The sequence below is a fragment of the Strix aluco genome, chromosome 1, assembly GCF_031877795.1.
Source record: "Strix aluco isolate bStrAlu1 chromosome 1, bStrAlu1.hap1, whole genome shotgun sequence".
NCBI lineage: Eukaryota > Metazoa > Chordata > Aves > Strigiformes > Strigidae > Strix > Strix aluco.
In genome coordinates, this window is record NC_133931.1 from 14,527,614 (window position 1) to 14,671,792 (window position 144,179).

The window sequence follows — 144,179 nt, forward strand, 5'->3', positions numbered from 1 at the left end:
GTTAGGGTACTCTGGTTTTGTAGTTAAATTCCTAAAAGATAAAAGTACTCCAGTTAGCAGATTCTGGTGAAGGACTTTTCAAAGTGAAGAAAATAGTCCTATCCATTACTGAATAGCTCTATTAAATGATCAGAAAGAACTCAGCACCACCTTGTTATCTGCACATGACCTCTCCTGAGGCATCTGTGGTAAAAAAATGAAAAAGAAAAGAAAAAAAAGGACAGATTAAGCAAGCGACTCAGATTGATGCATTTGAAAGCAGAGCTTCAGGACAGGGACGCTTTCCATAGAGTCATTTCAGGCAAAGGTCACATGTGTGCATATAAAATCATTCCTGAAAGCAGCCTCTTTGTCCCCCAGCTATCTCCCAATGGAGCCATTGTCCCTCTGGGGCAGCTGGCACCCTGACTTCAGCCACACTGCAGTGGGATCCCAGGCCCAGGGCAGCCAGACAGCCCCCCGGGATCCAGCCCAGGGCCAACCTCCCTGGGCAAGCACATCTGCTGGGAGCCGCTGCCGTGGCCAGGGCAAAGCGAAGTTTCCACGACAAACTTCAGTCATGGAGAAAAAAGACCTGCTGGTACGGTAGGCGCATCTTCCCTCCCCTTCCGCCCTGTGTGTTTTTCTGGCTTGTTAACATAGTCTTAAATAAATATAATTACAAGTAAAGTCAGGCTATGAAATAGCATTAATGTGTTTTTGCCAAGTGCAACTTGGATTGGGATTTCGCAAGTTGGAAGTCCTTTCAATGTGCATTCAGGGGTGATGTTAGAAGTGTTCTGACTCATAAGTGAAATAGAAAGTATTATTTAATGCACAGAGGTGAAAATGTACTTTAAAAACCATAGTAGATCTCTTAAAACTTGTTTGGCTTCTGAAGATGTCTACTCTCTTAACCTTTTTAATATAAACTACCTTTCATATATATTGTTACCTTATAGCAATATTAAAATTGGCATCCAGCACAGACACAAGCAAAGTATCTTGTGTTTTGTATTTACCTCCTACAATATTAATATTATGCAAGTCCATAATCATGAGTTTAAAGTCCCACATCACTTGGCTTTTGATTTATGTTAAAATTTCCAGTGTCTGGAGATTCACTGGTAAAGTCCTAGGCTTAAAGGCAATCTGTCTAAATAAGGTTCCTATTACAGGCACCTCTACCTAAGCCTTTTTCTCTAGAGAAAATATATGGATTTCTTTGATCAGGGCAGTAACACCTCAAGGATCTGTAATTTTTTTCATAACTCCCTATGTCACAAATGTAAAGTGCTGGTTAGAGAGGCAAGTTGATAAGGAGTTAATAAAACAGTGCATGCCTTGTAGTTCCCCTCCATACGGTTGGCCTCATAATGGTTTTGACTACTCTGATTTTGGAGTATTAATCATTGGGTCCCTCTTTTGAGTCTCTCTTACTTTTGATTTGCTTAGATTTTAATTGTGATTTGCTTCTAATTACTACTGATCTATGCAAGCTTCCTGTCAGCACCTGTCAGTGCTGTGCAGGCTGCTCCTTATTGCCACCATATCTGATGGAAACGCTGAGCTCTGCAAGTTGAAGTGAGGCGCTGACTTGTTGGATTCAAAAACAGAGAGTTTCTGTTGTGAAGCAGGTATTGCTCCCTTTGTTCGAAAGACTGCATTACCAGAGTGGTGTCAAAGCTCTGTCTGCTGCTTACACGAGTGCCCCAGCCCTCTTCTGGACGTGCTGTGGGAGGGTGGGCTGGGGGCCAGCAGAGTAGGACCTGGTGAGTAGGGAGACGTAGTGGGGGGCTGCCTGTACCTAAAAGAAAGAAGAGGCCGACTCTGCCCTTAACACTGGCTGCCCACAGGCAATCTGCTGAACTGTTCAAGGATGGCTACAGACATTTTTAGATTAAGAGAGAGCTTCTCATGAAGTCCAAGACTGTAGAATTGCTTCCTCCTAACCGGCTGGCCTGTATAGGATGTTAAGAAAACAAAACAGTGGTACATTTGTGTAGCAATATTTATGCTACAAAATCTTGCCTTATTTCAGAGGATGTAATATGATGGTTAAACTATGAGTTTAAAGTCACTGCAATGGGAGGTTTTCAATTATTCATCAAGGACGCCAGCTGAGTTTGAATGCCAGATAGCTAAAGATATGTTAGCATCGTTCTTCAAAGCTGTAGCTGTTAATAGCACTCACACAGCCTTTACCCAAGGGTAAATGCCAAATGTAATCCTTTGACATTAGTTGAACTGGAAGTGGAGGTAATGAATATTTCTGAGAGATGAATGAAAGGTGGTGGCGTGAGGCTGCTTGTGGCAGCACTAGGGCTTAGCACCACCTCAGCCGAATTCCCATGCGCTATTGTAAGTGTTCATTCATGGTGCGTCACCGAATTAATGGGTCACTTACAGAAACGTAGCAAAACCTGTTATTGCTGACACACCAGTAACATAAACTGGTTTTGGTGTGGTGTGTTTGCAAAGCTGGCAGCATCCTTGACTTCTGCTGCATCTTGCTGGATGGGGGCTTTTGAACCTCCCAGTGCTGCTCTCCCCATGTTGCCTGAGCCAGCCCAGCTGGGATGCATCCTCCCTTAAGCTCATCACCAGGTGAAATGACGACTATGTTTGAGGGGTGATACACCAAATGATCTCACAGACTTTCTTTGTCCCAAAACACATGAAACTGTGTGTGCTCCACACATTTAGACTAAAGGAGAAGAGGCTCACTGTCACTTCAATACACAAAGAAATATTTATATATAAATAAATAAATACATATGGGCTCTATAGGCATTGGGGAACTATTTTGTTGTTGTGTACTGTTTAAATTCCATTGCTTAGAAGTTCCAGTTGCTAGTGTTATACCTGAAAAATTGGATTAAAAGAGATTAAAAATACAAAATAATAGCAGTTTATGCTCAACTTCTTTCTTCTTGCCCTGAGCCAGACAGCTTTTCTCCTGCTGCAGATAGACCTTCCTTACATCTGTGACTGGGAGATAAATTGTTTCCGCAGATGTCTCGCTTTCTAATACAATTCCTGTCCAGCCACTCTCTTTTCATTTCTGTGGGAGACTTCATGCCCTCCTTCCCTCTTTTTATTGTGAAATACCTCAAAAGTTTCATCTATAAGCTTTCTCCTTTGTTTATCTAATTTCATAATATCTTGTAGAGATTTTTAACAGGAAGCTGTGGTGGGTTGACCTTGGCTGGCTGCCAGATGCCCATCCAGCTACTCTCTCACTCCCCTTCCTCAAGAGGAAAGGGGAAGAAAATAAGATGGAAAAGCTCATGGGCTGAGATAAAGACAGGGGGATCGCTTAGCAATTACCATCATGGGCAAAACAGACTCGACTTGGGGAAAATTAATTTATTGCCAATTAAAATAGATTTATATAGTGAGAAGCAAAGACAAAAATTAAAACAGCACCTTTCCCCGCTCCCCACCTTTTCCCAGGCTCAACTTCACTTGTTCATTCCTGATTCCTCCACCTCCTCCCCACCACCCTGGGTGGCATGGGGGATGTGATCAGTCCATAACAGCCCTTGTCTGCTGCACCTTCTTCCTCACACCTCTCCCTGCCCCAGCATCGGCCTTTCCCATGGGCTACAGTCCTTCAGGATAAACCCACTCCACTGAGGTCTCTTCCATGGGCTCCTGGGGAATCTCTCCTCTGGCACCTGGATCACCTCCTTCCCTCCTTCTTCATGACCATGGTGTTTGCAGTGCTGTTTCTCACAATTTTTCCTTCACTCCTCACTATCTGCAGAGCGTTTTTTGCCCTTTCTTCAGTATGCTTTACCAGAGGTGTCACCATCGTGGGTGAGGGGCTCAGCTGTGCCCTTGTGGTGTGTCCATTGGAGCCGGCTGTGTTCAGCACGGGTCAGCCCTGGCCTCTCCTCAGAGAGGCTGTCCCTGCTGCCAGCACCTGGGCAGCGACACCCAATACAGGCGTCTTAAATCTTGACCTCATATTTATAAAAATAATACACAATTTTACATGTTTCTGGACATCTCACCCTCTGATCTTCTGTTTCCATGTATTTTTTGGTTATTTAAAGATGTTAACCTGAAAGCCTTCTTGTTTTGGAAGTCGTCTCTGGCTTTGTTATCTTGCCTCTTCAATGATTTTTGGTTTCTTTTTTGCAGAGTTCTTGGGAACTCATCCTTGAACATAACCTTACTTTTAATTCCCATGTCATCTGGTGTAGAAACCTGCACATCATTTGTGGAACATGGCCAGAGTTGTTCCTGCCATTCTTCTCCTGAAACCCTCCCTCCCATGGCAGTTACCTCCCATCCCCAATACTTCAATTTCCCATTTTACTCTCTTCACACCTCTTTATTTCTTTCTGCTTGTTGTTAAATAGCATGCTTAGCTGAGGTCCTTCCTCTCACCACTGTGGTGCTGAAAGAACTTGGGATATATGGACTGTACTGGATAATACTACTTTGTTCATACAGCCTTTTTGATCTAATGCCAAGTTTCAAGCTTCTGGCTTTGTATTGGCATGTGTTGAAATGCAGTTAAGTGTAGGGACAAGGCAGGGTGTGCTTCCTAGGCTGCTGGGCCACACGTGCACTTAGCCAGGACTCACCCAAAACAAGACATTCCCAGACAGATCCATATGCTTGTGTTTACACACAAACAAAACCACCAGGTCAGTCTTTTTCCAGACATGGATAATTTGCAAGGGGGAAACATGTGGACCTGAAGAAAGGATGATTTTAGTGCTCTGTCCATGCTGTAGCAAAAGTTGTCAGTCAGTGTGGGCAGGACTTCTCTGAATGGGCTCCACAGGGAATCACTCCAGGTTTTAGGAGAGCCCTGTGCAAACCTGGGACTGGATTTGAACACTTCCCTCAGCACTTTGCAAACAGCATAACAAAGAAGAGGGGAGGAATGCAGCCTGGGGACACCCCATCCCATGCCCTGTGTTTTCAGTGATGCCTCCAGCAGCTCAGCTCTGCAGAATTGCTCCAAACTGCCCTATTTAAGTGTGAGTCCTTGAGTCAGGAGGAGATTTTGGTGCAGCTGGATGTACCAGCACTCTTGACAAATAGCAGTAAAAAGGGCAAAGACAATAAAGTAAATTTCAAGATAGAAGTTACTCTCTAGAGAGTATTTGTTCATCTATTGCTGTACATTTCTTCTTGCAGAAAAAACTTTTTGGTTATATTAACTGTATGTCCCTGGTGCTATTGGTGAATGTGACAGCTTGAAAACCTTTTCTGGGCGTAGGAGAATGGACCAAGGGCTGGTGGGGTTTACTGGAGCTGGAACAGGATGGTGATGAGGAACTCGTGTTGTGGCAGCAGCAGAGGGACTGGGGGATCAGCCCTGCACCAAATTTAGTGTCGGGGCTACCAAAGCTGGGAAAGAGAAACTGATTTCAACTGCAGGGTAACAAATTGCCACCCCTACAGCTGCACCAGTCTGTGGTTTAGTATGTCAGCATCAGCCTCAGATTGGCCCTCATCTGTATAAGGATCAGTGAAGGATGTTGGGTGCAATACTTAAAAACTTCATAGGCTGTATAAAGAGAAAATATGGCTTGGTTCAGCCATCTTTGGAGAAAGAAGAGTATGAGTTTGTGTCTGTGGTCTGGTACCTGCAGCAGGTGACATTGGAAGTGCGTGACTCAGCCCAGGAGAGTTACAGCTTCCTCGTTCATTTTGGGCATTCTTCAAAGGCTCTCTGCACCCCCAAAAGAAATTTTGGCTGAGACAATCAAAAACATCCTGTGGATTAAAATATGGCCACTATGAGGATGTGAGGAGAAAATGTCTTGATGAAACAACACTTTGTAAATAGTTAAGTTGCCATCACCTGTAAATGCTTGCTTTCCTTTCTTTCCATGCTGGGGCTGCACAGCTAAGGTGGAAGTGAAGACAACAGGTAAACCCCAGACAAGGTCACCCCTTGGGATGAGACAGAGGGAAGAGATCACTGCTATAAAATCAGGTGAAATTCCCTTGGAGTTGATGGCCCTTCATTCAGGATAAATGTAAGAAGCCCTTAAGTACCTCTTGGATATCCAAAACAATAGGATTCCTTTCCCTGCTCAGGGAAACTATTTTTTTGTACATTCTTTGTAAATGACAGAATTGTACCACAGACTCACTTAATGCCACAATTTAAATCCTCCTTGAAGGGAACAACCCAAAGGGTCCCATTCTCAGCTGGCTGCCAAATCCAAAAGGATTCATTATTCGGTTCATTTGTGCTTGACCACATAAATTCAATGCACCTAAATAAGCTCTAATTTTTTGATGTCCCTTAACATCTATTGGACTTGTGCAGCAGAGTACAACTGGAACAGAGCTTTAACAATAGAGCAGAGATCACAAGGATGGTTTCCTCCCCCCAAGCACTACAACAGAGGGAACAAGGAAAGATTCCCTTTTGGAATCTCCAAAGCTCTGTTTTCCTAATATATTTTGTCTCTTTTCATCCCCAACACTAAGATGTGTTTTTCTGACCTTCCACTCCTCTGCTCAGCCAGCCTAGCATTCCCCACAGATCCTAAGAAATGGCTGTGACAGTCATGGGATATCGGGTACCCTTCATCTACTGTGCTATCCTGGCAGCTGCTGCTGGCAGCGGTCAGGCCTGGTTTATTTGCTGAAGCTGCCACCTCTCCAAAAGCCTCCCACACCTCTGCCCTGTAGTCTGACTGCACTTCCACCTGTCCTTATAGAGTGAGGCTTTGGGCCTGGCTTATTTGTTTTACTTATAATGTGACAGAGTAGGAAGCAACGAAAGCAGAAGCTTTCCTAGTGTCATTATTGTAATTCAATACCTTCCAAAACCATGCTGAATTATCTGTAGAATCAAGCAGATGCTTCAGCAGCTTAGGCTGGCTACGAGCGTGAGTATGAACATGAGGTTATAGTCCAATACCCAGTTTTCAAAACAGCTGTCATGGCTTAAGCTACCACAGAGGAAGCTTGTATGTGTTTCTGCTCTGTCTCAGCACAAAGCGAACCCGGTTCACGCCAGGGGTAGGGGTGCTCGTCCTCTGCTGACTTCAGCTGTCACCTCAAGATATTGCTGATCCTTGCCTGTTTCCATCATCCATCCTGGCTTCTTTACCCAAAGTGGTTTGTTTTGTTTGTTGGGGTTTTTTAAAATGTGATTTAACTAGAGTCTTCCTCAGCACCAGGCTGGAGGAAGACCACCCAAGCAGTGAAACTCCCATGGTCAGTGTTGTGCAGAGGAGGGACAGAAGCAGCTGGGCTGGGCAACTCCTCACCCAAAAGGATGAAATATTGAGTTCGCACACCTGAGCAGGTGCAGCAGGCACTGGAGGCCTTTCCTTCAGCCAGCAAAGCTATTGCTGGAAAAGGAGGTGTCTCCACTCTCTTTACCAGAGTGGTAGTTTACTCAGGTCCTTTTTACATGAGCTGGCCCAGACGTTGCCTTCAAAAGTATTTGGTTGCAACTTCTTGGAGAAGGGGTAGCAATGTACAGTGAAAGGATGCTAAATTAAATAGTCCCAGCTGTTTTGCAGGCTCTCTGTGGATACCCAGGAACATCTGTCTCTGCCCTGAGAAACTTCAACAAATATAATTTCAAGATGACTTTAGTCTTGTCTGTTGTGAAAAGAGATTTACTGGGGTGGGGAGCTTTCTGTGAAGGCTGAGTGAAGCAGAGCTGCTTTTGTTTTACAGCGGTCAGCAATCACTAAACCAAGGAACTGATTCTTTCTGAAAATCTTGTATTGCTAGATGAAAAAAAAGATTAATTAAAACTTAACTCAGTAAGATTATTTGTCTTAAAATATTGAAGAAAACTATTCATATTTAAGGTCTAGAGTTTCCCTACAGTCTACTTGTTTAATCCATTAAAAAAATATTCTTTAATCCTAGCTACAGTTTTGTGCTGTAAAGGTGAAAAAAGTATTTACAGCAAAAAAAACCCCAATTATACTTATGCAAACCTATGCTAGCACAGAGTTCCTTCATTTTTTTTAATATTCCTGCAGAGCTTGACATTTATTCAGTTACACATTATGATATGAGTTTTTAAAAAAATCCAGCAACGGATCACATTGTTTTGTTGTTGAAATGTTGCTTATACTTTTCTCACCCATAGAAAACAGGGAGTGTTGTTCCAACAGGATGTTTTTCCCTTTGTACTTATATTTGTCATCTTTGCACTCAGCTGTAATCAGAAAAAAAAGCTGGCATTCAACTAAAGTGGCGGTGTCATGGTTCAACTTAGGAAAATTTGTGATGCTTGGAAAGCGGCCCATCTGTCTGAAATGTCCCCAAAAGTAATACACAATTGTTTTACACTTTTGTGCTTTGCCATTAAAACAGGTGGCAGCAGATACATGCTAAGAAATGTGGAGAACTGAGCATATGCTGCGGTGACACTGCTCTCCTGGGAGCAGCAGCGAGTGGGGGCGAAGAGAAGAGCTTGTCTGTGCTCTGCCCTCCGCTCCCCTGGGCCATGGGATGCTGCTTGTTTACGGCCTGGGGTTCAGAAACAGTGGCAGTTTGCAGCTCACTGTATCTCACAGACATGCTGCTTCCAGGGCTGAGGACCAGAGCGGGGAACTCATCCAACTGCAAAACCTGCCAAAGAAAGGGTATTTTTTAACCTTTTTTGAGTTTTAAGCAGCCCTAGGAATTGTTGCTTGGGGTGAGAGGGATGGAAATGATGGCAAGGACTAGCCAGTCTGCCAGGGTTCCTGGTTGATGCTTGGTATCTGGACTCTACTTGCTGGTTTTATTTCTGTTCTGAAGGAAAAGGGCAGAAAATCCAGTTATTTCAAAGTTAATCAAATACCTCACTCCTCTTGACAGCTGAGGATAGATTAAGCTTGTGTAAGTTATAAAGATGTGTCTTTCAACTAAGAGATAAATAAATATCCCAAAAAAGGGGTTGCAGATGTGAGTGTTGGCTGCGTTCTCATTTTACGCATTTTTCTTTGAGCAAAAGCCTGTACAGTTCTTACTGTATCCTCCTCCACACAGGGTTCAGTGGGGCACTCAGTGAATCCGATCAGGCAGTTTAGGCAGCTTTTAATAATTGTTATTTTTCTTTTTCAGAGGACATCTCTTCGTCATCATCTGTCTGAATTTTTTCAGGAATTTTTTTTAATAGAGGATTTCCTTCTCCTTATGCTGGACTGATTGCATTTAGTGGTGCAGCCTTGCAGTCCTTACGAAAATAAAACAGCTCCGCACTAGAATTGGACATGTGTTCATGTGAAGTAGGTTCAAGCCCCAGAAGGCCCTCAGCTTTTTTTTTTCCTCTAAACTGCAACACTGCCACAGCCTGTTCTATGTTCATGCATTCATTTACCATGCCAAAAAAAGTTTTCATAGGTGCAGCCACTTACAGGTCACCGTAACAGCAGCCAGTTCTTCAGGCTTGAGATGCCTCCTTATGCATAGAAGCAGGAAGAAAATGTGCCCACGTGAAGGCATGTCCCCATTTGTTGTGGTGTTCCAGCCTGACCCCACTTTGCTTTTTCTCCAGAAGTGTTGGTGCTGTAAAGCATGGATGTCCAAAACCTCAACTGCAGGCAAGTTGAGAACAGTATTCCTAGTGACATATGTCTTTAAACTGAAATTAAATAGGATTTAGCTATTTAGAAAATATCATTGGGGTTTTTTAGATTAACAAGAAGAAAAATACTAATTAAAATACTTCTTTCTTGGCCCAAGTACCAAAAACGTTTTTTAAAAAGATATTTCAAACAAACAAACAGAAACCCTTGTTTGGCAAAGAAAACAAACTCAACGTAAACAAAACTATTAATTATATCCACATTTTACTTGTAGGGAAGAGATTAGCACTTGGAAATTTTTTAATCATATCCAAGCCTTGAGTTTGAAAAGTGTGCCAAAATAGAGTTCGGGCTGAGGGTAAATGTGATTAAATAGGAGAGATATGTTATAGGATTATTGTAGGAGTCCCCACAAGAAGATTTATATACCCAGGGCATTCAAAGCTAATATTCTATTGAGAAACGTTTGAACATGGCAAAGGACATACATACAAGTTACACAAAGAAACTAGGAATATGATTTGAAGTCTAGAAAACCTGCTTCATTGCATCTTTAAGTAGCTTTACCATCTTCAGTTTTGTGGTTTTTTTCTCTTTTAGCTTTAACTCATTGTTTCTAGAGGGCTATGGTTTTTGTGGGACAGAATAGATTGTATGGCTTGTAAAATTCAAATAAATTAGCAGTGACTGTGTGTGTGTGTCACATGCAAGGTACCATGCAAGGCCCTTGAGACCTCCAGACAACTCTCAGGAGGTAGATGGGTGATTTTCACACCGCTGAAGCCTATAGCTCTTTTAAAAAGATGAATGTAAAGCTGTTGATGGGCACCTGTGACACCCATCACCATCTGAAGCAGTGGAAAACAAAGATGAGGACCTGAAGACATACTCAGCTTTGCATGGGCTGCATTAAAAACAAATATGGACTCTTTGGCTTCATGTTTCACTCATTCATATCCTCCATGATGTGATTTTTCATCACGGAACAGTTTTTATTCTCCAACATGTTAGAATTTTTATATATTATTATCTGAAGAAACATAGTTCTGAACACAGTGCATTTTAGTGAAGCACTTGTGCTGCTTTGTAATATTAATATTGTCCAGAAACTGAATTGGGAAAATGTTAAGTTTCTTTGAAGATGATGAAGGCATACATGTTGGACTAGTGTTAATGCTGTTGCTGTCTGAGTGTGGTCCTTAGAAGAGGTGTAATACCCTGTGTTGGAACGGTTGCTCTATTATCTGTAGTACTGCTGGGAAGAGAGACAGTCATTCAGGCACACAAAGTTTTCCTCTGGGCACTGAAAACTTCTCTCCTTTTTCCAGCTAATCTTGCTTTTCTGACAAAAGACATGGCCTCACTTATAAACCTCACCCTGCTTGTGTGCAATCACAAATGGTGATTGCATGTGTAGGGTGCACTTGAGCTAAGGCCGCTCCACCGGCATCAGAGGTAGCTTCAAGAGCTGCAGTGTTACCACTAAATCCACAGCCCTCATTTAGTCACTGAAGCTGTGGTATCTGATGTGGGGTGTGGGAGAATTTATCTCTCTACTGCATTATGCCCTCCTTTTTTTCACCAAGCTACTTGCCTGTGTTTCAGTCCTCGTCTCAGTAAGTATACAAGTGTTTTACATGAGTAAAGCAGAGACTGGGACTCAGGTCCTCCCTTGGCCGGTGGTTCCTCTTCTCTCTCTGGGTAGGCAGAGCAGGTAGGCTCAGTTTCAGACAGACATACACCCCATACACCTGTGTTTTCTGCAGGACATGGTTTGGTAGCCATCCTGGGAGGGCACTTACGGGAGGGAGGATGAGGTGACAAGGGATGCGATGTGCTTTGCTGCTCGTTCTCAGTGAGGTTTGGGCTGGATCTGGGTGCTCACCTCCCAGCCCTGTGAACCCTGCAGGCATTATGTAGGGTGCTCAGAAACGTTGATGGGCCTATAGGTGCCTCAGGGGTTGGGCTGCAGCAAACTGTAATTTTGAAGACTTTAATTTGTCTGTGATTGTCCCTGAGGGTCTGGCACCCCTTTATGGATCTTTCTGGACAAGAATGTCATCATCAGCACACTCCTCTGGTGCACCAGGCACCATAGTTTGCATACCTTTCCCCTCAGGGTGGTGATGAGTAGACAGATAATTGGTGACTGTTCCTCAAGCCTCAGGGTGCTGTTGGGTGGAGTTTTGAGGCACTGCTGTGAGGAGGGTGTACTTTCATGAGCACAGCCTGGTTTGTGGGTCTTCCTAGTCTCATGGAGCAGCAGTGGGCATGGTGGTGCAACTCCTCGGCAGTCAGTCCTGTGCCCTCTGCCAGGGAGATTGCCTCCTTGACAAAATGCAGCTTTTACATCTGTAAGAACAAAAGATACTTGCAGGAGCTGCTGCAACTCCCATAACATGTCCTACAGCCCAAGGAAGGGACAGTCTGACCCTTGTCTATGCTAATAGCTTATTTTCCTTGATACCCTGCCTACCCCCTCAAAGCATCCATGTGAACACCTGTGTCCTCTCCTACACTTTATGATCAGATTGCCAGCCATTTGAAATCTATGACTTGCTGGAGTGTTTTGCCTCCATCAGGTAAAGAGGACTTCTCAGTGACCCTTTCTGGGATCTTCAGTGGTGCTATTACAAGCTGAGCAGATACAGCTCCCTTGTCCTTCAGCAACTCTCGTGTATTTTTTCCTGCATATCCAGGCTGTGCAATCATTTTTCTGGGCTCCTGTATGTGGCTGTGTCCTGATCCTTGGCTGATCCCTACTGAGGGACTGTTCATCGCAGGCCATCTCCCTTCTGCACTGACTCTTACTCTTCTCACCTCTCTTTGTCATCAGACTGCTGACCCTGACTGGCTTTGCTGTCCTTTTGCTGTCCTTGCCCTCACACACTTGCTTTCCTTTCCTTCTTTGTCTTGTTTATCAGTCAGTGCACTGGCTGAATGCCAAAGATACTTGGTTTTGATCTACAAAGTCATATAAAAATATGGTTTAAAGTCCTTTATACACAGGAATCAGCTGCTCTTGTTATGTTGTGCCTCTGCTTTTGCTAAAAAGCCTCAGGGTGTTTTCAACAAGGTATTTGCATCTTCCCATGTTCACTTCTGCTGCTGGAAGATTATTTGGTGTCACAGTGCTTGTATCTGAGGAGGCTTGATGTGGACACTGCTTGAATTTCTATAGTTTATCAAAAGGTTTTGTTCTTTGAAATTGCTATTTCATGTACCCAACTGTTTTTCTTGACTGCAACTATATGTGGAAGCTGTGTTTGCAGGGGTGAGAGCTCTGGGACCCTTTGGAGAAGTCCTTCACCTTTCTCCCTTTCATGCTGCTGTCAAGCATACTGGAGGCTTTCACCCTGCCCCCCTGGTCGGTCACCCGTTGTGGCTGCATCCAGCATCCAGAGCAAAGCAGAGATGAGTAGCTAAAATGCTGATTTCTCTGCAGTCCATTCCATCCCCAACCTCTGACTCAGCCAACATACTTGATTTCTCTGCATTTTCTTTTCTCATGAAAAAAAAGACACTCAAGAAAAATCAGTTTTAGATAAGGCTGTAAATATTGCTTTTCTTATATTAACTCTGTGGAATAGCAGAACAGGAATGCTTGTAACTGTGTTACAGTATGAACTTCTCATGTGAAGTGGCACCTAGTGGCTGGTTGGAAGTTTTGCATCCCGAGTTAAATAATAATCACTATGATTATATAAGGCATAAAAGCCAAAGTACAATTCTTATGCACAATAAGTGATGAAGAGGCATTTCATATTCTATTGGTCTTGTTAAAATTCCTTTTTTAAGGAATGTGTTTCATTTAAGCCCTAAAACTTACACTGAATCACTGCATTCTTGGGGCAGGAATACATTATTTCAGCTTTAGTCTTTCCTATTTTGATTAGTAAAATGGCGATTAGTTGCTAAAAAAGTTAATTGCCAGTGATCCCTGCAGTGAAATTTTGCCTGAACAAAATCATTAGACCTTGCTTATGCTAATAAGTTCCTTGTGCATCTGTGGGGTGGCTTCAGGCAGAATCCTTGTGACAAAAAGATGATTGTGCATCTGAGTATGTGGTCAGTTCAGAGCTACTGGAAAATGTGTCTTACATAACACATATGAAAAAGATTAGCAGTTTCAGAGTCGTCATCATCTATAATTCTAAAGGATATTACAAAGGAGATTAATTAATATAATGTAGCAAGGACCAGGAAACATAAAAAAACCTCCTCCATTTATGTGAAATTGTGCAGTTTACAAGCTCCAGAGAGGTTACATGAATGGAAAAATGAAATATGTATTTTCAAATCAGTAGAAGTCATCCATGATGCTGTATTTTTGGTTTTGTTTCTTGCTTTATTTTTCTGGGTGGCCATTTTTAACTTATGTAGGAATTTTTTTTCAAAAGAACTGAGCACCTGTGTGTTAGGAAGATATGCAGGAACAGCAAAGGCTCAGCATCTCTGAAAATGAGGCTGTTTGTATTGGCTTGGCCACTCAAAATTGGCCACCAGATTTGAAAATTCAGTTGTGTTTTGCCTGGATCACAGAGTGAGCTGAGGGTCCCAGGCTGGAGGAGAGCTTGGGGCTGCTGATTCCCATGTTTTGCCCATGAAATCATGAACTTCATTATCTGAGATATGTAGGCAACACCGTTGAGTGATTTTATTTGTGACATCTTTGGTTTCCCTTCTCTGCTGTCACACACTGCTGTACTTACCTAGTGCTTGGAGGTGAAGTTGTTTAACCACATGATATACCAGAGGCTAAGGGTGAGGGATTTTATAGGAACAGCTAGTAAAAATTTTGGCGATCACTTTTCTCTAGACCTCTGTGCAGTTTTTTTTTTTACTAGAAAAATATTGCCTATTGCAACCTATTTAATTTTCAACCCAGATAGTGGTGAAGTGAACATTAGAAGATGGGTCTTGACTTCACAGTCCTGGTCTGTTGCAAGGGAGAGGAATCTGATGTTCTAGTGTAGTTAAGATGTAGGTCTCAGGCTAATTACATTTCCCTGAGGCTTGCAGTGCAAAGATGCAGCTGCACAATGGAGCCACTTTTTTTTTAAGAAACTGCATAAAAAAGGATCAGCTCCTTGCAAAGGCTGGCAGGCTGATAAGATGTGGGTAGCAAAGAAGAGGGCTTTTTAGCCACTGCCCTGTAAAGCTACATGGTGGGGAAGGACAGATATTACAGCAGGTAAAAGGTACCTCTAAACAAAGCTCAAAATTGTACATGCTTAATATTGCAAGATAGTTTAAAGAAAACTGTACTGTGTTTCTTAACGCCAGTACAGAATATGGGACAGGTCCCAAGGGAAGCTCAGTCCATCCAAGGGCTTATGAATCTTGACTCTGTCCCTTTAAATGTAATTGTTAGTAAACACTTTAATGAAAGAAGCTTTCATCAGAGAAAAAAGTGGCAAACTACACTGGTAAATAATTTGTCTTGGCAAATAATATTTAAGCCACCGATTTGAACCGTAATTCTGCTCAGTATTATCATTTGCTTTGTAAATAGAAGTGCTTATCTAAACAGCCGAGCTTTCTGTTGTTGATGAAAATGAGAAAATGTGGGGCAGAGGGAACGTGTCACTTCCCTTCCTTTCTGGAAGTCCGCGGTTTCCAGCTATTCAGATAAAACTGCTTGCATTTCCATCGATCCGAGCCTTGCACCGCCACAGCGACATGGAATAACAGCGTTGAAAAATTACCCCCTGCTCTGAAGGTGTCCCCAGTTTTGGGGATATTCTGCTCTGCAACCCAGTTAGAAACTTCAGGAGCACCCTTGGAGAATGAGAGTGGCGCCCGAGCTCCCCAAAAGCCACCCGGCCGTCGCGAGGTCAGGAGCTGTGGCTGCGTGCTGGCCCCGCGGGCCGAGCCCACCGCGCTGCGACGCCCGCAACGTTGGGTGACACTGGAGGGTGGCATCAGGATATTTTCATTTTACAGCCCCGAATGAGCTTCCCCCCCTTCTTCTCTGAGCCAGATGGAGACGCATTTGGTTTCTCTTTTAACCATGTTACTTTTGCAAGGAGAATAAAATGAGCAGGAACAGCTATTGGCCGCCGCAACATAAGAAAGCCCTGCTTTGCCAGAGGAAACCACATAAAAGCGTGCGTGTGTGTGTTTGGGGGGAGGGCGCAGCGAGGGATGATGCCTGGAGCTTCTTGCACTCGGAGCTGCGATTTGTGAGTGAAACATGATGAAATCACCCCCTGGACAAATCACACGAGCCTGTCAACCTCACCAGGTGGGATTACTTGTAGCTAATAGCCCGAACTCCCAGAGCAAACAGAGCTCTGCGCTCACTATAAAGAAAAGGCGAGGGTGCCGCGCAGGCTTTTCAAGAATCCTCTAGTATGGCTAAGAAGGGCTGTGTCCACTCTCACCAGGTAGGGGAGGAGAGGAGCGGAGCGTGTTTGCTTTTAGAGGAGGAGTAGCCCGTCTCTCCTGAATAAGTTCCTACAAAAAGGAGCATTTCAGCTTCAGAAAGAAATGTTTTATTCATAACCCCCTTCTGGTTTGTGTTACTCTCCAACGGTGACGCTGTCAGCTGCTGCTCCAGTGATGGGAACTGCAGTGCTGGGGAGCTCGAATGTACAGAGGACCATCTCTGCCCCTTTAATGCTCTTAGCTTGAAAGTCCTGCTTTTTGCACAGTTTGCTTACTTTGCTGTTTTACTTTTGCAGGTTATATCTTTATTTGCTTTTGCCTTTGGAGTAAATGTCTGCATGGGATTTACAACACATCGATTTAGGAGATCTGAAGAATGGGATGAGGGCCCAGTCTCAGGTACAGTAACGGACATAAATTGTACCTCGCAATACCCTTATGTTATATACTGTGGTTAGAAACCACTCCTACTCCGAAACAGTAGTTTGCTTGTTCCTTTTTCCTCTAGGATATAGAGAAGAATAAATAACTTGCCGAGCCCGAGTCAGTTGACCTTTGGGACTCACCTATAGGTCTCCTATTTACTTAAACTTTTGCTCTGTGTGCATGTGACTATGGAAAATCTAGCTTATTTTAGGACTGAGCACTGTCAGTCTCACAGAGATCCGTCTCATCAGCTCCTACATAGTATTTGCCATGTTTTGTGCTCTGCACAGTTTCCTTCTAGAGCTAAGAGAAACTCCCCGGTGGGTTTAAGGGTACTGGTTTTATTTTGGTAGCTGTTGAAGCGGTTTCTAGAAACTTGATTAATGTTTTCAAGAGGCTCTGGTGAGAAAAGCTTTTGGGATTTCTGTGGCTCCTGAGGTCATGCTGGTTTGTGAACAGTAGACGGCAGACATCTGACGGTGGAGAGGGCCGGGGAGAGGAGAGCAGGTGTTCACGCAGATGTGCTGTCACCGAGTCCGCTGTTTTTCTCTGACCTCCTACTTTTTTCTTTGGAGGAAAGCAAGAACATGCCACAGAAGGGACTGTTGTTTGTATTCTGAGGCAGTATAGGGTTTTGTGAGCTCAGGCATAGTCCAAGTGGAAAAATATATAAAATGGAAAACTAGTCTTTTTTTTCTTTAAAAATAAAAAGGTAGGCTTGACTTGTGTCTCTGTTCCTTCCTTTGGCAGGAGAAAGAAAACCTGTGGTCACTGACTTAGAGCTGGTTAATATAACTGAAGTGAAAGGGTTTCATTTGCAATACCCATCTGTAACGATAGCTTGTGAATTTTAATTATAAAATTGTTTACTGTGGCCAGAGTTTGTTGTGTTCCTGGTAATATATGTGTCCTTCTCTTCCCCCGCCCTGTCTTTCACAGGCATTGGTGTCTAATCAGGGCTGCTGATCACTCAGCAGGGGCATTTTAGGTAATCAAAAAGATAACAAGTGTTGCTTTTGATCTTTATAGAACAGTAAACATTTTGTTTGAAAACCAAATTTATTTCTATTTTTATCCCCTAGTGCACAAAATGGAGAGCCGTTGCGTAGTGTGTGTAATAGTGATGTGAAGGATTTGCATTTCATGTCTTCAGCACCTGACTGCCAGTTGCTTTGCTTTCGCTGGTGACAGTCTAGGCTTTAGGGCAGGGCTGCTCGGCTGAGTTTTACTGAAGTCCCGAAGGTCTGATATTGGGGACCCACTGCAGCTCATCAGTTCCAGCTCTGTTGAGCCAACCAGCACTGTTCAACACCACTAGGGCTGGGGTCAGCAGCTGCGTGCTCTTTCCACTAGCAGGGGGTTTAGCTCAATGTCCCAGAAAAATAGGAAGAAATACAGGATCTCTTGCAAGAGGGCAGGAGCGGGGGGACTTTTGGCAAGTCTATTGAGAATTTGCTTACAGCTGGGATTGGACCAGCCCCTGGTATTGAAGTAGTCCAGTCCAGGGTGCAACAATGAGAGATGGGAAAGTATTGGATGGTTTTGTCACTTCAGTGTTTCTGCAGCTTGGTTACTTTTATTGCAGTAAAAAGTATTATAGTCCTATCTGTCTAAAGGAGAAGGTAAAAAGTTACATTGGAGAAGTGCTTATCTTAATAAACTAAAAGCACTGTGATCAAAGAACCTATTTAGGCTCTCCTAATTGCATGACTTCCAGTTATACTTAATCAGAAGTCCAGTGCAATGAAATATCCAGAATAAAAAATTAGCATAAATTCTTCTTCAACTTCACTCTGCCTTGTCTTATTTATTTCCAAGTTTCTTGATGTTTAGAGTTAATTATTTTGGATTGACAAAACACTCTCTTTATCAACCATTACTGTATAGACCAATTTCTTATTCTCCAGAGGTATGCCATGATTGTAAGCAAACTTTGGTTTTCATCTAACATAGAACTCCTCTATGAGTCAAAAACAACGTGGTTTTTTTTTCCTAGTCCCTTATAAATGCAGGTCAAAGAAGTACCATAATGTCTAAAAATCCCCTCTTGTTCTCTTTTTACAGTGTACAGATATATAAGCCTTTGTACATTTAAGATATTAAATATTTGTACCCAAAAAATTATTCAATTGAAATAATGTTTCAATTTAAAATTTCTAAAAGCGATTAGAGAACCAAGGCTCCCATTTTTTCATAACTTTGCCTTTGTAAGTTTTTTGCTTTATGAGCTTTCTAGAGATCTTCATAAGCACTTTCATGGAAAATGGCCTTGGTAGTCTCTTGAAGCATGTTGCTTGGTCATGATAGGATGATAGCTTAAGTTTTGGAAGGAGAAACACTGAAGTTTTTCTATCCTTTCTCACTGAATTTTTAAGTGTGTCCTTAAACATGGAGGCATATCTTTCTTGTATTGGAACTGATAGCATGCATTTTTTACTTTATGTGACTTTTCATTGAAATTTTACTCATTGTAATGGCATTCTGCAAAAATGAAATGCAAGTTCATGATATCAATATTATCTAGTAAAACTGGTGTTTCAGATATTTTGTACAGGTATTTGGTTGATCCATATAGGTTCCGTATAGAATCCAAAATGGCAAATTCTTACCAGGTAGTCTCCTTCCTGTAACAACTGTGTAAGCATGTCTATATTGTGTAGTCCTATGACTGAAATACTACTGGAAGTAAATGGGTTTGATTTTTTTTAAAAAATATTGTAATTAGATAGAATCAGAGCAAGTAGTTTGATATGACACTTTCCAAGGCAGATATAACACATTGACAATGGAAATGTAATAACCTCCATGGACTGAATCAGGAAGGCCCTATGTAACTTCTCTCTCTAACCTATGATGTAAGAGACTATCCTTAGATGGTTGTTTTGAGCTTAGTTGGCCAAAAAAGAATGCATGGAAAAGGATGTGATAAGCTTTATGTATTAAATAAGGAGGGGAGGATCTTCAGGTTGAGGTCCTTCTGCCTGCTGCATGATCTGACTGCAGGAGCTGTGGAGGGATGCAGGAATTTTGAAAAGGATTTTGAAATTGTGTAAGTTTGTTCTGTACAAGGTTTCTGTTAATCTGAAAATGCTCACCAGGAATGGAGGTCCTGATGATATATTTTCAAACTATTCTGCATGCACCAGTACCCGTGCCATGGCATTGTGCACGACCTGAAAATCATGGTCTGGCTTCAAAGGCAAGGTCAAGCATGATAAACAAAGGAACAATCTTGATGTATTCAGAGATCAGAGGAATTAAACCAAGTCCTCTTTTGTATTGCTATATGGAAAGTGTCCTACATTGACTCAGGAGGTGTGTCTTGAATTTGGTAAGTAATACGGGATAATTTGCTACATCAGTAATAAAGTGGTTGTCAAGAGATGTGAAAAAATAACAGGCAAGGTAGCTGGGCTAAACCTTTCTTATGTGAAATGGAAACCCTACATGCAGTTATAGAAGATGGAGCTAGAGGGGACCTTGAACAGCTGTGTAGACCTTCTCTGTATCCCAAGACATGGTCAGTTATTACTGAAGTGCTCCTGACAGATCATGGTCTAACCTGTTCTTCAAAATCTCCAAGATCAGAGATTGCACAGCCTCTGCGAGCAATTTGTTCCAGTGGTTTCCTGATAAATGAGCTGCTCTTTACAACAGCTAGACATTCCTTGAGCTACAGTTGTACAGATACAGCTCCCTTATGTAATCTGCAGTCAGATTTACACCTTCTCTTTCCTAAACGCATGTTGACATGTGTTTTTTGACCTTCTGAAATGATCTCACTCTCATCCCTTTGAAATGAAGAGGGCAATGCAAGTGTAAGGGATATATAGTGTATGCTGCTATGTAATACCTCTGAATCCATAATACCTTTGATTTGCAGTTTACTGGATCTGTGACCTAGCTTCCAAAAAGAAAAGTAGAATAAGAGGTTAAATAACATGAAAATATTATTTAGTAACAGATTTTCAGAAGCATTTGGCAGGAAGCAGCTGTCATTAAGAATAAGGAACAAGACTTCATATCTCTGAAAATCTGAGTTAGCACGCTTTGAAACAATTCTCATGCGATTAATTTCTGACATGGCTTTGTGGCCTATTTATGTGAGCAAAGAAAATACTGATCTGTGTGTTGCCAGCATAGCTACATGACCTTTAGCTCCTTGGAACTCCAGATGGCCAAAATATTGAAGGTTCATTAAGAGCGTGCTTGCAGGGCATATATAGGGAATATATATATGTGTATGCCTCTAGAGTGTAACTTCACTGTATGTATGATGTTACTTGATCCGAGCATTACTGACCTGACTGAAAAAAACACAAAAGCAGAGAGACACACAGTTGTCTACTACTACCTTTTCCAGCAGTCATATGAATGTGACTTGTCACTGCCATGATCCATGACTGCAACCATGGTAGGTTTGATTTTCTTACCCATTATCTTGCTGTAGTATTGATTTGCTGCCACGTTTGCTCCCTGAAGTGGTTTATGCTGGTGTCCAACCAGTGCCAGTGGCACGCCAGGGGAAGTGGTGGAGTAGCAGTGCTGGGGATGGGAGCTGGTGGATCATCAACTATGACAGTGTCACCTCCAAACTCCCCCTTATCATCTTCTTTTCCATCCATTCTCACAGTGTTGGGATGATGCCATCTTGTTTGGGAAGAGATCTTCCCTCAGTTTACGTGGAGGCTAAACTTTCAGCTGTGTAAAAGACTAGGGGAAAAATATATAAGAAGAGATCAGAGCAGCTGTTTCCCAAAAGTGCCATTGCATCAGCCCTCTTAGAATCATACTGCTAGTCATGGTGAGGTTTGCCAAAACCAAACCGTGGTCTAAAAGAAAACAAACCCCAAGACAATTTCAAACACTTCATTTTAATAGGTCTCTCAAGGAACAAAAGGCATTGTGAAATTTTCCTTGGGACACCTCTCTTTTTAAAGAATATCATACATTTGTTATTTTATTTCATAAAATACGATTAACCCTAGAGAGTAGCATACAATTATCCTGCTTCATATAAGCTGCTATGTAGGATTCTCTTATAAGAAAAATCTATAAAATAGTGAGTTTTGAGAAAAGAGCAGAGAAATACATGTCAGCTTTGACAGTAAGGGCCCTTACTAATAAATAGATTATTGAAATGAATACATTATTCGTGTTTTTCAAACTGGCAGTCCTCCATTTAATTATACACATCAAATATATTGATCTTTTACATACTCCTGTATTTTGTTAAGTTTTTATAATATAATGCTCTGCAGAGGCCTACCGAAAAGCCTAGCTTTACTTCTCCATTAATTTATAGAACATCTTAACAGTTTTCTTTCACGCTTGACATTGATTTGGCCCCTTCCAGTATAGCAAACCAAGTCCTGCTGACTGCACGTAGATTAATTGCAGTCCTTTAATTGCAGTCCTTTCCTATGCAAACTGCCCAGCCAGCCATGAAAATGTCACTTGGTTTCTGAAAACAAAGACCTGTTTCTGAGGAATAGCTGCAGCTCCTGGAATGGGGCCTTGGAGACTTCAATACATTTCTGCTAATGATCTCTTGATTGTTACAGAAGTAAAGCCAGGGCTGTTTCTTTGCGGGATGTTATCACAGCATGCTGCTTCCTTCTTTTTTTCCTTCTTTCTTTTCCTTCCCAAAAAGAGCAACCTTTTTGGAATTTGCCTTTTTTCCTTTTTTTTTTCCTTTTTTTTTTTTTTTAATTTTTTTTATTCCAGTAACCCTTCTCCTCTCTCTGCTTCCTTCCCCAGAGCAGGCAGCCGAGGTTTTGCTCATCTGAGTGGCTCAGAGCTGAGCTGCCTGTCCCACTGCTGCCAGCCTGACAGATGTTGCCCTGTTTCTTGTTCCACACAGTTCTGTCAGATTCCCCCTGGATCAGTACCTCTGGTTCCTGCAAGAACAGATGCTTTGAACTTCAAGAGGCAGAGCCTCCTGGCTGCCGCTGTGACAACCTGTGCAAGAGCTACAACAGCTGCTGCTTCGACTTTGATGAGCTGTGCTTAAAGACAGGTACGATGGGTCTCCTGTCCCGCACTGCCAGGTGCTGCTGACACCTGGTTTCTGCCAGCAGTCGGGACCTGAATGATAAACCAGCACTCCCTGCCATAACCTGCACCTCCTCCTCACCTTGCCTTGCCTTGCCAGGCAGGGTCGGCTCAGCCCAAAATACAGCCCGTGTTTCCTTGCAAGGAGCAGTAGGGATGTGCACCTATTGCTCCTCACTGCTGGGTTTCGGCCATGGTTTCCAGGGCAGAAAAAGCAGGGTACTATCCATACTACATGAAAAATAGATCTTCTGATACTCAATTAAAAGCAATAATCAGTGTTCAGGCACCAGTTTGACTACAGGTTACAATGAAGAGAGTCATGGTAAAGGCTGAAGGTTGGTCATTATGTGTCAACCATCCTTTTTTGTCCCAAATGCTAACTTAATATTGGAGTAATTCATGCTTGCTTGTGGGCTGTGCATTGCGGTTACTCATGAAGGCACCTTGGGAGCTGGGAGTGTTGAAGTGGCATGGGTCCCCTCGGAGCGAGCTGCAGGTGACAGCCTGGGTTTGTTACCCTTGCCTCAGACTCTGGTTCCCAGATGTCATATAATACATTGGTAAAAACGTTTGACTTCAATTCATTGGACCCTGGGGGGGTGGAAATACAGCACAAGCTTCAATTTCTTTTTGTGTTTTTCATGAGTCATAGGCAAGGAAAACTTCAAAGAGGGCCATGAGTTATGTTTTACTTCTTAGCATAGTGCATTTAAATTAGTAGTTGTGCCCATCTCATTGAGTGTTTGCACAGTGGTCAGAGTTGACACAGGTGCCTTCTACTTTTGCCATTAAATATTTTCTTGCTTTATCAAAGAATACACTTCCTAAGCAGCCAGAAGAGAAGTTAAAAATATCATTGCCCACGGATGTGCCATGCTTGAGAGTCCTGACTTCCTCAGTTCTGTTTATAATGATATCCTTTCAATAGCTTGGTACCAAAAAATGGTGAGCTAACCCGTTACGAAGAACTACTTTGGTTCCAGGCCAGAAACTTCTGAATTTTAGGCTGATGCTGTTTTGCCCCTGGTGTAAATGACTGCAGAATGAGAGGCTCTTTTTAAAGGCTTTCAGCACAATACGAGATGTTTGCTACGAAAGGGCAGATTTTCAGTTCCTTAGCCTCCTGTCTGCTATACACCATGTCCACTATGTGTATGGATACCTGCATAGCCCTTGGGGTTGTTGTGTGAATTGTCACATACTCCCATAGGCATTTATGAAGGCAATTATCACATGTACAATCTGTAAATATTGCATATTTATAGAAGAAAGCTCCAAATGTAGGAGAAAAGGAAGTAAAAGACATTGCTTCAAAGTGGTGTGTTTTTTACTGGGTGCATGTTGTCTAAAGTGATTTTTAAAGTTTCTTGTTGGTTGGGCCAGGATGTGGAAAACCATATGCTTACATCCTTAGGTCCTATTCCAAAGTGTAGCAATGTACTGCCCTTGAGAGAGCACTGCAATTTAGACAGGCCCTTAGTTCCTAACTACTTTCACAAGATGAGAAGAGCTGGAGTGCTGTACAGCAGTCCTGCCATGCTTTTCTCTGAAGAACAGCTCTTCTCATAACTTGGCAGTTGGTGCTGAATCTCACCCTCTGTGTGAGGAACTGATGGAAGTAAAGCATCAGTTTGCATCCACATAGTCTCTTTTCAATTTTCTCTTATTTCCTATGGATTGAACTGGGGACTTGACTAGTTGGGAAAAAAATAATGGATTACTCAAGAAACACCAGAATTCTTAGTTTGGCTTCAGACCCCACCATTTATCTGTCAAGATCCTTTCTTGTCATTGCCTTTCCACACTTTTTCTGGCATTCAGATTGTACAAAACCTGGAGTACAACACCTGAGGGTAGCAGAAGCACTTGTGTGTGGGTGGAGGAGCCCTCCTGCACTTGCAGGACACAAGGGTCCTTTTTGTTTCTGGTTGACATGCCTACTTCAGAGGTCTTGAAATCACTAAAATGGGGCCATAAACTTTACATCCAACTTTAATGACTAGAGTGTTGTCACTATGGCTTGAGTGAGTACTTCTTGATTCGATTATAATCTCTCATTCTTGCTTACCTTGTGAATATTTTAGCTCGGGGCTGGGAATGTACCAAAGATCGCTGTGGAGAAACCAGGAATGATGACAATGCTTGTCACTGCTCTGAAGACTGCTTAAGTAGAGGAGATTGTTGTACTAATTACCAAGTCGTTTGCAAAGGTACGTCTTTGGTCTTTCTACCTCTTATCTTTCCAAATCAGATAGAAGGCAGCCCTGTGGGTAAAGAATTTTCTTCTAAAGGGGGAACCTTTTCCTTGTTTTGTTCTGATTTTTTTTTTGGGAGGGTGGAGAATGGGGAGTTACATTTGTAATTTTTTGGGCACTACCAGAGGTGAATACTTCTAATTTGTTGATTGTAGAAGGAGGATGTCTTTGTAGAGATACTGATAAAAAAGAAAAGGTGTAGGTGGATGAAGAAGAATTTAAAGCAAAACATAGAAGTGTTCAAATGCATTTGTCTGCATCACAGGGAAAGCAGGGATACCTGACAGTCTCTGAAGGAATGGAGCATTCCTAGATATGTTATCTCTGTCTCGAAGACCTCTTCCCACTCACCACAAAAGCTCCTGCTCAAACTACTTGGCCTAACACCTGCAGGCTTTGTCTCTTGTGGGAGAGGACTTGTGAGAAGATGAGGGCTATAATTTGCTGTAATTTGCAAATTCTAGACAGGCCATGGCTGCAGTACAGCCTGCACGGGTTGGTGGGTGGATGGGCTGTGAAGGCTTAATTTTCATCCTCTACCCCGATCTTTTGGAGCATGTACTGCCTTGTGTAATGTATCTCCCATTTTGAACAAGTCGTCTTATTCTTGGTTATCAGCTCTACAGGTTGTCACTTTTATATCTCAGCTAGTTCTTAGTTTTTTCATTCATTAACTTTACTGGTGGAAGGGTTACAGTTTGAAATTTCTTCTTTTGCACCATTTTGGCCAACTGCATAAGTTCATGAAATCATAAGAGTCCAGATCCATACACTGAAAATGGGCTTTTCTTGAGTTTTGCTGTTGGGAATCCAAATTCAATGTGTCTTCCAGCAAGTCCCCATAGACTACGTTCTTCCCTTTCCCAAAGAAACACAAGGCTGAGAACACTTAAATGCTGGTATAGTTTTCAGTTCCTGCCTTTTTTGTGAGCTCGCTCTTACAAGGGTCAAGACAGAGGAATTTACATGTCTCCAGGTTTAATGTACATAATCTTTGTTCAATTGGCTAATAACAAATGATCTCAATGACCCTGGCTTTCTGACAGGAGTAAGCCTTATGTGAGAACAGTGTTTCCTCTTTATTCCTGCTTTTGCCTATCTGAGGATAGTGTGTTGATTCTGTTTGTTTTTTTTTTTTTTTTTTTTCTTGGAAATTGTCCCTCCACCTCCTGTCATGGTCAGTTGGAATTGCTGCAGGACACATTTCCTGCAGATCTTTTCTATGGTGCTTTTTGTTTTGTTCTTTTAGTTGAACTTCAGTTCCTTTAATAGTGCCAGGTTCCCTGATTAGCTAATAATTTGTTTTTCAATTGACCTGTGAAAGTGCAAGTCATGAGCCACTCTATAGTCAGCATTCAGCAGTGAAAACCTTAAGAAAATAGTTGATTACATAAAGTAATTTTAACTAATCTAGCTCTGAAAGAGTATTAATGCTTTTTTTAGCTGTGTCTGAGTCTCACCTGATCCATGAGCTGATCATCTCTCTAAACCAGCTGGAAACTATTTAGAGTTGTTTTTCTTCCCCAGAATGAATTTTATTTTATGTCTTTAGCCAGCTGAATCAGCTCATGGAGACATCAGAGCTGGTGGGGAGGAGGGTGGGAATTTACAGCCAGAAGCAGCACTACCTGTTTTTGACAGATCAAAAATAAAAAAATTAAAATAGATGACCACTGTGCCTAAAGCGTTACCACTGTCTCCTGCGGCCAAAAGGACACTTTTAACTCCAGTTTTAATAGCTACTTCTAGGAGTGCTAGTTTGGATATTCCTGTTGAATAGAATATAACCAGATCATTTGTTCAGCTTTGTGAAAAGACCTGCTCATTATTCATGGGAAGTATGACAAGACAGTCCATTAACTGGAGCTAGACTTTCTTTTTTTTTGACATTTTCTGTGAAACCTGTAGCTGTGTCCACAGATTTTTTTTTTTTTGAAACTGCAATGTGACTTTTCTGGTAGGAGAAACCCACTGGGTGGATGATGACTGTGAAGAGATAAAGGCTCCTGAATGTCCAGCAGGGTAAGTGTTTTGCACACAATTGCAAAGCCAAATGCAGCAAGGCCAATGGTCCCCTGATCCGCCCTGGACCTCTGAACACCGCATTTCTGCACTGGCCCTGTCACACAGGCTGAATGGCTGTGGGTTGGATGCTTTCCTGTGCTTCAGCATTTGTACAATTAGACTGATAATATTGTAATGCATTTGCCTTTGAGCTGCTGGGTGAGTAATAGCGTCTTTGATTACCTGCTGATGGGTTTGCCTGCTTCACTTACGGGGAAGGTAACCAAACTTCCTTGAAGTTAGTGGAAAGGTTTAGGTTTCTCTGATTTCAATGAAATTTAGGGGAAGACATATGTGAACACAGGCCTTTTTTTTTTTTTTTCTTTTTAATTGAATTTTGTGCTTTTAGTGTTATGTTCCTAAATGAAAGGATTCCTAAATTGCAGTGGGATACAGGCTTGACTTAGTGAAGTATTTGAGCACCTGAATAACACTGAGAAAGTAAGCACTATCGAAACCAGTTCGTTCACTATTATCCTTAAAAGTGTCTGCTCAGGTGCTGTGCTGGGTTGCAGCTCGGTCTGTGCTATTAGGAGCATAGTTTGGAGGAGGTAGGAGCCCCTGCTTCTCCTGGTGACAGTGATGGCTGCTTACCCCCACAGCAGGTGACTAAAAGTCCAGGTGTGTCTGTCCAGGACACATCTCTGCCAAATTTGGATTAGAAAATAAAAATGTGATAAAATAACATGAAATACTGTCATCTTTAGTATGTGAGAATGAGCTCTGCCTCACAAAACTCACTCAAAATGCCGCATAGACTTTTGTTTGTAAAAAGAGAAGACCAGCTGTCATGAGAGATGTGGTTTTTAACTACAGATTGTGTGCTAGGGTGGGTACTCAGGCATACTATTTTTTTTCCTTCTCCATCTCCTTCTATAAGTACTTGCCTTTTTGGGCTATATGCTTTTAGCTGCTCAGGGAAGATGTCTTTTATGTTGGAGCTCAGCCCTTCCACTGACTGAGTGAACACTGGATGTTACTGAGTGTGAAGATTATCAGTTTGTCCTGATCTGTTAAGTAAGCAAAAAAAGTTATAGACATGTAGCATATGCAGTAACTGTACTTTGTATTTTCTGGAGTCTCAGTGAGCAAGTGGAAATAAAATTATTTTGAGATGCTGCCCTACACTCCCGCTGCTTTTGCTTTTAGCTTTGTTCGTCCCCCTTTGATCATCTTCTCTGTTGATGGCTTCCGTGCATCATATATGAAGAAAGGGAACAAGGTCATGCCCAATATTGAAAAACTGAGTGAGTACATCTGTTTTCTTACAATAAACAAAAGACAATCTCTTGCAACCCAGTTGTTTTCATTGTTCATTGAGCAATTTCATTGTCAGTGTGGAGCTGGTGGGTAGAAGGGCTGTGCCAAACACAGGGCTCCTCTGACTGAAAGGTCTAGCAAAGATTAAGTCTTTTTTTCCGTGAAAGCAAAATGGCAGAAGTCCCCTTTGGTTTAGATGGCATCAACTGGTGGCTTGAAAGCACCCTGGCTGAAGCAGCAGACAGCAGTCAGAGAGTGGGGAGAGAGGTGCTGCTTTGAGGAATGCTGGTCAGAATCAGTGACCTTCATATGGTTTTGTCAGCAAAGAAATGCATCTTCAGTACATGATATGTATCATGCACTATGTGTCATGTATAAGCTAGTTGAGAGGGGCCCTCAAAATTTTCCACTTGATTCAGGAATGTTGAAGATACAGGTGAGTGTAGAAGCTGCAGTGAGTGTGTGACAACTGGCTGGGGACATGCCCCAGCGATGAGCAGTCCTGCACTCACTGCTGGGGGAGTGAGCATCCTTTGTGGAATACTGGACACAATATGAGCTGCTCAGTCTAGAGTGGTAGTTGGTGTGTGCCCATACCCTTGAAAGGTGGTGGGTTTTTTTCCTTGTGTGCATGCTGACCCTTGTATTTGTTTAGCCATCTATGCTTGGACTTAATGATCTTAAATGTCTTTTCCAACCTAAATGATTCTATGATCTGGGGGGCTGTGGCCAAAGCCCATTGTTAAACTGCAGCTTTAGTACATTTGCCACGTCAAATTAGCCTGCATTTTCTGATGTTGTTTTACTTAGCAAGATACTTCCAGTGACTCTGGACTCTGGAAGCAGGCTAGCTCAGAAAGGAAAACAGCCTATGAAAATGTATCTGGTTCTGTACTCCTCTGGCTGCATTATTTCAGTTGTTTAGTGTGAAGTACAAAGAGTGCGTGAGTGAATTTACTACTGTCCCGTGGGAAGACCTGCTAATGTTAAGCAGCAGGATGTTCATTTAAATTGGTTAAAATTTAACCAGTTTCTGTGTCATTTTGAGACACAGCAAATGACTTCCTCTGTTTTTGTTTTCCATGTCTGAGAGTTTCACTTCCTAATGTTTGCATTCACTATTGATTTTTCAGGATCTTGTGGAACACATTCTCCTTACATGAGACCTGTCTACCCTACAAAAACCTTCCCCAACTTGTACACCCTTGCTACTGTAAGTCCCTTTGAAAGAGTTTTTGATGATAAAATGTTGCACTGCAGTAGAAATGTGGGTTGTAGGAAGCAAGGGGTTTTTTTTACTAAAACTGCTTCACTGTCCATCCTTTTCAGTCTTCAGTTATGTTCTTTCTTCAGTATTTTGAACTTCTGCGATAGTGTATCTCACCATTACACACTGTGTTACAGCTTTCCAGTATTTTCTTATGCCTGCTTTTGCAGTTATTTGTGCTGCTGTGTAATTACAGGACACAGTTTTCTAGGGGGGGAAAAAAACCCCACCCCTGAAATCCTACCCAGAATACAACCAGCAGTTGTTCCTTCATTGGAGTAGCTGAAGTCAGTGGGGCTGACTTAGCAGCCGACTTAAATTTACAGCTGCTGAGTGTGTCTGGATGCTGCATTGGCCCTGCAGTAAAATGAACCATCATTTCTGCACTCCAGTGGCATGGCTGGTGGCCAGGCTGTCCCTACCTTGGCATGCAGATGCTCCCATGTGACAGTGACAGTGCTCCCAAAGCTGGGCTAAGGGACTCCCTACCTGCAGCTGCATTTTTTTCCCCTTCTTTTCCTGCAGCCTCTGCACAAATGTTAAATAAGAAAAGAGGGAATGGAGAAATGAATAACAGAAACTTCTTAAAGTGCCTTTCCTGCTGGCCAAATTGTGATATAAAGCCATGGCTTTGGGTGACTTGCCTCATTTTTTACTTGGAAATAACTCTTATCTCACAGAGGCTCTGGTGAAGATAAGACTTTATAAAATGGAAATGCTAAGTGTTACTCTTGCAACCAGAGAATGAATTACTGTTTCCAGAAAGGGAATTAATGATGAGGAACTAACAGTTCCAATCAATCTTCTTTTTGTAAATTTTTGCTTGCTTTAGATGGCCTCAAACTAACTTTTAACCAGTGTGAAAATACTTTAAAGTATCAAGTAACAGGAGTTTTTATGCTTTTTAGCACAATTCAATCATCTCCTACTGCTTTCATCACCACAGCCAGTTTTAAATGTGCTTATCTTAGAGGCTTTTCTGGTGTGCAGTTACAAAGATACCCATTTTAAAATAATTTAGTGCTATTTGCAGATAGCTATGAAGAACTGAATTTGTGTGCATTAGGATTTTACTAATTAATCTACTTCTGCACAAAGGGACTTTATCCTGAATCACATGGAATCGTTGGCAATTCGATGTATGACCCAGTGTTTGATGCCAGCTTCAGTCTTCGAGGGCGAGAGAAATTCAATCACAGATGGTGGGGAGGTCAACCAGTAAGTTTCAGATTCCGTCCTCCTCTTTCCCTCCTCCCTTTCCTCCCCTCCCCCTGTGCTGTGGAACATTGCCAATAATAATAATTAAAAAAATACATCTGTGAACAATTTGTACCTAAGCTCCCCCCCGGCTGGCCCTGTGTCTATCAGTTTAGTGTAACATTTTGAGTTGGCTTTTGCTTTTCAGAATAATAAAGCCATTGATTATGGAAAGGTGCTTGTGTTGATAAGTATAAATTAGACGTGGCTAGGAAATAACCTCACTTTAGGCAGCAGTTTAACACTACATTTTCGTCACCGTGGCATAATGTTTCCTTTTCATTATGGATTTCTCAGGTTTTCGTCCTAGTAATGTTCTTGTGGCAGTTTTAGTATTAATGTTCTGTCAGCATAGCGTGGCAAAACTTCATAATTATTATTTAAGTCCACAAGTGATTGCTGTTACCTGACTTGTTGCAGAGACTGTAGAAGTTTGTGAATTAATTTCTGCCTTGAGCACAGCAGCTGTGGTTGAACTAGGTCCTCTCTCTTAGATTAGTGTTGGACTTGGTGGTTTCTCTAGTTCTGTATCCTCATTCTGGGGCAAGGAAATGTCCTCCTTCAAAGTTTTCTGCATTACTACAGCTAAGAAGGTCCCCTTGCTTCTGCTGCACTTTCCCCTACTAGTGCATGCTGTGGTGGCTTGCTTTGCCAACAGAAGTGGGTTTAAACTAAACTAATAAATTTTGCGTGCAAGCAGCCAAGGTGCATGCACATTTCATTGCACTAATCGGTTAGGGAAGTATAGTTTAAAAGCTCCCTGACCCACAAGAGTGAGGCGATAGAGGTGGGGAAATTGGAATGGGTTTGGGAACATCATAATCTGTCATTGCTGTTTGCTAAAGTGATCAGTGTCATCCCCCCAAATCTCTTAATACAGAAGTATCCCAAGAGACTAAAGAAAGTTACTCAGATGGTTTTAGGCTTAGTAACTGTGTGTGCTGTTTGTCTGCATGTGGTTTTAGTCTGCAACAAATGTGAGACAAGACAATTTAGAGCTGCAGGCAGATGTGTGACAGGCAGATGTGTCTGGCTGTAACTGAGCCAGAATGAGGTATTTGTGCTCTTGTAAAATTTGTCAGCATAACAGTGAGTGTGATCACTCCCTTGCCCAGTTAAGACCTGGGTTAGCTTTCAGCATGGGCTGTGTAGAGAGGAGAGAGTGAGGAAACTGCCTAGCTATTATCCTCCTAGATGTGAGCAAGGAAGCAGGATCAAAACTAGGAGCAGTGAAAGGGCAGCAGCGGGTAACCTCTTCCTCCATCTAAGCTACAGCCAGAGCCACACAGCTAACAAACTGTGCCTGCTGCAGTCAGGCATCAAGCTCATAGACACTATTGTGGCTCAGCTGCTCTGTGACAACTTGTTAAGCGGCTGTAATTTAATTATGCATTCCAAATTTAATAGTGCATCTCATCTTAATCCCAATTAGGTAGGAGTTAGTGGGGAACTAGCTGTTGGGGACTGTACAAATGTCTCTATTTTTAAACTGTGATATTTTAAAAGTATGATATAAGCCTATAAATACTTCATCACCTGCTGTGTTGAGTGGGGAATATTGGTAATTCCTGCACCCATCTACTAGAAACACCTGTGCTGCTCCAGAGAATAAAAGTTTTCTGGATTGTAAACAAGGGTCATGAAAAATGTCAGCTGAGAAGAGTTCAAGAAAGTTACACAACAGTGGATTGACCATACGCTGGATGAAATCCTTAGAGGACAGGGGGGAAGTGTTGCATACACAAGTAAGGATGATAAAATAAACCAGCTGACCTGAAGAAGTGCTAAAAAAGAAAAACATACAAATAATGTAATAAACTGGAAGTTTCTTTGGAAAATTGGAAACGTGTATAGAGGAAGGGCTATAATTCAGTCCCTACACACTTAATATGAGGGAAACCTGTAAGTTTGACAAACCTGATAGAGTGTCCATAATGCTTTGGGTACGGAGGTGGTAGATCTCTTGCAGAACTACGATATAAATGATACTCTCTCTGCATGTGGGAGAATTGCACATTTGATAAAAGAATTGCAGATTTTTATAAGAAAAAGGTGGATTAAATACAATCTGTTTCTAACTCCTTTTTATAATTTTCTCTAAATATCACATTGACATAGACTGCCAAAAATAGCTCAGTATTGAAAGACAAGACAATAAAATTAAGGGGGGAGGAAGGGAAATCTGGTCTGCATATCACAGAAATATTGTCTGCCATATCACATATTCATCTGGTTCTTTTTACCTCTTGGGTCTCAAACTGGAGTACTCAAATAATGGCAGAGTGGTACTTGGTTTGTATGGAATTGGGAATTTTTATTTTCCTGCCTAGAAAGGCAGGAAAAGTGTCTGGGAGCCCCAGCCTCATATTATAGCTAAAACTGCCTAGAACAGAATGTCATTTAATGTTGATAATTTCTGAAATACTTTCTTGCTCCTGGAAACTGGCCTATTGTATATGGCTTTGTTAAAATGTGTGGCTTTTGGTGTGTTTGGGGTTTTTTTTTTTGGTAATTACTTGTTCTAATACTCAGCATCTTGCTGGGAAACATCCAGGTTACCATGGACATTAGTGGGAACTGGCACATGAGTAGCTGAATGTTTCTATACCAGGAATTATGAGAAATTAATTTTAAGAGCATTAGGAAAAGGGGGGAGAAGGTAGTTTGGAATTGCTTTGAGGTGCTGTAGCTGGTTGTGGAACTTCCTGAAATCCAGTCTTCTGATTTAGTATACAAACTTGATTTATTATATAAGCTTTAAAACCACCTTGTTTTCAAAACAAAAGTGTTTGACAGGAAACAGCCACAGAACCACTCCTCATTTTGCTGCAGCATCTCACAGAAATGGTGAGCATCAGGGCCCATGCTCCCAAGGGGGAAACTAAGTTTACTGTTCATTTTTCATGACACTGAGACTCTGTTTCTGTCCTAAGTACCTTTAAACACTAAATTAGGCCTCAGCTGCCTTTGGCTTCTGATAAGCAGTAGTTTTCCATGCCTTTGATTTGATGTAGTGAGCTTAAGTCTATGCTACAGACAATATATTGCTTTTTTTAATGAGATTCCATGTTCCTTAGAAATAATCTGTCGGTCTCCCCAAGATCAGAAGATGACAGGTATAAAACTGCCAGCCTGTGGTTAATGGGGACAGAGAGGCTTCTTCAGCAGGTTACCCAGCCTGGATCTGAGTTTGGCTCCAAAAATGCCTCTCTCTTCAGAAATATCTTAAGTATGAAAGTATTGAAGGTTGTGTAGGGAACCTTTTATGAAGTTTTATTTTTCACTATTAACCTTTTAAAGAGAATACAACCCTCAAAAAGGGCCTAGCTTTAGATGCTGAGATAATCCTTAAAAAGGGCCATGACATTCCTAGGTAAGTGACAACATGTTATGAAGTTGTCTTTACAGTCTGCAAGGTATGCCTGTAGATACTAGACATCATCGCTACACATCTTAACAGAATATTGCTGATTTTATCTAAATTTCACATTTTATATTAATCTTTGGGATAAAACCATTTCGCTTTTCTGTTTATTGGAATTTTGTTGATTTTGACTAACAATTACAGAAAGAACTTCTTATTTTCATTTTCTTGCCTCATCAGCCTGAGCATTGACAGGATAGTTACATCAGAGGAGCCCAGGCTCTGAGGAAAGCTATCATCTACCTTTTCGCCCTGAACACATTTTGCAATCACTTTGGTTGGTGGGGGAAGCAGAAGGAGGCATGTTTTTAATTGCCTTTTTATAAGGCAATTTGTTTTGGTTTAGCTTGAGCCTTGAAAAAGCAACAGGGCTCTCTGAGTCTGTCTATTTAATAGGCTTCTTGAACCAAAATCTTCTGTCTTGACAAGAAGACAATGCTTAGTTGTCAAGGCTGTGAGATCATTTGTGTCCTGTAAAAGAGTAAGGAGTGTGGAAGGGGCTACTCCACGTTTTGCCTTGTTGGCAGGACAAATTGCAAATGGTGCAGGAGTGTAACATTTGGTGTCACCCTGGTATTAATTCTGCATGCTTGCATCAGTCTTGTACATGTTTACCTGGGAAATGTTGTGATTTCCCCTTTCCCACCTTTGCCTGGATGTGGAAGGGATTTCCCATTCATGCATTACCAAGTCTCTGCTGCATGTGTATGTGTTTCTTCTGCTCCTGACATGAATCTCCTTCCTTCCTTGGGAACATGTTTGCGCAACTTGGCCCAAGGGCTGGACTTCAGAGCCATCCCTCTCATCAGCCCTGACCTGAGATGTGTTGCTGCCAGTGTTTTCATAATACAAGAAATACGGTGCAGCCTTTGCAAAGTTATGGGCTCTTATTTATTTATGGAAGATTAAAAGTAGGGAACTGCCCCACTTTCTGTGCAGTTTTCAAAGACAATTCAACAGCTATATTGAATAACTCTGTATGTAGTATCTGTGTGTAAACCTGTCTAGCAGTCAAAAAAAGGGAGAACTTCAGACTTCCACGTTCCATATGGCATTGCCACTTAAACTGTGGCTTAGCTTGTCTATTTTTATCCATAAATCAAGGAAAAGAATTGCAGTCATTCAACACAGAGTCTATAAAATTGATAGTAATTCAACTTACAGGATATGTTTCATATACATCTAGAAAAGCATGTATCATCTCTTGGGACATTTGCAAGGGTACTAGGTTTGAAGCCATGCGTCCATAATTTAACAGGTCTTTCTGCATTGAAAAAGTTAGATATTCTCTAATTCCTGTGGCATGGTATGAAGACAGAGTGGTTAATATTTGATATTTTTTTAAAAATATTTATTCCCCTCCTTTCTGCTTAAGCAAATTAATTCAGAAATATGGTCTTTACAGAACTTACAATACAATAAGGCTTGTCCCATATGCAAACCAGGGGTGCACATTTGGCATAGTTAAACAGCTGACTATAAAATTCTAATGTATTAACAGTTAAAGCCAACGTATTTACATATGGCAAATAAATTACATAAGCTCACAAATGGTACTGACCTTGCAACGCCTAACACAGTAAACTTTATAGTAAGTGACCTGAACAGATGTGACCAGCCATAGAGTGCATATAACATATTGCATTTACATGCTGAGTACTGGAACATCTAGGATTAATTAAGACTGTGACTAACCAACAGAAAGGAAATGGAACAGTAACCCTTATTCCCTTCTTAATTTCAATTGTACTGGATGGACAAGGTTGTGAGAGGGCATCAGCTAACTTTTTTTTCTATCCTACATTGACTGACAGTGTAGACTCATGTTAGCCTGAGAGAGGCATGACTTACAGTCTGCCTTGAAAGACAATGAATTTAATGCAAAGGCAGTGAGAGATTTCACTGATGATTAGGTTGCAGTAACAGTTTGACATGCTTTTCTGCTGGAGTTACTTTCCTATAGCTCAGGGTAGTATGGAAACATGTGCTCCTATCAGCTGCTCCAGTCTGTTGTCTAATTTTACCTAGCCAGTGAAGGGTCTGGCTGACCAAGGGCACTTCTGGTAGAGATTGCTACCACTAGATTCATCAGCAATAACTGTGACAACTCTAAAACACTATGAAAAATTTATTTAAAGCTTGTTCAATGCAGCTAGAAATTCTTTTACCCGACTGCTGCTTCTCTGCATGCTGAAAGATGTCTCTGCAAATGGGTTATGAGTAGCAGCTTTAGATACAATGTTGAATAGTGTTGGTTTACTTAAAACTAAAATAAGAAAATTCAAAGAGGCTTTTTTTTTTTTTTTTCCCCCCTTCAAAAAAAAAGAGGGGCAAGGTCAGGATGGAGTCATTCAGACTCACTTCTCGGATGTTGCGGTCAGATATGGGCCTTTTGATTTGCTAGTCTTTGACTTCAACAGAACATTGTCTTAGCTGTTGAGCTTATTTTAAGTGTAGCAGATGCACATCCTCATCCAAACAGTTAATGCCAATGTAAATGGCTGCATTCCCAAGGTGAAATACTTGGGAGCAGGGGTGGTGCAGGTTTTCCCTGTCTGAAGCCAGTCCAGGTGTCTTTGGAGGGCCCTTTCAGCTCACTTAGGAGTATGCAACTAGTAGTGATCTCCACCTCCATTACTCCTGACAGGTGTTCATGCTGTTTTCATGTGACATTCATGAAGCACGTTCTATGCTCAACAGGAATAAAAAATAGCTACCGCCTTCTTGCAGGCATGCTGCGTACCTTGGCAATGTATGTAGGGCTTAATTATTAATCTGTCAAGATAACTACCATTTTACTTGCTTGGCCAGAAGGAGGGTGTCTTCTGGCACATGTTTAAAATTGTTGCTTAAAATAGACAGGGTCACGAGTGATTTCAGCAGTGCTAACAGGAGCAGCACAGGACAGCTTCAGCTGCCGAGGGTGGAACTTGGCTGGTCTGATTTGGCGAACCAGGCAGGCTGGACCACTTGGACCTGCGCAGGCCAAAGCACTAGAAAGTCAAACTAGAGTTAACAGATGGTAAAATCCAAATATTGAATTCCCTGGACTTAAGTTTGTTGGTACCTTCCCAAAGATATCTGCAAAATGATTTAAACTTTGCAGGAACACAAACACTTTCAAAGAAAAATAAATCTGCTGCAACTCTGTAGGGACAATGGTTTTCCAAGTATAGCAAGACCAAAGAGCATAACAGCAGTGCAGCTGACACTCCTCGTGCTGAATTTGTATTTGACCTCTTTTCTCTGCTATTACGGGGTTCTACTCTAGGAATAAATCTGCAATGCAAAGAAAAATGCAATTAGTTTGTGTGGGCCCTTTTTCGCCTGGGAAGCCCATGCACCACTAATGAATATGGAGTAGCTCCAGCCTTAGTTAGACAGAGGGTCCAGTCTGAACATACTCTGTGCTGACAATGACACAAGCTTGTGGATGCATCCTTGTATTGCAGTCACACCTCTGACTGCAGCATATGGGCTCAGTGACATCATCAGTGGCTTGTAGGCACACTTCCTCATCTCTCCTGTTCACCTGCATCCTTCTGTCCCATCCTGTCAGGGCTAGTATCCTGTGAGCATTTGAAAAAAATATCCCTGTTATTCAACAATTCAAAACCAAATTCCAATATAAAGTCAAAGCCATTTTTTTATTTTTGGGGGGGAGCTACTTTGCAGCCACATCTTGTGATCACTGTCACTATGCAAACGCCAGTGCTGGTAGAAGGTTGGGACTACAGAGGCTAGGGGAGATGCCTGGGGACTCCCATTTGGTGGCAGCTAGATTAATATGAAGCAACTCTGAAATCAGACTCTTGAGGAGAAGCACCTGGAAACAGAAGGGTAGGCTGCAAATCCATGGCCATTCTGCTCCTGCTTTTGCTGAATTTATTTAGCAAACCACCATTTCTATAGAGTTACCATGGAAAAGAGGATACATTACAAGAAGTTTAGAATACTATGAAAACAAATTATCTTTTATAACAGTGATTTTAATTTAACTGGATTGAGTCCAGTAAGATTTGCAACAGTAGATGAGAGATAAGTTAAGGGGTGTGTCCAGGCACTGGAAAGGCAAAGATGTCCAGTTTTCCCATAAATAACATAACCATATCCAAATTTAATTCCTGTTAACTTATAGCCTCAGTGTGCATATGATCTTTCATCAGTCTGTACCAAATTTATTTCAATTAGACCGATACATTAATAATTCAGGCATGACATTTGAAAAATGTATGCCTGAATAACAATGACAGTTTATAAGTGCCTGTGCGAGCAAGGTAGAGGAGCCTTGAATATATTTTCAAAAAGTTGATTTAAAGTAAACCAAAGATTTTGCAATTATTAAGTAAAGGAGCTATGTTTTGACTTAACTGCTTGTGAAATGGGCAAATAGCAGTATGCATAAATAATAGGAAGAAATACTCTAGTTGTATACATAATGCTGGTCTTTAAGCCTTTACCACTTTTGAAATGAGTTTTGAGATAATTTGGATAGTTCCTTGCAATAGAAATTTTGTTCTGTAGGGCTAAAAACTCAGATTGTTTGCTTTCCTTGAATGTGGACCTTTCTGACATTTGGTCATTCTCATTCCCCTGCCTTGTATAGATATTCATAGAATAGAAAAGAGAAAAAGGGTGAAGGGGGTGGGGGGAAGGGTAATGAGGATAACTAGGGGTATGGTATGGCTTTCACTGGAAAAAGACCAAACAGACCAAAGTTACTCTTGCTTCAAAAGGAATAAATAGAGGGGAATATCATGAATGTTGTATAGAAGTGGGAAGAGAAAAGATTAATAACCTGTTTTCAAAGTACGAGAACAGTACCCTAACACCAGTGACACTGGTAGGCTTAAAGCAAACAAAAATAAAAATATACTCATGCAGTGTGTGACTGCATTGTGGAACTTTCCGCTACAAACTGATTTATAGTCAGAAAAATATATGGGATTTGAAGGATTGAAAAATTCATGAAGATTGTTTCCATCATTTCCATCAATCACTACTTCAGGTGAGCTCAAAGTTCTTAAACATCTATGGAGGAAGGTATCCCTCCCTGCTTGCTTTATACCCCTGCTCACTTACCTGTGCCCTTTTTTGTGTACTCTTTTCTTAACACATTTTCTGTCGATGACTACTGATGGTAGAATAAGGGGAAAGAGGGACATTCGTGCAGACACTGATTAGTGTTAAGCCATGTTCTTTCCTGAGTATCTTCCAAAACTTGAACACTAAAAGGTTCAGGTGAGTAATGGCTGGTTTTTGAAAATTAAATGGAATACTGGAGAAATTCGTGGCCTCAAATCTTAATGCTTTGCATTAAAAGCAACACAAATTGAGGGGTAAAAGTCTACAGCACAGTGGCTGATGCACTGCTACAGAATTTGCATAGGTTTGTCACTCCATGTGTTCGAATTAGGGATGCAGACTGAAAACTGCAATTTTCACTTCTAGGCTCAGGGTAGAAGAATGTGTCTTGAAAACATTTTCTTTTGATTTCAGAGGGTCATTAAAGATCTGAACACATTCTAATCCTCTTATATTTTCCTCATTAGATTTGGATTACTGCAGCCAAGCAAGGGGTGAAAGCTGGCACGTTCTTCTGGTCTGTGTAAGTGCCTTCTGTTTTCTGGAGATTTGTAACTAATTCAGAATTAATTGGATGCAAGTGTTTATTAAGTTGTTTTCCTTACTCTAAGCATTCAGTAACTTGGAGACCGTACCTGTAACCCTCCTTTGTTTCATTTGTGCAATGTTTCTGATAACTAAAGCTGATGCTACAGTCTGCTGCTTTAAGTTCATACACTGATTTTTAGCAGTTGTCTGAAGATCCGCAACTATGTAAAAATTTACTTTCTTTCATTTCACGGTGTGTTGGTTTGCCTCCTTAGTATTGCTAGCAATGTTTCCTAGTCCTCTGAGTGTTTGTGGAAGACTCTTTTATTGTCCTTTTATGTCATCTGACATCAACAGCCTAATTGACTCAAAAGCCTGACTCATTCATTTCAAAATCCAGTCTGACCTTTGAGTAAAATATCCAATTTCCCTTTCCTAAAAGACAGCCTTGAGGATCTTTGCTGTTTATTCCTTTTTTTTTTTTAATGGTTCCAGATTATTTTCCCTTGTCCCAGCTAAGACGTATTATCCTAACTGAAAATGAATGAGTTTTGATCATGTCTGAGTTCTGAGGAATTCGTGTGGATCAGTCTCTCCTTTTTAGTGGCAGGATTGCAGGAGTAAAGAAAATGGGCAAACTGACAAGACTGAAGTACTAAAGGGGTTTGCTTATTTTTTCGTAATTCCATTAGGAATAATATTCTTTGCTACTCTAAATATCATATAGCATATGGAGGGAATAATAAAATGTACCACGTACAAAGCTGATGATAGGTTTAGGCTCGCAAGATGGTTATCTGACAGAGCTCCAGTCTGGTGCTCTACAAAACAAAGAAATTAATGTGATTCTTAAGCTCTACAGCTACACAGTCTCCATGAACACTGTGGCCAATGCATGCTCGAGGATATAAAATGTTATGGAGGGTAACCAAGGATATGTTGTATGAATGGCAATAGTAAGGGAGTGAGACTGCCACTTCATGTATGAATGAAATATATATGCCTTAAAACTGTATTATTTAATTTGAGACACAATGATTTTGGGGAGAATTTTCAGGCAAACTCTTTTAGGAAAACAGAAGTGTTAAAAACATCTTAGTCACAAATTACTTAATGTGAAAAAAATCCATTATTTCAATTACAGAATAAAAATTTCAAAACTGGGTGATACTCGAGATTATTATTGTGCTTTATGATATTGCCTTGTTTGCAAATGTGAGCATAAATTCTCATTTTCATAGTTTTACAACCAGAAGTTCTCTGTGTAGTTGGAGACTGAGGACCGCTGTTGTTCTTGAAGGCATTAAAGACTAACTTATTTCAAAATGGCTGTTGGCATCTCTCTATCAGACATTTCCAAAGAGTGCTGAATTTAATTCAGCATGGTGAATCCAAGACAGTTGTATTTGATTCCTGCCTTGGGATTCTGCTATTGATCTAATGGAATTTGGACTGACTGTGCTATTGTATTAAAATAACTTTGTGGTCACTGACCTGCAGAGCTTTTCTAAGATGAGATATTTGGAACTTTTAACAGCTGTTTATAAGGTTAGTCATTCTCATAGCATGAACTTGGCCTCAGCAGCCAAGTGAGAAGTCTCAGGATACAAACAGTGAAATAGGATGAGTCTGTTCTGCAGAGTGAGAAGCTGTCAAAGTTGTGCAAATCACTGTGCTGATGGCCTGGTGTTTCATATGGCTCTGTTTTGATTTACACCAGCCTAGCTCTCAGTTTGGTTGCTGTTAAGTCAATGGGAATTTTTCCAGTGTCTTCAAGACTACCAGAGCAGGATGTTGTTTAAACCTGTCCTGATGGGAGCATTTTAATGGTTTTTACTTGTGCCAGCTATCCAATGGCAGCACCACTGTGCATAATAAAGGTTCATCTGGGTTAAGCTACCAGAATGGATCTTTATTCACTCCTGTTTAGAACAGTTAGATTTACTGCCTTGAGTTCTGACTTCAGTTACGAACTTTTAATCATCTTTCTTTTGGGGTGTGTGAACGTACAGGAGATGTGAAGTGATTGTCTTTGCAAAATAAGTATCAGTATCAAGCAAGAAAGAAGATACAGCATACTAAAATCAATTTAAGTTATTATGATTAATTTTAGTTGTGTTAGGATCAGTTCATTGCAAGGCTTTGTTGATACTTTTTGTATTCTATGATAATAAGGTATATTTTTGTATTTTGTGGTCCAGTGTCATCCCCCATGAGCGCAGAATATTAACAATACTGCAGTGGCTAACCCTTCCAGACAATGAAAGGTAATTCACTTATTGTCATCTGCTGTTGGATAACTGCTAGCTTGTCTTCTCCTTAAAAGTAGCTGGAAGAGCAAGGGGAAATTTAATTCTAAAAATAGTTTTTGTCTGTTACTCACTATCACTGACTTAAGGATTTATTTGGGGTTTGTGTTTAGGTAGGTTTTTTTAATCTCTGCTTTTAACCATCAGCATTTTGAATCTTCTCAATAAATGTATGGTATGAATTTATTTCTTATCAAGAAGCGTTTAGTTACATGGATTAACTTGGATTGTTCTTATCCTACTGAGTTTAATATGGTTTAACAACCTTTCAGGCAATGGCAGTTGCAGAACTGAACCCTGAGGACTGGGAAAATGTTAAGTTTTTAATTATTGATATTTTTTTTTAGTACACAAGTCCCCACATGCTGCTGGCTGCAAAGCTCAGGCGAGCTGCTGTTGTGATGTCTCCTACAAGACTTAGAAAGAGCGCGTGTCCTCAGATGGTACCCCATGTGCCTCCCCGCATGTGTTCTTGGATTTAATAAAACTGTAGAACAACTAATTGCTTAATCATACCATGGAAACATATGACTGAGAAACAGTTCTTTTTCCATAAAGCCAACTCTCATTGGAAGGTTGACTTGATTTGACCTGACCTAACAGATCCGGGTTTTTTTGTTGTTGTCGAAGGAAAGCTATCCAGAACAAGACCTTTCTTTCTTTCAGGCCTTATGTTTATGCTTTCTACTCTGAGCAACCAGATGCTGCTGGCCACAGATATGGTCCTTTCAACTCAGAGGTTAGTACAGATTTTCTTCTGCAGAAAAAGCATGTGTCTCAAGTACATTTTTGGAATAATTGCCACTGTGCAGGAGTAACATTTTAGCAACTTTTTTTTCACCTGTTTTTGCTGTGCTTCCCCTCTGCCAGAGAAAGCAAAGTTATTGTCTAAAGGATTTATCTTGCGAGATACACTTCTGAGAGAAGGAGCTGCCCGTGCCTTTCAGAAGGCTATTTCTCTGTGTGATATGATAACACAAATGGAAAGATTTATTTGGCAAAGACGGGAGTATATTTGGGTGCAACAGTATAATTTAACTTCCCTCTAACAATTTATCCTTCTTAAAAGTAATAAAAATATAATGCAGAAAATATTGAGGAAAAATGTGGAGAAGAAAAAGCTTTCTTTAAAGCTGACAGCCTGCAGTAGCCAAAGTAATAATTTCAGTCTGTCGTGAACTGTAAAAAGCTGCTATTTCCAGTTTCATATAGGTCTTACAGGGGTCCAGAAAGCTTTGCCAGCACTGTTCCCTCAGGGCTGTACTGCTGAGTTTGGAAAAAGTTTTGAAGCACCGTAAGGTATTTTAATGAAAAATTATGTGCAAAACACTACAGTAGTTTAACCCCTTGTTTGAGCTTTGGGTAGCTGGCTGGGACTGATGAGTACTGCTTCCCTGCCAACACTGTCCAGGTGACAAGAACTCAAAGACTATGCACTTTTCTGCAATTTGTGGGGAGGGTAAGTAAATTCTGCACCTGAATATCCTACTACTTTGAGTCACTGGGATCTGGTATCTCCAATGATCTCTGACATCTGGCAAAAGTCCCCTAGTTTCAGTGCAAATGTATGCCTGCAGATTGCCATCACAAGACTTTAAAAGTTTTTAAACATGCTTCTTAAAGGGTAAACAAATGTTTGCAAATCTTCAAAAACTAAGAGTGTATCACATACCCTTTGGAAGGTAATACAAATCTCCCCAAGCAGCCAGGTACCAAGCAGTAGTTTCTTACTTGTCTGGTATACATCTGATAGCTGTCCTCTACTGAAGAAGAGAGCAAAGAGAACCAGCATTAATCTTTTTTAATATGCTTGAGTTTTTTGGGCTGTTTAAATATGTTTGCAGTGGTTATGAACTTGCTGTGGGTAGCATCCCTGTTGGAGCAGTTTGAGCCATGGTCCCAAAGTGGCAGGTGTGAGGAATTATTTCAAACCAGCACTGACACATGATACTGAATAGGAAGAAGTAGTCCTTTTTCTGGATAAGTGGTGGTTTAAATCTGCCAACATGCTTGCTAAATTAACAGGCATTGATATGTCTCCATTTTGTCATTTGGCTCAGAACAGGAGAGGTGTCTGACTTGGTCAAGAGTGTAATGAGAGCTCTCTGATTGGAGGATGTACTGAATGATGCTTTATAGTTCCTCTTACTGAAGTGTTACAAATATTATGTGTAACTTATGACTGACAAATCTAATTTTATTTATCTGTAGACAACCACTTCTCAACAGAGTTGTGGGACTCTTTCCATGGACTTAAAGGAGAATATGAAGATGATGACATTGAACTTGTTCTTTAAATTGTAGTCTTGAACAAACCAGTTTAGCATCCAATGTGGTAATCTAGTTTCAGGTTAATTTTAAGTGTCAAAAAAGTGAAGTGTAACTGTGTCATCATAGGAAAAGTCATTACAAAAGCAAAAAGCCCCCAAAGGCTCTTATTGTTTGGGGGTTCTTCTGGATGGTTATCTGAAGTTGACCTCTAATTGCAAGGCAAATCTCAGGCTCTTAATAAGTGTGAATTAATAGCTTATGAAAGTTTTACAAATAAATTGATTTATGCCATTTGTGTTAAACACAAGAACAGCATGAAGTTGATTTTTAGCAAATTGAGAACAGACGAGATAGCAAATGAGCATGTATGGGTTTGTAGTTCAAACAGTGGACATAACTTTGTGAATGGAAATGAATGGGAATGAATACAGATGCTGAGATGTGCTAGGGGCCTGGTTTCAGGACAGAAAAACTAGGGAATATATTGTTTCTCTTGATACTGTTTTCAATACAATTTTTAGGAGCTATGAAATTGACATAAATCAGCTGGGAAGAAAGTCCTCAAAGGGATCCCTTCCAGCTGCTTCCTTGATACAGCGAGCACAACCTCCCTGTGAAATCATTCTTTACATCTATACAGCTGGCACCAGTTAGACATTTGGAGTAGTACTGACCGCTTCATTTTTCTTCATGCAAAGGCAGATCAGCCAAACAATAATGTTTGAAAACAAACTCTTAACAATTCTGTGTTATATTTAAGATGGGCTTCTTATTTCTTCTTTTGACGAGTGAAGATTTTATGCTGCATTAGTAGCTTGAGGAATAGTTTTATACCTTGAAAACCTCCAAATCTTACAAATGTCCATTGGAGTAAAGTGAATGTTTACTACAGGCTATTCTGTCAAATAATGTTCTCAATGTATTTTAAATGTATAATCTTAAAGGTCTAATGGCATCCATTACTGATAGTATTCAGCTTCCAAACTTCAGCAGATGGCACTTAGGGCTTCACAGGACATGCACAATAGCCTATGTGCAGAGTGACACTAGAAATAAAGGGACATTGTAGCACTTAAAATTTATTGATGATTTTCTAGTGTTGTTGATATAAATGGAATACAGATTATGGCCAGTGTCCACTAGTGTAACTTTGCATGTCCTCTAACATTATGAATTTCAGTTTAAATATGTTGGTTGTCTAGGTTTTGGGGGCTTTTTTTGGCTTTGGGTTTGGGTTTTTTTTGTGGGACGTGAATAAACTTCTTAAGTATTTCAGTGGGTTCTATTACATCTCCAGGAATAGTTATGGGAGTTATCAAATATGCTTGCTCTTGATTTACTTCTGCTTTTTTTTTTTCTTTCCCTCTGTGCTTTTGCAGTTGAACTCTGGTAGGTTGGTCCGTCCGGGTCAAGAAGCAGAGCTTTGGCTGGCTAGTTACCCTTATGATGTTACAGTTCCCTTCTGTAAGTGGGGAGGGATTCATTTCCCTCCTCCATAACTCTGTTCTGACTCTTCTCAAGCAAGACTAAGATTTGGCTGGTTAATAAGAACTTGGCTTTTTTTTTTTTTCCTCCCTAGCTAACTTTTTTAAAAAATAAAATATTCTAGAAATATACTACATAAGAGCTCTAAAACACATTGAAATCTGGCACTGCTAAGCCATTCCTGTTGCTCCTCTAACATGCTGTCTTGAGACGGCCATTTTCAGTGTTCAGACCTGGGTCTCCTGTGCGCGCGTGTTTCTGGCATTGTGGAGCTCTGTCTGAGCCGATTCAGAGACGGTAAAACGAGAATCCTTCCTTTCCCTGCCGCTCCTCTCATCAGGACTGCACAAAGCTTGAAGCGTTTTAAAAACAGAAAACTCTGGTGCTGCTTTATTAAAATGCCTTTCTGGAGAGAGACGAATGAGACTGGACTAGAATCTCCTTTCCAGCTGCTTGCCTTGGAAGCAATGAAACAGCATGGCAGATGGTAACATCCCCTTCCTTCCCTTCCCTGTTTACATAGCTCTGTAACTGAACAACTGTGAGAAGCTGCCTAAGTACACAGAAGTTAAGTATCATCATAAATCTCCAACTCTTCTCAAGCCCACTCAGCGTTCTCTGTTATATGCAGCATATTGTAGTTACTATCTCCCGGTAGGCATCATCTATCAGCAGTTCACACGCAATCCCAAGCAGTGCCAAGAGCCTGCAACTTGTGTTAAAGTCAATGAGAGCTGTACAGTTTAAAATTATGAACAAGCTGATTAATGGGATAGTAGTTTTTTCCACTTATGTCTTAACATTTTTTTCCCTTTTATAAGTCTATCTCAGGTATTTGTGCATTTATGACTAATAACATTACCCAATAAGATGCCACACTGAAAGTGCTAGGAAATTAAATTCTCAAATTGCCCATAAAGCTGGTAATAAGGCAGGTAGCAGTGCAGCTTTCTGATGCTCTGCCACCAATATGCCGTGCCTAGCTGATTTGAAGGATACAGTCTCTGTGCTAACTGAGTCTCACCGTTGTAGTTTTGTCCTGCAGACCTGCAGCCCCCAGATAGTGGCTAGTGGAGTTCTGGTGATTTCAGTGGGGTGTATGTCCTGGCACACAATGGTGGCACCTGCTAATGCTTCTGATGAGAGTACCTGGTATCACCGATTCAGCCAAAAAGTCGGTGTGGGAAACCTTGCAGAAAGCCATTTGGACTGGACAGGCTCTAGTACTCATACCTGAACCGTCATCCAAGTGAAATATTACGTTTCCACCAGCACTCTACCCCAGACACTCATTAAATTGTATGCAATGAATTTTATTTAAACTGAAATTGTTTACTTAAATTTTTATATTAATGGCTTAATATCTGATCAATAAAGCCCTCCATATAACTATATATTTTCGAAACCAGAAGCCCCACCTATCTTCTGAAACACCAATTTAATTTGCTTTTATGCTGTCTGCTCTCGTAACTGCTGTTTTGCTTTCAGTACAATTTGGTGGATTCCTCCTTAAAAAGAGACAGATCCTAAATTGTCCAAAAGCCTAAATTTTTGAAATGACCATAGCATTTATGCTTCAGGGTTATCTGGTACAGGTAGCTTTACTATCTGATGTGAGTTGAGACAGGCTTTTTTTCTGAGTCCAGACATCTCTCCCTGCCAGTACAGGAGAGTAGTTATGGCTCCCCTCTTACTCCGCCTAAGAGACCTAAGAGAAAGCTTCCTCCTAAGAGGAGACAGGAAAGACCAGTTGCAGCTCCAAAGAAAAGAAGAAGAAAAGTACGTAGAGTGGATCAATATGCTGCGGAAGCTCGTCGGAAGAAAGTAAGTTTACATATGTTCCAAAATTTTATGACGGAAGTGCCACTTTTTAGGCACTACTCTAGCTTTATTTTTTTTTCAATTTGGGAGTTCACTCCATGCTTCAGGTTGGGATTTTGCAGACAAAACTTCTCTAAATGTACCGAAGGACCCAAAGGAAAGCAGCCAAACCAGACCAAATCTTCTGGGACCTATGTTTTTCTTGTTTCAAACTCTGTTTGCATTAGGGAAAGCCATCTTTATAATCTCTATATTTTTAAATCCAGGCATCAGCTGGAGGCAATGTCAGATAAATCCCTGGGAAGACGCTACCAGTGTTGCTAACCCTTCTGAGCTATTACAAAATCTGCAATATGTTGTAGCCTCCTTAACTCCCTAGCTCATGGGAGCCTGGTGATTATTTGACTGTGTCTAGTCATTGTGGTTGTGGAAAAGTCCTGAAAATGTGACTCATAAAATCTAAAAGGGAAAGAATGTTAAAAAGTTGTTTTTAAAATATATATTTTAAAGCCAGTTTGAGACTTTGGAGGTTAGGGGATTCTTGATTACATGATTTCTGAATCCTGTATTTGCAGTAGAAGTGGTGCATAAGTCTGTTTTCACAAGAAAAAGGTCAAATAGAAATTGCTTTATTAGGAAAAGGTGCAAGTTGAGGAAAAGAGTATTCCTTAGTGTACTGTCTTTTTCCACCTGGCACTAACACACACACTGGGAGGGGTTATAGACCACTTCAGTATAATTTGAGTTTCAGAAATTTAGCTGGATAATTCAAAAACTCTTCAAATAAACAACTTAAATATTTCTCCTTTAGGCTTTAAACAAAAGCATTGACACTCCACTGTATACTCCATGAGGCTATAAACACTTCTCAGTAGCTTTTTTGTGGGGGTGTTTTCTGACTTGTTGCATGATTCAACTTAATTTGAGACTGTTTCTTTAAGTGTAAAGGCATGGCAGACAGGGACATGCAAAAAATTATCAGGTATAAGAAAACAGGAATTTTCCAGAGAACTTTTAACATAGATTTACCTGAGAGGAGAACTGACTACTGCTATGGAGGATGTTGCTATTACTCATTAATTTGCCATTCCAAGTTATACCCTTCTGGCATAAAATATAGTAGATAGCTTCTAACATTCCTACTGATGTGTGCATATGGGACTTTTTCCTTTCTTTTTCTGGATGAAAAGGTCAGCCAAATTTATCCCTAAAGAACTCTTCCTGATAAGTCAACCACAAAAATTTATCACTATTATTCAGAAAATAACCATTATAATATTACACAATAGTTCACATCATGTCTGCAAGTTAATATTTTGGTGCTGTTTGAGAGCAATGGAATATAGTACAGGCTGGATCCTACCAATTTAAAAGTTAAATTATAAAAAAGGATAAAATGAAATTCTTCCTTCTAATCAAGCTTATTCTAAGAGAAAACTCAGGAGAGAATCCAACTGTGACCTGTATATCTCCGATCCCATACCCAATGCTTTCACAGTAGTACCAACTTTTCATTGTAGCACCATCTTAGAGATTCATGTATCTTGAAAATAAAATGTTTCTGTACAGCCTTTCAGTCTTGATATCAACATATTAGGTGAAGAAAGGTATATGCAAGAGTTTTATTTGTTTACCAATAACACTTTGAAGGTTGCATCTGGGAAAGAACATGAGCTGTAAGAGCAGCATGTCCACACAAAATCCTTGCCTGAATATGTCGCCTACAGCCAGCATTAGTCTGCAAAGAGCATTTGCGGAAGAGCTTGAGCGTTATATAGAATAAAAAAAGATAGCTGAATTTAAAAATTAGAGACAGAATGCAATGAGATGAAGAAATATTGGTGAGGGCCTTTTTAAGAGCTACTTTGAACACAGTCAAGTAGTGAAAACTGCAAAGTTGAAGGTGTTTTTTCTGTGGTTTACTGTGTGAGTTTTTTGTGTCTTTTAAAAAGATGATTTTTCATTTACATTGACTTTCTTACAGTTTCAGAAATGTCTCTGCAGGTCTACAGAGTACATTGGTGATGAAGGTAGCTAAACAAAATTACCATCACCTGAAATCCTTGAAATCTCTGGAAGTACTGTTGCTCTAATTTTTTTTTTTTATTAGTATTTTTAAAAGAAGCCTCAAGCCTGCTGACAAAAGTAAACATTAAAGGGAGATCCATCTAGATTTCCAGCTTCCTTGAATAAGCTTTGGATTCTGAGTAAAAGTTGTATTTCCTTATATGATTGATGTTATACAAATAGAGTTACATAAAAATGGAATTCCCATTCATTGAAGAAATTCTTTGTATTTGAGAGTGGAAGAATACTGAAAGAGACAATTTTCTTTTTTCTAAACTTAGAAATATTTCTGAGTTCTAACTAAACTGACTACTTAGCTTTTCCTGAATTAAAATATTTCAAAATTTCACCCTTTGCCTGAACTGCTTCCATATGTTGAAGAAACTGTTCCTCCTGTTCCCCTCTGTGATTCCATCTCTCATGAGCCACTTCTCCTTGTATTTACAGTGCCACATGAGAGATGACATTTCCTGTCTCATTACCTATCAGACTTGTTTAACATCCATCCCTTAATGACTCAGGCAGAGGGAGAATTTCTGAACCGTATCTTTCTGGGTCACGCTAATGTGGTGTTTATTTTTTTTCCTCAGAAAATTCTGCCAAAATCTAGTTTTTTCTCATCCAGAATTTGTTAGCATTCTGTTTGTCACTGGGAGGATGTTTTGTTGTGGATACTTGGACCAGCCAAATCAAACAGACAGGCGAGGAGAAAGTTGGCATGTAGTGACAAGAAATGTTTTCTTCTCAAAACCAAAACAAAATCTGAGTCCTCTACCTAAAATCTTACTTTAAAACATATCCCTTCTCTGTGCCATCTAGTAAAAAATGTTTCATTTTCTTGTAGTTGAAAACACAATCCTGTGAACATGTCTTGGTGTTTTCTGTTTTGTTTCTTAATGAAAAGGATACTTAAATGAAGAAATCACAGTACTGTATCCATGTCTTCTGGGGCCTGCTGACAATTTTGCCAAAACTGTCGCTTGAGATGTTGGAAACTTTTGGCTTTGAAGCTGAAGAACGCTTCCTCCGAGCCTCATGTGCTGCTCAAGTGACTTGCATATTGTCATCCTAGTATCAGATGTCCTTTGAAGTGAATTTCATTAAGCAATTTGGCATATGAATCCCAAGTCCAAAGTTTCATTTCATGTTCATGTTTGGCCTAAACTGTTCACATAAAATAGCCTTTTAGAAATACTGCTATTTATCTATAAGAAATAACTGAACCCCAAAGTCACATGCATTTTTCTAATATCTATACTTTGTTTTATCAAATGTACATGTGTCCATGGGAGGCCTAGGATCAGCCATAAAGATCTTTTTCTGTCTTGTGTCAGCATCTCAGCAGGGCTTTCTCATGACGAAATCACAGTGTGGATATAGGAAAGGAAATGGTATGATAATTGTAGGTGTAACAGCTCAGCCAAGGCTTTGCCTCTTGACCTGGATGGTTATCCTATCAGAGTGTTGCCAAAGGACCTCCATTTGTAGAAGAACAGGGAACATTGCAATGAGAGAATTAATTTTTTTCCTTTCTGCATATTTATACAGATGATGGTGAATCCCCTGAGAGAGATTGACAAGACAGTAGGACAACTAATGGATGGACTGAAACAGTTGAAACTACATCGATGTGTCAATGTCATATTTGTTGGTGATCATGGTAAAATAAACAGTATTTTTTTATCAGCATATAAATGCTTGAGCAATGTAGCTGGCTTAAATGAAAGTTCCATTTCAGATATTTTTGTGCTGATTTTTTCCTAGTAGTTCAAATCTCAAAACCAGTCAGTGTGGGCTGACCACTAAGCTTATCTATTAATTATCATTGGAGAACACTTCTTCATAACAGTGATCTGGGTGTTTACATCTCCACTTAGAGTTTTTCAACCACATCTAAGTGCAGCTCTCCTTGCATGTATTGGAAGGCTATTGTGTGCCTAGTGTAATCTTTTTGACAGGTTTTATGGAAGGATTTATTTGGGTTGACATAGCGCTTAGGGATATGGTGTAGTTGAGAATGGTCAGTGTTAAGTTAATGGTTGGACTAGATGATCTTCAAGGTCTTTTCCAACCTGGATGATTCTGTGATTCTGTGAAATACTTTAGTAACACTGTTCTATTTTTCATGAGGAGAGGAGTAGGACTTTAGAGGGAGACATTTCCATGACAATTACTGGGTCAAATTATCCTACCAGGAGAAAGACTGGAATATCTGTAAGGGACTGTGTCCAGCTTGGATGGAAAATGTCATCAAAATAGTGGAGGAAGGAGGAAAATGATAAATAGATATTTCAGGGTCAGATGGAGAGTCATGCAAAAGCAGAGATATTATTTGATAAATCTCATTCTTTCAGACATCAGAAGAAACTTACAATAGAAGAAATAGTAAATACTAACAAAGAAAAAAAGAAAAAGAAAGTCTTATTAAAGACAAATGTGACCATGTTTGAGATAAATCTGGTTTTGCATAACTTTTCAGCAATGCTACCAAAGGTCCTGTTTTGTTTAGATCTTTGTTTATGAAAGTCTCACAAGAACTGCTACATTAGCAACAAAATGGAATATGCCTCCTTTCTGGCTGTGGGGAGAGAAGGGTAAGGACAGAAAGGATTTCCAGGAGAGGCATGTTTTGTGCTGAGAACCGCCTGTGACTGGCAATACATTCCTTCCAGCCACAAATGGCTGTAGGAGAGAATTGTTTATCTGCACTGCCTTAGAACAGACCACCAACAGACAATACCTTTTGTGTGTGATTTCTCTTAAAATCCTTTGTTTAAGAAAAAATAATCCCTAAAGTAGTACACTAAACTAGAAACAGACTTTGATTTTTCCGTGAGCTTTATTTGGAGATGTGTCAGTGCACACATCATATATGTGGTGACTGTTTCTACGACATTGAAACTGGTATTTCTCTTTGTAGGCAAGTGCTAAAATCACCCCTAGTTTGACATCCTACCAGTGTCTGATGTTGGAATTACATGACTGGAAAGAACAAGAATAAGAGTCATCCAAAAGAAAAGAATACATAGGCTGTTTGGGGTCTCTTTTTGTGCTGTTTTGGAAAACATGTTTATTATCAAGCTGGATTAATTTTGCATTTTCCTTCTGCAGGGATGGAAGACACTACTTGTGAAAGAACTGAATTTTTAAGCAACTATCTGACTAATGTGGAAGATATCATTTTGCTGCCTGGATCTTTAGGGCGAATTCGCCCTAGGTCTAGCAATAACCTAAAATGTAAGTTAAGTTGTACCCCTTATGTCCTGAGAACTAGACTCCATCCCCTTCCTTAGGCTGATGTTGTCCAGAGGGTATGAGTTTGCAGTGTGTCAGCAGGACGTGCAGAGGGAAGCCCACTGAAGACCAGCTGCTTTCTTTCTTCCCAGTCTGTAGTTCATAGGCCCCACAGCAGTAGAGCTGTGTCAAGTGGATGGCTGAAATGTTTTGGGTTAAAACCCACCCTTTTATAGAAGGGAGGAGTGGGAACCCAAAGCAAGCTTCGCATGCCAGCTTACACATCGTGGCAAGTTTTATATATGCACTTCTCCCCTCTGTCAACAAAAATCTCAGCACTGTACAGACTGGATATTAAAAAAGTGTCTGGTACATTTTCTGTGCTACACAGAAAAAAAGTGAATTGTTAATTTTGAATTCAGTATCTTCTTCATACTTTTGGCACAGGTGAGAAGCAGCGTGGGTTGCTAAACAGCAACAGGTTGGGGATGTTGAAGGATATAAGGAGATCTAGAGCATGCATTCAGGGTCAGTGTTGACAGTAGAACTTGCTGGGTTTTGGTACCATGCTGTTAGAAATTCACCCTGACTTGGTGTTTGAGATTAGCTGATCTTTGATGAGAGCACTCAGGGCTCAGCCAGGAGTCCTCTGGTGAAGTCAGTCCTGTGGTTTAAAGCATTACAGACCCAGCTGCCCCACTACTGCTCTGTTGGTTCACTGTACCAGGGCAAACCTGGCTTTGCCAGCAGTTTAAGCTACCATGCAAACTGTGAAACTCATAAACTAACTATAACCACCTGTGTTTTTTGCAAGGTGACAACTTTTGGTAGAGGGGAAGATCAGGTAGCTGGGACAGCCAACTGACCCCTCATAACACTTCATATATACTTTGGTTGAGGACAGATTTCACAAAAAAATTGATCTTTGAAGATTAAATATTTTCAGAATAGTAGCAGAAATCATAAGAATGTGATAAAACTTTTTTAGATAAAGATTCATGTATGCATTTATTTTACTGTAAACTAATTTACCTGGGTATTTAGGCTCTAGGAATATGGAATGAGTATGTAAAGATTTGCTGAAAATAGTGCATTTGATGACACAACTTACTAGTCTAGCATACTGAATTCCTACACTTCACAGTGTACTGAAAACTTGCATTTCAGTTCTGAGAAGAGGGTGTTTTTTAAAAAAGATATTTCAACTCTTGAATTCCAAAATTGCTGAGAAAAATTAGTTTTCTTTGGAGGATGAATGGCAATAGCTTCCAAAAAGATCAGCTTGTCTGACTGACCTCTGAGTCATACTACTGGTTTTCCCACAATACCATTTTCCTCTTTTGGCCTCTGTCTGCAGCTTCCTTGTTTGACTGTTTACAATTGCTTATAAATCAGCAGTTTGAACATAGAACAAAGTAGCATATTGCTTAGTTTTAGAACTGGGATTTGCCTCCTCAAATGGCAAATTACCAACTTTATTCATCCTCCATTTTCCTATTCCATAATACTGCCTCAGTACTGCAGACACACCTTTGCAATGAATAAGCCTGTAGCTTGTGTTTTGACTTTCAGCAGAACTCATTTCAAGCTCAGCAAGCTCATGCCTTAAGCAACAAAAACAGTAATAGTTAAGCAAGAGATTTTTAACTTCCTAGGATTTTCTCTTAGCCTGTTTTTTCTCTCAGGGCTGAAAAATGCTTCCCCCCAGTCCCCTCACCCCACTCTGGAAGAAAATGGAGTTAGTGTGGACTGTTGGTGGTTTTGGGCTTTCTACATCCTTGCATGTCCCTTTAATAGTCCAAAGATGTAACTAGAATATTTTACTGCGTTTTTACATCTACTCTGTAGTAGGCTATGAAATATATGAAATGTTAACAGAGAGAAAAAATGCTATGTATTTATCTTACCGCTTCTGCGTTGTTGCATTCAAATGTGCTTTCAAAAATTTTCAAGAAAGGTCTTTGTGTTTGGGGATGATTTTTTATTTTAAAGGAGAGCAGTCAAAAGACTTGAAAGTATACGTTTTCAGAAAATAGAATAAATATTAAACTAAGGACCAAATCATAAAACAGTGAGAAACGCTACCTAAGCAACTGTAATATCACTAAGTAAAGAGTATACAGTTAAACTTTAGTTCACATTCAGGATATCTTATCTGATATATACAGTGTACTTTTAGTAAAGATCAGCCAACTTTTAGGAAGAACGCTTCTGTAAAACTACATTATTACCTTGTGTTTTCTTCTGCAAATTGTTCATCTTTTATATTTTTGTCTTTTATTTTTTTCCCCTTTGCTTTAACAGATGACCCTAAAGTGATTGTTGCCAACCTGACAGTAAGTATCTAGGACTGGGAGGTATCTCTGACTATACTGCATTGCTCACTTCACATCTTAATTTGGAGCATTATCCAGCATTCTCTCCTCACTCTTTAGGCAGGAAAACCAACCATTAACATGAATAAAGAGTGTTAAATGGTGCCTTTCATGAGTACAGATTAATGTTTGTCATAAGTTCCACTGTTTGCTGCTGTAGTAGTTTTTAGAACCTTTTTGGGCAATGCAGAGCCAGAATCTCCCTGATCATCTTGACTCCCTGAATTGGTCTGTTTATTCATTCCTTCAGAAATGGAAAGTAATCTTTTAGGGTAAATATTTTACTAGCACTTTGAAGACACTGAAAAAGTTCATTTGATAGCCTTCAACTATAACCTTGCTTTTAAAAAGCTGATTAAAAAAAAAAATCAAATTTTGTAACCAGATGGCTTTAAATATATCTGCAGATGAAATGTATTTTGAGCATTCAGCTTTCCTCCAAAACTTGAGCTTTGGTCCAGTTAGAATAAAATTCTTCATCTGTGAGCTAAGTAAGTGATGTTTTGCATGATGCTTTCAAGAAGACCATCATGAGAATGAAGCTTTCCAAATACATCTTTAAATGACTCCCTGAGTCCTGGTCTTATGTAAATACTGCACAGAAAGGGCTGGACTACATACTCTAGATGTATACTTTGTTTTCAAGACATCATCAATAATGACCTTAACAGCTTGATTTCTGTAGTTCAAGGTTTTATGTGTGTCTAACCTAACTGACAGCAGTGCTGTTTGTAACCATTTGTTTTTCAGTGTAGAAAGCCAGACCAGCATTTCAAGCCTTACTTGAAACAGCACCTGCCTAAACGTTTGCACTACGCTTACAACCGAAGAATTGAGGATGTCCATTTACTGGTGGACCGCAAATGGCATGTGGCAAGGTAAACTCTTGCTTTTGCTTCCCTCCTGATTTTCAGCCTTTTTTTTTTTTTTTTTTTAGAAAATAAGACATCTGGGGTTGCCCTGTCTGTCAGCATCCCACTCCTGTACCCTGTGAGCAAGAACTCCTGGTGAGGCTCAATCACCAATCACATTTGCTGCAGGGGGATGTGGCTCAGAACACAAAATTGTTTTTAAAGTTTGGGAAAATTAGTAATTGGATAGATGGTAGAAACCTAGATTGGTTTCCTCAAGCAGCTGTGTGGTTTTTAACTGATTAGCTCAAATATAGGAGCTTATAAGCTTTTTTAATGAGATGCAAGCTTATTCCAACCAGGAATCAGGGAATATGGGAGGAAGAGAAAGGCATATGTGACTAGGGGAACAAGAGGCTAAGTGAATGCAATGGGTGGATGGAAAGAGGATGGAGATATTGGCAGAGTGGCTGAATACCTGAGAACATGTGGAAGGGTGGCCATCAAAGTGCTGGCAGTGTATTCTGTTGCAGAACAAATCCACAAAAAATCAGGATGCTTTAGCTCAGAGAACACCCTGGTTTGCGTGGTGGTTCTTCATATGCCTCTGAATTTTCAGTTATAAAATATGGGCAACTTTTAATATTCTTAGCTAAAAGTAGAGCAAGGAAAAACAAGTTGACACATATATGTATAGAGTGAACAGGAGAGGAGTAGCCTTTGTTTATGAATTGTGCACCCCTTTCTGGTTTAATATACATTCTTGTTTTGATCGTTTTGACACATGTTGTGTGTTACAGTATGAGAATGGCTAGGTCTTTATGCATAAAGCTGACTCAGGGGTTCTTAGAAGATGACACAGCTTTTGGCTCCTGGTAGTCTGTTACAAGCTTTAAATTATGGTATGGTCTTTTGCCCATATAGCTGCCAGGCAAACACACGGTGTGTTGCAAGTGCCTCTGACATCTGTGCTTATCTTTCCATGAATTATTCAAGGATCACTCTGCTAAAGCAGTGAATGAGAAACCCCAATTACTTTCTTGCACAATTCCACTAGCTGGCTGGCCTGCCTCCCCATGCAGTTTCTGTGGCTAGGGTTCATGTACATTTCGAAGAATCACACTCTGAGTTTTAGGCCTATAAAAGTTTTAGTTTTAAGAATTTTACTGGAACTGATGGGATGGCCCGAGTTTTTACATTTAGTAATTTCTTATTAATTACATCAGACTTTCTCTGGCTTATTTATTTGTTAGATTTTCTGAAATCTTATTCAACAATAATTCATTTGTTAATGTAACTGTAATTCATTGTATATTCACAGCCAGGAAAATGGTAGTTACAGATCTGATTGGTGTAACTCTAGTAATTTACAAGGCCAAAATCAAACTTTGGCTGAGCATCATTTCATTGCAGATGAAGAAATTAACTTGTAGGATAATCTGGTCCACTGCATGTACATGGCCCTCATAAAACTGTAAGAAAGTACTCTGGAACAAGTCGGTAATTATAATTCTTATTTCACAATACTTTATTTTTCCACATATTTTGTAAAAAAAGTACTCAGTAACAAGCTGATAGTTAGTGTTCCTATGATACAGCACTTATTTTCTCAGCCATTTATCTTCATTACAATCTTTCTCTTTTCCCTCCAGCTTTGTTTCTGCTCCCCATTTTTGTTCATTGGGTGGAAAGCAAACAGGTGAAAGCACTTTACAGCACTGTATGACATTTGCAGCATTGTAACATCATGAAAGTGTTTTCTTAGAAGCCTCCGTTGGCCTTTCAAGAATTGGAAGAATACGGTCCAAAATATCTCCAGTCTGTAGGAGATGATGTGATATGAGAAAGTCTGAGAAAATAAGTAAATAGGTGTTAAGGTTGTCATCAGTGAGTAAGAGCTGACTCTTATAGCGGGAGCAGAGGGAGAAACCCTGGTGTTGTTGAATGAGCTTGCAGTCCCCACTACTGCTATTCAAGAAAGATAAGCAATACATTACCTTGTAACCTTATCCCTCCTACACTCAAGCTAAATTGCCAGGTCAGCCACCATACCTACACCTTTGAGGAAATTTTGTAATACTTTTTCAATTTAGGAAAGCTATGGACGTTTACAAGAAACCAACAGGAAAATGTTTCTTCCATGGAGACCATGGCTATGACAACAAGATAAACAGCATGCAGGTATGAGCAATGCAGAAACTTTTGTGGGAGGGCCACTGAAGGCAGAAGAAATTGGAGGTCTCTAAAATGTAAATATTCATTGAAAAAAACCCTACCTTTTAATGCTCTTCTTTTATATTCTTCTCTCTTTTTTTTTTTTTTTTTTTTAAGACTGTCTTTATAGGTTATGGCCCTACCTTCAAATACAAGACCAAAGTACCTCCTTTTGAAAATATTGAACTTTACAACGTCATGTGTGGTAAGCTACCTGTTTGAGAAATTGCAAGAGAAACACACTGTTATAGCTATCAGGGCTTCATTTAGGCACCCGTGAACTCATGCCCTGACTCCCTCCCAGTGTCCACTCCCCAGTCCCCACTTCTCAAGCACTTGCCTTTTGGCCAGCAGGCACTTCTCCAGGGCCTCAGCTTGCTCTACTCTAGCAGCTGGCCAATAAAAGGGATTACCATAATTTTGCTGCATGCAGCTTAGCAGATATCAAACACAAACCACTACAGTGTGTGTTGTCCACACCTTAGCAGTCTAGGAAGGAGGTTTCTGCTCAGAGACTGCTTCTGCACCTGCATGGCTCATGGAGCAGCTCAGGGGCATCACTTAATTTTCTATGGCATCTCCTGCTATGATTATGTTTTCTGAACTCATACTTTGATGAATTTGACTATGTATGCACATACTCATTAGGATCTTTTCTTCAATACTGATTTTCCAGGGCGATAAAAGTTTCAAGCCAAAGGTGTAATTCACTTATTTAATTTTTTTTTTCAAAACATGAAATACCAAAAAGGTAATTATTCCTTATCTATAAAGCAAGTGACTAATAACACTGTGTTCCAGATGGCTGATGTAAGGCCAGCACACTGACCATAGGTTTGCACTGGAAGGTGCAGAAGTAGTTATAATAAAACTCTTTTCCAGTGTCTTGATGCAAATCGACCTTCTTGTCATAAATGCTACCATACTATTCAGGCAGAATCTGCAATTTTATGATTTGGACAAGAGGTTAGTACTTCTATTACATTAAAAGCATTAACATGTTGTGGGTGTAAACAGTATTGCAAATACATGTCTTGGCTTGGTAGAGATGCTGCTGAATACATGTTTGCAATCTAACCATCATTCATCTTTGGTGGTTTCATAGATCTGCTTGGATTAAAGCCTGCTCCAAATAATGGCACCCACGGAAGTTTAAATCACCTGCTGAGAGCCAATGTTTATAAACCAACTGTACCAGATGAAGTTGCTAAACCACTCTATCCTGTCGCTCTACCTTCTGCATCAGATTTTGATATAGGATGTACATGTGATGATAAGGTAGGTGTTTAGGATCTGCTGATGCTTTCACTATTAGCAGTAGTTGCCTAGTAAAGTTGTAACCATTTTATCTATTTTGAGAGGGTTTGATCTGTAAGAATTTCCCAGATCCTTCCTGTGAAGTGTTTGTGCTCTTTTGGAACTAATATGGCTTTTTGTAAAACAGGAAACAAAAAAATTGTCAGTTTTATGGCGCTAGTTTTGTTTTGCTAGATGCCTAGTAAAACGAGATGTCAGAATGCTCCAGTGATCCTAATCTTGTTCCTTTTTTCTATTCTTGAGAAGAACAAGTTGGATGAACTCAACAAGCGCTTTCATGTCAAGGGAACAGAAGGTAAGATCCTGGTGCCTCGGTTAATAAAAGTTATTTTTGTTTTCTTTTGCAAGTTACTTTGTGTCATTGATATGAGAGAAACTCCTGCTTTGGTTTACTTAATGTGTAGTAAACAGTCTTATCAAATAACTATCAAAATAACACATAGACATACATGAGATAAGTGGGCAAGATAAGTGCTACTCACATGAGGGAGTGCACACTATCTTTTGTTGTAACCAGGACTAAAGTATCACTCAAAGTGATACAAGTTTTAGTGCTCTTCCTTTCCATCACCTTTAGGAGGTTTGATCTCTGCTGTGGAAGCGGAGAGATGAGGAAAGGAGAGGGTGCATGAGGCAGTACTGCATTCAACCACAAGCTATAAATGGGGTAAAAAACATGGACCACGTCTGCACACTTGTGTTTTACCAGTATTGTTCAGGCTTAGGTTTCACCAGGTCAGTGGTAGAAAGGATGGTACAGCTGCTTTGACAATTCCTGACTGGGTCTTTAATGCTTGTTTTTTAGGGTGCAGGTTATCCACTGAAACAAGTGCAGAAATGCTCTGCTGGTTCAGGGATGCTCAGTGCACTTCTGTCCCTCGTCAGCATTCAAGTTAATGTTACTCCCAGGAGAAAGCATCCCCTGCTCTCCTGCACACTAGTCCCTGCTGTATGCCAGCACTGACTTTTGTGTGGCTCTGCTCCCAGATGCACCAGGGCTATGGTCCAGGTTAAAATATAGCAACAGGACCAGAGGGGATGGGAACGTTTTTTCTGAGCAATAATACTGACTGGAAGGCACACCAAAGCAGAGCTTTCCTTCTCACAATTGTGATCTGTTCAGCATAACAATTCACAGCCTTCCCCTCATGAAAGCGATTGTTCAAATTAGCAAATTCTGGAGCTTTGAGTTTAGACATGGATTTTTGAGATACTTCAAATCATATTGCTCAGATGACTAAAGAGATTTTTTTTTTTAAAGTCCCTTATGAAGCTACTTCTTCAGTTTTTCTGTTTTGAACAGGCAATGCAGCCTATCCTTTAGTTTCTAGAGGTGAAATGATTCCTTTTCTTTGTAAGTTAAATTGTCTTTTTGCAGCTTTCATCTTGTTAAACTGATTTTCCCAATTAGTGACAAGCTGCTTCCTGTTGTGGCAATTTCTGGCATCTGGAAAAAACACCCTCACCATTGTTCTCCTAGATATCTCAACATCTTTATTTGGTTTAAGGTTTTGATGCTCTTTACTTCAGTAATATAAAAACAGTATTTCTGATGTATTTTAAGATATAAGAATTTAAACCAATCTCACTTGCTCATTTGTAAGTTGTCTGTTAAGTGGAATGAAGTGCCCCCCTTATTTAAACAACAAGCAGTTCTGCTATGTGCAAGATATTTTGTTGTATTTTATGACAGGCTGTAGCACCTGTTCATGGATCTTCCTGTGTTTAGTTGGCAATTCCCTTCTCCTGCATGGTGCACCATGCATATTTAGCTGATGTTATTCACATGCAGAAGAAAAAGATGACTTCAGCTTCTCTTGAATAAAGCAAGTTTATCATCTTTGTCCTTAGACAAGGCTTTTCCTACTTTTTTTTTTTTTCCCCTGTGTCCTATAAAATTATTCTCTATTTGGACTCAAACACTAATAAAACATGCCTTTTTCTTTCAAGTTAAATGCCTATCTATGAACAGTGTTAGGCTGCTTTCCTTGTTTCTATGTTTTGATGTCTAAAAGTGAGGCAAGCGTGTTTGCCAAATGGTTATCAAAATCAATTGCAATCATTGCAGCACAAGGCAAGATGAGCCAGTAAATTTATTTTTCTTCTATCTCTTTCAATGATGTTTTTGTCTTTTTATAAGCAAGATTGTCAGAGGTATTAGTGACATTTAACCATAACATATCACCAAGACAAAAAAAAAGCTAGTTTTGCAGAGTTGGAGGTGTCTTTTTGTAGCCAAAGTTAGGAAAAGGGTTGGTTGCTTTGTTTGTTTTTCTTTGATATTACTGACAGAAAAAGCACATCAGTCTTCAGAACATCATCTGTATCAGCCAAATGGAAAAAAGTGTTCTTTTAGTGAGTGACCACTTTTGCCTTGCTTTTGAGAGGGGCTTTACAAAAAAACATAGGAAGGAGAGAAAGTCTGGAGAAGAGTGATAGGATCCTTGTGGAGTCTCCTGTGTTTGGAGAAACAGTCTCTCTCCATGCTATGACCCCGACAAGCTTTCAAATGCAGAAAGGACTTTTAAGTGGGTTGTAAGCCTAGACTGGGGATTCCAACCAAAACTACTGAAGAACTGCTTCTCTCTCTGTTATGAGATTTCCTTAGTGGTTATTCAGGGTCAGTATCCCATTAAGGAGCACTGTAAAATCAGCCTGTGTTGGAAAGCCAACCCTTTTTTTTCCATCTTTAAGGCTTTCAGTAATAAATGTAAATGTAATTTCTTCTGATTTGTAGAAAAGCATCTTCTATATGGGCGCCCCGCAGTACTGTACCGCACAAAATATAATATCTTGCATCACCATGACTTTGAAAGTGGCTACAGTGAAACATTCCTGATGCCTCTCTGGACATCCTACACTATTTCTAAACAGGTTAGTGCTGTCTTTTCTCTTGAAAAAGTGCTTAAAAAACCCTGGGGAAATCTGTTCAGTACCCGTATTTTTGAAGTCCTAGAATTTCCCTTATCCAAGTAGATTTTTCCCACCAGAAATAATGTCAAATATCATAGTAAACAATGCCAAAATGCTTTTTTTTTTTTTTTCCTTCAGAAGGAAAGAGTTCTAAGGCAGAAGGGCTGTATTTACTATTGTTATTTTCTTTATAAGTTTTGCTTGATGGGGATTAGTTTCATTATGATGGAATAATCAGCGACTTAATTTGAATTATTTCCCACGGTGACTTCTGCTACGTGTGAAAGAGGGGCTCTGCAGCAGATACAGGAGAAGGGAAGGATTTGGTTGTACAGCTAGGTGGTTTATTTTACTCTGCACAAGGCCTTTCATGTAATCTATTGACTGTATGAAATCGTTCTCTTTTAGCTATAAATGCTGGAATTACTTTTCTTGTCATTTCGTTCTATGTTCCTCAATGCAGGCAGAGGTATCAGGTGTCCCAGAGCACCTGGCCAGCTGTGTGAGGCCCGACCTCCGCATTTCTCCAGGAAACAGCCAGAGCTGTGCAGCCTACAGAGGCGACAAACAGCTCTCCTATGGCTTTCTTTTCCCTCCTCGTAAGTTCATATAGCCTTTAATACCTAGAGGTTTTGTAATTATCTTTTTTTTTGTTAGGTATGAACTGCCCTCCTGCTCCCCTCCCCCCCATTATAAACAGACCAAGGGGTTTTTTGAGGTCATTGGGAAAGAATATAGGTAGGAATGGTTCCATTTCCCCTGGCTCTAGGGTGTTTTCTTCCTCTGTGATGTCTTCTCCTCAGAGGAGCTGCTCCTGCACTGGTGTCATGTATGGGGCCCTATGGGTTGGATACATTACTCTTGCTGCACTTGCTGAGGACCAACGGCCCAGTGCCACAAGTTGCTGTCATGGCTGTGGTCCCTCAGCTCCATGAGAGATGCTCCAAACTGGTGCCCAGCTTCATGCACCAAAACAGTGAAGTGTCCCAGTTTAATTAATAAAAATAAAGGTGAATGAATAATTGCACTGAGTAGGAATACAAGCTAGAGTACAGTTTTCAAAAGCTGGCCCTTTAAAGTCAGTGGATAGATACCAGCTTGTATGAACTGGGAATCTAGGCAGAGTTGTTAATTTTGAATTCAAAGAGTGGTAAGAAAAATATATATTTAATTTATAAATCCAAATTAGGCTCTTGCATACTCTAAAAATTTCTACCATCCTATAGAAATGGTGTTAGTAGAAAACCTGTGTAAATGAGTGTCCTAGATTCTCCTAGTGCAGTTACATTGGTTCAGTTTTGGCACAGTGATCTTCTGGGATTAGTGAATAGTCAAGGGACACAACTGTCTCACGCTTGTGAACTTCATTGCTCTGTCTTCCTCACTCAGTGGCTGAAATATTTTTATGGTGGATTTCTGGTATGGAATTCCTGGTGCAGAGGCTTGCTCAGAAGTAGAAGATAATCCTGCACTCCTCTCCCTGGAAATTGTTTGCCTCTTTTGTAAAAGCCTGCAGAGCAGCTCTCTGACTTTTAAGACTGCAAAACTAGATGAGATATTTTGAACTGTCTTGACTGTTGAAGCAAAGATGAGCTATTAAATATTTTGAACTCTGACAGTTGAAGCAAAGATAAAATCCTTACGTTCTATGTTCAGCTGTCCCATTAAAGACAAATTTTATGCACATAATGTGCACTTCTGAATATAGCCTTCAGATTGCTGTTTAGATGACAGTATTTCCTTTGATTAATCTCTGAAGCCATTTTTCAAATAACTTTTATATTCTTTGAATTTCTGATATTTAATCACACTAATATTTTCCTATTTTATTGTTTTCAGAATTAAGTTCCTCTGCAGAAGCAAAATATGATGCTTTTCTAATAACAAATATCATTCCAATGTATCCTGCCTTCAAAAGTAAGTGCTCTTTCCATGGCTTTACTTCTCTTTCCCAACATGCTTTTTTTTTTTTTTTTTAATATGTGTGTTGGACTATTGAATGAACTGATGGGAGAAGTTTAGAACATAAAGTTCAGTTACCCATCGTCAGCAGATAATACATGTGGGCACCTGTATAGTTCTAGGTATGCGCAGGCAAAATACCACAAGAAAGGCTTAAGTTTTAAGAAAGGTTTATTTCCCTTGGTGCTGGGCTAAGATAAGAGCACAGAGGTGCTGTAGTTCAGCAATTATGCTTCATGCCACAGTAATTCAGTTTGTGCAAGACCATTCAGATTTTCTTGTCTGTAGCCCAAGCTAGCGCAGAACGTATTTAGGCAATGTGTTTTTACTTCTCAACTGCAGCTGCCTGGGAGTGTGCACTTGTCCCTGAACTACAACAACATGCTAAGTGATTATTTTTGTTTTTTCTATCCATGCCCTTAAAGGGAGACCAAACATATTTATTACGTATAAAGAATAAGGAAGAGGAAACCAATTTATGGAAAATGAGGAATGACTTAAACCTGTCTGAAACTTCCAGCACTGCAGGGATATAGTATTAACATTTCTTTTGTCTACACATCCCTTTTCTCTCTAGTTTTGCCAAGAGGTAGGAAAACCATCAGACTATTCTGGTGGCATTTTTGGCTTGGGAGGAATTGAGAAGCTTTGGAAGAATCTCAAGAGCCTGTTCTTGTGAGATTTCCAATTCAGACTTTAGGCCAGAGAGGTTTGGATAAACATCAAAGCCTATGGGAGGCTTTTTCTTTTTAACCAGAAAAGAGTGCTTTTAACTGAAAAACCTCTGAGTAGGAACAAGTGGTGATGTTTGCTGGAAATCTGAGCAAAGGCACTTAACTGATTACAGAGTGCAAAATTATTGGGGATTTCCTACTCTCAAATCACTTCATAAAAGTGCTCTTTATGCTAATGTTAGTCTAAGCAAATTAGCTGAGATGCTAATCACAGCAGAAAAACCCACCACTAGCAGCTCATTTTGTCTAGTGGCCTTCCTCTTCATCACAAGTGGGTAAAGGATTCCCTGAGAACAAATGCTGGAGCTAATGTCATTCCTGGGGAATTACAAACCACTGCATGTGTGCAGATTGCAATGCTGAGAGCTGATTATAAACTCATTATACGGAGCTTTTTTCACTACAAGGGAAATACGAGGTGGCAGTTTTATGCTATGCTGGCCTTGGTGGCAGTGCTGGCTGCAGAGGCCCCCTCCTGTGCTTTGTTGGTGTTTTTTTTAATTCGCTCGCACATCACATCCCCCGGGCAATAATTCTGTATCCATCTTTTCAGTAGTGAGTGTGGATTAAGCAGCTCCTGCCTTGTTGGAGCTGCAAGATGATGCCCCTGGCCTGGCTTCCTGTTACACTGGTGTTGCTGTCTATGTGGCTGCAGTGGGAACCTAAGTGGGGAACTGATTCAGCTGGAAAACTCGGGGGGGGGAAAAAAGCTTTCCTTTTTGGGCTGTTTTTATTGTTAAGGCTGATGCCTTGAAGGAGCAAGCAGCTGGAGGAGTGGTACTGCCAAGTGGTTACTGCAGCTGAGGTTCTTCTTAGACCACTGCTTGTGGGGCCCCTGCATCAGCCCAAGCAGGGAATTTGCGTGGCACTGGGCGGTCTTAGGACAGGCATACTGGAGAGCTTGCTGAGGCTGGCATTGCCTTCGGCACTGGGGAACCACGGAATTAAGTCTGAGCTGACAAGACAAAAGTTAAACTTTTACAAATCTGAGATATTTTATTTACACACACTTCTGTTAATACTAAAATAGAAAGGAAAAAAAAGAAGGAAAAGAATGATGTAAATGGAGATTCCAGTATGTTTCCTGTCTCCGTAAGCATCTTAACTTGTTTAAGGTTGAGGAGGGTGTGGTGGGACAAAGTGTCATGCTCTTCCCAGAAGTTGCTGTAATGAGATGCTATGCCATAATTTGGTCATCCCTGATGGCACCTAATTTGAAAGTGAGACATTTTGTATCCAAGGAGAATTTAACTGGAAGAATATGACCTTTGTATTTCCCTTTTAAAATGTTTGGGTTTTGCTTTTAATCACGGTGCTGTTTCCTTTCTAGAATTAAAAATACACATCATCATTCCCTGTAACTAGATAAGAAAGACAAAGGAAGTGTTTACAGGGACATCAAAAAGCATGTGAATAGCTGTTTCTACTGCTTGGTGAAGGAACAGCAGACTCTCTGTGCAATGTCTATGGCAATGCCAGCCTGGGAGTGGTACTGGGCATTTCCTTTATCACTGGTTGGAGAAAAAAAAAAAATCAGCAGAGAACAAAGAAGTCTGAATAAGCTTTATTGACCAAACTGAATGAAGCTGCAGTAAATCTGTAATACTTAGTCTTTGATTTCCCCTACCATTGTGTGAATTATGTCCACTGGATTTTTATTTTCGGGAAAAAAAATGTTTATAATCTTGACATGTTTTGACTTACCCAAATTTTGATGCGTTTTATATTTTTTTTCTTTTTTTTTTTTTTCCCCCACAGAGGTATGGAATTATTTCCAAAGGGTTTTGGTGAAAAGATATGCCACTGAACGAAATGGAGTCAATGTTATAAGTGGACCAATCTTTGACTATGACTATGATGGTTTACATGACACAACTGACAAAATAAAACAGTAAGAGTTTGTCTTTAAATTGTTTTGCTGTTGCTTTTCTTAATGATGGCTTTATCTTAAATAATTCATTATCTGCACATTACTCAAATTTTGGGAGGAGATAAATTTTCTAGCTCTTTCTAAAATTACTGTTCATCAAAACTGAATGCTCCTGTAGGTAGGACAGTGGTAAAAATAAGGAAATGGTAATTCAGCAGGTAACTGTTCACCTTGACTTTGAAATTAAATGTTCATTCGTTCTTGAGACAAATCTGAATTATGTTCCAAATAATTGATTTTCTCTAACATTCCCCAGAATTTAAGAGTTGACAACTGGATACCAGAGGAAACCATAGCAGTGCTATTGAGTTAAATAGTCGAGTCTTTCATTAATTCAGTAATGCTTTCTCTCTATGTCCCTGAACTGAAGAAGCTTTTCAGCACTGGTGTGTGGTATTTCTATAGCACAGTATCAAAACATGAGCTAATTGAATGCTTATTTTGAGACAGTGTTTAGGAATCAAAGGCATCTCAACAACATACATGTGTCCTCACACGTAGGGGAGGAAAGACCATGCTGTTTGTGTAACCTTCTTCCAAACAAGTTTATCCTTTGTGGATAAATATTTGCTTTATTCCTCCAGGTTTGTGGAAGGCAGCGCCATCCCCGTTCCTACTCATTACTATACCATCATAACCAGCTGCTTAGATTTCACTCAACCAGCCGACAAATGTGATGGACCACTCTCTGTTCTCTCATACATCCTTCCCCACCGGCCTGACAATGATGAGAGCTGCAATGTAAGTTCTGCTGCACTACTGTAGCCCCATCATAAACGTATCCCTCGGACATGTGAAACCCCATTACTATTAGATGCTAATGCTCACTGATGTCTTGAATGAAAGCACAGGGTAGTGACTCTATTAAGTGTCAACTCTATTAATGTTCAGCTCATTAGACAAAAGCACTCCTCTGTGATATCAGAGAAAATATGGAACTATTACCACACCTAAAATCTGGAAGAACTGACATATAGAGTAGGTTGGCAGTAAATAACCTGTAGGCTTCTATGTTTTGGCAGACACTGTCAGTGTAACTTCAGAGCAGATTGCGGGGAGGTTATGTGCATAGATGTATTGTGCTGGCAGCCAGCCTGATGTTTTTATTGAGGTCTGTTTCCATATGCAGGTACAATATAGTCTTGTCTGCTATGGCAGTTGGGGTGCATCAGACAGCATGATTACATCCAACCCACACAGTATTAAAACTATATGCTAAAACCTGCCTAGGGTAGATGGCAGCTCTTGCTGTTTCCAGAACATGTCTTGATTCAAGGGGAACGTTTGGATTCTTATTAACAGAGATAACCAGATACCTTTCTGGTTCCTTTCCTATCTTCCTTTAGGATGCAAGATCCCATAGTGTAAGAATCTTGGTAAAGTACAAAGTACTGGTCAGCACTGCAGAAAGTAACATGCACACTCGGCAGCTGATCGTGGCAGGAGAGCAGTCGAGTCCGACGGGCTCCAGCGCTCTGCAAGGACAGCAGTCCTCCCAGGCAGCTGTATTTAGACTTGTCCTTCCGCCTGAACTTGTTCTCCCATTACACAGCTGTGCGGATTCCTGCACACAGACACTTCACTATAGGCTGCCAGGAGACCGTTTCCTGAATGAACGCATTAATGTTATGAATTTTGTATTGGCACAAAAAGTTAAGACTCCTATTCCAACTACAGGCAGAAATAGTAATTCCAACTCTGTACACAATTCACCTGGAACACTGTCTCTTTCTCATTCATCAAACATCGCCTGCTTTCAGATCCCTCTTTTTAAAACCATGCTTCTGGAGCAGTATCCGTCTCTCTTGAGCAGGTCTGGCTTCCCCCTGTTTAGACTCTTAACTGCTTTGGGCAGAGATGTCTTCTACCAGGAGTCTCAGAAAGTCCTACATATATTTCACCGTGGTTTTTCTCTGGACTGCTTTCCTCCGAATCAAGATACAGCTGGTGATCTGGAAGTTAGTAACCTGGCAGTTATTAGTGCCTCTGTCCTTGTATCTCTGCCCATATGCAATCTGATGACAAAGTCAGTCTTTTTCCTCCCTATATTGCATGTCATGGTACTCTTAAACTGTTGAAATCTTTTTTATGAACTATTTAGAATAACGGCCTCTTTTACTCTTTGATTTCTTATATTCCAACCGAAGATTCTTTTCTCTGTAGGTCATGCTACTTCTGGTGTGTGTATTTACAGTTCTGGGGGGAACTTCAGCGCTACTACAAGGTTATTAGCAGATATTGGTCTATGCTTTTTACATAGCAAAGAACCACTTCAAAAATATTTAAATGTAGCTCTTGAATGAAAATACAGTTAAGCAAAATTTTGTGATTCAAATACAGTGTCAGTCTTACTTTTGCACATGGTGTTCTATCTTATTTGATCAAAGAAGTGATTGTGTAAAACCTCACATACTTTATGGATGAAATGCATGGGATAATATAAGAATTTTTCCTTAACCTCTACACAGCTTTCTTAAGATTTGAAGAAATATTAGCTTTCCGCACCAACTCTGCTCTTGTTGCACACGCTTACTCTCTCTTCACACAGCTGTTGGAGAACACCACTACTCTTCTCGTTTGAGTTTGTTACATTTCCAAACTGTGTTTATTCATGGTGAGGTTATACCCATTTATTCTTGTGTCAACATTTTTGTATGGCTTAAATAGCCCTTCACTGGGCTTCTTTGGGATTTACCCTAGTGATGATTTATGATGATTCTCAAGGCATATATTTCTCTCTATTCATGGGAGACCTGGGATCTTTGTTCCTCTTCTTGTAAGAGAGGATGAGCATTTTAATAACCTTGCTATGCATCTGTTCCAGTCTAATTTTTTTTAGATCTTTTTTTCTGGAACATGAATGAGATAAAGTACTCCAGCTGAGATCTCAAAATTAAAATGATTTTCTTTTCACCGGACACAACTCCTCTGATACTATCTGATTTACTTTTTCACAGCTGTGTTATAATGGTAGCTCGCAGTCACACACAACCAGTACACCCAGGTACATCTATCTGCTGTTTCACCTGAGAAGCTCCCAGCTTAGCAGAAATTTTTGCTGTCAATGTGGATAACCCCATTTCATACTATACCAGGGGCTCTCACATCTGCATCCTCCAGTATGTTTTTCCAGTCTTCCTCTGCATTGACAGGAGCTCCCAATTGTTGTTAGTTTGTTTTTTGTTTGTTTGTTGGTTTTTTTTTTTTTACTAGCACACTAATGACCTTGGCACAAAAAGCATGTATGAAAACATTACACAAAATCTTTTCCAAGACTAAAGCTGAAGACACCCTACTAGAAACTTCCTCCAGTCCACTATTTTACCTTTCAGCAAAACCTTTAAACTTCTCTTTTAATAAGTGAGTTCTTCACCCACCTGTCTACACTTTCAGCTAATAATTCCAGCTAATAATTTAATATCCAGATATCCTTTTGTCCAGAATATCTGGTATCTTTTCCACTGGATTTTAGTTTAGACTCCTAAATTGATTGCCTATTTCTATTTACCTCCATATTTTCAACTGTTGTTCTTTCCTTCTAAGTCTCATTGTCCTATTGAGGTTGAGACTAACCAGCACAGATGGAGAAAACTAGCATTTTAAATGTATACACTTTATTTGTTGTTCTGCAGTAACATAATACCATTAGCTGATCACTGTGTTTCAAATCATTGCTGCTGGACCTGAGGTTTCATGGGCTAGTTGTGGAACGGAAAAACTAAAACCTAGATCAGGTGATTGATTTTCTGGCATCATGCAAATTCTATCTTGCTGGACTTGCCAACCTCACAGTCCTGTGATTTATTCATACTGCAGATCTTTTGCAAACCCTTAGGAGTCCTCCAAGTGAGCTTTGTAGCAATTGGACTTCCCTCTGAGCTCTGTAAAATGCAGATTTCCTGCTCAGAAGGAAGGCTTGAAGACAGCAAAAATATCACAGTGATTCCATTTGCAGTAATAACGCTGTTGAGGCCTGGTTTGCAGACCAGGCTGGAGGCTGAGCAGGAGACTTCCTGCGATTGCGTGCTGCCAGGTGATGCTCCAGGGCATGCTCCCTTCTCTTACCTCTTAATTTGCATCTTTCTTTTCATGTTCCAGACCTGGTTTTGGGCCCCAGGTTGCTAGTGACACGGAAAGGAAAGTTGGTTTGGAGTTGAAAAGCTTCAAAACAGACAAGTGCTGACTGGGTCATGGATATTTGCTTTAGAGCAGCCAGCTATGACATAGCTGGTACTTCGTGTCCTCTCTGTGCAAACGATCACGCTCACCCTCTTGGCCTTTGCAGGGTGACCCATTGCCTGCTCTGTGGCACATCTATGGTGTTCTGTAGGCTTTGGCATTGCTGAAGCTTAGTCTTCATAGGTGAGAAGATCACTTTGTAGGAGGACTGTGCTGACACAGTCAAAAAAGGGCTCATTTTCAGGAGTAAGCTCAGCAATAGATTTTTATCAGCAAGATTTCCAAGTCACACACATGGTGTCCAAATGCCTGGAGGCACAACCCTCCATTCCTAACTTGCTTCCCCAGCAGTGGTGTAGATGTACCAGCCAGAGAGGTCAAAAGGGAACAAGTCCTGTTTGCTCTGTCCTTTTCCCACGTCTGCTCCCTGCCGTGCAGTCCCCGGGGCTGGCTGCATTGCTCATGGGACATGTTGCTGGGCTGGTTAATGCACTCAAACAGCCAGTAACTGCAGTGTTTTGCAGGCTGATTTTCCGATGTGTTAGTGAGTTACGTTAGTGTGTGGATGGCTCTAACATGTGCCAGAGCTGGCACAAGGAATGCAGTAGGAGCAGTCCCCTAAGAGAGATTACACCCACGCAACCTGACCCCGATCACTCTGGCAACATCACCTTCCTGATTATTTTTTTTTTTTTGTATTGAGAAATGCTTGGTGAAAGTCTTTTTTCTATCAATGAATAATACATATGTTCCAATAACATGATTTTATAGGTACCAACATAAACCATAGTCCCAACAGTGGAATGAATCATAATGGTCTCCTAACAGTAAAGTGGAAAGATTAAAATAATATTGTGTTAGATGAGGTGTTGGTCAGATGAGAATAATGTGTAGGGGTAGGGTTCAAAGCTAAACAGCCTAGAGTTTGGGCTTTGGTAATACACAGGTGATTAATATGGAGCTCTTTCTGTGAGATAAAAAAATATGTAGTGACCAATGGATCTTCTAAAAGCATATGGCTGTTCTGAAACCTGAAACATGGGGACTACTTTTCCTAGTTGACTATGGTCATTGTCTCAACCCCATCCTAAAATGGGTCCTGAAATAAAACTCTAGGAATCATCTTGCATGTTAAATTTCACATCTGTTTTCTTGGAACTTGTTTACCTTAGTCATTCTTGAATAGGGCATAGAGATTCTTCAAATGGACCCAATGTTTAAAAAGGTTGCGTTTGCTTTCGAAGCTGATTTTTGACATGGCACGTTATAAAGCATTCTTTTTACATTTCAGAGCTTGGAGGATGAATCAAAGTGGGTTGAAGATCTTCTTAAAATGCACACTGCACGTGTGCGTGACATTGAACAGCTCACAAGCTTGGACTTCTTCCGAAAGACCAGTCGCAGCTACACAGAAATCCTCTCCCTAAAGACTTACCTGCATACGTTTGAAAGTGAAATTTAGCTTTCTAACCTTACTCAGTGCATCCTTTTATCAACTGGTGTATATTTTTATATTGTTTTTATATTTATTAATTTGAAGCCAGGACATTAAAAATATTAGTATTTTAATCCTGTATCAAATCTTAAATATTAAACCCTTGTGTCATTTGTTTTGTTTCTGTAATGTTTAATATAGGTATGTCTCTTGGTTTATTTAGTAGCGCTTGTAATACTGCAGCTGGAGTCCTTACTCCGAGCTTTTAAGTGGTGCTGCAGGATTTGATACGTGCATCAAGGAAATATTAATTTCCCATGCTCCTTTACCACACTTGTAGTCCTGTACTGTGTATCAAAATACTGAACATGTAAAATTACATTCATTTACTGTTAACTATGTGACAGACATATTTAAACCCTATAGACAAATAGCATCTTAAATATAATAAACCACACATTCAGTTTTTTTAATGTGTTTTGATTTCCTTTCACAGGGACATTCAAAGGGACTTGCAGGTAGCCGAGTGCTGTCAGATCCCTCTTACTCACTGGGCAGAGCCCTTCTCAAGAGCTTAGGTTTGCTGGTAAGAGGACTGACAGGAGCTCAGGTGCCCTGCCCTGGTGCTCAGCAGTGAGACCATAAAACAAACACTCACAGTAGTCATTACTGGTTAGGTTTTGCCATAGGGGCAGAACTGGGAGAGGAGGTGGGCTGGTCTCCTAAGCTACCGGGGGTACCCCATGCTTGAGGCCACTTAGCCTTGGCACTGCTCTGGAGCCGTGGGGAGGATGCAAGGTAACATCTGCTGCCATCGGTTGGGCTGTGTTGAGTCCCTTCTCTGCTGCCACTGCTCTGGGCTGGTTCCTGGGAATACCTGTTCCATCGTCTTTTGCTTTGACTTTGAGGGAAACTGAGGTAAGGCAGATGTTGACAGAGGTGACATTGCAAAACACCCAGCAGTAGGCTTTTACCTGGGAGGAGAAAGTCTGATTTTCATCATCTTGTTCTAATGGCCAGAATTTTCAGAGATTTCCTCTAATCTGAGTCTGAGACTTGATGCCAGCCCTCATTCTCAAAGGAAGCCCCTTGGCATGACTGCACATATATAACTTCTGGTACTGTGAACCCCATATAGTGCACCTGATTTACAACCATCACCTACCTGGTCAAGTGGGTCAAGTGTCTGTTGGCTACTTCTGTGCAGTCATGGCCTCATAATCCTGGCAAGCCCCTATGAGTGACATTGATGGCACAGTCTGAAGCCAGTGGAGGGGAGACTGTTGTATACTCGTATCTAGATAACAGCCTGATGTGGCTTGGACAGCTTTTATAGAAGGCATATGGTATGGAGCATTAGCGTTAGTGTAGTTAGATGGTGCAAAAGATAAATTAACACTTAGAATGCCTCTTGAGGCTGAACCCACTAGTGGCACTATTACAAAGCCATCATTTGGGGTTGCAGATTTTCCTCTCTCTACCAAAGTGGTTTGTGTCTATTTTCTCTTTGAGGTTTGCAAATGCTGGAGGGAATCTGGAAGGGCTGGAAAGCATCTCAGCCGTGTACACAGACAAATAGCCAGGTCTCCGAAGTAAAATTAATCTGGCACAATTTTAGCAACTTGCATCCCTGTAGCATCCATCGAAGAGAAAGAAGTAAACTGGAATTATTCTTGTTAACACTTGTTGATAAAGTTCTTGTGACTGGTAGCCAAAATTTTATTATTCTAGGTGCCAAATTTTGTTTCAATTAGAAGAGCACAAAACTTGAATGCTTTAAAATGCCCCCAAAATGTTAGGTTGGAAATTCTAATAACTGCACAAGGCTCTGGGAAACATCCTATTCTTGCAACTTAAAAATTGTCTCTTGTGGTTGTCTGGTAGCACAGAAATATTTTTCTGTAAGCCTTTGGCAGGGCTTCTTGCCATGATAAACTTTACGTTCTTACATGTACTACAAAGGGTATTTCCTCTGGATTTAAAACAGTTTTCAGTTAAGACTGAATTTCTCCAACTCCGACTTTAGCAATGACATACTGTGATTGTTCATAAACTAAACCAAAGACCACCACTACTGTGTTGCTTTGATGTTCATCTGTTGCTTTGCTTTTTTTTTTATTGCAGTTTAACAAATGGTTTAATTATTTTATTTTCTCCCAAGATAAGATGATATTTATACCAAAGGAACATTTAAGTTCTGAAAGATACTCTTCTTGTGTTTAGAGAAGTTTGCTTTTGACATATCGTAAGTGATGATTGTTGCGAGAGATGGTTTAACTCTAGCTCAATTTCACTAAAGAATGACAATTAGTGTGTAGGGAAATGTGATTTATTGTGAGAATAAATATTAGTAATTTACTTCTGTTCTACTCATTTCTCTTCAGTCCTTGGCCCTGTGCTCTTGTATGGTATTGCTGTTTTATTTTACTGTGCTGGCAGAAGTAGTTGTGCAGGGGAATGTTTGTGGTGACTTCTGTGAATTACATGGGGTTTTTTCCTGTTGAAAGATGCCGTATCAACACAAAAGCTCCAGTGCAAAGCTAAAGCCTTGTAAATCCCTCTAAGCAACATGAGCTCTGCAGGAACAGCAAACATTTTTAAGGAAACTTGTAATTTCCCTTTGGTATTCATCAGGGTGAATGTTAGCTTAGGGCAGCGTGTAGGAAGGAACCCCTCTGCTTTCCATTCCTGTTAGACCATTTTGAAAATATGAAATACCACTTGCTTCTGTTACATGTTTCCTTTTCTTGATATTATTCTGTTTTCTACAAGAGGTCCATTGAAGAGAACAAGTGCTGAATTTTTCTGTCAAGCAAACACCAGTTTTGAGTCTTTAGGTAATTACTGTTTGCAATTGGTGATGTAAATTTGAAGCCTATTTAATGAGTTAGAGGTAGTTCAGTTGATCAGTTGTCACAGCAACAAAAGCCATAGGTGTCCTGCACACCTAACAAAGTCCTTTTGCTCTGGGAAAAATCCTCCAGAGGTAGTTATGCAACTGGAAGATCCCTGCTACAGGAAACTGTTACTTTTTTATCCCCTTTTTCACAGTCACATACCAGAACAAAATTCTTAATAGATAAGCACTGAAAGCAGGTCAAGTAACCTGACCAACAGCATGGTTATGATGGCAAAATTACAACAAGAGTCACCATCTTATACTGGCAGCAGTGACATACTTAATTACCGCTGATTATATTCTGTCCTGATTAGATTCATACTTTCTGCTAATTCCCTATTCTTTAATTCCACCTTTTAGTCCCTTTAAGGTGTTAGGTGCAATGTTCAACATCTGCACTCACTTGGACACTATCACTGTTTTGATAATAGCAGATCAGTTTTTATAGTGGTGTAAAGCACTTTCAGCTCCAGATGAACTAAAAAATTAAAAAATGAAATTGTCAGGTCTGTGTCCTTTGTGAGGTTTTCCAGTATTCACAGGGATCATGTGAGTAAATTTAAATACCCATGTTTAATTAGGCCAATCTTGCTGTGCCCCTGGAGGCTGCTCCAAAAAATCCTGCCACAGTCCCCAGCTTCTCAGTCAGTGCTTTATATGAAAACAGTCAACTGATTGTGTGAAGATTTTAACAAATGAAAACACTGCACTTTTTGTAGGAAAGGCCAGAAAACAAAAGCAGTGATAAAGAGATAAGAGAGGAAGTTTCCCACTTCAGGAGACAGAAAAGGCTGAACAGGTTGAAGGTCCAGGAGATGCTGCCAGAAGGGAACCGGGGCTGGAGAAGATTTATTTGGCAGGTTTATAAAGTCCCTGCTCCCCCTGCATCCGGCTTCTTCCAGTAGATCAGTCCTTCATGTACAGCAGATGAAATAGCTCCCAAATTTCTGCACAGAGCCAGGAAGCAGAAAACTTCTCAGGAAAGTTGAAGGAGTTCCCCTGTGAAGGTGTTGCTAGTTGCAAGAGTAGAACAAAACTCCAGAAGTATCAGGGCCTGTGCAGTGAGGTCAGAGTGCAGGATCTGACCTGAAAGAAACAAACTTGTAGCAGCTGGAACTGATGTTCCAGCAGTCCTTCCCTTCAGGCTCATGTCCACCCCAAACATCTTTTTAATTAACTTTAAATTTACATTACAGAGCTGAGCAGCTTACTTCAGCTGCTCTCTGCAGGAGACAGAGGAGAGATTGCTTATGGTGCAATTGAGAAAATTCCCTTTTTTTTAAAAAAAAAAAGCCCAAACAACTGCAAGCCCCCTACCCACAGAGGGGCAAGTGCACTTGTTCTGCCCTGTAAGAGAGATGGGAGAAAAACAGGCTTTCCCAGAGCAGGGGAGTGTGTGGGTGCTGCAGACATGCCACCTCCCCTCTGCTGCAGTATGGTGCTCTTCAAACAAGTTTTGCACTTATGGCAGTGGGGTTTATTCTGCTGTTTTGGCACAGAGAGACAAATGATACTTCACAGCCTTCCTGAGAGGTGACTGGTATCACTGGCATGGATGAAACTGTGGCATGGAGAGGCTGAATAATACATTTAAGGACATGCATACAGTGAGCCCAGTAAAGCTGGTCACAGCGGTCCTGCATTGGGTTTAATATGTGACATTTAAAAATAATTTCTGGTAGTGCTACTATTGATGGAAGGTTAAGTTTTGTAAAGCAGAAACCTCAGAATCATGTGGTGAAATAAAATTGGAATACAGGGCTATAGAAGCAAAACTCCCTTTGGGGGCAGTAAATCATGCTGAACTGGTTTTCTATCAATCCCATCCATCAAAATGCTTGTGATAGGCCTGGTTCCTTACCAGAGTCCTCCCCTGGCTCCAGAGAGATGCCACCATACATGTCTGTCCGTCCTGTCTGTAGTGCTACTCCAGCTTGATTTCGTGCCTCTAGTTTCCATTTGCCTTGCTGCAGTCCCAGACAAAGGTTGCACTTGACCTGAGATACATGGTACAGTCATGGTAATACAAGTATACTTTGATCAGGACAGACGTGCCAGCAAATTATTAGGACCGTGTTAACTGTACATCTTCCAAGTGGGGCCATATGTGTTTGAAATGTTTAAAGTTCAATCCTTGTTCAAGACAGGAGAAAAAAAGACATTTTAAACATTGTGGAAAAATACCTAATCTCGTTTCTTTGCACTTGTTGTGTAAATATAAGATAAGAGCAGTATTCCCAAGGTTACTGCAAACAGCCCATCACTACAGAGTACAAGCTAACATTTACTAAAATGTATGTTGACATAAAAGCAGCATTGCCGGAGTCAACTGCAATAAACAAAACCACAGATTTCTTCGTCTTTACAGGTCAAAAGTTTGGGATGTAACCTATTCAGACCTGCCCTCACAGAGAAAGATCCCTGCCCTGCTATAGCATCCACAGTATGTGCACAGTTGTTCTTACCTGCTGTTTTCTAAATATGGTACGGAAAGGCAGATGGAGGTCACCCTGGTTTCATCTGCAGGTTTCACCATGGAGAGATCAGCAGGCAAAGAAGCTAGTAATTGTGGATTAGCACAGCTGTAACTGATTGAACCTAAAACTGGAATTTACTAGAAAAGAGGTGGGATTATTTATGATGATAAACCCTCAACGGAAAAGGATTAAATCGTTTTCAGGGGATATTTTCCTGGGAAGTTTTCTGTTTCCTGTCTGTGTGCAGAATGTAAGGAGTTATTTCATCTGTTGTATGTGAAGACCTGATCTGCTGGAAGAGGCTGGGTGCAGGGGAAACAAGGATTTCATAAACCTGTCAAATGAATCTTCTCCAGCCCCAATTCCCTTCTGGCAGCATCTCCTGGACCTTCAACCTGTTCAGCCTCTTCTGTCTCCTGAAGTGGGAAACTTCCTCTCTTATCTACTTATCACAGCTATTTTTATGTTGCTGGCCTCCCTGTTTTATTTCTGCTTTGATCTGTTCATCATCTACAAATAGCTTTTATGTTAGCCTAGACAGTATAATTTCTGTGCACATACATATCTCTGTGGCATGTACTGCCATCAGGTCTCCCAGCTCTTGGCTCTGTCAGGTCTTACACACTCCTCCTGCAGAAGAGAAGACATGGAAGATCCTGATGTATCCCCAGTTTCTTCTCTAATGCAGTTAAAACCCCAGGGCCAACTTTTGCTAGTAAAACCCCGCTTCAGAGTATTTAAGGTTGTGACCTTTACCTATGTGTGTGGCTTTGTGTGGAGGTATTTAATGTCGCTGAGGTTAGGATGTCAAAGATCTGATGAATCAACTAGAAATTCTCCACATAGGCCATGACTGACTAGACCGTTACTAACAACTGACAAAACTAGCTGTTAATAATGTCAGCATTTTCCCATCTGGGACTCAAAAGTTCAGACCCAATCCAGAGACATCAGAGGTCAGGATCTGTCTTAGCATTAACTTCAATGTTAATTGTGGCAGAACATCTCCTCTGCTTATCTGCCCTTTTTCACCTAACAAAGTCCCTAGGACATTGATGACGGCTGTAGTTTCACCTGCTCTCTTCCTGATGTACATTGTCATTTGTACTTTTAGTCTTTTCCGTGTTTCTAGCTGGATGTTGGGTATGTTTTGGGGTGCATGGCCATGGTGTTCTGGGTCAACAGCAACTGCACCCTTCTCTTCCTCCTCCATTGTACAACCACACGAACAGTTGTCCCTACCCACCTCACTTAATCAGATGCTCATCTGCCTTGACCACCATTGCATCCCCATGCCCAAGGGCCCCTGGCTGAACTCAGGGTCTGTAGTCCAATTACTGGACGCATCTGCAGAGCCTAGTGAAAAAGAAAGTAGGAAACAGGTCACAGATGATGTCGTATCTTCTGGCAGGTTGTATCTAATCTGTGTGGTCTGCAGCCTGATCAGATGTTGACAGTCTTTTCCCTTGTGAGAAAAATTGAATCCCCAAACATTATTCACTAGTAAAAACTTCTTTAATTTCAAAGGTTCTCCTTACTGACAACACCAGAAGCAACACTGCTGCTTCAGAGATCTAACACCTGACATTTTAATGATGATTCTTTTATGCCAGTAGAGAAAAAGTTTGCAGAAAAATACTTCCTTTTGTTTCTCTAGCTTGTTGAAGATGAAAGCCATTATATATAGTGTGCTCAGCTGGCCTAGCAGGCATCCAGTCTGAACTAAGGGTACAACTCCATGGCTTTCATCTTCCATGCCTCAAGATCTATTTCTAGCTTTTCTCAAAGGTTTCCATATGCATCCATGAAACCTGGGAGCCCTCCTGTGGTCAAAATCATGAGCTATTCTTCTGGTTGTTACCCCAAATCTGATGTAGTCAATCCAGTTTTAAACTTTATCCTTGAAGTATACATTGAGAAAAGTTTCAAACAATTAAAAAAAAAAAAAAAAAGTTTAGATAGTCTCCTGAGTCTTTGGGAGGGTGAACTCATTACACTTCATTCCCCTTGGCCATTATCTGATGCTGTCCACATCTTTTTTTCCAAGGTCAGGGTATTGTCTGACTGTCTGCCTATTACTTCATATTTCTTCCCTCCATACTCCTCCTCCCTGTTTGCTGTCCTTTGTAGGCCTCTCCTGTTCTGCTTTGATCTAGCCAGGTTCTTGCCACCAGTCTAAGGACCTTCCAGTTGTGCATTAAATAATGTAATTTACATAAATGCTGTGTTTATTGTCTTGCTGTCCTCCAAGTTGGAGATTATGTGATTCAGAGGGCTTTGGTGTGCTTACTTTTAATGTTGTGCTGAAGTTGGAGAAAAGGTTTTATGTTTCCTCGGGGAGTTAATTTTGTGGTCTTTGTCCAGGGCCGAAGGAAAATTCTGTTTCCACATGAGCAATTGCTTGCTTTTTAACAATATTTCTTGTACACAAGAAGCAAAACTGCCAGTTATCTACAGCAGGTTTATGAGGGAGTAGGAAAGGATGAAGTGAAAATAAGGAAGGGAAGTCAAGTAATAGTCCCTTTGCTTTTGCCTTTACCGGGTCTGATGTTGTATGTTCTTTCCTGCTGTATAACTAGAAGGGAACAGCCACACAGTTGTGCTGTCTAACACTGTTTATCTCATGGCTGTTTGTGATCTACATCACAGATCCCAGGATGCTCCACTGAATCTAGATCCAGAATTGTAATGATAAAAAATGACAAGTCTAAATGTGTTCATGGTCAGATTATATCTCCTTATCCTTTTTGTGTCAACATCATTCTTATCTTAACAAGCTCGCCTTCCTCACTGGTATTTAAATAATCCACCCACTCCTTTCCAAAATAATGTTGGGCTTTTTTTTAAGCTGCCAACACATCTCTTCTGAATAAGAAAAGAAACTGTTGCAACTAATTCCTGGAAAAGAGACTTGTTTAATTTTTGTGTTTATTTTATGGATTTAGATTTATTGGAGTACATATCTACATTTTATGCCCTGGGTAACTTTGCTTACTTCTAGTTTTACAATATGGATATCATAGAGAGGATGGCATTTTGCATTCTCATAGTTAAATGTACACCAGCAAATCAAGTTTGCACAAAGATAATAATTCTCCAGGAGCCACTTAGTCCATCCCTACATAATTTAGTGGGTTTTTTTGCCTAAGGATATATTCTTGTGGGACATTCTGGAATGGTTTAACAAGTTACCACCTCCAGCAGAAGGTTAAATTTCTTGGCATTGCAGAAGCAGATCATGTGATGTTCCTGGGCTTTGGACATGGACTCTTCCAGCTGCACTGAGCTGACTGAAGAAATTATTGCCTCCTCTCCCTGCAAGGGTTATTGTTTCCTCAGTGCCTGCAGAATTGATCCCCACTAACCCACTCCAGTTGGAGTAACAGATTATTTCACTGAACAGTTAAAAAAATAGAGATCTACTCATGTGCTTATTTTACTTGGAAATGGGTTGGGAAGCAACACAGAATATGCCTAGTTAGAAAACCAAAGAAGAGTGGTAATTAAGGATGGAGAAACTGTGTTGATCTGGTGGGCGCTATATAGATATTTTCATCTGAGACAACTGGAATTAGAAGAGATCATCCTTCACAGCCCCTGTCTGCTTCAGAACAAAGCAGCCTGATTATTTTAAATCACCTTTACACTAAACCAGTTACCCATGCCAGTGCAGGCTTGCCCCGTGGTGCTACAAGGCAGCTGAGTTTGTTAAACAATGCATTGCTACCCAAAGGTACGGCCTTACCGACCTTAAGCTTCTGTGTGCTCTCAGCTCAGTCCATCTCCTGGCACTTCATCCTTGGGCTGCTCTCAAAAGCAATAACTGGGGGCTCAGCTGAGGGGCTGTCAGGTGTTAACAAAGTAAACCTCTACTGCTGCTCATGAAATGTAAAAATGAGTATGTCTATAGAGTATATCCATGTATCAAAGAGTTCTTAGCTGCAGTGGGGTGGAGTTAAGCAACTTTTTTTTTTTGCTATGCTTTCTTCTAACTAGCTACGTCCCTGTTCATTGCAGGCGGGTTGGACTAGATGACCTTTAAAGGTCCCTTCCACCCCAAACTATTCTATGATTCTATCTCTTGCTTAAGAGAACCTCAGTCCAAAGCATGAAGTCTTTGCATGTGCTGAGGTCATTATTTTCCAGTGTTTTAAGGCAGTTGCCTCTTTGCTCAATTAGCCACATGACTTGATTTTTAATGGTGCTGGCTGTTTCCATCGACTCCAGTAGGATTCCGTACTTTTTCATAAGCCCTGAAAATAACACCCTGACTTTGCTGAGGTCTCTGTTCAGCAAAGCATTTCAGGAGCTGCCTAAATCCAAGTATGTGTTAGTGTTTGATGCAACTGCTGGGAATGCTCTGTGTGTGAAAAATACACTCCTCTCTGGAGTGCCAAGTATTTCTGGCCTGGTGATGTGATCACGCCATTTGTGTGATCTTCTCCCTTCAACAACCTTCACATCTGTGGACCTGTTTCAATCCATATAACTATTGGGTAAAGGTCTGAAAAATCTGGGTCCAAAAGGTGTCATAAATGTGAGTGATGGTCCACCCAGTGCTCTCGCTGGGAGAGGACCATTGTAAATTAACATGCATAAACTGGTGGATCACAGACCTGCTGGTCAGGAGGAAGCAGAAGATGAAAACACTGGAGGTATGTTTTAGCATCTATATACCTTTGTATGTCCTGTATATGCCACTTTTCTGGAAGAAAGCAATCAATCATGAGGAGAGGTGGGTCTGACAGGATGCAATTTCAGCCTCTTCCATTGTACTAGACACTATGCATGGAAAATCCCTGTCAGATGATCTTATTCTTGCCTGTGCAAATGTTTCCTGCAGTGTGGTCTCACTTCACTTCAAATGACCCAAGGGCTGGGGTTTAACCACTTCACTGGCAGTCAGTTCCCCTTCCCCATTGGCCTCCTTCCTGGGACTTTTTTCCTGCACCCAACGTTTTCTTTGCTGTTTCACACCTTGCTTCCAGCTGAAGATCCTCTCACTGAACCCTCCCAAGCCCCTTTTAGGCAATGACATATTTTCTGTTCAATTTTTAAGCTTCTCAGTGGGCATATTTGCAAGGCTAGAAGAAATGAGGCCATTGTTGCAGATCTTCACTGCAAGTGTCAGTGTATGCAGGATCTTGTCTTCAAAAGGTGCTTAACATTTGAATGAAAAAGCTCCTATTATCTGATTCATCTGTTTTCTTTGATATCCTCTATTTGCAATGTAAAGAGCAGTATTTCCCTCTGAACGGTGCTTAATCTCTTTCTGCCTTTAATCCTGGTTTTATGCTGAATTATCTTTAGATCACGACTCTCCACTGTGAATTACTTTTTGTCCTCCCTACCCAGGTAGAGCACTGCCAAGCCATTTACTAGTCACATATACTGAGGAAACAAGAAGATTAGTTTTACATTTTGTTCTACATGCGTTTAAAACTTGAGATTGTCCTGATCATCCAGGCTGTACAAATTAGTAAATGTTTAAGTGTAAAACAGTTACAGGAAGTTCCTTTCCCACCAAAAGGAATTTCAGTGCTCCAGACCTCTCTAGGAAAGATGAATATTTCATCCTGCACAACAAAATTTTTTGTGAGGTTAGATTAACATTGAATCTTACAGTGAAATAGATTGAATCATGTTAAATAACAGTTACTTTTTTCTTGCCTGGCCAGTTATTCAGAACTCCGGAGTCTTGAAGGCTGGTTAAGCTATGAGGAAGAACCAGTAATGTCGTTCCTCTGATACTGTTTGTTTCCAGGGAAGTGTCCTATACTTTAGCCTGGGATTTGAGAAGATGGGTGCAGTGAGGGGCAAACTGTCTATGGTACACCCAGAGCCTTCCCAGGACTCCTGGATGCTCTGAACATGCTGAAGCCATCAGCGCAGCACTGCAGTACATCCCAGGGCCCCGACTCAGATGCACAGGATGAGCATGACACATCTACCATCTGCTGGGACCAGAGCTGCATCCAAAGCTTCTGAAAGTCACACCTGAGAGGCAGCAGTGATGAAGTCTTCAACATGGAAACTGCCTGGAAAAACGTCCCAGCTAGAAAAAGAAGAGGTGCTGCAGGAAACATGGCCTTAAGGTAGCTCTAAGTAAACTGAAATTAAAAAGTTGTCTTTTTCTAAATAAAGCAGGATGCTAACAAAGGAGAAAACTCTTCTCAGTGTCTCTGCTCTTTCCTCTTTTGTATAGATACCTACCCCATCACAGAATAACTCCTGGGTGAAATACTGGGATATTGTACAATGGATATATTGTACCATGGGACTGCCTTGCCTTTAAACATATGCCTGTAATTGGAATGTTGATTTAATCAGTCATACCAAATCTGTGTCAGTGTGTAATCCAGCAGGATACGTAAGTGTGTGCTCACCTCACATATGTACAGTTAAATCCCTTTCATTTTTGAGGGCACTTGAGCATGTGTTTAAAGCTGTAAAGCATTCTTCTACATTGGGTTTTACTTTGGGAGAGAAGTACATTGGGGTGTCAGAAAAAAGTATTTATAAACTGTAAATTCTTTCATATCTTTGCCTGCTGTGTCTGCCTTCCCTTCTGCAAAGCAGAGTAATAATCTCATGTACTTTTTCTAGAGTGCAGTGAGGATTAGACACTGCTACACTGAACTTTCTAAGTGTAGAATGCTATGTCCTACTGCAGTCCCAGTGTAGGTCCCAAACCTGACTAAAGTCTGCTCAAGGATAATTCCTGTTACCAGGGTAATAGGAGGCTTTGTATTAAAATATGTTTGGTCACTTACACCATGAATTATAGGACTAAACTCTTCTACATAATGATACCAGCTGTGACTATGATACATATTCCCTTTGGAAAGAAATCACAGTTTCCAGTTTTCCAAGTCTGTCTAACCATGTCCTTGGCAAATCACACGATCATTACTTCAGTTCCTAACCTGTACTAAAAATAATGTAGATTGATTTTCCAGAAATGGTAATGTATGGTTGAAAACAACCTTGATCTTTATAAGTAAGTATTATATCTGTCATCTACAATTTATATGTATAAATTTACTTGCTCATTGCATTACTGTATAACTTCTGCATGCTGGAATAGTAAATGTTTGCTCCATTAGCTTGAGTTTATTCCTAAATGCATGGATTTAGGGTGGGGTTTTTTTTGTTTATTTTGTTGTTCTTTAAGTATGCTGAACTGCAGTAAATTCTTATATTCACTGATCATGCAAAATAGCATATAAAAGGAAATGAGAATATAATTATGTATCTCTAACAGTGCCTGCAGAACAGCAGTGACTAAAAAGCTGATTAGTGTAAAGTGAGTTTAGTATTTCATGGCCTACCAGCCGGTGAGCTTACATTAAAACCAAAGAAAACAATCTTTGTCTTTTGTGGAGATGTTTGGTATGTTTTATTATTATTATTGGTATATATTTATTTTGGTTAGATAAAGTGCCTTGGCCTGAGGTTGTCTGGGAAGTTGAGAAAAGTGTTTCTTCAAAGTTTGGAGGGAGGGAGGAAAAGACAAAATAGATTTTGGCATTTTGTATACTATCTTGATATGGGCTGTTGACTACCCTGTAGTGTTCGTGCTGGTGCTGGTTTAGCTCACAAGTTTCAGAGCTTAAAAAAGAATCTCTAAGAAACTCCTCTAAAAACACACACACTTAACTTGCAAATGCCTTTCAAAATCTGTTTTTCCCCTGTATTTTTAAGTGGTACATTCATCTCAACGGATGTCTTCTCAGTCTAAATGAAACTTTACATGTTGAACCACAGATTTGTAAGCACTTAACACTCAAAATAGTTCTTAAATAATCTTTGAATGTTGAATTAAAATCTCTACAATGAGACAAAAGATAAAATACATGTGTAACAGGTATTAAAGTTGCAAAATGTTAAGTAGCATTTAGACCAAAGATGAAAATACCAACTTAGTATCTCTTCATATGCCAATTAACCTGTTTTACATATATAGCTTAGTCTATTTTTGACCCGTTGTGTTAAATCTGTTCAAATATATCAGTAAAGCTAATGTGTTAAGAAAACGAGGTGACTTCAAAACATGAAAAATCAAGCAGCAGTTCATGTTTTTTTTTTTTCTTAGTAGAGAGGCTCAAAATCAAGTCCAATTTTTTTCTCAGGTTAAAAGATGAATTCACAACAGAAAAATTCTGAGTTTTTTCTAAACTTTTTAGTAGACCAAATCTCCCAGACAAAATTTTCTTAAGCAATGCAGGGCATAATTTAAGGTAGTAAATTTTCATTGGGCAATGTTCCTTAAAACGACTGCTAGAGTGAGAGATAATTGTATGCCTAAATAGAACTTAAATGTGGGAGCATGTCTGAGAGGTTTCCAAAGAGATGCCCAACTACTTTGCTTCCCCATCTCATTGTCTTTCTCTGGGAAATGTTGTTGCAGCCAGCTGGGCAAGATAAGAGGGTGAGATGAGAGAGCTCACAGAAAAGATCAGTCATCAAATAATCTAAGAAGGGAAGGAAATCCCAATTGGTGAGGTAAACCCCTGCAGCGGAACCCACCAGCAGTGTCACTCCTTGAAGCAACACAGATGTAAATAAAAGCTTGGTGAACTTTTTCTCTATTTCTGTGTAGAAATATGTAGAAATAAGGCTGTATTTCCACTCTCCCTTGTTTCCAGGGCTTGTGTGCCCTTCTGAGCAGTTTGCCCCACATCCTTCCAAGGGTCCTCATGGGAGCTGGCTCATGTGCCCCCACTGGGGTGGCAGTGGCAGGAGCAGCCCTGACTCCCTGACCAGCTGGCACCAAGGCAGGGAGGAGGTGGATCAAGCCATGCTCATGTATGTGTTTGCAATTTATTTCTGCAGGTATTTGTATCACAGTTTGGGAATCCCATCTTGTATACAGAAGAAAAAAGGGACCTCGCATCCGACCTCTATGAAACCCACAGGTCCTGGCCAGGATTGCCTGAGGGCATTTCCACGGTGGAGAGCCAGGGCAAGGGCTTGAGCCAGCTGCAGCCTTAGCTGCAGCCTCAGCCGCAGCCTCAGCCTGGCATCGCAGGGTCATAGAATCACAGAATCATAGAATTATTTAGGTTGGAAGAGACCTTCAAGATCATCCAGTCCAACATACTAGTAATTTCCCACTAGCTCTTTCCTCTCTGGGCTGTCCCTTAAATGTGGCAGAAACAGGCAGCAAAGCCCTGTTTTGCAGAAATGTGTCTGTGGTTGTATTTCTTCCTTTTCTAGCCAGCAACTATCTTAACACTCCTTCGGTTGTTCATCTCTTTTTTTGTTCCTGAGGAGGATGGGCCATGAAAATATTATTTTAAGGCTTCTCATAGAACTAGGCAATATTTTTTATTTTTCTATGTTGAGTAATATTCAATGCAAAAAACTTGCCTGGAGATGGTGGAACTGCAACAATAGGTTAAAAGCCCTCAGTCTGGGTTTGAGCCTTGGCTCTGGGTAATTTTGGCTGTGAGAAGAGCAGGCGATACCCAGCACTCTTGGGAGGATCTGTGCCTTTTCCTGAGAGCGAGCACACCCAGACACCGGAGGAGCCTGTGAACTCCACAGCCAGGCTTTACTGGAAGAGAAATTATGACAAGAAAGATTCAAGGAAATTTGGGATTGAATTAAGAAGGTTTATAAACAAATCTCATTTCTGCTCATCACGTCTTTACAAACAGGTCCTTTCCTTCAAGCCTAAGCTTAGTCTTTCCACCTTTTACCAGCTTCTCCAATTGCATCCAGTCCTCCCAGTGTCCTCTGGGCATCTGGGAGAAGCACCCTGCTGCATGTCCCACATTCTGCTCCATCAAAGGGCTCCTCCTTTGCCAAAGGAGGAATGTTCCCTTTGCTCACCACATCCTCCTGCCTGACAGTTTTTCTCCCTTCCCAGGATTTTCAGAGAAGATACCATCTCCCTTCCCCATGGATGACTCTTCCTGACCCACAGCACAACAGCCAGGACAAGGCAAACTGGTAGCATTTCTCTCTGTTGCTCAGCCAAATCCTTTCAGAAGAACGTAATATATTCACATACAACCAGCCGTGAGCAAAACACATACCATCTGTCACAGCAATTTAAAACCACTGTTCTCATGGCCTGACTTCTTGGAAGTCATCGTAAATGCCATGGATCAAGTTAGCATAGGAGTCTGGACTTTGCAGTCACTTTAAGAATGCCTCTTGTAGGGCAGATGAGCATATTTCCAGCAAGCACTAGCACTGACGTCAATAATCTTTCAAGGGTGGGGTGTCAGACTGCACTGGAGACTAAATGAACTGGCAGAAAGCCTACAAAACCCAAGAGATCATGTGCCTGTGTAAGGTTCCAGGCCCCAGCAAGTCAGAGACTGTGGGAGCTGGACATGGAGGGTGAAGGATGCTTTGTGCTGGCCCCACTCATGCTGTCCACCTCTGCGCCATCTGCTGCTACTGGATGTGGGCACCAGGCGTTGGCATGAAATTCAGAGGCCTGGGTTCAGTGTTTAACACATATGGCCTTGGGTTGGTCATACTTAGATTGCCTTTTGGGCTCCCAAGGTGCTCAGAGACCAGCTTTGTAACATAAGCACACAGTCTGTGCTGCTGTGGGTATGATGCATAAAGGTGGAAAAATCTTCAGCATGGGAAAGGGATCTCCTGCAGAACATCTCCATCAGCCTGCACAGCTGAGTGATGTGGCCTTTTCCTCCTAACATGCATCCTCTGAGACCCCATGGGCACTGTATGCCTGACTTGGGATCTGTGGCAGGACAGGTCTGTGAATGCAGCCAGAAAAGGTCCATCATCACACCTTCCCTGCCATGCACTGTCCCCTGGATCCTGCTGCCTCTCTCAGAGGCACTGAAGAGTTCTCCTTTGCGTAGGCATTTCTGAACATATTTAACATGCACCAAATTGAATTTCTACTATTGCATTACTTTTTGCCTGCTCTTCAGTTCTAAATCAAAATGTCCTTATGGGGATTTAAGTACACAGTGACAACATTATGACCTTTATCAACAACATCTGTAACCTCAACAGAAGAAGATGTGTGTTTGTTTGACAAGGTCTATTTCTCATGTATCTATTGCCACTAGCTGCATTTCTTGCCTCCCCTTCACTCCCAGTTCTTTACTAACTCAGCCCCATCACAGCTATTCTGTTATTTTGCCTGTACTCAGTGCTAGGCAGATAAATCTATAACTCCCTCAGTTGCCCTTGGTCACCTCCTCTGAAAATTGGCCAAACTTAAACCTTCTTACTTGTATGTTTCTTGATACTCTTAACAAAATGAAAATCACTATTTAAAAACTTAACTCCTGAGTGAGACAGTTGATTGAAAGTGATGTGGTCTTGCCACTTTATTTAGGTCTATTTTTCATACCCTTTTTCATTATTGCATTTCACCAGCACCCCAGTCAGCACAGCACTAAGAATTTTTTCTTCCTCCAAATGGAAAAAAAAAGAAAAAGAAAAAAAATCCTAGAACTATGATTCATAGTTCTTCCACTTTTACCACCTAACTGTGAATAATTTCTGCTCTTAGGGGGCCTTTTTCCTCTGATATAAATAGGAAAAAAATACCCTTCCTGCTGTCATTCCAATGACCATACACCCTGCTTTGTATCCCGTTGCTTCCCGTTCCTGTCATCTACCTTTGCTGGTGTCTAGTACACAGTTATCAGCAGTTCCTTCCTTATTCATTATGAGATATGTGTTTTTGGTTTGTTTAATATTCTGTTGCTGGGAGAATGGTGGTGGGGGATTGTTTGTGGAGGTTTTTACAAAAGCTGATTTAATTTCCTCTGTAAACCAGCTTGTGCTTTTGTTTTGTTTTGCTTTTGTTTTTAACTCCACTTGACCTCTTTTGTGCAATATGAGAATGTGCCTTTTGGGGCACTTAGTAAATTGGGTTTAAATAGTTCCCAATTATCACTCACATTTTTCCTGTTTAAATTCTTCCTCTGAAATAATTTGGCTCATAATTGTTTTCAGCTTTGTGTAATTTGACTTCTTGAAAATGCTAAGTATATAGAATTGCTTGTTTGGATTTCATTCTGGTTGCATGCAAAAAATGTAAACCAGCCTCCCAGATTCCTTTCTTTGTAACTGTCAAGACAACTCTAATACTAGTGCTACCTTGAGTTGGATGCCATATTTCTTACGTAAGAGTTTCTGTAGGTGTTGTTATGTGTCCATTCCTGTAAGAACTGTGTGCTCTCTAGTCCTTCACATCATATTTTCCTACTTGTCCTTGGGGATTCCCCTTCTTCCTTCTCAAACTGAAGTTGTTTCTTGATGCTCTCTATCACGATCAAGAGAGTAAGAAATACCCTTTTGTCTGACTTTTTGCCATTGCCGGTAAAGAGGACTGAGAGAAGAGTGGAAGATCTTTGATAAAAGCCAAATTAATGTTTCTCCTTGCCTTACTGTGGACAAAGTAGAAGAAGAATTGTGAATTTGTGACTCACTGCTTTTCATAAGAGAGTTCCACTTTTACACAACCCTTTGCTGCAAGGGGAGCAGGGCCTGCAATGAGAGTCACCAAAGTGATTATTATCATTATACTTTAATCCCCTAACCTGATTTGATTTAGGGGTTGAGCCTTCTCCCCACCTACATTTTGAGCATCTATCACAAAGAGGAACCACAGAAAGTGTGGTCTGGAATGACAAACACCACATGAGGCAGGAAAGGGGTCAGTATGGGTGCCTGTCCTCATGGGTTGGTGGTGGAGGCAACTGTAGAGGTTGTGAGGACCCATGTTTAGTTCACTCTTCCACTTGAGGTCTGCACCTCCTCTGTATAGGTGCCTCTCTCCTGGCACATGCACCAGCTCTTGTGGTATGGGAAGACCTCTTTGGGATGTCCCCTGCTGCTGCTGGTTCCCACTGCAGGAATCCTGTGAGAGGAAGCAATAATCATTCCCCAGCTTAGTAGCTGTGGCTACTTGGGTTCCAGTCATAGTGAATATTTCAGTAAAATAGACATATTTTTAAAGAAAAGATGAGACCCCATTCTAGAGCTCCTTGTGGTTGCCTCTGAGTTAGAAGGGAATTTAAATTGGTTCTCCTATGCTCATCTTGGGCTTATATCCCTGGATGTTCCTGAAGGCTAACACAACGTAACATTTATCCAGTATTTATTTGCTTATTCTTTTTGCCAAGTGATTTGATTGTTTCTTGTGTGCTTTTAAACTTCTCTCCTCAGCTATATTTCATTGCCAAACATCCAGGATTTTAATTTGATATATAAAAATCTGCATGTTTCATGGCAGAATAATTTTATGCCAAAATAGCCACTAGTGAAAGATGATAACAGCTTTGCACAATGAAAGGAGGTATGGTACAAGGCGAACAAAAAGCACTTTTACAACCTTATAAGGTTGTTCCCTTCTGTTTTGCTTAAGGCTCTATTCATTTTAAACTGAATGGTGTCTCTAATTCCACCCTCTCTAATTTTCCTCCTCCAGGAAGGCATTGATCAATATCATTGCCTGGGTCACCACGCTGGATCTCAAGCACTGCTACTGTTTACTCCTTCCCCAGAATGCTAACTTTGGTTTATTTACCCATCATTAGTAATCCCTGAGGTTTGACTATTTTTTCCAAACCGTATGATGAAAGTAATTTTCAGTCTGTTTGGAGTAAGAAGTCCACAATGTCTTTAAAAGCTGCTGAAGCAATCTATCCTACATTTACAAAGGTGAATTTGTATGGTTTAAATATCATTGCACAGCAAGGACAATTGTCATAATAGTTGCAAGTTGATCTGTCTCAGAGTTTGTTCTTGGTTTCTAGTTTCTGAACATAGCTGCCTATGACAAATAAAAATATTTAAATAATCATCCAAGCACATGCTGGGGAAACCTTCAGTGCTTGTTAAACACAAATATCAGCAGCAGTAGCTTCTTAGAGAGTGGGTTAAATAAGCAACAGCTAATATGAACCGTGATAAAGGGATCTATGAAAAAAAATCTGTGTGGTTTAAGAAACATCTCAGTTATAATTGTCTCTGTTTCAGAAAAAGCCTTTTGTTCCCAGTCACCAAATGTTCTTGTGTCCTGATAAGGGTGGTATAGATAGGCAAAATCTGCTATAAACTGTGATTTTTTTCTTGCCCAGTTTACTCTGGTTTCGGGCAGGGGTGAGCTGAACTAGTGTAAATTGTGGTTTCAAGCACATTTTCCTGTGTAATTAAGAAGATGGTTTAACCACAGCAGCTGCAGGGGATGAATCTTGACTTTTGAGTCCCTGACTGGCCACCAAGCCACCCTGGCAGTAGCAGGAGCTACTGAACTCTTGTGCCCGGCCCGGAGAGGCATGCCACCACTACTATTTCTGGAGAAGGCATGGAGGGATGTATCCTTGGTCATGCCCAAAGTCCTCCCCTGCTGCCACAGGCCCAAGGTTAGATGCAAGGTGAGGACAACGTGGGCAGCCAGGGGCAACCTGCCCTGGAGCTGCTGCCCATGGCTTTGCTAGGTGGGCCCAGCCCAAGGGATGTCAACTCCCTGAGGTGGTTGTTCAGCTGCAGCATCTCTCCTGGACACATGGGTTGAAGGGTATTTATGCAATTTAATACACAGGAAGAGGTAAGTGTAAGCAAAGCCTGAGCAGTACATGCTGCATGGTCTTTTAACCTTGGTAGGGTTGCTTGGCTATTTTGCATGGGTGGTGTGCCTCAGTCTGCCTTACGTAAATCAGGAGAATGGGTTGAAACCTTTCCAACGAAAGACTTTTTTCCATTTTTCAAAATTTCAAAATCAAAAATGTTCCCTGAGAAAGTGACCATTTTGAAAAGGTTTTGTTTTGGGGAAATATAAATCAAGCCATTCAGATAAAGCTTGAAAAGTATTGCTTGACCTTCTTGGAAGGGAATGTTTCACTTTTATTTTAGAAAGCACTGATACCATGTTCTTAAAATTTGGTCTGCCATTATTAATCAAATCAAGTAAGTTGATTTTGTTGAAAAGAAATACCTTATGGTTCCAGAATGACTTCTTATAATTTTTTTTTAATGTAAATATTGACACTTTTTAAAATAATATGAAAAGAAAACTGATTTCCAGATGTCAAAACATCCCCTGGACTCATCACTTCTTGACTTTACATGGCTGTACATTACAGTTTACACCAATTCTCTTTAATTATTGAAATATCAGACTGTTTTTTCAAATTTACCATAACTTGTTTTTGTAAGAGAAATGGCAAGACAGTAGTGCATTGTTTTGATTCCATCCTCCTTGGGATTCTTTCCTTTTTTATTAGAAAAAATTCAACTGAAGATTATTGCTATTTCTCAGCAATTAATTGGTTTAGGCTTTTATTTTTTAGTACAGTTAGCCAAAATCCTCCTCTCTAAACCTCAAAATATTCAAACAAAATGTTTTTTTGAAGCAGCAGTTGATTTGAAGCCAATATGAAAACTCATGGATGGGAAAAAGTAGTAGTTTTAGCATGGGAAAAAGAGACTTTCACTTTTAGGTCACTGGTTCAGATCCTGCAAAAAACAGACTGCCCTCAGCTCTGAGTCAATTAAATGAAGACCGATGATGCCTCACTTATCTGAGTCAGGTGACTGGCCCATATAATATGTCATAGCCTGCCATACATCATAACATATGATAATATGTTCTGGTCTAGTCTCTAGTCACAGATGTCACTGCGTGACATCACACTTAACAGGATTGTGGGTGTGAGGGCTGTAGCTTGATGAAGAAGACCACTTTGCACCCCATCTTCAGCCTCCTGCTCTTCTACAGATCTCATGTGTGACCCTCAGCACATCCGCTGAGGTTGCAGCAAGCTATGGCAAGGCCAAGTGACTTGCCCAAGACTGACAAGGAAAACCCAGATGGGTGTTCAAGCTCCCCCATCAGTGGAGGGAGAGAGCAAATCACCTCAGAAGCTCAGTCCAAACAATGCATTGAGTGGAGAGCATCCCTGAGCCAGCCCTTGAAGAGCAGAACACCATTCTGGGTCTGACACTGGATGAGGCCTGTCTTTGAACTGAGATTTGCAAGGGTTGGTCTTTCTGTCATGCTGATGGTGAACAGAGGTGACCTCAGGAAGTTGTCTTAGTTTTTAGGTTGATATCAGGATGACTGCTTTTTAGCAGGAGCTGTGGGTTTTCATCACTTCAGGTTGAGGAAGGTCTCCAGCCTCAGGTCCCACTTCCTGGACACATGCCTTGTCCTCTAGACAGAGAAGGTTGGTTGTTGTTGTACCCCATGCTGTAGCTGCTTCTTCAGAAAAAGTGGCTGTAACTGCATTTTATGAAAGGCCTAATTCTGTTTGTGTGCATCAGAACCCAGATGTCCCTGTTGAAGGGGGCTCAGAAAAGGCTGTCCAATCTAGGTGATTGTGATTTTCGGCTCCCAGCAGGGTTTATGTGGGATCTTGGTGACTTGGTGTTGAGCAAGCAGAGCACTGAGGTGCCAAGTGGCAGAGCCTGGGCAGCTCCCTCACCAAAACGGAAAGCTGCTGATTCAAGGAGTTACTCAAATTGGGATTTTGGACTTAAGGACAGAATTCTCTCCACCTAGACAGGAGACTTCTATGAGGAGTCTCAAAGATGGCCTTTGCCATCCACAGTTGTCCTGTGGAGTGGGGATCTGTACTTCCCTACCTCACAGGCATGTTGTGCTACAGGGAGCAGAGAGAGATGGGGATTCAGGATGATACGCTGTCCCCTATATGAGCATCTTCTTGGTATTGTTCTAGTGTTAGGGGCAGGTGTATCTGAAGACCCCTGTCTACACTGATGGGAACACTAAGTCCCACAGAGGGACTTTAAAAATGAGAGTTCTTTGTTATCTCTCTGGTGGAGTGAAAACTAACCTCACCTTGGGAGCTCAATCCCTTTCTTCTTCTGAAACAGATTTTTTTTTTTTTTTTCTGGATTAAAACTAATTCAAGAGAAAGCTACTGTGAAAATTTGTGGCAGGCATCAGAGGCACTGTTCATGGGGGAGAAAGTGTGGGGAGACCCTACTGTACACTAAATCTGTTACTGGGACAGGTTGGAGGAAAAAACCTAATTTTTTCTTGTGAAAGTATCTGCATTTGCAGTCCACTTCTTAATCTGACTCCTTTAAATAGTCCCCGTTTCAGCAGCTGAACCTCCAGGTAGGCTGTGACTGGATGATGCCACTGCTATTTTATGAGCATATGACTTTCTAATGCACTAATAACACAGCCTCACATATGCCCATTAAATGCACTGGAACATGAGAAGTTTGCATTAGAAAGTGGGTAGCAATAGCAGGCTTAGTGGAAGGATGAAAGCAACAGGGGGATCATTTGCTTTACATTGTCAAGAACAGTATCAATACCTTTTACTTGACTTCGGTCATTTGAAAAATAAGGGAGTGGAAACTTGTACTTTCTTTCGGAAAATAGAGCTAACGCTTGCATCCAAAACCTGCCCTGAAATGAGGAGATAAAGTCATAGAGAAAAAAACTAGTTTGTATGTCTCTCTATCCTGAAAGCTCCCGATGGGCATAGTCAGAGATGGAAGGAGTTACTGGTCGGGAAGCTGGGAAAAATAAATAAGAAGAATGCAGAGGGATAGAGATTAACTAAATATGCACCACTTAGTGCCCCAACGAATGGCAAACATAGTTTATGTAGCTCTGTGAGTCATAAGACATCTGAGGAAATATCATCTCAGTGACCAGTGCTGTGCAGTTGAGAAACATGTGTTTAGGGGAAACCCAAATAAAGCTGGATTTCTTTGTTTGTGGGTTTCTTCTCTTTTCATTCTCTGTTTGGTTTTGGTTTTTCACAGACTTTTTGAATTCCTCAAGGAGCTTCCAGGATGAAATAAAATGAGATTAGGTCTCGTCTTCTTGCTGTGCTTCCTCCAAGCAGGACCTAAGGTATCATGAGAAAACCAGACTTTGGGTTATTTCAGACCCATAAGCTCCCAGATTCCAAAAATGGTCTGTGAAAAACATGAAAAAAAAAAGAAGTATAAATGCTAGTTCATGTGTATATGCCTGTCAGGAAGGTAAGAGCTGGCTATCTCCTCCTGGAGAGCTGCAAAGCTGCAGAAACCATTGCATCCCTGGAAGCTGAGCTGCCTTGCCTTCAGCTCGCCGTGGAGGTGTGCCAGCCCTTCATGTGGGAGCTGATGAGTGGAGAGGCACCCGCTCCCATGCTGGGCCACGTGTCCTCATGCAGCTCCACATCCGCACGAGCAGCTTGCTGCAGGCTGGCTCCGAGCACGGGAAGCAGGGCTTGTGCATGACTCTGAGCATGGTTAAGTTCACATATGCTCGCACTGGAAGCAAAAGAAGAGAAATTCTCTTTTTTCCCAGAGGAATTTAGGATTGTTTCATTAGGTGTCACATTAATTTCTCAGTCATGGTGGCTGAGCAGTGTTGGAACAGCACATTGTGGTGCATGCCATGGGCAATGGCAAGCATTAGCATCAACATAGCGTTTGTGTAAACCAAGTATATCTACATGATCTTCCGTATATAAAAAAAACAAATCTCCATAGCTCTTCCATCTCATGAAGCCATGTACTGCTGATATATATTTTTTCCCAGAGTACAGCTTTGCCCAGCTCTACTTTCATTTTTTCCCCAATAAAAGGTCAGGGATAAAGAAGAATAAGGCAAGTTTCTGTTACAACCAAACAAAAATGAGCTGGTTTACTGGCTCAAATCCATTCTTGAAGTAACTTTGTCTCTTTCCTTCACTAATGTTGCACAAGAGATAAATTTGTCTCCACAGGCTTGGCCTGGGAGAACTGCTGCTGTTTCCATGTGACAAACAGCTTTTTACGGGTGGTATGCAATGTCTTTCTCTCTGCAATCTCTTTTCCAGAGTTTTTAATCTTACTCTTCTCTTGCACCCTCCCTCTTCTGTGTTTGCCTAAGTAAAAGACTCCTTTTGCAGCACTGGGATGCAGGCACAGGGCCAAGAGAACAGAACATGTAATCAGCACTCCTTGCCTCGGTTTTTGGCCCTGCCACTCATTTGCTGTGTAATTTAGAGCAACTGACCCACCCTTTCTGTATCCAAATGATAATGTGCCATTTGCTTCCCAAGCAGCCATAAATACTGTCCAAAGAGCCTTACCAAGTTCAAATCAGAAAGTGCCAAAGACTAATTCTACATAAAATGTCTTCTGAGCTTTTAAATGCATTTGCAAGGGTTCACCTTAGGGATGGTCAAGGAGCTCCAAAGAGGCCCACTCACCCCTCCTGGCAGCTTGAAATCCTCCTTTCTTGCCTCCTTGGACTTTGCATAATCTAAGCCTGTTGCTACCTGGGGACTCTGCAGCTTCATGGTGCTAATTTACTTCTCCACGAGAGATTAAGGACCGAATGTGAATTTTCCTTTCCAAAGGCACCATGGAAGCCTGAAAGTGTGTTAGTAGTAAAGAATATGTCACAATATATCTTCACTGCTCCATGGGATTGTGGCTACACTATTTGTAGTGTCTGAGTAAGCTTGTTTAGAGACAACTTGGACTTCTCTACCTTGTGGTATTCACTGACACCAGAAATGAAAAGACTGGCCTTTAAGGTCCACCGGGTTTCTGAGTATGGCTCTGTGCAGTGCTGTGCAGTCCTCAGCAAGGTCATTTAGAGATAGTTAAGGCATTTCTGCACAGCACCTCACTGTGTCCTGTAGATAAACCCTCTGTGTATGTGTGTACGTGTGTGTGCATGTATATTAGAGCATATTAAACAAGTATCTGCTATTCAAAGATCAATGTGTATTTAGAGTTTGGATGGACCTAAAAACATAAACCGAGAATTCAAGAATGCCCAAAACATATAAGAAAACTGTATTTGGGCAAGACTCGAAGTAGTCATTTGTGGCTAGAGATCTCTGGTTTGCACTGCTCCACCTCCTCTCTGTGAGGAGGAGAACCAGGCCTTAAAATACAGACCCACAAGACTCAGGGACTTTGGAAAAACAGCTCAGGCTCATAACTAGTTAAAGAATGAGGCAAACAAGAAGAAGCCCAATTAAACTATTTTATTAGATGTAGGAGAACCGTCGATTGTGAAATTTACTGGTAGCCAAGTTTTTCTCCCTGCCCTACCACTTATAATTATGCCTTAATTGTAGCTACTGGCTGTGGCACAAAGCTCATGCATATAAACAAGTCCCAGGACGTGCTGCAAAAACTACACTGTATGGGAGGCATTAGCAAGAAGACAATCAGGAGCTGGAATTGCGTTCCCACATGGAAAGCTGCGGGTGGTATAAAGAGCTCTGTATCCATATGGTTAGTTATGTGTAATATCTTTGTAATTACATTAGTACCCTACTATTGCTTTTTCTGGCACATTTCTAGCCTTGAGTCACTCGGACCAATAGTTACCAAACTGTGGTTTGCAGACCACTGGTGGTCCACAAGCTTATGGTAAGTGGTCCACAGCTGGGCTGCAGAACCAAACTGAACAGCTTTGTTGTGTTTTCAATTAAAAGTTTGATGATACAGGGTACATGGTGGTCCACAAGAGGGTCTTAGCATTAATGGTGGTCCCATTACCCTAAAAGTTTGGAAACGCTGGCTTAAACAATCATGCAGACCAACAGCCTATTTGTGTTATGTTTTCTGAAGTTAAATGTTACAGCATGTCCTCTCCTTTCATGTGTTAGGAGCTGCATTGTCTGCTCTTCTTATCAGTTTTAAAAATAGAAATATCATGAAGTATTCTTAGTGGTCTGGTCTTTCCAGTTTATGATTTATTTAGCACATCATTTCATATGTAGTCACTGTATCAGAAGTATCAGAAATATTTGCCCCAAAACCTGCAGAATATTGGGAGGAAAACAAGAGGGGTGTTTTCCGCATTTCATTCCCTAAAGTGGGAATTGGGCAGATGTAGGGGGTAGAGCTGTGTAGCAGAGAGACTTTGGAGAGATAGTCATTGCAGTCTGTTCCTGGAGGTTAAGTTAAGATGAGTAAATAAGGACATGATCCTTATTTTCTTTGGGAAGTTCTGTTGGTGCTTTTATTGCTTCCCTAGGTTAAAAACTGGGAAATTCTCTAAAAGGGAAAGTACCTCGGTTTAGGCAGGATTTTTAAGATTAGGCAAAGGAAAGGATCTGTTCACAATGGTTGTTTCATCTTTATAAGCTCTGGCTAGAGGCTTACAGCTCTTAAAGAAAGCTGTTTACAGATTTGTCAGCTAGCTAATAGGAGTAGCCTAAGGCTATACCTTCAGCAACTGCTAGTTCCCCTCCCGTACCTTGGTGGTTACAACAGTTGTCAATCATTCAAAACCATGGCTCCCCTCAAACAGCAGCCTCTTAGTCACCAGCTCTAGACTATTCTGGACTGAGCAAGCTGCATTGCTCTTGGAGAAACTGCAGGGAAGAATTCAGGATGCATTGGAGGAGAGGAAGAGCACAAACATGACCTTTCAGTCCAGGGCAGAGGGCATTTAGCTGGGAAGGAAATGGCCTGGCTTCCCCTCTCTGCTCCCAGAGCTGTTTTCATATCTTATCCGATGTCTAGTACCATTACAAGAGACTCCTGGGAGCAGGGACATGACCTATGATTCCTTCTGCCCACAGACTTCAGACCTCTTCTTGCCTTCTCTGTCTTGCTGAGCATGTAGTACTTATGCCCTGCTTGAACATGGGTCAGGGTGAGTTCCCACCAGTCTGTGTATCCTGCTTCCCAGACAAATGTTTTCACTGCTAAGAGATAACACACAGGAGAGCAGCATCCCTGCCATTGTCACCTGAAGGAAAGCAGAATTGCAATTGTGTGTCTACAGGTGGCTGATACTTCTGTCTGGTGGTCCCAGAGCAAAGCTGGTACCTCAGCCTGACCATCTGATCTGGTTTAGGAGGTGCAAAAGACCAATTCTGCCATCCCAGTTAAATTCAGGTGTCAATGAAGTGCCCAGCTGCTTCCTCTGGTAAGACTGTGCTTAACCAGGACTGTCCAATGTCTAGGCCTGTAAAGTAATCCAACCTCAAGCTCAAGCCCTTTGCTACTTCAGTAAAACAGATGGTTCAAATGAATTTAACAAGCACTGTCCTAGAAATAAATTGGGTTTTCTGCTTTTTCCCTTCCTACTGGAACATGCTGCTGACTTTCTCTGCTAGGAGCCCATTTTAAATTTCCAGTCTAAACTTCTTAATTGCCACTCTGTGCCTGTGTGTTCTTGGATGAGCTTTCCTAGTTTAGTTTATTAGCTCTTTCCCTTCTCCGTTTTTGGTCTACTCTTCTGTGTTTATAGAGAGTAATCACAGTTTTTCTCCATGAGTGTTTTCTTCAGACTAACCCAGACTCTTCTACTAGTGTCCTGTAAGGCAGGCATTCTCCTCCTCTGTTTCCTTCCCAGCTTCTCTAGCTTAAATTCACCTTTAATGAAAACGGGTATTTAAGAAAAAATGCATATCAGTTACAGTTCCTCCCAAAAATCTTTTACCCATTGTGGCTAAATCCTGGAATATCAGTTATATTCTGTACTCACAGAAATATCTCTACTTGTATCTGCCATGACACATCCCTGGCTGCCTCACCGTGGCAGCTAGGATACATGTCAGTCAGTCTCCTCCTCTGATGTTCTCAAATCACAATCCCATGTTTTCTGTCAAATACTCTTCTTAATTCCCCAAATCATTGAATCATAGAATATCTCAAATTGGAAGGGACCCATAAGGATCATGAAGTCCAACTCCCTGCTCCTTGCAGGGCTGCCTAAAACTAAATCATATGACTAAGAACATAATCCAGAATATTTTTGAAAAGTTGCACAGATGCTTCTTTGTAACTAACCTCTTTTCATGACTAAATCCTTGCTCTATAGGATTGTTGGTCTCTGTTAGACCAGAGAAGGCTGTCTTGGCCCCTCAGGCCCATAGTGGAGGTGTTAGCCCTTCTGAGATCACAGGTGTAGGAACAAAGGTGTGTTTGCAGAGGGGCACACGCTACTGTCTCATAAAGCTGCCTGGAAATTTTTTTAAACCTTTTTTTGTCAGAAAATGTGTATTTGTCAAAACATGTTAATATGAAAATGTATGAACTACTGGTCTGTGACAATTCAGATGTCTTCTTCTGGGATTGCTTTTTTTAGTGGAACTTGATTAATTTTATGGTTCTACAGAACTTTTTCTGATTTGTATATTTTTTGTGTGTTTATACCTTAAAGTTTCATCCTGTTTCTGCTCCTCCAGCCCCCAGGTTCATTCGAATGTCCCTTGGTACTGCTTTTGTCTTTCTGGAGGCTGATCAGGGCTGCTACTGCGGAGTGATCAGCCAGGCTCACCAGCACACTCCCTATGCTGGTCTAAGCCAGGGCCAAATGCACTGAGCATCTGCACCTGACTGTGATAAAAAGAGTGTTATGTCCTAACAATACTAGCATTTGGGGATGGTAAAGCAAGGCAGTATGAAATCACTTTATAGGGACTCCCCGTGCAGACCAATATCCTATTTTGATTTGGCCCAAACCAGAATGCTCTTTGGTTAGCCAAGAAGATGAAGGGTTGTTCAAAACACAGTGGTTTTCTTGCTGGATCTGAATGGCTTTGCAACTTCCAAACTCCCTGAGGTCAGTTTCAGTTTTTGGTTAGGCACAAGTGCTATCCCCATTACAAGAGCTCCAGATCTTTGTGTGGAAGTTAATTCCACATTTGATCCATTGTTACTATAGTTTATCATGACCTATATTGCATCAGAGCTGTAAGTACAAGCACCATCATGCTAGGCACAGGTAGTTAAGTTTGTTTCCAAGTGCTGATACAAATATTTGAAAAATACCTGGAGAAAGTTTATGGTAAGATTTTCATCTCTCTCATTCAGAAAGTGTTTTCCATGAATCTTACAATTTTTGTTTCAGGTAAGTGCCTGCTTTGTGAGTGCTGCCTGATACTGTTTCTTGACAGAGGGGGATGAAACAGTAAAACTCAGAGCCAAAATGGTTCAAAGTTTAGAAACGTCTACAGCACAGACATGTTAGGAGAAATTTTCTTCTGGTGACAACTTCATTGCAGTCATAAATGAAGATCTAGATGCTATGGATCTTTATTTTGGTTAATCTTATAGGTATATTTTAACAGAACACAGAATTTCATTGAGTTGGGGTTTTTTTGGCTTGCTTCCCCCCCCCCCCCCCCCCATGCTGTTATCTTTACCTGTACCATAATTAGAATACTGACTTGTTCTATGAAGGAACAAATTTTTTTTTGTACATTTGGCTTTTATTCAGAGCTCTTGAGACCTACAGGAAACAGATCAAGACAGTACTGCTCTGCAGAGACATCATAAGATGCAGTGACAGGGTTGTGCTCAGGCTGGCTTGCTACCCACAGCACTGTGGGGGCATCACAATCAAGTTTTACATTGCTTTTTGATGTCAGTCAGATTGAACAACACAGTCTTTAGAGGTTGGGCCTGGGTTACATCATGTTGGATGTGATTTCACAACCCTGTTTCTTATTTATGTATGTATGCAGTACGATTCTGGAACTTGGGAGGTGGGTAGAAGGACTGCCTGGAAAAATAAAGTGTATTAAAACACATCTTGATACAATTCTCTTGTAACAATTTTCTGCATGCAAATATCAAACAACTTCAAAAACGTGAAATCAAAGAGTGGAAAACAGACCCACAAATGGCATACAACAGAGAGAGCCCCGAAGGCTGAAGGACTGGTCCTCACTACTTGAATCTTGGCTGCCAAAGTAATTTAAGGGAAGCGTCCCCTCAGTAGAGCTCCTCTATTGATACAGGACAATTTGTGAAGATTCCTGTGGTCCTTGGGATCCTTTCTACTGGATGATGACACAGACACCTTATTAATATATTTCTATCACTTCTAGCTTCCCAGACTCCTATTCTTGTCTTATGCTGTCCTACTGTATTCCTAGAAGTGAAATGTAAGGGACATCTTCATCTGAAACATAGAAACATCTAGAAGTGACCTTGTAAAAGCAAAGGCCACAGGCAGGCCCTTTGAAGAGCTCATTTCAAAAAAAGCAAGAGGGTGGAAAGAGGCTCTGAGGAGCTAACATGTGACTGATGCTACAAATAATGGAAAGCACTTTCTGTGACACAAGATGTTGGATTACAATCCATATAACCACTGCCTATTTTCATGACTGTCAATTATTGCAAGTAATTTTGGCTATTTAAATGCAATAAAACTGAAGTTATTTAATTCATTTTTCCAAAGGGACAAATTCAAGCCTTAATTCATACTTCCATCAGAGAACATATGCCCCAAAGCTGTAGAAACTAGAAGTGCTTTGAACCAGCTAAGGTCCATGTATGAGTCCCATGTTGAGGATGATGATGAGAACATTGTAAATGAGTTGCTCACTCGTTTCCTTTAACTTCTCTTTGCTGGGGTTAATAGGAGGTGAAGACCTTGGAGATATAAAATGTGGATCTGGCAGAAAGAAAATGCCCAGAGAAATCAGGATGATGTTCCTAAGATCACTGAAAGCAGCTGTCACTGGCTTTTCCCGTATTTGGTCTGTAGTCAAGAAGGACATTTCCACTACAGCCATGTCATCTCCTGTCTGGTTGTTTTCACCTTATTTCAGAGGTGGCATAGATTGTTTGGATCACACATTTTACTTCCCTGTCTGTCTACAAGGGAAAACCAGCTCCTACTGCTTTGGCCCCTGTCATCTTGGTTTGTCATCATGGAGCCTCCTCCAGCTGCTTTTTTGGATCACATCTGTTATAGCCAATACACCCAGTATCTTCAGAGGGGTGTTCTTGGGGATCACAGTAATAGCTTTTATCACAGATCCCAGGTAAGATGTGAGTTCCTTGTTACTTTCTGCAGTGGGGATTGTAACATCAAGATTCAACTCTTAAACCAAATGGGTGAGACTGGTGAGGGAACCTAGCTGAATCACACCTCACACAGGCAGATTTATTGGTGGCATTCCTAGATTGGGAGGGCTTGACTTTGCAATAACGTTAATTGTTATTTTTTAAAAATTATTTAATTTTTAATACAGATATTTCCTTCTGTGGCAGGAATTTTTGCAGGCTGATTGCCCGATCTGTGCATTGGAGAGTCTCTGTTGACTTTCCTCCATGTGATTTGAAGTAAAATTTAATTGAGATAAGTCCCTGTGTTGTGCCAGGATCACATGTTCCTACATGCTATCTGCATGCCCTCTTCCCTTGGCTGTGGCCTGCACTTCCCCACAGGCTTCCTGCAAATTCCTCACTGTGTGGTTATGTATACCTACGTCAGAAATCGGGCTGGATGCGGGTTTTTGATTTCGTGGTAATACGGAAAACAAGTGTGCCTAATGGGAGGTGACCTTGCCAAGTGACATTATAGATCTGAGAATTTCTTCCAAGATTTCTTTTCTATGAAATTGAGTTTACCCCAGGCTGTGAGACACCATCTGTAAACTGCACGGATCACAGGGGGCATAAAATGTGCTTTGTCTGGGGTTGGCTTTGCTGTGGACCATGTCACGTAACTGCTGGGGTGAAGATACCTTTTCAGTGGTGACATATTACAAAGATTATACAGTTGTTCCTCCTTGTAGCTGCCATATGAAACGATCCTGTCTCTGCAGCTCAGCATACCGCTCCTACAGCTGCAGCTTGAACAACTCATGGTCACTACTAATAGGTGGAAAACACAGTCAGGCAGCTCAGCGGGGTACTGAGAGACCACAGCCTCTCGTCCAACCCTGTTAGTGCCGTGCTGTGTAACGTGGCCTTGGGGTGCTGCTGTGCAGTCTCCCCTCACCACGGCACTCAGCATGCAGGCACGCCAACCTCCTGCAATTAAGAAGTGCCACATCTTCCAGCAATCACTTAATACACCATCCATAGAGCGAGGCTGGTCTGAAAGCCATCCTTCCCTGCCAGGAATCCTAGGAACTCAAAAATATGTGATGGTGAACATCTAGAAACTAACATTTTTGACAGTGGTTACCCCCCTTGACCTGGCGGGTGTGTGAGCAGCCCTGCTCTGGGCTTTGCAGCATCGTCCTGCGCTGCAGCACTGTTGCAATCCCTGACTTTTTACGCCATGGAAACTGAGGCAAACAAAGTCTGAGTAAGTAGACCAGTGCTACACAGCAACCCTGTGGCAGAGCTGGGAAGCGAACGCAGACTTTCTGACTCCCAGTCCTGGGCTTTAGCTACCCACTGAGCTCTGACGTGGGACGAAGTGAATCTCACCAGAGACATCAGATAACCACAGTTTAATTTGGTTTCTCTGTGCTCCATACCCTGGGGAGATAGCAGACCTCTGGCCACGAAAGGCAAGTTATTGAGAGATTTACTGTTAATTCCTCCTTATGAGGTCCATCTTGTTATGTTTGGAGTTGCCATAGGTTTCTGTTTGTTTTGTCTGTTTTTTTGGTGTGGGGCTTGTGTATTTTATTAAGCCCTTGGCTAGTATCTTGCGCATGTTTAAGATTTTATAAGGGTTTCTTTCGAGGTTATTCGTTATAGCTTTCAAAGGTGGCCTATTCTGCAGGCTTGCTATTGAATGCCAATCTTTGATAGACTGGCGTCTCACACTGGGGAGAAGACCATTTCTCTTACGTTCATAATTAGTGTTCCCAAAGAGTTCCCCAGCTGCTTTTCATAGCTCTACACTCACGTTGCCCCTGGACTTTGAATGCTCCATGGCTTGTTGAAGTACAGCCATCAGAGAGAGAGACTGAGAGAGAAACCTCCTTTTATTTTCATCACGTAAAAAAGAAAAGTCATCCAAGAAATACCTTTCTAGTGTTTCTTGCATATTTTTGGATCTGCCACTGATCTGCTGGAGAACATGGAGAAGGGAGTTGACATCTCTCTGCTTCATCTGGCTTTTTTCTCTGCCTTGTCTGCTGGTGCTGTGGGCAGTAGAAGGTTCTTAATTATCGCTCTAAGACCTTTCATGTTCTTAGTTTTTGGTAGTTATGTCCTTAAAAATTCTGTTTCAGACACACAGTAAATTAATTGGGTTGGGGAACAGATTTGTAGAATTTATTATTAAAAAGAGAAAACAGCTGTTTTTTTAGTACAAGTATGTATTTTTTGATTCAATGTGTAGTATAACAGACATGAAATCTAGAAAGATTTTTTCTTTGATCTACTTCATATTAAACAGGCAGCATTCCTGGTTGATTTAAGTTCTGGAGGAACTGTTTCTATTATTTCACTCCATATATAGAAGCAAAAGCATAATTTCCATTAGCAGATTTCCTTCCTCTGTGAAATGCTGAATTTTTTTCTAACTGTAATTAATAAAATTAAAAAAAAATAAACATTACTTAAAAGGATATGAATTGATAACAGCCATGAAAATGTCAATAGTTTCTCTAAACTTGAAGACAGAAGTGCTTGCACTCTTTTTGCGGATGTCCCTGTGTTTTTCGCAGAAAAACGAGTTCTAAGAATGGGTGTCTGATAATTTTTCAGCTGCCTCCCCCTCGTGGTAAATCTGAAAAACTTCTTTTAATGGGAATATTGAAAAGATGGGTAAAGCTTAGCACTTGCATTTCAACAGGTTTTGGGTTGTTTTTGTTTTTTTTTTTTTGGGGGGGGGGGGAAGGGGCTTCAAACTGCTGAACACATCAAATGTGAATTAAGTCAAGAACATATCAGCTCTTTCCAGGAACCCGAAGCCCAAATCAGATACCTCAAGAACTTGGTGTAATAGATGAAACTGGCTTGAGGCTTTTTCTATCTCTCAAAACTATGCTCTTGCCCTTCCCTCTCCCCTTCTACTTCAGGCAAGCCTGAAGGTTGCAGCAGAAATTTCTCCTCTCCTCTTTTTTTGTGTGCCAAGTGTCTGGGAAGCAGGGCAGGGACTCACTCCCCAGCCTTGGAGCTCTTGGTTTTTCCTGTCTCTCTCCAAAGTCATGGTTTTGCTGCTGTACATAGGCTTTGTGTTTTTTTCACACTGATATGTAAGCTAAAATTTTCACTACAGCTTGGAAGAGGAAATATTCAGCAACCACGTTGACTAATGGTCAGTGCAAGTGAGAGATGAACATTTCCTCCACAAGCATCCCAAGGAAGAGAGATGCAAATCCATAATCTGCCAGGCAATGTGTAACCCAAAACACGGTGGTTTGCAATCAAATGAAGTATGACAGTCTTAAGTACATCTATATCATACACAGACAGCAGCCTCTTCACGATGGAGTGAACTGTCACCATTCCTGAGACCATAATTTTCCCAGAGCTCATTGTCCTTCTAGTCTGTAAAGGTCTGATGTGGTGCCTGAGACCCCTCCGGTTCTCTAAAAAAAAAGCATATTGCTCTATTTCTTCTGCAACATGATCCTCTGAAGTGCAGGATGGACTTGAAAGGGTAAAGCTAAGAGGAGGAGGACAGCCTTTGTGGTTAAGACTGTAGATGGTGACTTAAGAGAAATGGGCTCATTTCCTGCTTTTACCACAAATTGTCTGTGGTGTGGAGGAAGCTGCTCATGTATTCTGAGCTTTTAGTGCCTTGTGTGCTAACCAGAGAAAAGGGTCTCTCCTTCCCTTCATCCTTTGCGTCATTACCACTTAACTGGAAAGTCTCTGGGATGAGAAACCTTCTTCTGCATTGTATATCTACACCAAGCAAACAAGGTTCCCAGTGGGTCTGGGGCCTACCATAGTGCTAATAATAATTTGGATAAATTTAAAAGTTGGACAGCTCTGCAGACGTCCGTCCTCCCTTGCTGTTAATGTCCCCATAACCAGTGACAGTTGTCCTACATAACACCAGTTGGCCTCATCCTTCTGAATGCATCCCTACTTTCAGGAGCAGGCCCAAAAAGTTTATTATCGACCAGACAAAATGGTCTGTGGCCACCAGGTGTCCCCCTTCTCCATGGTTTGGAGGGGAACTGGGCCTTCCCACTGAAACCCATATTTTATTATAAATTTGAAGTGAAATGCTGCTTGTAATTCTGGTCCCAAGTGATGGGCACTTTCATCTTCCCTCTAAGCCATGAAGTGGTGGTGAAGGCAGCCCTTAGCATGGCCCTTAGCATGGTCCTGGTATGAAAACAACAGTTTAATGTACAATCACAAACTCATACCCCATAGAGTGAGAACATTAGCTGCAGACTGCTAAGGTGTATACTTTCAAAATGTTGAAAATCTGATTCTTTTCCCCGAAGAGGTGTATTTTGTTTCTGAAGCAGGCAGCCTAACATCTTACAGTCCGAAGATAGAGTTTTTGCAAAGTGCTGAGGGTATAACTTTTCAAGCATTTCAGTGATAGCAGTTGTTTACAAAGGCAGTTCAGAGGATTTAATTCGCCTCAATCTATGCAAGGATTTCTGGGATTTGCTTATTTTTGCACAAACCCCCAGCTTTCTATTGAAGTGCAATTCTTTAATTAAAAACAGAGGGGAAAAAGACAAAAAACCCCCAACTAGCAATCCTCCCACAGAAGCTATTGTGCTTATTTTTCTGTCCTGATTGTCAGAGCACTGTCCTGGGTTATGTGCAGGCTCAAGTCTCTGTTTGGACTAACGGATAGATCCTTTCTTTCTGAATTGCTCTGAATTAGGCCACGGGAGGTGCTGAGCCTGGGTTTCTAATGAGCCAGACTCAGTGGTACAGGAGAGCAAATGTCCCCCCACACTTAACACGTCTTTAGAATATCCTTTATTATATCATTTAAAATATCCTTTATCCTTTACCTTCAGCAAAATTAAATTTATTAGGCTTCAAAAAGCTCTGATTGGCTCCAAGCAAATGTTTTTGCAACCACAATGGACATAACATGTACCCTGAGGGCTGCAAGACTCATGGAGAAAGGTAGAAGGCAAGATCCATAGGGTGAATACGGAAGGCCTCTGGGATATGCATGTTTAATTTACCAGTTGAGGGCACTGTAGAAGTGAATGATAAGGAGTGGGTTTTGAGAACTGGGATAAAAAAGAGCCATTTATGGAGGACAGCATGGAAAAAATATAGAAGAGCGTGGAAAACAGACTCAGCACATGCTGGTAGAATGAAAGGCTAAAGAAGAGGGGAGACAACCTAGGACATGAGAGATACAGGTCTCCCTATATGAACAGAAATGCAATATTTTGGGGGCAATATTTTATTCTAACATTGAGAATAATGACAGCCAGGTCAACATCCATGATCACTGAAGTATTTTAGGTCAGTGGGGCACCATTCTTCATTATTTTAATGTGACCATTTGCACGTCCAGGGCGGATAAAGCTACTTCTTGGGATATAAATAAGTAAATTTTCCTGCTTGCTGATCTACAAATTGTTCAATTAAATCAGTTGGTCAACAATGGCTATTTCCTACTGTTTCTTTGGAGTGGAGAGGCTTAGTGTGAGACTAATTTCGTGTTATTCCAGCAAGATCACTGGCAGGCAATCTTCTGGGGTCCCTCTACAGTCCATGGAGAGAACATTTTAAAGATGTGCTTAATCATAAAGAAACAAGCTGTTAGCTCTAACTTTATCTGTTGTAGGGATAACAGTGTTAGCTGCAGGGATTTAAAAAAATATAAAACATTTAATAGAAATTTGCAAGTAAACTGTTCCTCTCAGAACTACATGGTAGGTCTCAGCGTATACTGATATCAGCATAGTATCTCTGGTCATAGAACAGGTGTTCATACCTGTGTAATGCATAAAATGGAATTGGTAATGAGAAAATCAGAGCAGAATTTTCCCTCAGGTCACAATAAATTTTGTGCCTGCATGCTCATATTACAAAATTTAGCATGGTAGACATAACTAGAATGGCTTTTTTGAAAGAGTTAGTACAGAAACCTTTGGTACAAAAGAATTATTTTATTATTACTTCAAAAAATTAAGAAGAAAAATAAATTCCAATGCAGTAAGTTGTCAGAGGAGAGAAATACAGTTCTATTCCATGAAGTTCAGATTTGTTGTAAGATATAAATGCTAGGACTAGAAACAATAACTAAATTTCTTCCCGTCCATCTCCCCACACACCTATAAATTAATAAAAATAGAGTCAAGACAAATTATAACTTGGACTAGAAATAAAAAAAAAAGTGATATTCTATTTTTCTTGAAGTTTTTATTATATTACTCCTAGAATTATACTGGAAAACAGAAAGGGTGACGCCATGATCTTATCAAAACCAATTGTAGAATTTTACTCACTGTGAGGTTTTCACTCTAGTGTCGGGCATCAGTTAAGGAGGCTGACAGCTGGGCTCCTTACATAGTCAGTGAAGACAAAAAAAAGACATATTTGCAATATGTCTTTGACTGTTGCATCAGACAAATTCAAAGCAGATTAAATGCAAGAACCATGTTGCTTTAATGAAGTCACAAAGATTAAACAGTTCTGGAAGTAGCTACAAACATTTCTACTGGGTGTATGTGCTGTAGGAGGTAACACTGGCTATCATCAATATCACTTACTGAAGGTGCGCTTAGCTAACAGTAAAAGATGTTAAATTAAATGAATAAATAATTTTTTTTAAAAGTTTTCTAACCAGCTTATTTTTGGGTCAGTCCTTGGCTGGTACTAGCAAAAGAAAGGTAAATTTGTTCAGAGAGTATGGAATGAACAAGCCAACTGGCATGTTTTGTGCTTGTTCCATTCAATGTATCATGCATGGACCTATACACTGAATGTCGAGTGATGTTCCCTGAAACCCTCAGATGGGAATCCTTGGAGATATGAAAATGAATTGCTGACATTTGAATAATTTAATTTTGCTTGATCTGAATAATTTAACTTTTCTTGTTTGGGAAAATCACAGACCTAAACCAGAAATGTTCAGGATTTTATCACTGGAGTTTACTTATACAAATGTCACAGATTTGACACACCACTGTTGTGTTTTAATTAAATCGGTGTCATGACCTTTTGCAGGAACAGGTTGAAACTGGCCCAAAGACTAGGCTAGTAACTGTTCATATAAAGTAAAACAAATCTAAATGAATGTAACAAAACTGATACCATATGAAAAAGCCGTATCAACCAAGTGAGGTAAAAATAGCCACTGAATTGGTATTATGTATATAGTCTAAAAGATAGTGGAGAACTGGGTCAGATCTTTAGCTCCTTTTGTACAGAGGAAACATTTGTGTTCCTTTCCAAAAGATATTTTTCCTGCTGCAATGCTACAGCATTGTAAGAAGACATTGAGATTGACATAGTCCTGGCGTTAATAAAGATAGCTAATAAGGATTTGAACATTGTAGCACTTTTCTTTGTGAAGGTTGTAGTGCTCGTAACAATGCAACTCCCTTCTCACAAAATGGATTGAAGAAGTGGAGATCATGTAGAGAGGCACTAAGGAAGGTTATAGAGGGCATTTTGGCACTGGGTGTACTGCAGTGGAGACCGTAGTTTAAAGTGTTGGGGAATTGCCTGTAGACAGAAGGAGTTACTTGAGTTAGAACTGAACTTGTGTGCCATAGTGTACATAATCCCCTTTTCAAATGAAGTGGTGGATGATCCACAAGAACTGTCTCAGCAGGAAGCTGGGTTTATGTCTCTTCAAAAATACCGGGAGTTAAACTCCTGCCTCTGGAGGGGAAAAAACCACAAACTTAAGAGTAGTGGATGCTCTTAATGTACATGGAATTGTGGGTTCATATCCCAGATAAGCTCTTCAACCTGCCTGCAAAGTGGAAGCTCTTATTGAACTGCTTCTCCCTGGTATCTGTGCTTTGTATGAGCCAATAAAAGGTAAACATAAGGAATTATGTGAAAATCTAGATAACATGAAGGGAAACCCAGGTATAAAGGAGAAGCAATGAAACAGTGATAAGCTGATGCACAAGTATAAATAACTTTGGGTGTGAAAGGACTAGAGGAGCTGTCAAATTAAAGTGATTGAGTGAACCATTTTACTTCTTAGTAAATCAGTGGTTGACTGCATTATGCTCTAATTACTTCTGGCTCAGGATTAGCTGGGTTTTATTAATCCAAAGACTGTTTAAATTTGTTCAGACAGTCAAATGCTGCATTGTTCGGTAGCTGATGTGTCTCTTGCAAATCAAGATGCATATAATTTGCAAGATGATCCTGAGAAATACTCAATAGCTTGCATTATATTAGAAAAGCATTGCACAAAACCACCTGATTCTCAGGGAGAGCAAATAGAGATGTGAGGCAAAAGTAGTTTTAAATAATCATTCTTCCCTCTCTCCTAAATTCTAACCTGTTCCTTAATCACTCCCCAGACACCTAGAGGAGTCCTGGCATCATGCTCTCCAGCACTCGGCATTTCCTACCACTTCAGGTTGCTGGAGTGTAAAACCAGAACTTTAGAAACTCTCTACATTAAAGAGACATGGACCTGTTGGAGCAGGTCCAGAGGAGGGCCACAAAAATGATCAGAGGGATGGAGCACCTCTCCCATGAATACAGGCTGAGAGAGTTGGAGTTGTTCAGCCTGGAGAAGGGAAGGCTCTGGGAAGACCTTATCGCAGCCTTTCAATACTTAAAGAGGGCTTATAAGAAGATGGGACAAACTTTTTAGCAGGGCCTGTTGCAATAGGATGAGAAGTAATAGTTTTAAACTAAAAGAGGGTAGATTTAGACTAGAAATAAGGAAGAAACTTTTTAGGATGAAGGTGGTGAAACAGTGGAACAGGTTGTCCGAAGAGGTGGTAGGTGCCCAGTCCTTGGAAACCTTCAAGGCCAGGGGCTCTCAGCAACCTGATCTAGTTGAAGATGTCCCTGCTTACTGCAGCAGGGTTGGGCTAGATGATCTTTAAAGGTCCCTTCCAACCCCAAATATTCTATGGTTCTATGATTAGGCATTAATGAGTGCAAGGGCAGGGAGTCTGCATGTATGCATGAGCACGCTTCTGATGAGGGGCAAGACTAGTCTTGTTCCAGCTGTTTGAACAGCATAAGGTGGGCAGGGACGTGTTGATAACAACAGCAATGACTGCAAGGAAATTTATCATTGGCACAGTTAGTGGGGAAAGCCATGTAAGAGCCCAGAGTGGGGACCCAAGATCTATCCAGCCTTAACTGAAACACTATGGGTTTTAGCACCAGGACCTCGTACTTTCAAGGATGACTTAAAATACTAAAAAATCTTTGGCTGTTGATACTTGCTCACAGTTAACTTTCCTTTAGGCTTCATTGGCTAAAATGGGCATTTAGATGTCTACATGTAGATACCAAATTCCAGAGTCTTAACATGGAGCTGAATTCCACCCTGTGTGTATCTTAGGTATCGTCAGACTGGAGGTTGCTAGCTCCTCCAGGGAAGGAGGACACTAGGTCAAATATGCCGGGATGTGGCCTTCTGTCTTTTATTCTTGAGACTTGTTTCCTACCACGTGATTATAGAATGGTTGTGGGATAAGTACTACTCTGGGATCTCTTAACAGAGACACACACCAAACTAAGCTTGATCCCACAGTCTAGGCAGCTGAATGCCTGCACAACTGTATTTATGACCTATTTGCACAATCCTGTTACATATATGATTTAACATACACGAAACTGCCACCCTCAGGCTCTATTTTTTGAGGAAATTGCCATACAATATCTAGCACAGGCAGCATCACAGGCTGCTTTTGTGACGCTGAAATGCTGCAAGACCCAATTAAACACTTTGTTAATTCTTCAGACCCAAACCCAAACTCCAAATCACATATTCTTCCCCAGCACCACTATGTTTCAGGGCACATCACATCAAAGCTAACTTTATTTACATCTTCCTATCTCCCAGGCTAACTTACTCTGAAAGAAACCTCCCTTCTAATGTGTGCCTCACAGATTATTCATCCTTTCCTGCACCAAGACATTGCATGCCTGTTAGGGCAGTGATTAAGAAGAGGTACACTAAGAACATCACAAGATAGGGTCTTTTGATTTTAGGAGTATGCAGATCCTTTTTCTTCCCATTGCTTTTAGCTGTGAAAAGTCGGTAGTTTAAGAAAAACAACTTTAGAAAAAATATTTTGAATCACATAAAGTTTATTTACTTAGTAAAGTTATATTACAATATATACAGTTTCTATTTACATATACATGTAAGAAATGAAGCACCCTATGATACAGTTAGTATTTCAGAGGAATTTACAAAAAATTGGTTTTGCATCCAAATAGTTGTATCTACAGACTCACATTGGTTAGAATGAAGTTCTCCTAAGACGCTGACTTCAGCGGGTTTTGGATTAGACTGCTAGTGAAGTTACCAAAGAGAAATTTAATTGCTGTCAGCTATCAATCTCCTATGCTTCAGGATAAGAGATCTTAGCTATGTCATTTCAGGGGCTATGTGCAAACTTAATCCTCAGAGAAAGTCGGAGGTATAGATGGAAGGTATTTGATAAGATACAAGAATGCAACACTTTCATCAGTAAGATTTTTACTGTCATCAGAAACAGTTTCATTAGAATAAAAAAAGAACACTGCTTAAGTGTTTATATACATTATGCAAAGTGAAGTTAAGAACCTGGAAGCTTATGTGATATGGTATCATGCATTCCCCAAGGAATCCATTTACTTTTGAAAAGCCCAGTCTTACAGCTACTGAAACTCGTGGCATGATCCCCTTAACTCAAGGAGAAAGTCTACCTGTTCGCTTTGTAATCTTTATGCCACCGTCAAGAAAAAAAGGAGGCTCTGTCCAAGGTACAAAATTTCATTCAAGTGAATAAAAGACATTTGGAGGGGAAAAATGTAAAACGAGGTATTTAATAAACTACAGGAAAAAAGAAAGCACCTAGACTGTTTTGAAAAACATCTTAGATATTTTACATATGCAATTGTTACATTCACCTGATCGTGGGTCAAGTTTTGTATAAACTATTTATACCTTTTGTGCTACCTAATTTATGCTTTTCATATTTTTGCTTCACTAGATGTCAGATCTAATGCCTGGAAGAAAGCATTGTTACTCTGAGGACAGTTGTTATGACAGACACAGGTGTTGATCAACATCATTGGCTTTTTTAGGACTTTGCCCTGAGGACAGCGGAACTCGACTTGAATCGTTTTGGTGTTGTGTGGGGTACAGCATCGCCCATCATTGCAGAGGCCACAGTAACGAGGTTTGTATGTCTGTATGCTAGTGCAGTTCTTGTATTCAAAGCGAACAGCTTTCAGGGACTTCTTTGTTCGGGTACATTTCTTCCCTTTCTAAGAGAAATATGAAGAGCCATTAGATACATCATAGCATAAGACAGAAAGCAGTTAAAAATTGACATATAAGGATAGAGGTCTACTCTGAAAACTTAAAATTTGTTGTCTTTGCTCGTTCAACAGCAGTAAGATTCTGCAGCTCCTTCAGTAGTTACTTACAGATAACACCTGCAAGATCTGCCCTTTGACACCAGTGTGTAATTAGGTCAGTAATAAATGACAAATAATTAAAGCCACCTCCCCTCATCTGAGTCAAGCCAAACCAATGTTCGTTATGAAACTATACTGGAAAACTTCTCAGGTTAGTGTAGTTTCATCAGAGAATCAGGAAGCCAAATGGGCAAGTTACAGGACTAGATGGAGGGGAAAAAAAGAGGGCTATAATGAACATCAAAAGTCACAGCCCATTCTTGTGACTCAAGGCAGAACCACCTTGTTATTCTTAACAAATGGCTGTCCAGCTTGTCCTTGGAAATCTTCAGTGACGGAGACTCCACATCTGCCCCAGACAACCCTAACACTCACTATTCTTACTGCTTGCAAGGTTTTCACTCATGTTTTAATTTTTATGCAGTCTAAACTCCCCATGGACTCAGAACAGGCTGCAACATCTAAACGCAGTCATGAGAATGCATCTCCATTATCTTGCACTCAGAAAAAGTTCAGTTCAATCAATTTTTCCCTAGAAGAACATGTTTTCTAGACCTCTGATCATCCTTGTTAGGCCCCCAACTCTTCACAAATGTTTCATATTCTTTTCAAAACACAGTAATTGAAACTGCAGAGTATTGAGCAAAAGCCTTAGCAATCCTTCCAACACTCAGAACATTATACAAAGTGATGGTCCTCTTACCTGGCTACATGCTATTCTCCTTTACAGTAACACTTTTATAATGGGTAGAAGCAGCAAAAAAGACAGCTCCCTTAGATACACATTTATTGCACATGAAGTGTCCATGTTGGATTTGCTTTTGGAAAAAGCATCATAAGGATTAAGGTAAGGTTTCATTTACCCAAGCAGATTTTGCACGATTTCACGCAGCTCTGAAGTATACATACAGGCAGTACAATTGCATTTGTGGGAGAAATCAGCATGCTTGAGCTGTCAAAATAGTCTGCACATGCAATACATCTGATCCATTTGGGATGGCTCAAATTATCACAGAATATTTGGGGTTGGAAGGGACCTTTAAAGATCATCTAGCCCAACCCTGCTGCAGTAAGCAGGGACATCTTCAACTAGATCAGGTTGCTGAGAGCCCCTGGCCTTGAAGGTTTCCAAGGACTGGGCACCTACCACCTCTTCGGACAACCTGTTCCACTGTTTCACCACCTTCATCCTAAAAAGTTTCTTCCTTATTTCTAGTCTAAATCTACCCTCTTTTAGTTTAAAACTATTACTTCTCATCCTATTGCAACAGGCCCTGCTAAAAAGTTTGTCCCATCTTCTTATAAGCCCTCTTTAAGTATTGAAAGGCTGCGATAAGGTCTTCCCAGAGCCTTCCCTTCTCCAGGCTGAACAACTCCAACTCTCTCAGCCTGTATTCATGGGAGAGGTGCTCCATCCCTCTGATCATTTTTGTGGCCCTCCTCTGGACCTGCTCCAACAGGTCCATGTCCTTCTTATGTTGGGGGCCCCAGAGCTGAACACAGCACTGCAGGCAGGGTCTCACCAGAATGGAGTAGAGGGGCTGAATCACCTCCCTTGACCTGCTGGAGGTGCAGCACAAAGCTGCTGAGCAAACACAGCAAGTCTGATGCTTTCCAAAAACACTGGGCTTGTGGCACACATGCTAAAAGTTGTATTTACGTACACTTGCATCTGGAGCATTCTAGACCATAATACTGCAACCTTGGAATTACAGCTGAAGAGACCCTGCTCCCCTGCCACTCTGCAGCATACCTTATCAGATGGCTCTTCATTTTCACAAGGTCTTATCATGCAAAGCCGTGTCTGCTTCACCATCTCACACTGTTGATTTCTGTTGGTAACACGGGTGGAAAAGCCCATTCCACAGCTTTTGGAACAAGCACTCCATTCTGTTGTCTGCTCAATACAATTGGCACTTGAATCTGACACATCGATCCCAAGTGTGGCCTCTTGTCTGTATGCTGGAGAGAAAACCCCACAGAACCTTATTACAAGAAAAACTCCTGTGAAAACCCAGTATCTAACTGAGCTCTACTACATTTGGGAAGAAACACGTGAGACAAAAAAAAGGTCCAAAATCCATGCTTTTGCCAGGATTTAGGAATTTTAAAAGCTGCCTTTTTAGGAGCCTGGATGGCAACTTCCTACATCTAAAAATAACAGAAAAGTGCGCATCAGTGTAATCAGCAAAGCATTCAGCTTCAGTTCACTCAAGTCCACAGCTGGAAGAATTATTGCCAATTTTTTTACCAGTTTAGAACTCTAATCTCTTTATTCCTCACTCTTTCCAATGGAAATACATCACAAACCTGTTCTAAAGCTATGCCATGAAAATATTTACATTAGATATGATTTGAGAGAGGCTGAATGATTTATCTAAACTAATAAACAGCATGGAAGTAAAGTCCTTTACTCCAAGAGTCATAAAGTCACCCGATCTTATCAATTATTGACATATTACAGCCAGGGTGATGGTGGGGAGGGAGGAAAGAAGTAATTTCCAGGAGTTATCACAGCTACTAGCCATAGTCAACTCTGATCATTGTCCTGCCCTTATGGCAGTGTTGAGCCGTATTACGCAAATATTGTTAACTGTATAGTTTGGTTCAGCAGTTGTCACAGGAGTAAACAGAAAGAGGCAACATGACTGAGCTGTCAGTCACACCTCTTACCATTACGCTCCTCTACAACAGCATTTTTGCCTTTTGCATGGTAAAGCTCAAAAAAAGGTGGCCTCCCAAGAGGGATGGCCATTGCTAGAAAGAATGCAGATAATCCATCTGTAGGCATTTTACAGATTAGCCTGTCACTGTCAAACAAATCAAAGAAAAGGAAAAATAGTAGAAAGGTGGCAAGCTTTTTGTTTAAGCCTTATGTGCCTTACAACTGACACTTCATAGCACTCTGACAAGTTACTAGAGCATTTCTTCCTGGATCCTTCCTTACTTGTTTTTCAAATGGATTAGCTGAGTTTCAACATAACTAACTGCTTAAGACCACAAAAAGCAGTGACTGGAAGAGAACGCAGTGCCCTCAACTCTCAGTAAAAGTAGCTTATGAAAATTCATGTTGAACTAATAGTCTAATTTAAAGGGGGTGTCGACATAATTCAGTAAGAAAACACGGGGAAAATATTATGTAGCTTTATTTTCTGAATTACAAAAGCCATTTATGAGTTCTGCATTTTGGAATGGGATTTTTTTTTTTTTTCCAGATCCACTCACTGTGTAACCAATGCTTCTCCAAGCACTTCATAATGCTTTTGAGGACAACAATAATGATGAGAGTTCTAGCACAGACAGGCAGGAATTTGTTGGCGTTTTAGCTACCATGCTGGCCACTTGTAATAGCTGGGAAATTTAAGGGGAAAAAAAAAGTCTCTTGTAGACTAAGCTGTTAGAATAATATTTATCATGCAACATACTCTTTCAGAGCAACTAGCAAGACTGCAGCTTTGATCTGGGAGTGAAAATAATGTTTGGAGAATTATGAGCTTGCCACTGTTTTACTCGACTCACTGAACTACCCTGTACCAGATAAACAGCAGTTTCAGAACTGGGAACTAACTCAAGTTAACTACTTTTTAAAACTGCTATGCACATTCATCCTCTGAATATCTTTCCCTTTACCTGTCGAGCTCTGCCTACAGTCATAACCACTGTATACTCACTAGTGACTCTAGATGATAAAAAAGAACAGAAAAAACCGACCACACAAAACAATGTGTCTTAAGATGTGGCAACCCCATGGCTATTTCCAGTATGATATCACCTCCTCCTCACAACGACTGCGATAAATAGTTTTAGTTTCCTCACCAGCCATGGCAAAACCTCCCAAAATCACTTCATCTTTAGGGTCACAGATCCACTTCTCACAGCACTCTCCAGGGACTTCGATTTTTCTGGGGAAAGGACAGTCGGGGCCGGGGAGCAGCAGGTCGAGGTTACAGCGGGGCAGGCAGCCGATCTGTCCGTCTCGGCAGGTGCACTGGTACTTGCAGCTGGGCTGGAACGTCTCCCCGTTGCGATAAATCATCCCGTCGAACACGCAGTTGTCTCCCTCCAGCACTAGTGAGAAAGGCGAATGCATTTCACTGAGCCCGAGGGCACTCGGCACCTCCCCGCGCCTCCCGAAGCGCCGCGGCGGGCGCCCCGCCCAGTGCCCGCGAGGCCCCGCTGGACGCCGCTCCCGCCGCGCCGGAGAGCTCTCGCTCGGCCCGCCGCGGCGCCGCCAGTCCCGAGGAACAGCCGCTCCGCCGGAGGGAGGGCGGGAAAAGAGCGGGACAGCCCCGGCCCGCGGGGGTCTCCCCACCGCGCCGGGAGGGCAGCCGCGGGCGGGGGACGCCCCGCCAGTCCCCCAGCCCCGGCGCCCCCGGCCCGCCCGCCGCCACCTACCCATGCAGATGCCGGCGGCCCCGCCGCCGTCCTCGGGGCCGCGGTCGCAGTAGAGGCCGCTGCTCTCGTCGCAGGGCAGCAGCGGGGAGCAGCTCTCGCCGCGCTGCCGGGCGCACACCAGGCAGCAGGAGCAGCCGTCCAGCACGGCGGGCACCCCCGGGGCACAGCGCGGCGGCTCGGCCGGGCAGCGTCCGCCGCAGGCCCGGGGACACGCCGGCTCTCGGCCGCTCACCTGCGGGGAGAAAGCGACCCCGAGGGCCAGGTCACGGGGCCGGCTCGGCCGGGCCGGCTCCCCCCGCCCGCCGGCCCCGCCGGGCGCCCCGCACTTGCCTGGCCCGGCCGGAGGAGGAGGAGGAGCAGCAGGGCGGGCAGGCCCTGCCCGCCGCCCGTCGCCATGGTCCCGGCCGCCGCCTCCCCGCCGCGCCGCTCGGCTCTGCCGGCAGAGCCATTGCGGCCGCTTATATAGAGGCCGTTGGGGACCCCCCCCTCCACCACCACCACCACCCCCCCCCCCCGACCCTGAGGCGGGCAGCGCGGGCCGGAGGCGGGGAGCTGGAGCTGGAGCTGGGCCGGGCGCTCCGCTCCCCCCCCCCCGCTCCTCCCGCCACCTGCCCCGGCGGCGCCGAGCCGCTGCCCCAGCCCCGCCGGGCCCGCACGACCCTGCCCAGCCCGGCTCCGGGCGGCCCAGGCGGGAGCCCTTTGCCCGGAGGCGTTCCACGGAGAGGGCCCGGAGCCCCGAGGGCAGACCCGGCCCCTTCCCGGGGGTGGTCGGGCCGGCCGAGCGCTTGAGGCGAGCGGCTCCCCGGGCCGGGGGCTGCTCCCTCGACCCGTCCCTGCGGCCCGTGACCCGCCCCGCTGGCTTGCGGGCGCCTCCCTCGGGCGCTGTGCGGCGGGTCTAAGCGGCGGGCAGCGGGGCGCTGCCCCTGCTGGGGGGGGCTGCGCCGCGGCCTCTGGCACGGCCGCTCTGGGTGGGCAGTGCTCGGCGTCCCAGACCGGCCGCCCCGAACACCAGCACCTCTCGGGTGCTTCTCTCACGCCGCTTCTGGCCCTGGCGTGAGGCCTCTCGAGCTCTGCGGGCGTTACGGAGGCTGGACCCCATGAAGATAAGAGGTTATGGGGCTGACGTGCTCCTCTGTAAACTCCAGTTTGAAGTCAGGGGCGCTGTTCGTTACCAGAGGGCCGCGAGTGTGGCGGCTGGTGGGAAACAGAAGTTGCTCTGTGCAACACGATGAGTTGGAACGGTAACAGACTCCTCAGTGCTTACATGCAGGGTGCAACTCTGGGAGATGCAGCGTCGACATGTCAGGCCTCAGGAATGCGTTGGAGAAGTAACTCCAGTGCTCTGCTGTGCAATTATTTTATGTGTGCAGGACGGATTTAGGCCAAGCATGAGGGGAGACTAAATCTATTAACGGGTTATACTTGTCAGGAATTGCCTTCTGCCCAAGGCAGGCCGCCTTGGGTCTTGCTAGGATACAGATACTCTCGATCACCAGTTGTCTGGGGCAGATAATACGCACTGGATTCTGTTGTGGCTTGTTAAAGAGAAAATATTTGAAAAATAAACAGAAGTTGTAGACAGACTAGTGAAAACAAGATGCCTTTTAAGCTTAAGACATGACACAAGTGGTACTCATGAATTTACAAGGCTGCTGTAGCTCTATGCCAAAGCAATATTCAGCACAAAACCAGAAATCACCAGATACAAGTTTTGTTTTGGACAAAAGTCACTGTTCCTTTCTTGATGCTGAGTGGCAACAGCAGGGTTTCTGGAGAAGCCTGTCATTCTGGGGAAAGCAGGCTTCACCGGCACAAGAAATGTGTAATCTCCAGTCACATATTGGCCCTTCGTTTTCTCATTCACAGACAGCAGGACCAGCCAAGGGGAGGACTGGGTTGTTCAAACCTTATTAGCAGCTTGGGCATGTGTTTGAGGTTAGTTCAGTCATCCACGGCCTTACAGGTCATTTCACCTTTTTTTTTTTTTTTTTTCCTTGCTTCTTTGCCTCTTGCCTCTGATTTAGGCAGTCAGCACAAAGCCACTCTTTACAACATCTTGCTTATGAACAGAATGACCAATGCTCTCAGCCAGGCATTAAGATTTGCTAAAGAGAAGCAAAGCAGTTTCTGTAGTTTTCCCAGGGCTGTAAGCCAGAGGGGCATGTACAAGATCTGTTTTTGCCTGTCCCTCTGTATGTGAATCTGATGAGGTTTTCAGTGCCGATAATCATTCACAGCCACTGAAAGTTACCTTCCCTTTCAATGAGATTACTTCACACCACTCTTAAATATCATCTGGTCTATAAAAAAGGTTTCACCACATAGAACTGCAGAGGGCATCAAAGAAATGAAAACATTTACCAGTGTACTTAATTTGAAAAAAAAAGGTGGTTTTACATGCACTTAATAAATTTATTAAGGCCCCATCTGTTTATAAAATACCAGTTATGAAAATAAGGTGATGCTGCAGTTTAGTACAATAGGGCCAAATACCTTTTCCTGGACATTTCAGTTCCTCTAAAACATGTATAATTTGGAGTACTTTTGAACTACCAGTTCTAGGATGCTGCTTCATCTTCCTAACAGTGAATCTTTTTGTCTGTACTTGTTTTACAACTTTTTAAAGGATGACATACTTTTCTTATCGTATGAAAGTATCCTTTGTTACTTCTCACAGATGATCAGGTGGAGGGGTTTCATGCTGGCTCAGCTGGCAATGAATAGCGTTTATTCATGATATAAAATTAGTAGGTACAAACAAATATTTTAGTTTCTCTGGCTTTGCTTTTTTTAAAGAGCTGTATTTAAGTGAGTTAATATTTGGGTCACCATCTTGGCTCTAGTTGTTGCAAAGAGTAATCCCTCCTAATATGTAAAGAAATTAACCTCTGCTCTTCACTCCGCAGAGAGACACAGTCAGAGAACAGCATCGAGAGGTGTAAATTCAGGAACAGACTCCAGCAGCTGAGTCCCAGGATTAAGAATATACTTAAGGGCTTTTGTGCACCAGGGTCACAGGCAAGGAAAGAGTTGCATGGTACCCAGTAAGAGGAAAAAAGGTCAGTAATCTGTAATTTCTGACCATTAGGGACTTGTACACCTCTATAGGTACATAAAAGGCTAACTAGGGGCTGTGAAGGAGAACAAACACTGAAGTATTCTCTAATCTTTGCTTTAAAATTCAGCTTCTAATTGCTGTGAATGCTTAAGGAAGCCAGGTAGTATGTCTCATGCTGCACTCAAGCATTGTCAAGACACAAAGTGCTTTTTAGATATCTTTTCTTTCTGGAAGAGGTGCAGCATTGTCCTTACACAAAGTCAGCAGCAGCGGGTATGAGCTCCTACATGGGCCAGTATCAGCCTTTGTACTCAAACATTTATCACTCTGGATTTCCGTAAGTCTGCCTTGGGCTAAATCTCTGGCATGGTTGTCTGGACATGATCTTTATTCAGATCTTTGCCTCCATAAAGCTGTTAACCCTAAATGTGTCACTCTTACCCAGCCTGTTTACTTCCACACTACCAGATGGATTACGTATGTTTTACCACTGAAATGCCAAAGGAAGCTCTATCTAAAAGACTGGAAGCAGAGGTTACAAATAAAACTGGCTTAACTCTTAGAGAGTTTCTAGATGTTGATCCTATTCCTATCCAGAGTTGTCTAGGTACGTATCAAGCATTACAAAAATTCAAGCTTTCATGGTAACATCCATCTGTTTAAAGCCAGCTTCCTGTCCAGCCTCCTGTGAAGGCCACTGCTTCACAACGAACAGCCTCACAGAATTCTCTTCCATTCTTTGTGTATGGCAAGTGATGCAATTTTTAGAGAGTAAAATTGTCATAAATACCACATCCTTCTCTTTCTTGAAAATATTGTAATTTTTGATTTTTAACTAGCCCTTCTCAGCCTAGATGACAGCTGTAAATTCCTAACATTTTTGGGGCTGTTAATGTTGCACATGACCTAATACGGAACAAACAAAAATTATATAAACACCCCAGTAAATTAATGATATCAGTGATATTATCATCTTTTCATACACATTGACATGTCAATAGCAAGCCATCAGACTTGGTAACAAACTGCATTGGTTCCTCCCTCAACATATGGTAGCAGCATAAGAACCACAGATGAAATGGCTATAACTAAAACAGTCCTATCTGTCTGAGCTGGTAGAGATGCTGGAAGAAGATTTGTGAAGTGTGAACCGTGTTGTTCACTTAGATGACTGGGTACATAAACTAATATTTAGGGTCATCCTGATAGTCATTCTCATCTAGCCTGGGCCATTCAAATCAGCCCTCCCTGACTACAGCATGCTTTGAGGTATGTACCACAGACATTGTGGTGCAGAAGAGATCTGTCCAAGGTTCAAGTGGACTCTCCAACATTTGTCTCTGCTTATATGACTAGTCTATAAGTACTGTTGCTGTTTGACTTCATGAGGTTTTAGCCTCCTGCCTCCTTGACTTCCATACACGCTACAAGAAGAGCTAATCCAGACACAAACATTTCACTGGGCTTTTGAGTTCATCCTCAACATTTAGGGATTTAATATTGATGAATGGTGTGATTAATCTTGAAAATGGTGCCTGAAGTACATATACGAGGCTCAGATGCTGACGACATTACTTCTGATGTCAGTGTTAATGAACTGTTGAACTATTGAGAAAAGATGGGAAGATTGTTTCCTATGAAGATCTGTGCAAATTTGTGAATGGTCCTGGCAACTTTGGATCAAGACCTGGTGTTTCCTATTCATGGTAGGATGCCTGTTCCCATCAGGCAGCAGAACTGTGTTCATAGAAGAGGTTCTGTATGTTGATGTGTATATCCTTTTCAGCAGGATCAAGTGGATAACATCAATACCCAGAAGATACTCTGTGTACCCCACTGGCAAGATTCTGAGAAGGAAGATAGTCCTGAATCAAAAAATACTAGTCTGCTTGAAAATTATCAAAGGATCAAAAGTAGTTTACCATGAGTAACACAGTCTGCTTCTGAAAAGATCTGTCCATGCTGAGACAGTTTACTGGTAATCCTGTTGTGTGTACCACAATAGGTATGATGAAGATATTGCTGGCCATCGGAGATCAGTATGGTCATGTATGCTCTTGCTGAGTAAACCAGGCCACTGAATTTTCTCCACTAGTGCATGCACTGAACCCAATGACTTCTGTCTTCAAAAGGCATTCTGCTTCAGCTGAAGGATGTGTATTCCAGGAAAGCAACTGGTTTGTTCAATGATTAACACTGCTAACTGTGTCATTATTCTAAGTAGAATTTAAGGTGTAATTATTTTTAAATGGCAATATTATCAGAATCAATCCCCCAGACTTAATCATGGTTGTTTTTTGGAGTTGAGACTAAAAATGAATTATCCTTTTGCCTATAGAAGAATTCTACTACTTTTTTTTGTACAATGTTTCATGTGGTGTTTTACAATTCCACTGAGCCTATGCAATGATACCATCAGTTTTGCAATACTTAAAAGAGTTGTGCAAGTGACAGTGATTTTGATTTTATTTTTTTTGAGATATGCCTCCTGGGTCATCCAGAAAAGAACAGTTTTGGCAAAATAGAAATTTGGAAAAAATGGGTTGGAAGCAAAATATTTTAGAGGTTTTCTTAAAAAATATTTTTACATACAATTGAAGAAAGCTTTGGAATGAAACAACATTTCGTTTAAAATTGAAACATCATTTAGAAAATGTCAAAGTGAATTATGTGGGGATGGGGAGTTGCATCATTACCTTTGACTCAGACAATTCTATGTGCTCAAAAGAAATTCACAAAATGTTCCAGTTTATTCCAATCTGCATGTTCCACCAAAAACGTTCCATCAGTTTCTTTCCTCCAGACCTATTTCAGCTATAGAGCCTGCTGGGAATACTTATAGCACAAGTCACCAGTTGATCATACAGCTTTGTTATTTTGGGGAACATAAGAGGAAATGTAAGTTTTTAAGAAAGCTTCTGTTATATTTGCTCATTTGTAATTTGTTCTAATGTCAGAATGCTGTGGTTTGCAGCAACAGATTTTTCCTTTGTAGTCACAAGAGTGCAGGTGGAAGTGTTTGCTATGGTTTCATGCGGGCCAAGATTCTTAGAAAAGAAAGCCAAGAAGCACAAACATGGTATCCATACTGTTACAAATAGTACAAATAGCAGGGTAGGAATGGCTCATGTCCACACTGCTTAGGGCTGTCATTCTTTAGAGCAGGTACTCCATACACGCTAACTAGCTTTTAATTTTTCACCCTCTGGGATTTTCTGTACACTTATGGCCATAGAACATAACTATTATTTTGCGGAGGACGGGATGACTGAACAAAGTTCTAGAAGTAACATAAAGGCTATGCTGCAGGCCACCAAAATCATGTTTTTATACAAGGAATCTGAGGGTAGTTGTTGCACGCTATGGGATTTGGTATAGATGCCTACACCTGTTCAGGATGGCAGTAGGTGTGTATATTCAGTAACATGTACTCACGTTCTGTAGTGCTGATTTCTACTGTGTTGGGAAGCAAAGGGATGAGACTTGTGCCAGAAAAGGGTCATTCATATTGCTTTCCAAAGAAATTAGATAGTCTTTATTTGCTTATTTAATTTGATTTTAAAGTTTATTAACCCTAAATGCATAACTATGCTTTGTATCTGAAATTAACAGACTGATTTACTGAGAACCTAAGTTGGGTCCATTTTACTGCATGAGATGATAATGGATTAACAGAACTGGGGAAATTTTCCTTTCTTTATTTGCTGAGTGAAACTCATTTTGGTGCAGAGGGCCAATAAGGTCCCTGAGGAACGTTTCACCTAATTTCTATTTCAAGAGCTTCAGTAAGAGATACATGGACAGATCATGTGGAACACATGGGGTTTTTTGGTTCATCCTGGATGAAACAGGTATTAAATTGTTGCCTCTTGGATTGCTTTTGAGAATAAGAATACCTGCATGACTAAGGGCTGGAGGAGAAGATGGAAGAACCTAATGGTGGTAAAATGGGTGTTTAGTAATCAGAATGTTAGTTCAGCAGAGTGGGGTTTCCCCATCTTTTTTTGTTCTCTGAAGAATAGCCATTCTTCAGGGCATGTCTGAGAGAAAGGAATATGGCTAATGAGATCCTAATTCAGCTATTTGACACTTCCTGATGTTTCCAAGTGTTGTTAGCAAATGGCATGATTTAGGGCTGTCCTTTGTGCTGTTTCCCATATCCTCATTGGTCTCTGCCAAGTGCTGAATAATCTGGCCATAAGTAATGAAAACATATTTTATAGTTCTCATTTCATTTTCCAGTGTGCTTTTGTCATATTCTTTTGTGGCCATAACTGAAAAAGAAAAAGCTTGGGAGAATAAACAAAAACTTACAGGGCGTCCTGGGAATGAGCAGTTCCAGAGGTTTTGAACTGGGAGAGCTCTGAATTAGAAACTGTAAACTACTGAGAATGCGAGGTAAGGAAAACAAATCAAGTACAATTAAATTGGACCCCCTTAGCTTGAGCACTTTTTATCATCTCTGTTGTTGCTTTGTGCCACAGGTGTAGAGGCAGTCTCAGAAGTAATTCTTATCATTTAAGGTTTTTAAGGTTAAAACTAGCTTCTGCTCATAGAGCAAATGACTATCCAGTAAAGACAGAAAAGTACAAGAGTAATATGTTCCCTGCAGAGGAATACTCTATAACGAGCTCTGACGCATTGTGTCGCCACTGCACTCCGTGAGGGATCTGAAGAGTTCATGACAGCCATCCTGTCTCAGAGTGAGAAGGGCAGGGACATTGAGTACACATAAAGAGGGTTGTATTGGGGACATACCTGATGTGTATGAGGTGTTCCTTCTTCTAGATGGAATAATTTTGAAGACCATACGTTTCAGTTCAGATATATGATTTTGAGCATCCATCATTTATATCAGTGCTGGTTTTGGCTGGGATAGATTTAATTTTCCTCATAGTAGCTATCATGGGGCTATGTTTTGGATTTGTGCTGAAAACAGTCTTGATAACACAGGGATGTTTTAGTTACTGCTGAGCAGTGCTTACACAGAGTCAAGGCCTTTTCTTCTCACTCCACCCCACCAGCAAGTAGGCTGGGGATGCACAAGATATTGGGAAGGGACACAGATGAGACAGCTGACCCCAACTGACCAAAGGGATATTCCATACCATATGACATCATGCTCGGCATATAAACCTGGGGGAAGAAGAAGGAAGGGTAGGGACGTTCAGAGTGATGCTGGCTTGTCTTCCCAAGTAACCATTACGTGTGACAGAGCCCTGCTTTCCTGGAGATGGCTGAACACCTCCCTGCCGATGGGAAGCAGTGAATGTGTTCCTTGTTTGGCTTTGCTTGTGTGTGCAGCTTTTTCTTTACCTATTAAACTGTCTTTATCTCAATCCATGAGTTTTCTTACTTTTACTTACTTTTACTTACTTTTGCTTACTTTTACTTACATCCCACTGGGAGGGAGTGAGCAAGTGGCTGTGTGGGGATTAGCTGCTGGCTGGGCTTAAACCACAACATTCAGTCATTAATACATCTGCGTTTTCTCCATCATCTGTTCTAAGTTCCTGCATTGTCCCCAAGTAACACATTTCGGGCTGGCAAGCTGGATGCCCTTCCAGGGAACCGTTCCCATCCATAGTTCCTGGACCAATTGTCTGATCTTCCCAAAATCTCCTTGCTGTTTCCGTAAGTTAGGACTTAAAAATACTCATAAGGAAATACTGAAATTTTGGTCTTGTGATAGCCAAGCCTTTACTGCTGGCACTGCAAAGAGATTTTTTCTCCTTTAGACAGCCATATGATATCAGCATAGCATACCATCTAACTGCATGTACTGATTCTTGCCAAAGGAAACATACTGAATTGAGCTTCACCCACCCAGAGGAGTCACGGAGTCCGAGCACTTTATCAACCATCCAGCAAAGAAATCGAAGACATGAGAGATGGAAGAAATGATTGGTCATCTAATCTCTTTTTCTGTTTTTGCTGGTCGGATTGCCAGGGAGATACTGTATTAAAAGGAGTGGTCCACATATTCGCTTCACTTATAAGCTGCCTCATTGTAAAAACAGCATTTAAAAATAAAGTTTAAAAATACTTGCAGACTGAAAATGTTATTGTGTCACTGTTTAGCCAAGCTCAAATAATTTAATACTTTCAATATTCCTTGTAAATGATCCATTCAGGCTTTTTTTCTGTGTTTCTCTAAATCCTATCCAGGTTTTCCTACTGAAATCCATAGAGCAGAAAAGTCTATTCACACCAGCATGCCATTTCAAAGTCAGGGGCTTGTTTATAGAGAGTGCTTTAACACAGTTCATTCCCTTTTCCCATTTTCGTTTCTTTGGTCTCTCTAAAAAGCTTCCAGGACAGACTCCCTCTGTTTTCCCTTTTGTGGAAATGGAAGCTGGATATGAATTCAAATAACTCTTTTTCCACATGCTTTCTCCTTGGGACACATGTGCTTGCTGATACATATGCTTCTAAATTGAAAATAAACTCAGTGCAAATATTCACCAAGGTTAGCATAACATTCACTTGCTCTGTAAACATTACTGAATACGAGGAATAGACAGAACACACAGAAGTCTAGGATAAAATCTGGGATTACTTCTTAGTCTTCTTTTCAAAGAAGAGATTTAGGAGGGATGCAGGAGGTCCTGGAAGAGAAGTGTTCCTGCCCCATAGGAAAGGGAAGCTCCATTTCTGGGTAGGGCCCAGCCTGATGGTGTCTACAACACGCTATTACAACCTGTGCAGCTGGGGAGCAGTTGCAGAGAGGATAGTGTAGCTACCAGGGAAAAATTTCATCCCAGCCGGTTATTTTATAAGTTTTGTTGTAGAGGTGGTGTGACAAGAAGATCCAGGGCAGTGTTTTTAACTTCAAATTGCTGCTCTGCCAAAGCTGGAGAGAGTACTGAAGGGAATTTACCAAGGTGAAAGGACTGGAGAGGTGGTAGCCACCTGATCTGGCACATAACACTGGGTCTTGCAAGAATTTAACAACTTCTAGCTTTGAAAGAAATTGATATCCTAACAGACTAAGTGCTAGACACACAAAACCATCTGTTTTGGAACACTATAACCTCAAAATTTTTGCAGAGGCACATGGAGTAAGATATAACACTTCTGAAATCAAACGTCATCCCATTTGCTTAATGAGTTTGTTAATAGGTAGCTATAAATAAAAGCAAATGTTAAGCAAATGTGAATGTGAAGTTTTCTAGATTATTACTGCTACACAGCTGAGGAAATAGATTGAAAAGCATTTCTGATAGTGTAGTAAATGATTTAATTACTGATATACACATTACCTTCTGCCTCATGATTTTTGAACATTCGTGTGAATTGTTGACAAGAAAATTTACAGAAAGCTGGAGCACCCTGCATTAGTATTCATATATGTTTGTATTTCTGGGCATCTGCACTATAGTCATACCTTTCTGCCACATTGAAAAGGTCTCTTGACTAGTCCTACAAAATACAAAGCAACTAAAACTTTTATGCTGACATGCAAACAATGCTTCAAAACCTGCAGAACATGAGTGTCATTGTGAATTTCAGTGATGGGCTGTTTAATGCCTAGATTATCACTAAATCTAGATTGCAAGCAAAAAAAGGAGTAAATCTCCAAATAAATATTATCAAGACAGTAATTTGATGAATTCATACATCTGTAACAGATGAGATTGGACTGAAGATCTTAGAGCCATGGCAAGTACTGTACTGGACATCCTGTGGCAGTTTTGTTGGAAGAAAGTAGTGACTCTAAAAGTGTAGCTGGTGTCACAAGATCCAAGAATGAAAAATCATACCATATATATCAAATCAGATTGTCAGTGACTGCTTTCTGTACCGTCCCACTGCCACAATGAAATAATAATTCAGAACTCGTTCCATAGGGATGTAGTCTTCGATCTGAGTGTAGGTTTCCTCATTCTTAGAAAAGTGTGGATCTTCAGATCCACTAACAGATGAGACTGTTTGTCCTTAATATCTATTGACTTTGATGAATGATGGTTCTTCAACAAACATAAATCTAGATAAAAGCCAAAATATTACAACAGCTACAAGGTTGAAAAGTGAGAGATGATGATGGGAAGAAATTGTACTTGGATGCAGTAGAGAACAGCGTACGTTCAAAGCTCATACTCAGGCTTCAATACATGAAGTCTTTATGTGAAGCAAGTGTAGCTGCTACTACTAGGTGCTACTGTAGTACAGCACCAGCATGCTGTGAACACAGCTGGCCAGGATTTAAGACGACTCTGCCTAGAGAGGAGGACTGAAACATTTGGTCAACAAATAGCCATTCACTTGTTTGTTTAATGAAAGGAAAAGCACCTTCTTCCAGGCTGCTTGCCATCTGTGCACAACTGGATTTTCCTGTGCAGCAGTCTAAAGAAAAAGTGAGGAGAGAAGAAGGGAGAGTAGTAAAGCAAAGCAGAGCTGTGCTCTGATCCATTTCCTTTCATCTGATTGCTCCACTCTTTAATCTCTGCAGCAGCTCATATAGGTGTTAACAGGACTGGCAAAAGCCATTGGTGTGTCCTGACTACTGACACCCGTTCATCCTTCAGTATCAATTCCAGGCAATTATAAATGGCTGTAAAGTTCTTCTAGTTCATAAAAATTTCCAGAAATATTTGCTTCAGTATAGTTTTTCAGTTGAAATGCTGCGCAGACATCGGGCTAGGTATGTGAAATCCATGGCTACAGAAGTATGTTTTAAAGTCTCTAGGTTGCAAGTTTGTTCCTCTTGCCAAGAAAAGAGGAAAAAATTTATAAACTGGAAACAGAAATAAAAGGAGGTCAGGGACAAACCAGCAGAAAGGAAAACAGAAGCTATAGAAATATGGGCAGAAAAATAGGCATATATTATATTAATAATGCAACTTTAAAATCAGTTGCTATGGCATTCAAACCTTATCTCCAAAAACAGTCATGACAAAACTGGAGGGTAATATTGGGATCTTAGCAAGTTCAGTAAAACAAATTTTAAAATGTAGTGCTTGACAGAAGTAATTCACTGATATGGTACATATGATTATTATTAATAACTATTATATTTTTTGTAATAGATATTATTGTACATTCCTAGAATACTATGTGATACGCACAATACAGATATAGAAAAAGACACAATGCCTGATCCTGACAACTTTGAACCTGAATAAAATTAACAAACTCATTTCATCATAAGTATGTATGGATATTGTGGAAGCTGAAAGCAGAAGTTACAGTACCTATGATCATGCCAAATATTTTTTGCAAGACATTCTTAAACTGATGTATTCATCACCCTAGGTTTCATAGTGTAAGATAAAAAAATGTGTGTACTGGACCATCCAAATGTTGTTCATCCAAACATGGTCTCAGTAGTATCAGATTGTTTTAAACAAATGTGAGTTCTTTGTTGATTAGATGATCTATTTTCTTTTCCTCTTCTTGACAAAACTGTATGCCCCCTTCCCTGTATAACACGATTTCTTGCTTTTCTACTCTGAATCAGTTTTTGAGACTTACTTAAAATGTTTTCATTTGAATAATCATAAAATCATAGAATGGTTTGGGTTGGAAGGGACCTTAAAGATCACCTAGTTCCAACCCCCCTGCCCATGCAGGGACACCTTCCACTAGACCAGGTTGCTCAAAGCCCCGTCCAACCTGACCTTGAACACTGCCAGGGAGGGGGCAGCCACAGCTTCTCTGGGCAACCTGTGCCAGTGACTCACCACCCTCACAGTAAAGAACTTCTTCCTTATATCTAACCTAAATCTACCCTCTTTTAGTTTTTAAATCATTATCCCTCATCCTATCCCTACACTCCCTGATAAAGAGTTCCTCCCCATCTTTCCTGTAGGCCCCCTTTAAAGTTCTTTAAGGCTGCTGTAACGTCTCCCTGGAGCCTTCTCTTCTCCAGGCTGAAGACCCCCAAATCTTTCAGCCTGTCCTTGTAAGGGAGGTTCTCCAGCCCCCTGATCTGGGCCCTCCTCTGGACCTACTCAAGCAGGTCCACATCCTCCTTGTGTTGGGGGCCCTAGAGCTGGACACAGGACTGCAGGTGGGGTCTCATGAGAGTCGAGTAAAGGGGGAGAATCATGTCCCTCGACCTGCTGGCCACAATTCTCTTGATGCAGCCCAGGATATGGTTGGCTTTCTGGGCTGTGAGCGCACATTCCTGACTCATAGACAGTTTTCCATCCACTGCTACTCCCAAATTCTTCTCCACAGGGCTGCTCTCAATCCACTCATCACCCAGCCTGTATTTGTGCTTGGGATTGCCCTGACCCATGTGCAGAACCTTGCACTTGGCCTTGTTGAACTTTATGAGGTTTGCATGGGCCCACATCTCCAGCCTGTCAAGGTCCCTCTGGATGGCACATCCCTTCCCTCTAGTGAGTGGATGCACCACACAGCTTGACATCGTCAGCAAACTTGCTGAGGGTGCACTCAATCGCGCTGTCCATGTCACCAGCAAAGATGTTAAACAGCACTGGCCCCAACACCGACCCCTGAGGAACGCCACTGGTCACCCCCCTCCACTTGGACATGGAGCCGTTGACTGCAACTCTTGGAGGGTCACCATCCAGCCAATTCCTTATCCACCGAGTGGTTCATCTGTCAGATCCATGTCTCTCCAATTTAGAGACAAGGATGTCGTGCGGGACAGTGTCAGATGCTTTGCACAAGTCCAGGTCGATGACGTCAGTTGCTCTTCCCTTATCTACCAGCACTGTAACCCAGTCATAGAAGGCCACCAGATTTGTCAGGCATGATTTGCCCTTAGCGATGCCATGTTTTTCTGTCACCAATCACCTCCTTATTTTCTGTGTGCCCTAGCAGAGCTTCCAGGAGCATCTGCTCCATGATCTTGCCAGGCACAGAGGTGAGACTGACTGGCCTGTAGTTCCCTGGGTCCCTGGGGTTCCCCGGGTGTAGTTTGGGTATATCTCCTGTTAACGTAATTCAGATCATTTAATATACATGTAAGAGTGATAGTTTTTAATGTAAAGCCTAAATTAAACCTTTAAAAACTTTCTTGTGAACAGAAGGAAATTGGCAACATTTTAAGAAGATGATACTTTTTCTCAAAACCATGTTTGTCAAAACCAGTCAAATTAGGCTTTGAAACATTTTCTGAAGAGATAGCACTAGTTCCAGTGAATAAGTGGAAAAGTAGTGCCAGGCTGTATAAAAATCAGTAGTCTATGTACATTTTACATTTAAAAACTAACAAGCCAATTAATAACTAAAATGTATTCTTTAGTAAATGAGGTTTCTACTGGCAATTAAACAGATTACTTGCAAAAAAAGCTTAACAGAGCAACAATTTGGAAGAAAAATATGTAGTCATTTTTATGCTGTTAATGTTTAACAGAAAAATATAGGCATTAAATGTTTTACGTATGATTAGCAGATCTAATTCAAAACTAAGTTTTGGTCACATCTGATGGTCTTGCTTAGCTGATTATAATGATTATGAAGGAATATATTAGTTTGTAATGTAGACAAACCTCTAGTTCAGCATCCACGGAACAAGTAACTATCACATATACCATTGAAATAAATGGTAACACAACTATTAGTGTCAGAACAGAGACCAGGGATCAAGGGAGTGGGAGTCAGCTGAAGGAGCTAAGTACATGGGCTGAGTAGCAATGATACTTCTGTACTCTCTCTGGTACAGTGATTATTCAGGAACATTCAAATTATGACTTATAATAAAGGAAGGAGGAGAAGCTCCTCTCATGGATTCTCTGCGTACTCTTGTTTTTTAATACACGGTATTAAAATCCTTAAAAACAAGGTATTAAAACATTTATGAGCATGTTAAATATGAATGGAGAGACATCTCATCATCAACCAATAAGGAGTTTGTCTTGCAGAAGGAGTGAAAAACAGCTCTCCAGAATGATTCAAAACCAGTGGCTTGCTTAATCCGTTTCATACTTCAGCTCAACTTTCAGCCATGAACATGAGAAAGAAGGTATGTGAGTGTTCATCTGTATGTTTTCATAGTGAGTAAGCTAAATGATACTTCACCAAGATGTTTCTGTGCTGTGGTATGGGTGGAAAGTTGGCAAGGTCCACTAGGCTTCAAAGATGCACAGCTTAATATGAGCAACCCACTAGCTGAAGTGTTAACCTGCTATAATACCACTTGATCTTGGGGAGATTTTTCTTACTGTCAGATTTTGCTGAATATTGTCCCTCTTGGTTTTCTTGGTCTTTAGTACCTAGAAAGCAAGCTTTGAAAATGAATAAGGGAAGATAAAAGTGCAGGCAAAGCCTGAAAATGACTGTCTAGATTTCAGCAGTTCACTATACTGAAAAGATGCCTTTCGTTTAGTAAAGACACCTTGTTTCATCACCAGAACAAGGTGAACTTTCACTTGGAGACAAAGGAGAAGATACTGGAGGATACCGATTTCTATTCCTAATATATGCTCAATGCAATGTAAGGTTCACATACTTTATTAAATAAAAACCCTCCTTAGACCTAGAGATAGGTGTCACAAATCTACTTCAAAGTGTACTCTCATATCTCTTGTACTTTAGGTGATTTTTCTGCATTAAAATGCCATCAGAAAGACATACATCTATTTTGCTTGGCTTTGCTTGGTAGATTTGGGCTAGGTTTTAGGGCAGAAAACTTAGCAACCTGTCACCATCTCCCCAAATCTAGCAGAATGGGTTAGGACACTGATGTCATGTGGCTTTCTTGAAACATATGCAGTTATCCAAAACTAGATCCACCTGAGGATTTTCACTGCTCCAGAGGTGGTAGTGCCCTGGCTGACCAGCTGCCTAGGTACTCCAGGAGCAAGAGACAGGATTTCCCATAAACATGCAATTGTGTGATCACTGTCTGAGTTCTATTCTGTCAGCTCAGTTTTTAATTCTCCATTGAGTGGAGCCCAAAAACATTGGGTGTTTTTTTTTTGCTCCAAGTCAAAATCTGCTTTTTTCTCACAGAAAGTGTGTGATGGCTTGAATATTTTGATAGCTTTTAAAAATGCCAGTGCTTGATTTCATGCAAAAGAAAAATCTTTCTATGAAATTAAAGAACCTGCTTTTCAAGTAGCACGATCTTGATAAAGCTGTACAGACTTAAAATTGAACTAGCTTTAAAGTATCCTGGTTAATAACAACTGCCAGTTTTTAACAGTCCCAACAGTAAAAATATAAATATGCCATGCTTGAAATTTCTTCTATAGCATGCAGTTATTGGGGGAAATATTTTTTTTTAATGATATTAGTTTCTACTTTTTACCATATGATTTCCAAAACCCAGAATACTCTGCTTTAAAGACCAGTGGTTTTAAAGTCCTCACATTGTAGGTTTCCAAATTAACCAAGATTTTTCACAACCTATTTTGTTCTTTCAGATTTTAACTTTATCCAAATAGACATTTGTCTGAGTACTTCTATGCAAGTAGTTTCATGGGGGAAGAATGGATAAAGTATTATTATATCTTACTGTGAATGTTTTGGTTATCCAAATCTCACTCTAAGTTTCAAAGCTGCTGGAAAATTTTAGATATGGAAATCCTCTATAGCTGTCCCGTGGATTTAACACTGCTCCCAATGAAGTCAGTACTGGTCCTGTTCCCAACTTCAGTGTGAGTGCTTCAGCCAATATATCCAGAATTACCCTAACCTGTGGAGCTTAACATCTTGGTCACCCACATTAACAAGGAGATTTCTGCATGAGAGGGAGAGACAGGCTTTTTTGAAAACAAAAGGATGAGATACTTGAGCCTAGACGAAGGAGGAGGAAAGTAAGGAAAAGGAGGTTAAAAATAAGGGAGGACAAAAAGAACGGCAGTGAAGAGAATTAACCTAGTTCATCAGTTGTTTTGCTTATGTGCAAATACTTGGGTGCAGCTGGGAAGTCCTTTCCTGGAGTCAGCGTGAAAACTAACTCCAGCACAGGGCTCCATTGAGCATGTCCCTCGGCTGGCTGACTTGCTCCTGTGCGAGCCAAACCACTGAAGTGTAGATGAGGGAAAGAGATGGAGATGCCAAATATTGGGATGCAGCTGTCTTGAGTTTTCCATATAAAAATCAGCAAAATAGAGATCTACATATTTTGTAAAACTCAATCCAGTTTCCAAAAGAAGGTCATAGAATTAAAACAAAAATATCCCCAAACATTTACAAATAATGACTAGATTAGGCTTTGAGGTTCTGTTTTACCTGACAGACGGCAAGCCCAGCACATTTGTTGATCTATGGAAAATCAGCCTCTCTACCACCAACCGGGGAGTCTATAGTTCATACTCTGTAACCACATTTCTTAATTAAGTACTTTAAGGTAATTAAACCTATAAATCTCTTAATTAGTTTTTTTACTTCTCGAGATTCAGTCATTTTGTAATTCTTTGATTAACTTCATGACCTCTCCATGTTTTTTTTTTCTCATTCCTAACTGACATTTCAGTCATTTCATATTTCATTCAAAAATATTGCTTTCCTGAATTCTTTGACTTTCTGCTTTTTCTGCTTCATAGCAGTCCCGTCTCCACTCCCACTCTGAGTCTTATCCAATGCCTGTTGATGTTAATAGAAAAAAATTCCATCAAAATCAGCAGATTTGGGGCAGGCTTGTTCTCTAGGGTATTAAATAACAGCAGGTAGGAGGCACATGTGTGAAGCACAAGTATTAAACCAAGGGAAAATCCTGACTTTTCCAGACTTCCTGTGATCTTGAGCAAATCGCTTAAAATCTTGGCACCCTGAGGTCCTCCAACTCTCATACTAATGATGATACTCACCAATATAAAGCAATGAAGGTCTTACAAATAAAAAGAGTTATACAACTTGTGGGCAATCTTATTCCTCCTGAGGATAGTCCCATAGCATGGCCTAGGAAACTGGAAGTTTCTCAACTCTTATGTTGAGTCTTCTGACCACAGAAGACTTTTTTTAAAAGTTGCTGGACTGTATTGCTTTTCAGATTAGTTATTATACAATACTTAGCTGAAGTCCAAGTTGGTGGCCTTCCAAAACTTAAAGAGCCTCCGCTTCAGGGGAAAGCAGTCTGGTATCAGTGAGGGGAAGGGAGTGAGAGGTAATGCTGACAGATGTCCCAGGGTAATATCAGACAGCAAATTAGGCAGAACATGAAGACAAGAAAAGGTTGTTAGTGGTTTAGAAGCAAGTTATGCAGCAACTTCAGGTAAGAAATCAAGGGGTTACTCTTTTCCCTATGGAGGTGATGGTGTATAGAAGTGTATCACACCATATCTTACAGGGCACAGACCTCCACAAGATAGCTCTGGAGCTGGAAGGAATTGATCTCTGGCTCAATCCACTTTTCAATTTGCTAAAGCTTCCATGCAAACCTAGCACCAACTCCTTGTTTTCCCCAGCATCTTAATGCATCTTAATCTTAATTCAATGAGAAAATCCTTCATGGATTTTTGGGTGTCCAATTGTTCATAGCAAGAGACCATTGTATAATGATATTATCAGAAGGTGGCAAAAGAAAAAAGCAAGACTTTGACAAGAAAATGACAAAGTCCACTTGCTGCACAAGAGATGTCATTGGAGTCCAGGTATCCATTGTAATGCTTTTCCAATAGGATGCCTGGTCAGGGTAAAAAATAGGTAAAGTGAGTCTCAGCAGGACAGTAAAGTTCTTTTTATTTTCTTTCCCTTTTTTTCTTCAGAATGGTTTCTTTCTGTAAGAATGCAAAGTAAAGCCAAAAGTCTCTAAGGTATCTTTTCAACAGACTTCCAATCTGTAATGATGGCTCCAATTGCCAAAATATTTAAAAGGCCTCTGAAAGTCAGACAGTGCAGATATAAAACCCTTTCTCAGTCCTGAAGAACTAGATTATAGTATTTTTATGGAAACCTTTAGAATATGACCATAAAAAAAGGAAAGAATGAAATCCTGCCTCTTTTTCTGCTCTATAATCCCTTTCAGGAAGTCCATTGCATGTTGCATTTAAAACTATTTTGGCACTTGCCTATAGCATTTATCTAATTTTTCTTCAAGTTGCTTCTGTCAGTTGAAAAAGACTTTCTGGTGGCTGAAACTGTACTATATATTAACCTCTGTGTTAATGTGAACCCAAAGGTTTTGAAGACCCTTGCTCCTACCTCAGCTTTTTAGTGGATCTAATTGAGAATTCTGGGGGTCATTCAATCCCACACTATATTGTGTGGATAGCAGAGTGAAGGCAGCATAGGGTTACTGTTTTCCTTTTAGGTGGAGCAGGTTTGGAGAGACCTGTTTGATAAAGAGGGTAAGAATATAGATAAGCCATTGTACTAATAGGAGGAGGGAGAGGTGTTTCTCTTACTGCTTCCCTCACTGCCCAACCTAGGCTGTGGATCTGGATGGTGCTACTCTCCTTCTTTGCTTTGTGTGTACATCTCAGCCATGCCTTGGCTACATGTAGGAATGACACTTTTCTCCCCTTTTCTTTTGTTTCTAGGGGGAGAAAGTCTAGGCTTCTGAGCCAGAAGCTTATTGTGCTCCAGCACCCCCTTGGCTTGAATGGTCAGGAGACCTGATCTACCCTGTGGTATTAACCTGGCCTGAAATTTAGATAAACACTATGAGATTGATGCTAACTCTCCTTTCAGGGAGAGAAGACCGGAAATACCTTTCCTACCTCTCCTCTCTCTCTAGACTCTTAGGTGACCTCTCTGTTGACTGTGCTCTTCCTCTTCTTCATCAGTCTGACCCCAGCACTGACAAACCCATTTTAATGAAAGGGGGAAGAGAAAGAGCTTGAACCTGATGAAAGTGAGAGATTGGAAGCTGCTGATGTCCTGGTTTAGCCAGGATAGGGTTAAGTTTCCCCAGCAGTGCGGGGGAGAGCTCTAGCCAGGTTATTCAGATACCATGCGGACGTCACATCCTGGCTCGAGAGCGCGGAGCGTGTGGTTTTGTACAACCGGTCCTCTCACTGCTGTATTGGTAGATATTTTGCTCTGTTCATTGTTATCACTGTTACTGTTATTGTTATTGTTGTTGTTTGTTGTGTTGCTGTTGCACTGTTGTATTAAACCTCTACTTATCTCAGCCTCGGGGTTTTGTATTTCACTCCCTTTGTGGGGGAGGGGCAGCAGCCGCGTGGTCTCAGACCCCGGCAGGGATTAAACCACCACAACTGAAAAAGAGGATGACTGTAGTTAGGTAAGGCTGAAGATGTAGCCTTCACTTCTGGGATGTTGCTGTTAAAGTCCCGTATATGCTTATGCCCGCCTGTTTAGAGGTTGAGTTTTTTTAATATTGTTATTTCCTCTAGAAATTTTCCTATCAAGTCTTTACTTTGTCCTAGGTTTTTTTCTTTACAAATTCACCTGCTGTGAAAACAGTGGAAACACCACTTTTGGCAAAGGAATAAAAGAAATGAGAACTTGCTCCACTTTGTTAAAACTGATCCCTTAAAAGATTTTCAAAGGACAGATCAAAACTTGTTCTAATGCGGTTTAAAAAGTTCAAGAACAGGGAAGCAATCCTGAACATTAGAAAATAAATACAATACCTATACAATTACAGCTATGTCAGAATGTCACCTTTTACTATTATGCCTTTGTCTGACATTTTAGTACATACATGTGGAGTGGATAGTTAACTAGACTAGAAAAGAGTGGAACTTTAACATTATGATATCCACAGTTAACAAATGTTTTAAAAAGTAGGTTCTCACACCAGAAAGGAATTAAATAATCCATGGGAGATGCTCTTCTGGTTTTGATTCTAATCAAAAGGAAAGGAACTGGTTATGAACGTGAAGAAGAAGGATAACAAGTGCAGCAAGTAGCTGGTGAGTTCCTTGTTCTTAGGAAAAGGAGAGGCTTCCTGAGAGCAGGAATCAATAAACTCAGGATTCATAGGTAAGGTTCCATAAAGATTTAACCAAAGGTAAAGGGAGTTAAGGAGATACAGGAAGTCTTCAAAGAAAATGCTCTAAAGGAACAAGCACAAACTGTCTAAAAATGGCAAAAAGGTAAAATGTTTAAAGAAGTTCTGGTTACATGTTTAGCTCTTCATTGACATTTAACTCTAGAAGGAGGCACATAAGAAATGGGATATAAATTGGATTGGATATAAATTAATTATAAATCAGTAGCACTAGCCAAAGTGCAAAACACAATATACTTGTCTAGGGACAGCAGAGTAACAAGAAGATATTCTATTATAAGTTAACATTATTAATATTGTATTATACGTTAATATTAATTTATATATGTATACACTAATATTAACCAGAAGCACAATGTCATTTCTAGTTTGCTGTTCATTAGAGAGAAGGAGAGCTAGCAAAAGACATTACCCAGAAGATTCAAGTGTTTTCTGCATCTATTATAATTTAAAAGATCCAATACTGGGTAAGGCCCCAATCTAAACCAAACTTAAAATAAATTAGAGAATCCTTAGGTGAGCTGGGTGTTTTAAAATCATCTCAACTTGACAAAATTTGTCCATGGGTACCTAAAGACCTTGCTGAAGTATGCTCAGAAAAAAATAGCAGTTATCTTTGAGAATCTGTGGACAACAAGTTTAATACTGGATAGGTGAAAATAGCAAATACAGCAGTTATCTTGCAAAGTAAAGAGCTAGGAAATTCTACTTAAGCTAAAGTGTTCTGGAACAAATAGATAATTAAAGAAACCATCCGCAGGCATTTGGAAGATAACAGGAGGATGAGCAATGTGTTTTTTCAAGGAAGGTTCATGTCAAGCTCATCAAATTTCCTTCTACAATGAAGAAGTCATTCTAGATGAGTGAAGCAAAAGATAACACAGGTTAACTCTGAGACAATTTGAATTGTATTCATGACAAGCAAGTTAGGAAGATGTAATTTTGCTGAAACTGTTACACTCACATACAGGACAGAGTTGGAACCCAAAGAGGAGGTATCAGTATGTTGAGTGAAATCTTCAGTACTGGAATAAATTATGTAAGTAATGGAGCAGAGAACTGTAGTGTTAAGCTTGCCAAAGATAAGCAGCTGGGAGAGACTTCAGGAATACTGGAGGACAGGATAAAGATTCAAAGAAATTGTGAAAAATTGGAGAAATTGCCAAAATGATGTCTGAAATTCAATGGAATCAGTGTAGGTCATCACCAGGAACAACCAATTACATGAATCCAGGATAGGAACAGCCTGATAGGTGGCTGATCTTTAAAAAAGGAACAGAGATTCAAAATGAACATGACTCAAAAGTGTCATGATGTTGGGAAAAGACAAACCTAATTCTGAGATGTATGAACAAGGGTGTGGCCTCCAAAATATAATAATCCAGGTACTCTGTTCAGCAAGGGGCACACAGTGTCTAGTGTTGGGCACTGCCTTTGAAGAAATGTATAGATAACTGGAGGAAATTCAGAGCAGCAAGGATTTATCAGAGGGCTAGAAACAAAGGTGCATGAGGATAGGATGACTTATTTGGTATTCTTTAACTGAAGACAGACAAGGCTGAGCATGGAGGTAGCTTAATGGTCTGTAAAAGTTAATTCCAAAGACTAAGGTAGTACCTAGTGAATAGGGCAAGAAATAATCAGCCTAAATCACAGCACAAAAGACTCTGGCTTAACATGGGTATATACTTTTTAACAGGAAGAATTGTGAAGCATTGGGAGAGACTGACTGAGTAAACTGCAAAACTGCCATCAGTGGTGGTCTTTAGAAACAAGCCATAATAGGCATTTATCTCCTCAGCCCTTCCCTCCTTGTGCTCAGACACTGCCTTCGTTACAGCTTGATCACACTTTTGAAGTTGTAATCAAAGAAAGAATTTCCCATTCACTCCAATAAATTCTTAACCAGTTGTGGCAGATTAAGTGCAGAAATAAAATAGAATGTAAAGTGGGAAAAATACAGAGAAATCAAATGAGGATAAATATTAGGTTGTTCCATATTTTTCTAACACCTTTAATGCCCAAAGCATGAAAGATTAAAGGAGAGATGATCTGTAACATCACTGCAATGAAAGTCCAGGAAAAGAAAGGGACTCGAGAGAGAGCAATTTATTCTTGTGACTGAGGTGTAAGCAATTTGTCCACAAATGTGCTCTGTGACAGAGATACTTGGAAAGATAGATGAAGTTATGGAATACTGTACTTGTTGATTTTTCTCAAGAGGACGTGGTGCTGCCTCCAAGTACTAAGCCTCCAGTTGTCATACCTGCAATTACTACTTCTGCCTCCCACTCAGAGCACTGATCCATGCTCTTAACTTTTGCAGTCCCTGCTTCTCCCCAGTCTTGTCCAAAATGCTGCCTGTTGAATAACTTCATTCTCAATGCTGTAAATGCTGTAAATCTTATTCAGTGTTGGATGAAATCAAAGAGAGTGTATTCTTTTGAAGAATTTCATGCTAGGCTTGTCTGTTCTCTGTATTATGATAGATGAAAGAGCCAATGCCCATTTGAGGGCATATTTATGAGATTCTCATCACATCAATACGCTAATTGAATTCAAAGGATGTTTCTGCTCATTGCTTCTTATGATCCATCCACAAGCTGGAAGGAACAAGAGAGGGACAATTTCTTCTGTGTTTGTACAACTCTGGGAATGCATACATTATATATTATACATAACTAAGAACTTTAAAAGCCTAGTATCTCAAATTCATCTCTAAACTAGGATTTTCTCATTTGTTTTATACTTAATATATTAAAATCTCTTTTCTGGTACAACTGAAAGATAAATTTTATACCTTTTTCTGCCCTGTCTGTCAGACATCTCTCTAACAACATCTGTACTTACAGGTGTGCTGCTGACAATACAGTTCTAATGTTACTGCATGAATATTATGAGTAGCAGGTGTTGTTTTCCTGAGAAACTTATTTCCGGAAATGTATTGTCTTCAGTGCACAGTAGCTTCTGCAAAACAGTTTCATTCCACTTTGGTTATAGAATTATGATAACAGAAATCATGTCAGTGAAATAAGAATCTCAATGTTGAAGATATGTGTAATTAAAGATGCTAAGGATGTATATTTTTAGTTGCTTCCATATCACTGCTTATTAATATCAGACATAATCTTGTTCTTGGGATTAACTTTTTGTTTATTAAAATTAACCATTTAACAAACTCTAGTGAGAAATCCAGTGCTAAACAATATTACATCAATAATTTAATCAAAATCACTTCCTGCTATATGTTTATATTTTAGTTCTGAGTATTTAATCTCTAGATATGCATAATCCGCAAAGAGAGGCACACAAGGTACTTGCAATTTAAGGTCATATTGGCCAATGCATGTGAGGTGCTTCTGGTGGGGTCCAGAAACAGAGGCAGGTAATGTACAGAATGCAAACCCAGCTGCAAAGTACTGAAAGCAAACTTTGCTTTACCAACTTTCTCTTGACAAACTGTACAAGACAGAGAAATAATAACAACAGTTATTTTATTTTAGTTATGTGACTAATGTTAGTTGGTTTAAATTTCCTTTCCCTGCTTTTTATTTCAAAGATTGATTAAAAGATTGAAAGAAAAAGGGAATAAGTCTTGAACTAAGATAAAACAAAAGATGTTTTATACTGTCTTGTGAGTCTTTTTTTTTTTCTGGCTCTGATTTTAACATTTTTTCCTGGTGTTCTGACTAGCAAAATGCCACTACCAGTTTGAAGAGAGACAAACTCATTCCGTTATGACACAG

At 40.9% G+C, this 144,179-nt stretch overlaps 2 protein-coding genes across 5 annotated transcripts; one reads left to right on the forward strand and one right to left on the reverse strand.

Annotated features, from left to right (window-relative positions):
• The first annotated feature begins 355 nt into the window (after positions 1-355).
• On the forward strand, positions 356-73,081 carry ENPP2 (ectonucleotide pyrophosphatase/phosphodiesterase 2). 4 transcript variants are annotated; one of them, XM_074850092.1, is made up of 25 exons: positions 356-580; positions 16,190-16,292; positions 22,183-22,338; positions 24,461-24,586; positions 26,593-26,653; positions 27,845-27,942; positions 29,089-29,168; positions 30,321-30,440; positions 39,456-39,511; positions 41,718-41,783; positions 42,492-42,564; positions 51,018-51,129; positions 52,581-52,706; positions 55,008-55,039; positions 55,829-55,956; positions 58,023-58,110; positions 58,261-58,348; positions 59,249-59,421; positions 59,704-59,755; positions 62,198-62,334; positions 62,837-62,972; positions 64,213-64,290; positions 66,828-66,960; positions 67,584-67,740; positions 72,470-73,081. In XM_074850092.1, the coding sequence occupies exons 1-25, from the start codon at positions 371-373 to the stop codon at positions 72,638-72,640; spliced, it is 2,760 nt and encodes a 919-aa protein (XP_074706193.1). In that variant the 5' UTR covers positions 356-370; the 3' UTR covers positions 72,641-73,081. The 4 variants fall into 4 exon arrangements, with proteins under 4 accessions (XP_074706193.1, XP_074706359.1, XP_074706427.1 ...); XM_074850258.1 differs by lacking the exon at positions 356-580 and adding an exon at positions 15,653-15,750; XM_074850326.1 differs by lacking the exon at positions 356-580 and adding an exon at positions 15,775-15,892.
• A 40,720-nt stretch (positions 73,082-113,801) lies between these two features.
• CCN3 (cellular communication network factor 3) lies at positions 113,802-120,635 on the reverse strand. Its single transcript, XM_074817618.1, has 5 exons — positions 120,552-120,635; positions 119,537-119,768; positions 118,958-119,209; positions 116,895-117,103; positions 113,802-114,988 (listed from the first exon to the last, which is right to left on the reverse strand). Exons 1-5 carry the CDS (start codon positions 120,633-120,635, stop codon positions 114,692-114,694), a joined length of 1,074 nt encoding a protein of 357 aa, XP_074673719.1. The 3' UTR covers positions 113,802-114,691.
• Positions 120,636-144,179: the final 23,544 nt, after the last annotated feature.

Coding starts and splice junctions, on each gene's coding strand:
- CCN3 (XM_074817618.1), bottom strand. CDS start 120,635: ATGGGGTCCAGCCTCCGTAACGCCCGCAGAGCTCGAGAGGCCTCACGC. Junction 119,769..120,551: donor GTGAGAGAAGCACCCGAGAG/GTGCTGGTGTTC, acceptor TTCTCCCCGCAG/GTGAGCGGCCGAGAGCCGGC. Junction 117,104..118,957: donor GGGAGGTTTTGCCATGGCTG/GTGAGGAAACTA, acceptor TTTTCTCTCCAG/CATACAGACAAGAGGCCACA.
- ENPP2 (XM_074850092.1), top strand. CDS start 371: ATGGAGCCATTGTCCCTCTGGGGCAGCTGGCACCCTGACTTCAGCCAC. Junction 27,943..29,088: donor GCCCAATATTGAAAAACTGA/GTGAGTACATCT, acceptor TTGATTTTTCAG/GATCTTGTGGAACACATTCT. Junction 59,422..59,703: donor GATGTACATGTGATGATAAG/GTAGGTGTTTAG, acceptor TCTATTCTTGAG/AAGAACAAGTTGGATGAACT.